At 43.2% G+C, this 117768-nt stretch overlaps 2 protein-coding genes across 7 annotated transcripts; one reads left to right on the forward strand and one right to left on the reverse strand.

Annotated features, from left to right (window-relative positions):
- Nucleotides 1-18920: 18920 nt before the first annotated feature.
- TSC22D3 (TSC22 domain family member 3) lies at nucleotides 18921-79333 on the reverse strand. Of its 6 annotated transcripts, none has more exons than XM_011366047.2 (4): nucleotides 79233-79333; nucleotides 77216-77641; nucleotides 21624-21675; nucleotides 18921-20450 (listed from the first exon to the last, which is right to left on the reverse strand). In XM_011366047.2, the coding sequence occupies exons 1-4, from the start codon at nucleotides 79262-79264 to the stop codon at nucleotides 20220-20222; spliced, it is 741 nt and encodes a 246-aa protein (XP_011364349.1). In that variant the 5' UTR covers nucleotides 79265-79333; the 3' UTR covers nucleotides 18921-20219. The 6 variants fall into 6 exon arrangements, with proteins under 6 accessions (XP_011364349.1, XP_023389901.1, XP_023389902.1 ...); XM_023534133.1 differs by lacking the exon at nucleotides 79233-79333 and adding an exon at nucleotides 78350-78366; XM_023534134.1 differs by lacking the exon at nucleotides 79233-79333 and adding an exon at nucleotides 78272-78288.
- A 7612-nt stretch (nucleotides 79334-86945) lies between these two features.
- Nucleotides 86946-96279, forward strand: LOC105296149 (nuclear cap-binding protein subunit 2-like). Its single transcript, XM_023534145.1, is given in 4 exon segments — nucleotides 86946-86977; nucleotides 93222-93281; nucleotides 94872-94935; nucleotides 95779-96279. Coding segments are annotated over 4 exon segments (657 nt in total).
- The last annotated feature ends 21489 nt before the right edge of the window (nucleotides 96280-117768 follow it).

Genomic DNA, 117768 nt, shown 5'->3' on the forward strand with positions numbered 1-117768 from the left:
TCTTCTTTTGTAATATATGCGTTCAATGTTATAAATATCCCTCTAAGCACTGCTTTCACTCCCTGCAGCAAATATTACATTGTATTTTTATTTTTATTTAGTTAAAAATATTTTAAAATTTCTCTTGAGATTTATTCTTTTCACCTACATGTTATTTAGAATTGTGTTTTTAAATCTCTACATATTTTGGAATTTTACAGCTATTTTTCTGTTATTGATTTCTAGTTTAATTCCGCTGTGCTCTGAGAGCAGACATTGTATAATTTTTGCCCTTTTACATTTGTTATGGTATGTATTATGGCCTAGATTGTGGTCTACTTTGGTGAATATTCAATGTGAGCTTGAGAAGAATACATAATCTGCTGTTGTTGGATGAAGTAGTCTATGGATGTCAATTATATCTAGTTAATTGATGGTGTTATTCTATTTATTTATGAGAGAGAGATGTAGAAGTCTACAATTATAACAATGAATTTTTTTATTTAGTTCTTTGGTATTTGTCTCATGCATTTTGCTGCTATGTTGTTGGGTACATATGCTTTAAGGATTGTTTCGCCTTCTTGGAGAGCTGACCCCTTTATCACTATGTAATCCTCCTCTTTATCTCTCATAATGTTACTTGCTCTGAAGTCTGCCTTGTCTGAAAATAATATACGTACTCCTACATTCTGTTGATTAATGTTAGCATGGTATATCTCTCTCACATAGCTGGGTCTTGTTTTTTGATCCACTCTGACAATCTGTCTTTTAATTGGTGTGTTTAGGCCATTGATGATTAAAGTGGTTACTGATATAGTTGGATTAATGTCTGCCATATTTGTTACTGTTTTCCATTTGTTGTCCTTGTTCTTATTTTTTATCTTCCACACTTTTTCTGCCTTTTGTGGTTTTGAGGATTACATATAATTTTCTCTCCTTTCTTAGTATATCAATTATACTTCCCCCATCCTTTTTAGTGGTTGCCCTAGAGTTTGAAATATATATTTATAAGTAATCCAAGTCCACTTTCAAATAACATTATCCCACTTCATGGGTATTGCAAGTACCTTACAATAACAAAATTTTTCTAATCCTCTCTCCTGTCCCTTGTATCATTGTTATCATTCATTTTACTAACTGGTAATCATAAATAATCAAATACATTATTGCTATTATCATTTTGAACAAACTGTTATCCATTAGATCAATTGAGAATAAGAAAAATAAAAGGTTTTATTTTTATTTTAACATATTCATTCTCCGATGCTCTTCCTTTCTTCTTGTAGATCTGAATTTCCGACCTATATCATTTTCCTTGTCACTAAAGAACTTCTTTTACCATTTCTTGCAATGTACGTCTACTGGCAGCAAATTTCCTCAGTTTTTGTTTATCTGAGAAAGTCTTTATTTCTCTTTCACGTTTGAAGGATAATTTTGCAATGTATAAAATTCTATGTTGGTGCTTTTCTTTTCGCCTTATATATTTCACTCCATTCTCTTTTTGCATGCATGATTTCTGAGGAGAAGTTTGATGAAATACTTACTTTTGATCTCTGTAGGTAAGGTGTTTATTCCTCTGGATTCTTTCCAGATTTTTTTTCATTAGCTTTCACTTTCTGAAGTTTGAATATGATATACCCATGAGTAGTTTCTTTGGAATTAATCCTGCTAGGTGTTCTCTGAGCTTCCTCGATCTGTAGTTTGGTATTTGAACATTAATTTTGGGGAAATTCTCAATCACATTGGTTCAAACATTTCTTCTGTTCTTTTCTCTATATTCCTTTTTTTTTTTTCTTTCTGGTATTCCCATCACATGTATGTTATACCTTTGTAGTTTACTCACAGTTATTGGATATTCTGTTCTGTGCCCCCATCCTGCCAGTTTTTTTGTTTGTTTGTTTTTGCCTTTCACTTTTGGAAGTTTGTATTGTCATATCCTCAAGCTCAGAGAGCCTTTCCTCAGCTGTGTTCAGTCTACTAATGAGCCCATTAAAGTTTTTCATTATTTCTGTTAATGTGTTTATATCTGATGTTTCTTTTTTTTCCTGGTGTGTCTTTTTAATTCTTTCTTAGACTTTCCATCTCTCTCTTTACATTATCCACCCATTCTTATGTGTTGTTTACTTTATCCATTAAATCCCTTAGCATATTAATCACAGTTTTAAAAAACATTCCTGGTCTGCTAATTCCAACATTCTTGCCATATCTGAGTCTGGTTCTGATGCTTGTTCAGTCTCTTTAAATTACGGATTTTTTGCCTTTTAGTATGCATGATAATTTTTGTTGGAAGGTGAATATGATGGGTAAAAGGCACTGTGGTAAATAGACCTTTAGTAATGTGGCAGTAAGGCATGGGGGATGGGAAGCATTCTGTAATCCTATTATTGAGTCTCAGTTTTTTGTGATGCTGTACCCCTGGACTATGAACATCACCAGTGTTTCTCAGTCCTCCCCACTCTTAGGTGGGATAGGATGGTTAGAGAGGGCTAGAGTTGGGTATTTCCCTTCCCCCACATGGAAGGCTAGAGCCAGCTAGAGTCAGATTTTTCCTTCCCTCAGATCAATTAGGCTCTGATAAAACCCCAGCAGGTTAGGTGCTGGTAAATTAGTTTCTTTGGAGGACAGGCCTTTTAAAGAAGAATAGAATGTTCTGGTGTATTTCAAAATTATTACATTTTACCTCTCTCTGCCAGAAGCACAAGGGAGTTTTTCTAATATTCACTCTGAGGACCTGGTTGAGTTCCTGGAGATAATATTCACAAAAGCTTGGTGCCTTCACTCTGACTGGGTCCTCAGGAGTTTTTAAATCTCAGGCTTGTATACACTGAGCCACCAGAACTTCTTCGATGACAATTCAGGTTTTCCTACCCTGGTACTGGTCCCCACAGAGGTTTCTGCTTCTGAGTTTCTACTCCGAGTTGTGAATCTTCATTTCTCCTTGTCTGTCTCTCAAATTTGGGGGGCAAGATTTTGCCCTGTGACCTCACTTCTCTTATGGATTTAAGATTTTTTTTTATGCTTACAGCACCTGGTCTTCCTAGGTGGTCTCCCATTCAAGTACTAATCAAGCATGACCCTGCTTAGCTTCCGAAATCAGACGGGATCAGGCTGGATTTAAGATTTTTAATTGTTTTTCAGTAGGTTGGTGACTTCTAAGCTCCTCACGTGCCAAACTGGAAACCAGAAGTCTCTATGATTTTTTTCTCTGTCTTTATTTATGGTTTGTCTCCCTGGCTGTCCTGTAAGCTCTGTGAGAACAGGTACCTTGTCTGTCTTATTCATCATATATCCTCAATGCCTAGGTGAAGAATGCAAATAGGTCACATGAGTTAAGAAGTGTATGAAAAAACAACTTGCCATACTTTGGAATTCAGCAGCTTCCCTTTGTGTCAGCCAGAACACAGGCTATGCTCCAACAAGTATGTCTGACAACAATTGGAAGCTTGATGGTGAACCTTTCAAAACCACATAGACTTAGGTCATGTGACCCAATTCTTTGGTTTTGCCAAGAAGGGGGTGTGCAACTGGGAGAAGAGATTGCAGTTATTTACCAGTTTCTTCCCAAGGGCAAAAAAACAGAATGTTCAGCATTTGTGGGAGGGACAGGAGTTCTTTTTGCCTGAGGAATTTTTGCTCACTGGATGGGCAGGGTCAAGTGACAAACTTCCATAGCTCAGCCTGGCACTAAAATGGGCCCTGCCCAGAGGCAGGGGAATTGGGTGTTATTGGATAATTTTTATCCACAAAAATCCTTTAGCTTTGCAAAAAGATACATTCCCATAGAAAATAACCCTCTCATATTAACATCTTCTCAACACGCCCTGCCTATTTTGAGTGTGAGATTGAAGGGTTAAAGACAGTGGTGATTGGTAGGATGAGGCCAGACAGGATGACTTGCAAGGCCTCTTGCAGCCCCAAGATTTGAAGATTCTGTGCTGATGTTCCCTTTATAACCACCAAAATCTAAAGAGGTCTTCTTTGGAATTTTGACTTTGGATATTGGAGCCTCAGATTTTAACCCGGGGCTGCCTATTTTAGGGATCATGTTCCCTTTTGCCTCCATAAAAGTATTCAAGAGGAAGTCTAGGTTCCCAGTTTCTGGAATCTTTCTTGGGTTACCTCCTAAAACCCCCTTGTCTGGAAAATTCTGGGAAAACTCTTCTACAGAGTAAAGACACCCCCTCCCCGCAAGGGTCTACCCAGCTCACTCTGTTCTAAGAGCACACAGCCACACTTCCCAGCCAGCTCTGGCCCACTGGAGTAGGCAGTGGTCATAGATCCTTTTATGATAGGCTTTTTAATGCTCTCTTCCTCTTTTCTTCTTCTCCCTCCTCATCTTTCAATATATCCAAATACCTGAAGAAGAAACTGCTGGTTGCTTACTCCAACATCCCTTCTTCTCGTCCTTAAAAACAGAAACTTGAATTTGGAGATGGAAATATATCCAGTTAAAGAAAGCCTCCCTTAGGAGGAGTGGTGCGATTGAGTTCTAGCCAATGAGATGTAAGCAAAAGTGTTGTACAGTATTTCTGGGAAGCTTCCTCAAAAGGAAGGAGTGATTTTTCTTCCTTTTCTCCTTTCTGCTATCTAGATTGTGGATGTAATAGCTGGAGCTTAGGCAGCCATAATGGACAATGAGGCAACATGTTAAATATGGTGGGACAGCAACTTGGAAGAAGCTTGGATATCTGGTGACTTTATAGAGTCACCCTATCAACCCTGTTCTTCCCACCTTCATATTTCTCTTATGGGAGAGATAAATAAACTTCTATCTTTTTAAAACAGCTGTTATTATTTTTTATGTTATTGGAACCAAAGTTAATCCTAATACTGTACCCCCTCCCTAAAATGAAACTGTAGCTTGACAAGTAGCTCCAGATAATGGAGTGGAGTTTTATGGGTTAAAATGTGAATATGGATAAAAGCGAGCATTTAGAATATCTTAAAGGATAACAGTGGGGATTTCCCTAAGCAAGAGGCATGGGAATACCACTAGGCTGTATGCAGTTTCCCTTCATGTTAAACTCATGAGAACCCATGTAATGTCTCAGATTTGCCACAGTATCATCAATACCTAGGCCTGGTGCCTGAGACATAGGACAGGCTCAATTAAAAATTGTTGAAAGAGTAAACAGTTTATTGCTTTCATAACTGACATAATTAACAGGACAATTTACTTGCGTGATTTGAAAAACTATGGAAAAGCTCACCCCTCATCCCCATCCAAAAATTTCTTTCTTAACCCACCATCACCTGCCACAACATATGAAACTCTCATACATTTATTACCAATCAGTGTGATAGCTACTGTGTTCAGCTCTGAGGGTGTAGTGGTGAGCAGAACAGGTAGGAGTCTTGCCCTCAGGGAGCTTCTAATGCAGTGAGGCAGAAACAACAAACAAAAATATGTAAACTTGTCATTACAATCTGGAATAAGTATAAGAAGAGGAACAATAATGGGGAAAACTTCTTTAGATAGAGGTATGGGTGAAAGCTTCTCAGGAAGAGAGTCAGCTGAAAGATAGGAACAAACAGCCATGCAAATGGTAGGAGCAGTTTTGCCTGAGGGACCATATGCACAAAGGCTCTGAGGTGTGTTTAGCCCTTTTCCCATTTAGAAAAGGTGCAGCTCCCTGTCAGCATTGATTTAATATCATATGTAGGAATGCTACATTTTTCAAGATTTAACATTTTCAGTGATAGAGAATTACTATATTTTGTAAATGGAAATGCCACTACTAAAAACAGAATGCTATAAATAGAAAGATGTCATTTGTTTTCAAAGGTTATCAATATACTAGAGTGATGCAAAAATAATAAAAGTGAAATATTTCATGACAAACTTTGGGAGTAAGATTAGGGCTGTAATTCGTGAGTTAACTTGGTATAAATGATGCAGCCCTAAGCACAGCTGGCAAGTGTTCTGGAAGGGTAGACAAACAGGAAATGGATTAAGGAATGAAAGAAGCTCAGTGAGGCTGGAACTGGGTAAGAGTGGCAGAGTGACGTGAGAAAAGTCTAGAGAGGTCATCAGAGGCCGGATCAAGTAGGCATCTGTAGGCCATGGGAAGGAGTTTGGACTTTATTCTAAGTGCAGTGATAAACCTTTGATAAGCTTAAAGCAGGGAACACCGGGATCTGATTTTGCATTAAGAAAGTCACCCTGGCTTCTGTGTGGAATTGGACAAGGACCTGTGTGCAAGCAGGGAGACCGAAGTGTGAGGCTTTGTCTCCTTGTGAGAGAGGACGTGGCTTAGACCAAGTAGTGGCAATGGGGCTGGATAGAAGTAGAGGGACTCAGGGTGTGTCTTGGAGGTCAAGTGGACCACACTGGGCAGTGGGTTTGCTGCAGAAGCCGAGAATCAAGGGTTTTGGTTTCAGCAGTTGTATAGATAGATGGTGGTGCCTTACACTAACGTGAGATGCACTGGGGGAGGTGGGAGTCAAGAGTTTCATTTTGATCACGTAGGTATTGATGTATTTGTGAGATATACAAATAGAACTATTGAGCAGAGAGTTGAATATCTGAGTCGAGAGCTCAGGGGAATGCTTAGGACGGAAAATATAAATTTGAGAGTTATGAACATGGTGATGTTACTTAAGACTTTAGAAATAGATGGAACCCATCAGAGAAAAAGAGTACAAATGGAGTAGAACTGAGCCCAGAGGTACTCCAGCAGTAAGAGGAGGAGAAGCCTGCAAAGGTGACTGAAAAATAAGATTATTTGTATACTGCCCATCATCCCCGATAGAATGTTTTAGAGTTTAAGGAAGCTGATTAATAACTCCTCTTATCTTCTGCCTGAAATCAGAATCAATTAAGAGAGACACATACATGAGTCAGGGAAAAGATAAGAATATCACCTTTATTAATCATAAAGCTGCTTGGAGAAAGAGTAGAGTTGCTTCTGAGCAGGCCTGCTAATATGAGCAGCCTGTCTCATCTGCTCTCTCCTTATGGAAATGTGAAATGAGCTCCAGCAGCACCGAGCTCCTGTCTGACCTAATCTGTGCCTTGCAGAATGCCTTGCACACAGTAAGTGGCAATGGTTGTTGAATGAATGGATCTGGATGTTAAGATTGAGACAATGCCTATGCCCAGGTTGTAATCCCAAACTGATTTTATCAATATTTCTGTAAATGGGGTTCAGGCATCAATATTGCTTTAAACTATCTCCAGGTGATTCTAATGCAGAGCCAAGGTTAAGAGCTATTGTTATCATCCAATCCCAATCCCTCATTTTATTTTTTATTTTTTATTTTTTATTTTTTCAGAAGTTTATTTTATTTTTTTTATTTTTAATGTCAGTTTATTTTTTTTTATTTTTCATACTATATATACATAATTTTCTTTAATGTTTTATTTTTTATTTCCCCCCCTCTCCCCTCTTCTCTCCCTTATGGTAACTAGTCCATTGTCCATGTCCATAAGTCTCTGTTTGTTTGTCCTGTTCATTTGTTGCTTTTAGGTTTATAGCCCACATATAAGTGATATGTGATTTCAATTTTTTCTGTCTGGCTTATTTCACTTAGCATGATTATCTTGAGGTCCATCCATGTTGTCACAAATGGTAGTATTTCATCTCTTCTTATGGCTGAGTAATATTCCGTTGTATATATGTACTACAGCTTCTTTATCCAATCATCTATCATAGGACACTTCCATTGCTTCCATTTCCTGGCCACCATAAATAATGCTGCTATGAACATTGGTGTGCAAATATCTTTTCATATATGGGTTTTCAAGTCTTTGGGGTAAATACCCAGTAGAGGGATTACTGGATCATATGGTAGATGAGTTCTTAGTTTTTTGAGGACCCTCCATACTATTTTCCATAGTGGCTGTACCAACTTGCAGTCCCACCAGCAGTGTATAAGGGTTGCTTTAATTCCGCCTCCTCTCCAACATTTGTTATTACTTGTCCTGTTGATTATAGCTATTCTAACAGGTGTGAGATGGTGTTTCATTGTGGTTTTGATTTGCATTTCCCTAATAGTTAGCGATGTTGAGCATCCTTTCATATATTTGTTGGCCATTTGTATGCCCTCTAGGGAGAAGTGTCTATTCAGGTCCTCTGCCCATTTTTTGATTGGGTTGTTTGTTTTTTTTGTTGTTACTGAGTCCTATGAGTTCTTAGTATATTTTGGATATTAGGCCCTTATCAGAGGAGTTGCTTGCAAATATATTTTTCCATTCAGATGGTTGTCTCTTTACCTTGTCGATGATTTCTTTTGCTGAGCAGAAGCTTTTTAGTTTGATATAGTCCCATTTATTTATTTTTGCTCTTACTTCCCTTGCCTTTGAGGTCAAATTCATAAAATCCTCTTTAAGTCCAAAGTCCTTAATTTAGTTCCTATGTTTTCTTCTATGCATTTTATTGTTTCAGGTCTCATATTCAGGTCTTTAATTCATTTTTGAGTTAATTTTGGTGTGTGGTGATAGACAATAGTCTAGTTTCATTCTTTTGCAGGTGGTTTTCCAGTTTTCCCAGTACCACTTATTGAAGAGGCTTTTTGGTGTTTTTGTCGAAAATTATTTGCCCATATAAATGTGGGTTTATTTCTGGACTCTCGATTCTGTTCCACTTGTCTGTGTGTCTATTTTTCTGCCAATACCATGTCGTTTTGATTACTGTCACTTTGCAGTATAATTTGAAGTTGGGCAGAGTGATGCTTCCAGCCTCATTCTTTTTTCTCAGGATGGCTTTGACAATTTGGGGTCTTTTGTGCTTCCATACAAATCTGATGATTTTTTAATTCTATTTCTTTAAAAAATGTCAATAGGATTTTGATGGGGATTGCATTAAATCTGTATAATGCTTTAGGTAATAAGGTCATTTTAACTGTTGATTCTTCTAATCCAAGAACACAGAATATCTTTCTATTTCTTTGCATCTTCTTCGATTTCTTTTAATGGGGTCTTGTAGATTTCATTATATAGGTCCTTCACATGCTTTGTTAAATTTATTCCTAGGTATTTTATTCTTTTTGTTGCAATTGCAAACTGAATTATTTTTTCTACTATTTTTTTTTCCTGATGATTCATTATTAGAGTATAGGAAAGCTATGGATTTTTGACCATTGAATTTATATCCAGAGACTTTACTGTATTTGCTTATTGTTTCTAGTAGTGTTCTTGTGGAGTCTTTAGGGTTATCTATATAGAGAATCATGTCATCTGCAAATAGAGACAGTTTGACTTCTTCGTTTCCTATTTGAATGCCCTTTGTATCTTTCTCTTGTCTGATTGCACTCGCTAGGACCTCCAACGTTATATTGAATAACGGTGGCTATAGTGGACAGCCTTGCCTTGTTCCTGATCTTAGAGGGAAGGTTTTAGTCTTTCATCATTAAGTATAATGTTGGCTGAGGGTTTGTCATATATGGCCTTTATTACGTTAAGGTACTTCCTTCTTCTTTCCGATTTTGTTAAGTGTTTTGATCATAAATGGGTGCTTTATCTTGTTGAAAGCTTTTTCTGCATTTATCGATATGATCATATGATTCTTATTTTTTAATTTGTTATGTGGTGTATCACCTTAATTGATTTGTGTATGTTGAACCATTCCTGTGTCTCTGGGATGAAGCCCACTTGACTGTGGTGTCAAGCCCACTTGACTTTTAATATGTTGCTGTATTCAGTTCCTTAGTATCTTATTTAGGATTTTTGCATCTGTGTTCATGAGAGATATTGGTCTGTAGTTTTCTTTTTTTGTGTTATCTTTACCAGGTTTTGGTATCAAGGTAATAATGGCTTCATAAAATGAGTTGGGAAGTCTTGTCTCCTCTTTGATTTTTTGGAAGAGTTTGAGGAGAATAGGTATTAAATCTTCTTTGAATGTTTGGTAGAATTCACTGGTGAAGCCATCTGGTCCTGGAATTTTACTTTTTGGTAGGTTTTTGATTGTTTCAATTTCCATACTGCTGATTAGTCTATTTAGATTTTCCAGTTCTTCTTGATTCACTCTAAGAAGGTTATATTTTTCTAAGTACTGGTCCATTTCTTCTAGGATATTAAATTTGGTGTTATATACTTTTTCATAGTATTCTTGTATGATCCTTTGTATTTCTGCAGTGTCTGTCATAATTTCCCCTCTTTCATCCCTGATTTTGTTTATTTGTGTCTTTTCTCTTTTTTCTTTAGTGAGTCTGTCCAGGGATTTGTCAATTTTATTAACCTTCTCAAAGAACCAGCTCTTTGTTGCATTTATTTTTTCTATTATTTTTTTTTTATTTTTGTTTTTAGTTTCATTTATTTCTGCTCTAATTTTGATGATTTCTTTTCTTCTGCTGACTTTAGGTTTCATTTGTTCTTCCTTTTCTAGTTTTTTAAGATAAAGCGTTAGGTTGTTTATTTGGGCTCATTCTTGTTTTTGGAGATAGGCCTGTAATGATATGAACTTTCCTCTTATGACTGCTTTTGTCATGTCCCAAAAGTTTTGATATGTTGTACTATCATTATCATTTGTTTCTATGTATCTCTTGCTCTCTCTTTTTATTTCTTCCTTGACCCAGTTATTCTTCAGTAGTATGTTCTTTAATCTCCATGTATTTGTGGTTCTTTTCACTTTCTTTTTACAGTTGATCTCTAGTTTCAAACATTATGATCAGAGAAATGGTTGGTATGATTTCAACCCTTTTATATTTGTTGAGGCTATCTATGTGTCCCAGTATGTGGTCAATCCCTGAGAATGTTCCATATGCACTAGAGAAGAATGTACAAGCAGCTGCTTTGGGATGGAAGGTTCTGTATATGTCAATTATGTACAGTTGGTCTAATGTGTCATTTAAGGATGTGATTTTCTTATTGATTTTCTATTTGGATGATATGTCCATATCCGACAGTGGGGTAATTAGGTCCTCTACTATGATAATGTTTTGGTCTGTTTCTCCATTTAGCTCTGTTAGAAATTGCTTTACATATTTCGTGGCTCCCTGATTGGGAGCATAGGTATTAATAAGTGTTTTGTCTTCTTGGTGCATGATTCCCTTTATCATTATGAAGTGTCCTTCAATATCTTTCTTTACCTTTTTTTATTTGGAAGTCTATTTTTGTCTGATATTAGTACTGCTACTCCTGCTTTCCTCTGAATGCCATTTGCTTGAAACATCATTTTTCACCCTTTCACTTTGAGTCTATATTTGTCTTTGGAACTGAGATATGTCTCCTGGAGGCAGCATATGGTGGGGTTTTGTTTTTTGATCCAATCTGCAACTCTGTGCGTTTTTATTGGTGAGTTCAGTCCATTTACATTTAGGGTGATTATTGAAATATGAGGTCTTCTTATAGCCATTTTCTCTTTTGCCTTCTGGTAGCTCGGTGTTTCCATTGCTTCCTTGTCCTTGTGTTTCTGTTTTCTTTATTTTGGTTGGCTTTTGTGGGTTTTGCCTCTGGTCCTTTTTGTTTTATGTTATATACTTCTGTTCTAAATCTTTGGTCTGTGGTTACCATTTCAAATATGAAAAGGATAGTTGTATATATATAGTCGTCCCTTTTCTTCTGCGTATGCCTTATCTCCATTCCCCTTTGCGAATTTGGATCTTTGAATCTTCCCCTTTTCAGTTATTGTTTCATTTTGTCCCTACGTATGCTGAATGTTCATTATTATCTTGATATAAGAAATCTCTTCTTCTTTTAAGCTTATAATTCCCTGTTCGTAGTAAAGGTTGCACTCCTTTGCATTTATCAGCCTGCTAGTCACCTTACTCCTATTTATGCATTTTTTTTTGTCATTTTGTTTTAGGTGAGCTGACCTCTTTCAGTATTTCCTGTAATGCAGGCCTTGTAGTGGAGAATTCCCTCAATTTTTGTATGTCTGGAAAGGTCTTTATTTCTCCTTCATATCTAAAGGAGAGTTTAGCTAGATACATTATTCTTGGCTGGTAGTTCCTTTCATTTAATAGTTTGAATATTTGATTCAATTCCTTTCTGGCTTGTAAGGTTTGTGCTGAGAAGTCTGACGATAATCTAATGGGTTTTCCTTTATAGGTTACCGTTGTCTTTTCCCTGGCAGCCCTGAGAATTCTGTCTTTGTTGTTGATTTTTGATAATTTTAATATGATGTGTCTTGGTGAAGGCCTTTTTGGGTTAAGATAATTTGATGTTCTGTTGACTTCTTGAATTCCAAGCTCCAGCTCATTCCTTAGATTTGGGAAATTCTCGTCAACTATTTGTCGGAAAATGCTTTCTAATCCTTGCCCCTTTTTCTCCCCTTCGAGAATGCCCATTATTCTTATGTTTCCTCTCCTTATGGTATCAGCAGCTAGTTCTTGTATTTCTCTTTCATTATTTTTCATTCTTTGGTTTCTCTCTTCTTTCTTCTGATTTATTTCTAGATTTCTGTCTTCTATATCACTGATCTTTTCCTCCATTTGGTTGACTCTATTTCCTAAACTTGTTATTTCTTTTTTTGACTCTTGCAATGTGTTCTTTATCTCCAAAAGGTCTATTCGGTTCTTTTTGAGGGTTTCAATCTCCTGCTAAAGAACTCATTCTGCTCATCTAGTTGTTTTTTCAATTGCTGAAATTGTTGATATGATTAGTTTTGGATCTCGCTGGCTTTTTTCAGAAGCACCGTCCTGAATTCTCTGTCATTTAAGTCGCATGTTTCTATGCCTGTAAGCTTATTTTCTGGAGATTTTGCTCTTTCTTTCTTTCTGAGATGCTTTGTCACCTTAGTTGTTCATGGTGTTTAATGGACTATTTTTGTGCCTGGACATTAATGGAAGTGTGTTCTGCTTCCCGCCTCCCCCACCCCCCCCGGAAAGAATATTTATTATCTAATGGTCCCTAGCCTGTTGCAAATAAGGTGTTTTTCTTTTGGTTTCCAGTAGGTGGCATATAAGCCTCTTGGATCTCTGCTTTATATAAAGTCTTAATAATGTCTTTTTTTCCTTATAGATGTTTAATCATGCTCACTACTCTCAGTCTCAGTTCCTGTTAGTGTTAGTGACAGTTTCGGTAGCTCTTGCTCAGATTCCCCTGGGGCTCCGTGGTGTTCCATCTCTGAGGGCATGAGGGGAGCGGCCTCCTGGGTTGGGGCTTGTAGGCTGCGGCTCATCCTCAGTTTTGCAACCGCGGCTGGTAAAAATCAACTCTTGTTTTTCTGCTGTCCTTGTTTCTCTGCCTTTTGCCCTGATGATTGGGCACTGCCGCCAGCAGCGTGGAGCTCACAGCACTCCCAGGCAGGGCTATTTAGGGAACTCACTGCTCCTTCTCTCCTCCCCCTCCTCCTACAGGGAGCTCTGGCTGCCAGAGTCAGCTTCTTCGTTTCTCCCAGTCCACTGCCCAACACCCGGGGTTCTGACCTGTGGTAGCTCTTATGCACAGATCTCATGCTCAGACATGCTGGTATGCAGTTTGGGTGTTTTTTGTTGAGTTTTAGGTGTGCAGCTTATTGTTGTTTCAAAGGGAGAGATCTGGGAACGTCTCTCATGCCACCATGTTTAATCCAGTCTCCTCCACCAATCTCTCATTTTACAGATGGAGACACTGAGTCTTAAAGAGAAAGTCATCTGTAAACCCTAGAGGGCTCATCCTGGCCCTGCTTTTGACTGTGTGAGTGCCTCAGACAAGACTGTTTCTCTCTCTGGGCTTCAGTATCCTTTTCTGGGAAGTGAGGAGGTTGGGACAGTTAATTTCTAGAGCCTCATTTGGCCTTTATGACACATTACTCTATTCTCTGATCCCGGGTATGACTTAACTCACTGGAATATTACTTGTGCCTCAAAGGTGCTTCTTTATGATGGTTAGGTTAGTTTTGTACTTAAATGACTGAGTTCTGTATTGGAATGGACAGCACAAAAAGAGATCTTTGGGACACTTCAGGACCCATGAAACCAGTCCGTGGTAGAGAATACGTCCTTTTTTCTCTTAGGTAGTGGCAGCAGGAAGTTCATCAGTAGGACAGCAGCAAAACAGCAGAGGAGCCAACTAAGGAAAGTTCAGTCGGCTGGGGCCACCCTTTCTGCTCACATTTCTCCTCTTCCAGTTCTTGTCTTCTCCTGCCCACCCCCTCCAAGTCAGCTCTTTTATTCCTTTCTTGCCATCTTCACTTATCTGCTTCAATCACAAGTCTTTCAAAGGCGAGCCTGTTCCCTGTGCCTGCCCAAGATGGTCTTCATGCAACCCGCCCACCTTCCTCCCATTTGAGTTTGGTGACCCAGAGCTTGTAAGTGTGTTGTCACAATATAGGTAACCAGAAGTGGTTCATGACATGAGAAAGGCTAGGGAATAAGGCTGCATATGATTCCTTCCTCTACAAATTACATGGGATGTTGTGGCACTGAGCCATGTATTGGCTTTTAAAAGTGGCTGTTTTTTCAGCAACTTGATAAAGCTCGATATGAGGATGAATAGAATCTGGGGGCTAGAAGGGAAACTGAGGCCTCCAGCAAAGAGGTAATGTGTACAAGTTTCAGAGGTAGCAGGCTTTTTTAGGCCCAGGTACTTGCTAAGCACCTGGCTTATAAATGATCCTGGGTAACCATTTTGTTTTGCAAATTGGAAAACTGAGGTGTAGAAACACAGATCACTTGCCCAAGGTCATATAGCTTGTTAGACAGACTGGAATTATACCCCAGAACTCTGACTCCTCTTCCTAGAATACCTCAGCTGCTTCGGTCTTCCCCAAAGTGACCTTTAAGGACTGGTTTAATTTTATAAGCTGGTGGGGCTTGTGGTAAGACTGAAGAGGATATGTTAAAAAGAACAGACCAAAAGATAAAAAAGTAGAGACCATAATTCTCAGTGTTCCCTTGGGGCTTTTCGTCTCTTGTTCTTGGATATCTCCCCAGCTGGCCCTTCCTCTTCCCTCTCATGGCTTCACTGTGGGTGGCCTCCAAAGGGCATGCAAGGCTCTGGCCTGCTACTCAGCCTCCTCTGCACCCACTTCCTGGAGCAATGTCTTTTCACATCACTTTAGCTCCTGTGACACACAGACACACCCACATCTGGTGCTCTAGCCCTGGACTTCATATTTCTTTTCACAGTTGATTCAGGGCTATTTCCTTATGTAAATATGCTTAGCTCAACTGGAAACCAAAATTGGAACTCATATTCCTTCTGAAAATCTGCAGCCTTTTCCTACACCAGGTTCCTTCAGTACTTCTGTAGTCTCTTAATCCTCTGGGCTCAAACTTTAATGTAACCAGAGGCTGGGAGGAGGTGGGAATGGGGAGTTGGTATTTAATGGATATAGAGTTTCAATTTGGGAAGATGAAAAGTTCTGGAGATGGATAGTGGTGATGGTTGCACAACAACGTGAATGTACTTAATGCCACTGGACTGTACACTTAAAAATGGTTAAAATGGTAAATTGTATGTTATACATATTTTACCACAATCCAAAAAAAACACAAAACAAAAGAACTTTCAAGTCATCCTCGACTCATGGCTACTTTGCCTTCTCCTCCCCAGCTCACTTTGTTACCAAGTCATGCTGATTTTTCACTTAGTAGAGGTTCTTCAAGCTTCCACATCCTCCAGCATCACCAGGGGAGCTTGTCAGAGTTGAGTTCCTGAGTGTCACTCCCCTCTTTAGTTTGGGAGTGAGGCCTGGAATCTGCATTTAACCAAACTTCCCAACAAATCTGCTGCAAACTGACACTAACCACACTTGAGGAAATACTGCCTTACAGTATCTTTTGGCTTTGTCCCTTTTGTCTTCGTTCCAGGATCCCTCTCCCTCTCCAGGCTGGCTCTGATCACTTCACACCTGGATTACTGCAACAGCTGGCCTGCCTTTAGCTAGCTTTTCTCTGCTCCAGACTCTACAGCTGCCAGGACCCATCTTCTGCAAATATTTTTGGCATCACATCACTTCCCTGCCTAAGAGCCTACCATGCCTCCCTCAGACCTATTAGATCCTATCTCAACTGGTTCGGCTGGGAGCCAGCCAAGTCAGCCTCCCATTCTCCCTCTTTCTTCCTTCCCTGTTTACTCCCATCCTATCAGGATCATTGGCCATTTTTAATCTTAGGTTATCCCCTCTGCTAGTTTGGGATGGTCTCCATTCCACCCTCCCCTCTGCACCCCCGGAACACTTCTGGTTATATAAGAGGAATTATGAAAGCTGTTGAGATTCTCCATCCTTTTTCTCAATTCCATGTCTCCCTTCCCCCAGTCCCGGCTCTGCCATTCACTATTGTTATTATAGCCCCTTCTAGCCAGCTCCTCCGTGGAAACCACTTCTGTTTGGAATAGCTAAATGTTGGAGTTCTCTGTCAAATCTTGCCTTGGAATTTGGGTTCCAATGAACTTCTCCATATGAGACAACTTGAAGAACTGGGCTATCTACAAAGCTTAAGTATGTCCATTAATCTCTAACCAACTAGGAGGAGAAGAGAGGAGATTTGAAAGCATGATTTTTCCAGGATTAAGTCGGCTGATGTTGGGACAACTTCAAAACACTCTAAGGGACAGTGGATTGTGTGCCTTCTTTCCTGTGGTCTTTCTAGAGTCCTTCTTGCTATATCCTAAGTTCCAATGTTCCTGCTTCTTCATCTGTTCATTCCCTGAGTTCCTTCTCAGAGCCCAACAGGGAGGGCCTCCTTCAGTGACAGTTTCCAGCCTGAGAGCCTTGCACCTTGTACCCTAGCAGTCCTTGTCTGTGAGTTATCTACCATCCACGTTTCTGTTCTACTTTTCAAATCCACCTTTGTGCTTTTATGGCAAATAGAATACATTCCTTTAAAAGCCCCCACTGAATTCACAGTCACCATTTGTCATTATGTGTTCTCTCCCAGTGACTATTACAAGTTCAACCACTATTGAGTTGAGGGAGGTCTGAGGATATTTTTTTGACATTTAAAATGGGCACTTGTGGTCACACAGGTTGGGAACTACTGCCCCATGGGATACATGGGTGCCATGGGAGTAGCACCGAGCTCTTTGGCTCTTAGTTTTCTTGTCTGTCAAATGGAGGTAAGATATAACTGCCTCTTTTTCTAAGGACAGGAAACATATTGCTCCATATTCATGAGGAGGCACGTGAAGGGGTGCTCTTGTGATTCTTGTTGATTTGCGTGGAGGGCTACTGTGTGGATCACATGAGATAATAGATAGGAGGGGACAGGGGAAGGGGCCTGCCCAAGCAGAGGAGAATTACTGTTGCTATTCATCTTGTTCTTTTCCTTGTTCTGGATCTAGCTGGACTAGCTGAGCCCAGAACTCTAAAATCCGTGAAGATCTTTCCAGTGTTCTTTTTGCCTTTCCTCACTCATAGTTGTTTTTCTGTGGGACAACAATGAAGAGCTAGCTGTTGTTCCTATATGTGACTAACAAACAGCCACAAAAGTTCCTCTTATCTAGTCTAGCAACCGCTGTGGCCTCTGAAGTGGGAGTGTTTGTCTCTGTTTATTCAGGGTTGCCTAGGAAACGGAGTTGTTCTCTCTGTCTCACTATGGGACTGTGGGCAAGTTTTTCCCCTTTCTTGTAGAGAAGGGCTGGATCACCAGAGAGGGCTGTGTATTTGCTGGGCCATCTTCTGAGATTCTGTTGGCTCTTGTTTGGCTGGAAATCACGTGTGGAAAGTCTACAGAGGAGCTGAAGAGTCAAAAAGTCCCTCAGTTCATCTGGAAGTGGGGAGGGATTTGGCAGTAAGTAGGGGCTGGGGAGAGCTGGTCCAGGTCAAGGGTGGCTGACTGGTCCAAAGTTTGTATCCTTTGCAACAGCTGTGAAATCTGCACACAATGACCCAATTGGAAGGTATAGACTATGAACCTGGAATCATGAATAGAGAGGTTAGGAGCAGGCGGGGAAATTTGGATTTGAGAGGCCACCAACCAGGGGTTTGTAATATTATGAAGAAGAATTTTGGTGATTAGGAAAGAACAGGCCAACATGTATGAGCTTTACAGCCAAGGAAACATGACATTTTGTATATATTTAGGCCATGACTGGCACAAAGGAGGGGGCTAAGACCTCTTGGTATTTGAGGATTGTGACTCAGTAAAATCAAAGTGTTCAATTTCAAGTGGCGAAGGAATTAGGTATACATGTATGTCATGCAAGGCTGAGATTGAATAGGTCACTCACATCGGGGTGATAGCCTTCACTGGGAACACGGTGGGCCTAGAATACAGCTCAGGGTCCAGAGCGGCTCCAGATTAGGGTGTGGTAAACACTGAATGCTCATTGACAGCCGATCAGAAAAATGACAGGACTCTGGATGCCAGAGACATGGGGCCAGGGAAAGAGTGATGGGTAAGGTTGAACCCAAAAGAGAGGCGGAGGAGAGAAGCTGGAGTCAGGATCCTTAGACTTGGTCCTGCCCACATGACCGGTGGGTTTTGTGAGCAAACTTCAAGCAGTGACAAGTGGAGCAGCAGGGACTGAGAGCATGTTTCCTTGGGGGAGGGATGGGGTTTTGACCACTGCATATATTCTGCATCCTTTTCTCACTAAGGTCCTCTTAGATCTTTAGCCAAAGTCAAGGGTCTCATGTGGATTGGTATTAAGGCAAATGCACTGTGATCCCAATGATGTCTTTCAAAGAGGGAAGAGGCCCACTCATGTTTGCTTCTTCTCTTCTCGTTCCCTCACATGTATACCCTGTCCTCTTCTTTTAGATCTTCTTGGGTTATCCTTCCTCCAAAGTCACCCCTTCAAGCTGAGGTTGTGTGTTAATGATCACCTCGCCACTCATTCTGAGTATGTCATATGAAAGCAGGGGCAAGACAGAGAGGGATGAATGTAGGGTTGACTCCTAATTTGCTGTAACAGCTGTGTGACTTTGGGCAAGTCACTTAAACTGGCTGAGTCTTAGCTTCCTCATCTGTACAGTGGGGGTATTGTGACTATTATGCAAGATCCTAAGAGGCAGCATAGGCCTGCCATTTAGGAAGTACTCACGAATGGTCAGCAAGTCAGGAAAACAGTGTTCCCAACCATGCGAAGGGCCCTTACCACCCACTCCATTTATAATCCATCAGACACCAGGTTTATTTTTAGAAAAAAAAAGCAAAGTTTATTGAAATTTCAAGCTACATTTGAAAAATCAAAATCCAAATCCTGGAGGCATACATCAGGATAAGGTGTCAAAAAGTGGAAAGTGTTCACTGCCACAGAACCCCTAGAGACAAACTCCCTGAGCACATCACCCAGGCACCATTGGGTCAAAGCCATTCCCTTGTCCATTCCTTGTCCACAAAAGGACACCAGCGAGCCATTTGTTCTGTTTACTTGAAAGTTTTCCACAAACATTAAAAAAATGTTTTTGAATGACAATGTGAAGTCCCAGCTGATCTTCTCTCAACCCCATTCTATGTAGTCAGCACCAGTGAATGGTGGGTTTGGCATTCGAAAGAGGACCTCACATATCTTCAGGGGACAAATGAGGCAAGGGGTGCAGCAGCAAGGCATCTGTGGCTGCATTCAGAGGCTGGCCCCCTCCCTGCCTTTATTCTTTAGTCTTACTTAACCTAAAGGACAAACTGGATCAACTTGGTAAATGAACACAGTCAAAGAATTAGCCTTAAGAGATAAGGGACTGGTCAAGACTCCCAAAGCTGATTAGGCCCTTCAACATGTAGGTGTATGTGTATATGTATACATCACTACACTAAGATATAGATCTAGCCCTATGGGTATATATATGCACGTATGGCTATATAGAAAAACTATGCCATTACTAACCAAACAGAACTTTGTAAGCGGTCATCCCAAAGCTGTAATCCCACACTGGGCTGTGCACAAAGCCATGCATTATACCATATTAACCAACAGAAGGCTGACTTGGCTCAATCTCTCCCATCTGTGGCCCTGCTTTGGTGAGGCAGGGGAGAAGAGAGAGGTTGCCTCTGTTTAAAACACAAGTGGCTTCTTCAATAGGAACAGTCATTGTCAGGTGAAACTGTTGAAAATGTCCATGGAAATGAAAAGCAGACCCCCTTATGCTTTCTGGAGCAAATTGGTGTCACATCTCAAACTATCGTTCTCCTTTGCCAGTTGCAGCTAAGTTGTCCGGGCCCTGGGAGCCCCCAGGGCACGGTGGCATTAGAGGCTCACTGGCTTGGGGTGATGAGGCCCCATGCAACTCAGCCTCCAAAGACCTGCTCTTTGTTAGGGGTCTGTCACTGGAGTGGACCCAGGTAGCCATGTCCTTGGGACATCTCTTGGCACCAGCTATGCTAGGTGTTAAGTCCTCCACGTGAGATGACGCTTGGGGAGCCAAAAACAAACTGGAAAGAACTAGGTAGAACAAGTTTAGTGGCTCTGCCCACCCTAAGGACAGAGCCACTTACACCGTAGAACCATCGGGGGCCTCAGGTGATTGTGGGGTTTCAGGAGCTGGCTCTTCAGGGCTCAGGCGGGACTGGAACTTCTCCAGCTGCTCTGGGCTTGCCAGGGTCTTCAAGAGGGTGTTCTCGCGCTCCAGCTGAGAGTTCTTCTCCACCAGCTCTCGAATCTGCTCCTTCAGGATCTCCACCTCCTCTCTCACAGCATACATCAGATGATTCTTCACCAGATCCTGTCACAGAGGAAATCATAACAAAGCCATTCATTAGCCATCGTGGCTCCTCCACAGCACTTTCACTTTGCCTGTGAGGTGCCTACGCTGTCCCTCATACCATTGATCTCCGGCCTTGCCTCAGCAGCTACTCGACATGCTGGTCCTGCAGCCCTATTCCTCCTGCAACCTTCTCTGAAGCACTTAGACCGCCACTAAGGAGAGCTTCATGATCAGGACCACACCTGAGTTGGGAGCCCAGTTTTGAGCTACATAGGATCTCCCCCGCAAATTTCTAATGACTTTCAAAGCTGGCTGCTTAGGAACCCTTTGGGTGAGACTTCTGCTGGTTGCTGGTGGTTGGCTATATCCCCATTTCCACATAAGGTCCTGCTGCTGGCCCAGATCCCAGGGAGGCCCTGCAGTGCAGCCCATATTGTTTTTCTGCTTTACACATCTTCACCAAGACAATAAAATTGGCTATTTTGGAGTCTCCTCCTCCTCACATGATCCAGCACAGAGTTTCAGCTGTCCGGCAGCCTGGCAGTGACAAGACACTGGCTCTGGGGTAAGGTAATGGATTGCTGCATTCTCTCTGAATTTGATGACTGTGCTGGGGGCAGGCAATTGTGTTATTAAGCTCCCGGGAACAATTAAGTCGTTGCTAACTGCTAAACACCTTAACCCCCTGCAGCCATTATGGCTGCTGGGTAGAGTATGACCTCCACCTGGTGAGGAGAGGGAGAAGGGAGTGGGTGTTTTGTTTCCTGCTCACTCCCAACTTCCGACCCCAGCCCAAGCTCTGCAGAGGCACTGCAGTGCGGCTGCATCCAATGAGCTCTGGCCCCTGCCAAATGCAGAATGCAAGCAAATGCGCAAGATGCAGGCAATGCAAGTGTCTAAGCTCACTGCCCTGCCACGGGCCCAGGAGGGAGCCAGAGGCTGCTGAGAAGTCCCAGGATAAGTGAGGGAGGATGAAAGGAGGGGGCCGGGCGACGGTAGACTGGAAATGCCCTCAAAGGTGCCAATCTGATGGGACTCTACTTAAGGCTTCCCAGGGGAAAGGAAGCAGGTTGGCTTAGTTTCCTCAGGCTCTTGGCTAATGGCTTTTACACCCAGCCCCTAAGTCCTGCCGCGAGTTACATAAGCAGCAGCTAGATCGGGGGACAGGAATGACGCAGTGATGCCACTCACCATGGCCTGCTCAATCTTGTTGTCTATGGCCACCACGCTGGCTCCGGAGGCACTGCCAAGACAAAAAGCAAAGTGACAGCGTTACTCACTCCGTTCCACTGTGAGTACCTGGCAGTTGTGGCCAAAGTCCTCCATCTGCCCCAGCTCTTCCTCTCTCCCGCCTCCCTGGCCCGCAGTTCCGGGCATTTTGTCCCCAGATCCTTTCCTGGCCTCTGCAGGAAGCTGCACCTCCCCACCCAGGCTAGCTCCCCGCCGCCACCGCCCAGAGCCCTGCGTAAAGCGGCGCGCAGGTCCTAGGGCGAACAGGCCAGTGTGGCCTGCTCACCAGCCACGGCGACAGGCGAACAATGGGGGCGCGCGGCCCAGGGGCTACCCTGCCGCCGGCCCATTGCGGCGCCCGCCCAGAAGGTCCCGGGCAAACCTACCGATCTCCTACGCTAGTTAGGAATTCCTTCTCGGCTCGGAAGCTTCCGGCCTGCTACCCAGCGGCGCCCAGCGCACGGCCAGCCCCCCGCCCAGCCCGCTGCCCCTCTGCCGCTGGCTGCCTCCGCCTCCGGCTGCAGCAGCTCGTTCTCACGGTGCAGCGGCCGCAGGGACGCTCCGACAGCGGATCCCAGAGCCGCGGTGACCCCCTCCCCCGCCCCGCGTCCTCTACCCCCGCCCCTTCCCAGGATGCTGCACCGCGGGGAACGGGGACAGGCGGCGCGCGGCTTGCTCCGAGATCCCGCTAGCAACTCGGCCCCTACCGGCGCCCACTCGGGAACTGTGGCCAGTGGTTACCTGTTATCCAGCTTAACGGAAACCACATCCCCTCCAAGCAGGGAGGAGAAGAAGGAGATGTTGAAATTGTGCAGCTGATAGACCGCCACCTCCATGGGGGTCTGATACATTTCGGTGTTCATGGCTGGGCTGCCGGGGAGCTCTGGCCGGGCTTCAGGCCGGGCTGGGCGGGCAGAGGCTGCGGGCAGCTGGGGCTGCTGAAGTGCTGCACGGGGCTGGGCTCTGCGCGTCTGGCCCTGGGGCTAGGAGTGGGCGAAGGCTGCAGAGCCGACTCAAAGCCAGGCAAGCGCTCCGGACTTGAAGGGAAGTGACTCGAGGGGTGTCACCTACTGTGTCACAAACTCCACTGCCGCCAGTCCAACCCAGACTCAGAGATATTTCGGCTCTTGCTTCTTTATATAGGAGGAGCCAGCTGCGTCACATGGCGTCAGGGGCCATGCAAATGAGTCCTGTACCAGGCTTTGTGGCCCAGTGAAACCACATCCCCTCCCTGAACCTGAGGCTGGGACTGTAAACAGTTCAGCACTTTCTTGTGCCAACTGGCATCTCCAAAGAGGCTCTGTAGGTTGGTGAAACCCAAACTGGAGCTGATTTCTTAAGAGAAATAAGTATAGATGCCGTAACAGGAGGTAGAAAGCATGCAGTAGAGGGCTGCGTTGGTTTTCAAAGCTCTTCTTTGGAGGTCAGCCAGCATACCCATACGGCTTTGCAATGCTATATCACACAGCCACACTCCCTGGACACCCACTCTCACCCCACCAGGAGACTCACCTTCTTACCACCCCCTGCCTTCTCAGCCTCTCTCCTGCACACACACTTTGTCACTTGCATGTTTCCTCACCCAGCCAGCTGGCCCAGCACCTATCCATTCAGCTCCTACTTTGGATAAACCTGGCTGTGTACTGACACATGCACAGATCTGTGACATGCACAGGACATGTGCGGAGGTCTAAGCTAATCTGTGCATATCAATGTGCGCGTGTGGGGAAGAATGTCAAGGAGCTCAGATGAGTGGGGGAACATGTAGAAGAGAGCAGCAACAGACCAGCTGGGTGGCAGAGGAGGTGGGGAGGAAACGGGAGGGGAGTGGACACTGGAGTGACCACAAGATACCGGCCCTTTTCTCTTTGGTCTCCACACCCTACTCTGCAAAGAAAATACATCCAACATTATCTAGGATCTCATGTCCCTATTTTTATTTTTTTGTTCTGCAGGGCTAAACCCTGGAATTTTATTTCATTTTATTTTTATTTTTTGGTTAATACATTCATATAATTTTCAAGTGTACATTATCATTTGACATCTGTATATTCTATTGTGTGTTCGCCACCCCAAATCCAGGTTCCTTCATGTCCTTATTTTTAAAAAACAAGATTTTGTTACTTTCTTATGAAAAGCAAAAAACAACAAAACTATAAACCAAGGCTATATATATAAACCATCCCAGGAAAACACCTACCCTGTGATGGGTCCAGGCATACCTACGGTTAGAGGGTACTTCAGGCACAAACAGGGTCTAAGTCACAAGTAAAATGATATGATTGTTGCCTACAAAGAGTTATATCTTTCCATTCTTTTCAGTCTCAAGCTTTTAAAAAAAGGCATCAGAGGCTTGATTGAGGTCCTTTACTCAGGCTCTTTCCTAAAGTGAGGCCACCTGGTGGACAGACACAGAATTGCAGACAGAAGAAGCAATCTGGGCAGATCAAGGGACATGTGATGCAACTGGGGGTATTATTTACACCAACTCAGAGCCATAAGGAGAACATTGGGTTCCACCACATACAATAGTTTGATGTTAAGGCCAGCACCCACGAGCCAGTTTGTGAGTCAGGCTGTGGTCCAAAGAAATACCTTAATGCAATCTTGCTATTGGAAAAGTACTGGGACTCTCTTATCAGCAAAGAAAGTAATTATTATTTGCTTCAGGATATTTCTCCTAACCAGGTGCCTGGCACTGACACCCTGACCAAAGCTCCAGTTAAGCCCAGTCTGAAGGCCTTGATCTTCACCAAGCTGCCAGTGCAGTTATGCTACCCAACAGCCAACATTTTTCACTGACGTGGAGCTCCCATTGGACCGCACTGGTGGTAATATCAGCACGAGAGTCATTGTTTGCAAAGGGCTGACAAATAGAACTATACAAACCTACTGCACTGGCCTTGGATGGTGTTTTTCTTTACTCCAGTTTAGATGAGAGACAATCCCAAGATCAGGATATTATGTTACATTTAGGTTACAAGCTATCTGAACGTGGTGTTTGTACTAAGACACCTGTGTAATAGAACAAAGGGCAGACTATATAGGTCATCAAGAACATTAGCTTGGAAAAAAACCTTCTAAAAGGAAGAGCTTAGTTGATATTGGAATTCCCAGATATATCAGCCTGCCCTCTGTGCCACATGGAACTTTCTTGGTCTAGGAAGAGTCTCTGAGTTGACCTTTCAGTGGCTTATAAATATTTCCTAAACTAACTATTGCTCTCCATCCAAGATTCTAATGGAGATGATGAAAAGAAAAGGAGAGATATAAGTTAGGTTGGCAGGAAATAAAAACACCACCAGGAATACAGGGAATAGGACAGAATTAAAAATAGCTCCTTCACTGAGGACTCCTTTATATGGAGGCAGAAGCAGAGAAATCCAGGTACTTTGGAGAGGGGAAAGAAAAGACTTTAAGTGTGTTAGCTAGGCTGAATTTGAATTGTATGTTAATTATATTATAAAATAAACTGAGTTTGAGACTCACTAACAGTAATAGCTACCATTAACTGAGCATCATTGGCTGTGGGCCAGGCACTCTGCTGGCTGCACCACAAACCCTGCAGTGTAGGCGTTGTCACCATCATTTTACAGATGAAGAAACCAAGGGTCTGAGAGGCTACCTTTGCCCAAGGTGGCACAACTAATAAATTGTAGAGCTGGAACTCCAGCCCAGGTCTTCCTGACCTAGACAAAAAATTTGCTCCCACTACACTTACTAGTCTTAGTGGGGCAGGGAGTAAGTAGTTTTGTTAAATGGGTGACTCCAGGCAGTTGGGAAATGGGTTGGAGGTGTCAGGAAAGTAGTGAGGAAGAAGAAAGGGTAAGGGACAAAAGTGTCCTTGGGATGCCAGCAGTGCTACTATTAGAGGTCCAAAGGCCAACTCTGAGCTCTGTGTGCACAGTCGGCTTTTCTGACACTCATGGCAATGGAGAGCAGCACTGGGGACAGGAAGGATATACAGGTGTCCATTTCTTTTTTTATAATAGGGTTGTACTCACCCACATCATTTCAAAAGAAAAAACTTTCTCTGTCTAGCAAATAGGAAATATTAATCCAACCGGGCGATTCACAGAATGAAATATGTAATCTTGGGGTATACGATATCCCAAATAAGGTAAGGAGTCTTGGAGTAATCCTCACCGTCCAGTCAGACTTCCTGTTCCTAAGGCCCTACAAACTGGCACCCTTAATAAACTCTTTTTTTTTCCCTATTCCTGCTGTGCTCAGCTTTTAAGAGGATGAAACCAACAACAGGAAAACAAGCTCATGTCAGGGATTTGGTTAAAAAAATTACTTTGAAAGGATGTCTCTCAGGTTCAGCCCACACTCATTCAATCTCGCATCCCCTCCACACTTCTGGTTTGCCAACTGCCAGTGGAGTGAGAAGTGATCACTCATTGTGATCCTCCCTTATCAAACAGTGGCTGGGTCTCAGGATCCCAAGGCTTGCTAAGGGAAGACAATGGACATAAATGTCCCTGTAGAAAGATTTTCGAACAAGGTGGCGGGGGGGGGGGGGGGGGGAGAGAAGTGGGAAGAACCCAAAAAGTTTTCTTCTAAACCTTCAGCGCACCAGAAAATGTCTCTGCCCAGAATAGCTGTGTCAAACTTGCAGTGAGTGGAAACTTGTCCTGTACAAGAAATCTATGATCTAATCTAACTTTTCTGAGTCAAGTGCTGATCCATGAGGCTCTCAGCGTCCTTTTGTCCTGTGGACTTTGAGGTGGGCCCCAGGCAGGAAACAGTGGCCTAGAAATTCAACAGCCCAGCAACTTCATGTAAATGTTTCCAAACTCCCTTTCTCATCCTACATTTATAAGGTAGCCTAGACCCAGAGGTAGCATAGCAAGAACAGCCAGCTGATGAGCCAGGTCCTCTACTGGCTCTTGGTTCTAGCCCTACAGCAATTAAACAGACATAGCTGACCTACCTCTCTCAGGAATGACTTTTGAGTTGGAGGGTGGCATTATGAGGAACGGGACAACTTCCTCCATTTCAGGCTCTGGCAGCCAATTTGTCCTCTTTGAGCTTGAAGAAGTGTCTCAGCATTCCTACTGGACTGTTCCATTTCAAAAGCCAGACTCTCTACGACAAGAGCCCTTCCTACTTTGGGTTCCCACGAGACAGTGGGATGGACACTGGGCAGTCAGGGCTGCAGAACCTGTGGGCAGGATATCAGCATGCTACCAAGGGGTGGGGAGCAGACTGAGGGTGGGTGCGGTAAATTGGGGGTGGTGATGAGGGGGAACATCTCACTTCCCTTTTTGTCACACTCAAAGCATTGTGTACCATGAAGCCCCAAAGAAACTATTTATAGGCCAGCCTTCATTATTTTCTACAGGGAATATTCCACCCAAAGATTCAACAACGTTGCCAGCAAAACACAGGGTCTAGTGTCAAGAGAAGTGGAAAAAGACACGATGCAAGAGGTGCGGGGACAAGCCACAAAGCAAACACTGGGTTAGGAGCTGGAAAAGGAAATAAAAAAAGTATATTGAACACAGTAGTGTTAGCACAGTTAATGGGACATAGGATGGCTGCAAAATAGCACTCCCCACTTATTCCTCTACCACAGCCCCCTTCCAGCTAAAGCTCTGTCTACTTCTAATTACTTACTTGACCCGTTTTCTGAAGAGGCTGGGGAAATAAGGAGGCTGAAATGCCATCATTCAATTTGTCCTTGCTTCCCTCTTATCTTCTCTCTTCCCCTCTGTTCCACTCCAGTGTGAAAGATTATAGACAGGAAGGCCACTGCCACTTACATTGTTACTTTGGCTTCATGGAAAATCCCCAAACTCCAGAAGGAGGGAAGCAAGAAGGAAAGGCAGTGACAGAGAAAGTGTCTTGTCCTCTGTGAGTCATGTGAATGTCCCTGTATGGCCAAGGTCCAGAACCCCAACTTTGGGAAGCAGGAAAACGGAGAGGAGGATGCGGATGCAGATGCAGAAGGCAATGCTGGGAGGGATCCCAAGGAGAATTCCGGCGGAGACGGACACACTCTCTTGGAAGAGCGGCTCTAGCACCCAATTTGGGCCAAATCCTGGCACTGAATGATGACGAGAGCAATGATTTGTGCTTTTCAGGTCCCTCACGGACAGGGTTCCATGTGATCTTCACAAACAATCTCTGAGTGACACTAGAGGTGACAGGCAGAACCAAACCCCATTTTGACAAGGCATTCCACCCTGCTCACTCCCATTCAGAGAAGTCAAAAAGAAGTGCTCTTGTCACATAGCCTTTGTCACCTCAACTTTGGTAGCTAACTATGGGTGTAGGCGGTTTGTCTCGGTGTCTCAGCAGGACTGGAAGTATTGGCAATGTTGTCCAGGAATGCAGTTTAGCTCTTTGGATCTTAAATTGCATGAACCTTGTGTCAATATTTATGCCTGTCTCTCTTCCCCTTATGTTTTGCAGCTGGGAAAATTTATCGCCGTAATTTTTCCAAGCCTGTTCCTTTCTCATTTTCCACCCTCCCCATTACCCATCCACAAGTATGAAATAGATATTCCTGAAAAGTAGATTGTAAAATTAACTTCCTAAGTGGAATCACTTCCTCCTCCTCCTCACTGCTCCCCTTACTAGTTGCCATTATCATTTAATTCAATTCAGTTCAAAGTTGCTTGAATGCCAATTCTAAGTACAAGGCACATTTCAGGGAAATTAAAAACAAACAAACTGGTAGTACAACTCAAAAATTGTGCTTCCCTCCAGAATACCACAGTCCTGTGGCAACTTCAGAAGTCTCCCAACTGGTTAGAGCTCAGTGAAATGTTTGTTTCAGCAAATAGCCTAAGGCTTGGGGGTGTTTGAGAGGGTAGCCTGGGGTTTAGGAGGGCCACACCACTGTCATCCCTGGGCATCAATTCATTCCTCAGGATAGGGCATTTTTTTCCTCCCCACCCCATCCTTTGGCTCACGCCCATCTAGATGAGGATAACACAGCAGCCCTGAAGCTTGGAGTTGCTCTGGGACCTGAGGTTCCTCTGACATTGGAGCTAACAGTGCCAGGGTCCTTCACTCCTATTCCCTTCCTTAACTCTTGGAGTTTGTAAACCAAAAGAAGGAGGTACAGGTCTTTGTTCTCTGAGTTGCCAGTTCCTTCCTTCTGAGAAGGGGGGGTCTATGTTTAGTGCAGGGGTCACCTCTACTTGCCAACTTTTTTGCCTCCCTTCTTAGGCCAGCTCCTCTTGGTCTTATCCTTGTTTCACCTCGCCCTCCCAGACCATTAAGCATATTCAGGTGAGCAAATGGTTCCCTTGGTCATGGCCCACCCTTTGGGAATTGTAGCTCACTGCAGCATTCCCAGGGGCTGGGGAAAAAAGCAGCAAGAACATGGCTGCCATAACATGCTTGTCTGCACCAGCCTTCCACCTGCCTATCTCTTCTGCCTTATGGAGCAGTCCCAAGAGCCAAAATTTTAAGCCATTTTTTTTTCTGTCAGTTGTCAAGGTTACTTTGAATGGTATGTGAAGGACTTGAGACTATTGGCAATGCTTGGAAGACAATAACCAGGAGGATCTTGTTGAGGATGTGAGGCCAGCAGACAAGGGGCCTGTGAAGAGGTCAGGGGCTCTGAGGTGGTGTACCTGGCTCCATTGTGGGCGCTGCTATAGAATGGGTGACCTTTGAAGTGGTACAGGTTCCCCGGAGAACAAAGCCACGGTAATAATGCCAGTCTCTTCAGGCACTGGGGCTTCTGGGCCATGATGGGTAAGCATTGTGAGCCTTCCCAGGGCTCTCATATCGTATGCCTGAGGCCTTCCCTTACCTCATAGCAGAGCTATTCACCATGGGCTCATTTGAGGTTAATACATTTGTTGGGGGACTCCATGACTTCGGAAGAGGGGCTCTGCAATTGCAAAGGGCCTCTGGCCCTCTAGCTACCTGCCGCCATCCCCGACCTGGGGCTTCCTGGATGGAGAGAAGGCAGCTCAGCTGGGGGCAGTGGCAGGAGGGGGAAGGAGATACACTATTCCCAGAACAGTAAGAAAGAAGAAAAACAAGGCAAGCTCCTCCCTGGGCAGGGCCCCCTAGCCATGGGAACAGTGCCAGGGAACTCAAAGGAGTTCTGGGAGGGGTTAAGGAAGGCCTCCAGGCCGGCCTGTTTGAGAATTGCTGACAGGGAATACACACACCTTATCAGGAAGAAAGAGAAGCACAGAAGCACACACAGTTATGCAAACACCCTCTCAGCCTTTCACAGTCTAATTCACAGATATAGGGAGGCGGAAGGGCATATCTCTCTCTCTCTCTCTCTCTCTCTCTCTCTCTCTCTCTCTCTCTCTCTCTCTCTCTCTCTCTCTCTCTCCCCCTTCCTTCCCTGTGACCCCAAAGGGGTAGTAAGGACATAGCTAGATGGAAAGGCAGGACACTCTAGACAAAGCCATGGGTATCAAAAGCTATGGCCTCTACTCTCTCTAACATCCAGAGCTGGCTGGGTGCTGTGCAGGGATCTCAGGGGAAGCTTGGAGTGGCAGTCAGGTGGATACAGGGGGAACCAGCTTGCAGCCTTACACTGTATGGCAGGAATAGGAAGCCCTTGTGCTGCCAGGTCCACAGTTTTCAAAGATGTCGATCACACAATAAAATGAAAGAGAAATAAAAACAGGCACCATTTGTGTACAATCAATCATGTGAACGCCTAAGAAATGATTCCCATAGGCTCCTTGTGAGGACAGTTCTAACTTGAGCCAGTCCTGGCATAGATGCCATATGTGACTAGCTACCTGAGAAGTGTGATTTGAAGAGCACTGAAAATAAATTCCTCTCAATCCAAGCTGTTTGCCTGACCTGACTATGACAGCGCCTATAAATATCATCCTTTGAGTTCTAATGGAGTTATTTACGCTTTGAAAAATTAAAATTAGAAAAGTTTTTATTTTTCAAGGCAAAAAGCCCCGGAAAAGTGCCACATTGTGCCACTGTCGGTCACAAATACTTAAGTATGAACTAAATTATCATATTAATTTCAAGAGTAGTCATTGGCCAGTCAGCATCAGAAGACTACTGGACACACAGCAGGTGGGCTGTGTGGGAAAAGAAATGAAGTTCTTAATTATCAGGATTGACTAGGGGAGCTGGTGGAAAATACAGACGTACTGGGCTCCCACACTAGAAAAATCTAGTAGAATAGGTCATGGCCTGGGAAAGGTAATTTCAAGTGTTATGGATGCAGCTCTTCTGGCCCTAGTCCATGGAACGTCTTTTAGGAACCACTGGCTTAAAGGTGAGAGCCAAGACAGAGTCTACCTAAAGAGCCCTTGTAGTGCCAGTGTCACCAAGACTCACTTTGGATGACACACTGTGACAGGGTTCAGCATATCCCGGGCCTAATGTCTACTCAACCATCTCTTTTTCTCTCACTCCTGAAAACTTGATCAGAACATGAATGAGAGCTGCTTTTAGAAGGAAAATTTACACCTGTGCTAATTTATAAATCAATCTTTGGCAAATTTCACCTCTCTGTTATGAGGAACAGATTGCTTTTAAGACACTTCATAGCTGTTGGTGGGAACTCAGCCTGGGAGGTTGGGGATATGGGGTGGACATCACAGGGTGGGTGGGAAGAAGAACCTGGGGAAAGGAAAAGAACTAGGAAGGGCTGATTTTTCTCCAACAGTACAGTTCGGTCAATTAACCAGACCTACCTACCTTCTACAAACACCAGCTCTCCTCCAGCCCTGTGGCTGTCACCACCTGGTCAAGCCTGGGTCCATTCCAAGGTTGGCTGAAAGGGTGTGACTCATTCCCTCTCAGGAGATTGCTGGAGCTGACTACAAACACTTGCCAACAAACCCATCCCCACCCTGATCCAAACCTTATGCTCCTCTGCCCCTAACCATTCTTACTCCATCCCATGGGTCATGAGCACCTCCTGCCCAGGAGGTCCCGCTGCTCCACAGACTCCCCTCTCCCAGGGGAAAGTAGAAGGGGAATTCACTGTTCTGTGGTATGCATCCGGCCTGTGTTTTGTTCTTTTATTTTATTTTTATGTTTAATTTATACTGCATTCTAGGTTTGGGGCTTAAATAAACAAAGGCTATGCTTCCCCCAAGGCCTGGACTTCCTGGTTGCCTGTCAGCAACAGACTGACCCTTTTAACCTCTTCTCTTGCTTCTTGAGACTGGCAGTGTTGGGGGCAGGGTTGGAAGAGGAAGACATTTTGGGTCAAAAGCCTGGAAATCCTTAGTGCCAGCCTAAAATACAGCCCCTGCCCCCTTTTTGACAACATGAATGTTAAGTCCTAAAGCCACCTTACCAAGTACAGATATCTTTTAAAGGCCACAGCAAGACAGTAAAGATAAAGCACAGAAATAGAAAATTCAAAGTATTTGCATTGATTTTTTTTAATCTACTTAACAGACGTCTTTGTACCACCAAGCAAAGACAGAAGGGCCCAGGTCTTTGTGAGCAGAGCTGTGACAACACAGCAACCTTAAAGGCCTAGAGACTGAACAGAGCATGATGGGCCTACCCAGGAAAGACTTCCTGCCAAAGTTCATACACCTTAAAAAATAAGAGGAACACTGGCCCCTATGTCCTGGAATAGAGCTCTAACAGCAAAGTAACGAATCCTGGTCAACAGTTCTGACATCCTGTTATTTGCTAAAACTAATAATACCGTGGAGTTTGTTGACAGAATTGCAGAAGAGCTAAAGTAAATATGGAAACTGAGGAATGGCCAAGTATAGACAGTTACTAGCTCAGCAGTTAAGAAGAAGGAGTTTCACAGATACTCCTTGGACATCTTGGAGCACTGGGGCATGAGCACGGTTGGGAGGTAATTCAGAGGCATGTGTCATGTGACCAGGTGATCTCCCTCCAACAGGGCACTGCTGCAATAGTAGGCTTGGGCCATGGAGCTGGCCCTGAGCCATCAAACAGAAAGTACAGGCATACCTTATTTTATTGTGCTTTGCAGATATTGCACTTTTTTTTTTTTACAAATGGAATGTCTGCAGCAACCCTGTGTCTAGAATGCCTATCACTGCTATTTTTCCAGCAGGCTCAGATGACAGCATTTTTTAGCAATAAAATATTTTTAAATTAAGGTATGTACATTGTTTTTTTTTTTAACATAATGCTCTTGAACTCTTAAAATAGACTATAGTATAGTATAAGCATAACTTTTATATGCACTGGGAAACCAACAAATTTGTGACTCACTTTATTGCGATATTAGCTTTACTGTGGTAGTCTGGAACCAAACCCGCAATATCTCTGAGGTATGCCTGTAATAAGAATTGAGAAGGACTCCTCTAGTGCATATGAGAGGGGAGGTGCTTCCTGAGAGACACAGCTCTAGCATCCATTCTAAATGAACTTGGTCAAGTGGGAAGAAAATATGTTATTTTCTCACCTTGGCCACTAGCCAGCTGGTGGACTGCTTAGAAGGTTTCTAAACCCCCATGCTGCCGGCTCCTCATTCATAAATGGGAATAATGCTTTTCTCCCTAACATATGCACCACACGAAGTGTATATGTTTATGGACACCCTAAAATCTAGATACAAAGATAATATCATTGTATTTTTTTGCAGACTGATGACGTCCTTGACAACAATATATATATTTGCCCATGTCGCCAGACTTGGTGGATATCCTGCAGGCGGCATAGCTGAGTTCTTTGGAGGGTAAGAAGGATCATGTGAACATGATATGATCCATAATGAGTAAGGGCCCTGGTCTCCAAACACTGCTGGCAAAATGGCTTACCAAATGAACAGCCCTATCAATGCTGTTTCTAAATCTAGTGTTGCAAACTTTCTGTCCAGTTTCAATTGTTTCCATGGTTTTATAAGTTATCAATAGTGCTTATTCAATATATGCTTATGGGGAGGGAGTGGTTTGAGGAATTGATGTTAAAATGGAATCGGCACTTAAATTTAGTCTCTTGAAGGTCTTAGCAGTCCTTCCCTATATGTAGGACCTGTAACTCACGTAAGGTTTTAGCTTTGAGAGCCTCTTCAATGGCATGAGCAGTCAGTAATCAGTAGGACCTCTAGTTTTTCGAGCAATAATGAAGCACAGCCAGATAAGACCATGACCAGAAGTGGGCAGTGCACAAAGTCTCAAGTGAGCATCAATGGGCTTCCTAGACTAGAATATGAGCTCTGAGAGGGCAGGGGCTTACCTTATTCACCACCATGCCCTTAGGGTCTGGACCAGGGCTTTGAATATAGTCTCAATGTGGTAAATATGTGCTTGCATTTAATAAATAAACGAAGGGTTTGGATAAGAGTTAGAACTTTGCTAATGGCCCTGAGGGGAAGAACTAGAGGCAAATTCATGAATTCATCTTGTGTTAACACTTCAATTTGGAGATGATCACCATCTGAGAGCAATTCTGCAGTTAAAAACACGTAAGACAAGTGAAAATCAAACATACTTGGGAAACCTAACCAAACACAATTTAATTGAGTAAATGACCACTAATGACCTGGAACCAAGGCCCAACTTCTTCAATAAAAGGGATAATTCATCTCTGTGTGTGTGCTCTTGGTTCTCTACTAACACTAAGGCTTTGGTCAATTTCCATCTTTAGCTGGAAGGGCTGGGTCGGTTGAGAACAGGGCACCCACAGCGAGCAGTGAAGACTGATGAAGACCAGGAGCAGGACAGCCGAGTCTCAGTTGGCAGTGACATCAAAGAGGGATTTTGGGCTAGCAGGCCTGATTCTGAGTGAGTGACAGCCATATAACTGGAAAGATGGGGCGGGGCACTGGGGACAAAAAGAAAACCATCTTGACTAAAAATACCCTGATGCCTGCCAAGGTAAAGCGTATTCTCACCATTAATGTCACCCCTGTGTTTGAAGTCTTAAAGATCCTGTTAAAACGAAAAGTCTTTCTCAGAAGAGGAACTGTTTAATTTTTCTCAGGAAAGGAACGTGAAGATCTGCTCAGTGTAGTCCAAATAGTGGGGGGCTTCTAGGAGAAGTGACTAAATAGAGACTGATGGGGTGCTGCCTGGGGTGAGGTCTCATAATGGGTCTTGGCTAACTGGTGGCCTTATGCTTTCAGGGGACAGGCACATGTGTCCAAATACTCCTGGACTCACTGTCAAGAAACCAAACTGCCTGAGCGTCCAGGGAATCTCATTTGCTTGCTCCTCAAAGCATTCTCCCTGGACAGATCCTCCTCAAATTCTATTTACTCATTTATAAGCTAGCATAGGTGAGAACTTGACCCCCAGGAAAGCTCAGTGACTGATAAGAGGTTGATGGGTTCTCTTTCTCTGGGATAATTTTTTTTTTTTTTAACCAAGAGCCTCCTGTTAACCCACAGGAATGAGTCTGAGTTGGAGAAATGCCAGGCAGAAGGGAAGGTTGCTGGGGAAACTTTCTTTAGCCATTCTCTGCCACTCTCTGTTAGTAATTCCCTTCTCTCCCTGTGCACCAGGTAGCCCTGGCAGAAGACACAATAGTCACACCAGAGTTGGCCAGGACAACCCTTGCTTCTCAGTACCCCCTCCTTCTTACCCTTGTAAAGCTTTGGAGCCCCGGAGTCCCACTCTAGCTTGACCAGGTGATGACTAACTGTCTGCCACCAGGCTGAGCTGGGCCAATGGAGGGTGGCTGAGGAGTAGATCTGGGCAGCCCCTTACCACCCCTGTAGCCCCGTCGTGAGGTGCTGACAGCTGGGAGAGGACCTGAAACCAGTTAGCCTGGGGCTCCCAGCCAGCAGTGTATTTTCATCTTCTTTTGACTGGGACTGTCCTTCCCTGTGTAAACACATCCATGTCAAGGGGAAGAAAATGTAGAACAGCTTAAAATAAGTGGGTGGCATGCACCCCACCCATGAATCACCAGAGCAGGGAATGCCCTGCAGGTGGGCTTTGCTTTAAACAAACCTGACATAATGAAAACCTTGATTCAACAAGAGGGCCAGGATGGACTGCTGTTTGGTCTTGACCTATTACTAGGAGATCTCAAAGGCACATCTGGTCCAAGTAATAACATCAGTTGCTCCCATGTACTGATTATTAAGCAGGCACTGTGCCAAAAGCATTATATACATTAGCCTTTTCAACCTTGTCAACAGTTGCATAGCTGACAGTAGGAACTGGGTATCATTATCATTATGCCCATTTTTCAGATGAAGAAACCGAGGCACAGAGAAGTTAAGTGGCTTGCCTAGGGTTACCCAGCTAGTAAGTGTCAGTGGCCAGATGTGAACCTCTGGTGTGTGATTCTAAAGCTCTAGGTTGTTTCTAGTTGGGTATTTCACTTAGCTTCAAGATTTCCAGGCAGGGCTGCATTTTAGGCATGAATGTCCCTTCCTACTGAACCCCCTTTGTCATAGCTGCAGGGGAATTAGAAATGGGCTCTTATCAGGGTCAGGGCAGGAAAGCCCTCCAATGGGGGCTGGTTCTTTCCATTGACTAAAGGATTCCCACTGCAATTCCCTGAGAGGGGAGCCCCTCCAGCATGCCAGGAAAGATAGAGCTGCACTTCAATTCAGGGGCTGGCAGACTGTTTAAAGTCAACTACTTGACCAGATTCAAGGAAGGCCCCTCAGAAATCTAAGTATAAACTACTCAATCTGGGGAATGGACAAAGAACTCAGTATAATTCAGTATAAGGAAAGCCCGAATGTAAACATGTATTTTGAAACAAAATGTCACCGATCAAGGTGTTGGTGTAGGGCTGGCCTCAAGGCTAAACTGTGAAGTAGGAGTCTATCTTCAGAACTTTCCTGCTTCCTTTGCAGGTACTTTCCTCATGCCTGTCCCCTCAAGCAATCTGTGTCCTCCTGGTGCCTGGAGTTACATAGGACCTCTCACTACCTTCTAGGGGGGCACCTAGCTCTCCCTAGCCATGCCCCCTTTAAGAAGACTCCTAGTCTCCCTCCTCCAATCAAATGTACTTGGCCTTTGGGCCAATCCTAAAGAATAGGTCAGAGAAATGTGTGCAAATGGCAGGTAATGGCTTAACAGGTCTTGCTCAGTCAGATCACAGGGGCTTTAACCCAAAGATTTTAATCAATGGTATAATTTCAGGTATGGTGGGAGGTGGGGGTGTGGCGGGAACAAGCTAAGTGGGGTAGGCAGCAGTGGGAAGGGGGGAGATTGTTTATCAGTGATCTTCGAATCTTTTCAAGTAGGCCAGGTGCTACTCTGACTGTAGGGTAAGTCTGTCTCTATATAGAGGGCATAAATACTATGCCCTTACACTTCTGCTGCATTCTTTCCAGAACATGGTTCTGGGTTCTGGCCTGTTTTTTTGCCCCTGGCCACTAGAACAACCTTGAAAAAGTCCCATATAACCATTCTGGTCCCCATGCCTGCAAATTTATATTTATTTGGGTGCTTATTCATCAAATAAGCACCCAAATAAATATAAATTTGCAGGCATGGGGACCAGAATGGTTATATGGTTATTTAGACTGAGAGCTCCATGAAGCCATGTACCAAGAGTCTATAATAGTGTTTGCTGCATAGCAAGGGCTCAACAGTGGAATAATTGAATGAATGAGTGGCAAAAGTGACTTCTAAGATTGCTGCTAGTCCTAACAGTCCCAGCCTTGACTTCCTCAAATGCAGCTACTTATAGCGTGCTTATGACTGGAGAGGCCAGGACAAGGGCTGGGTGAGGCCTTATGGTCCTTGCCCTCAGGACCAGCGGGTGTAGGGGCAGCCTGCACTGTGGAAGGGCAGGCTCTGTGACCACAGACAGCAAGCAAGAGGCCCAGGAAGTTTGCAGGATGCTGGATGGGGGTTGGCGAGGGCTATAGGAAGGGCAAGGTTGGTCAGGAGGATTACAGAGAGTAACTTTTATACAGTTTTCTGTAAAACAGGAAGCTGAGATAAGAGACCTGATGGGTGTCTGGGCTGAGGTAGGAAAAGTGCCGAGTTGCACAGTGACTCAAGGTCAGGGGCTGGAATGGGGCCCAGAGCTCTCAAGCTTCAGCTCACCCCCTTGGGACTTGCCCCTGGCTCTAGGCCAGCTCCCTGAATAACTCCCCCACTCCCATTTGCCCCTCCACAATTCCAGCTTCTTAGGCCAACTTGCTTCCTCATCCAGCCCGCCACAGCTTCCCTCCCTCTCCCCCTCTCCCACATCTACTTGGAAGTCCACCCGCAGCCTTCGTCCAAGGGCTCTTGGTGTAGTCACCCATTAGAGCCCTCCAAGAACAGCTTTTTGCCAGACTTGCTCCTTTCTCCATGTCGCCAGCACACACATTGTGACAACTCCTTCCCTTCTTATGCAAAAGAGGAAGGTTTGCCAGCACTACTTCCCCTCCCCTCCCCTCATAACACATCCCCTGCTCTCCCCTCTCCTAACCCAGTCTGGTCAGAGCCTTCTCATAGAAACACTCCCAGGCATTATTCTGAGGCCTGAGATACTCTCCCATGCCCTCAGTCTTTCCTCCAGCACCCTTCCACATCTTAACAGGGGCCACAGTTTCAATCCAAAAGAATAAATCTGTAAGAGTGCAATTTCAGGTATTAGTGACAGGTAAGAGAGGTATTTACAGGGCAGAGTCGTTCCCTGAATTCCTGAGATAACACTATGAAGGCGGTTACCTCCATACTCTTGATGCTCATTAGGCCAATTCTGGCCTTTGCTGCCCTGGGAGTTAGGAGATTGAAGTTCTGGTCCCATCTGTGCCATTGAAATTGTTTGTGGCCTTAAGTAAATCACTTAATCTCTGAATCTCAGTTTCTTCATCCGTCAAATAGGAATAATTACCCCATGCCCCATCCACCTTGACAATGCTGTTATGAAAATTAAAGGAGACTCTGTGTGTGTGTGTGTGTGTGTGAGAGAGAGAGAGAGAGAGAGAGACAGAGACAGAGACAGAGAGACAGAGACAGAGACAGAGACAGAGACAGAGAAAGACAGACAGACAACTGGTTTGGGGCAAATATCAGGGATTATTATGTCTTCCCCTGGCTGTGCTTGAAGAGCTCTTTCAGGTTACCAGTAGAGCCCTCTTGACACACACAAAAAATATGCCAGTGTCCCTTTGGTCTGTCCCCCTTCCTATCTTCCATCCTCTGTTTCTCCTCCAGGGCTTGGCCCTTAGCAAGATTTGGTCTCCTGTGCACCTCCATCCTGCTTTAAAAACATGTCCCGCACCACCCCTGTACCCCTCACCACCCGTCCTGTCTCTCTCAGGCCTTCCTTCGCCCTCCAAGGGCCTCTTGCCACACTCTCTCCCTTTCCAGGGCCATCTGTATGCTAAATGACTCTGCTCTGACCTCTCTCAGCCGTGACCTCAGCCAGTCCTCATGGAAGCTTTTAAGAAGGACTCGGGATGGGAGTGGTGGTGGTAATGACTGAACTTAACAATTTGCTACAGAGGCTGAACACAGTGTGGAACACAGCATGTGTTCAGAAACACACCTTTGTTTGGTTACATATGCTGGGGGAAATTTGGGGGTGGGGTCTAGTTTAGGGCCCTTGAAATCTTTCCTGATAGTCAATTGCTTACTCTCCCTCTAGATTCGCCAGGTCCCACCTACCTGTTCTTCTCACTCATCTTCCCCTTCACCTCTCAACCCAGAGGATGGACTGGACTCTTTCATCTCCAGCACTTGCAGGCTAGAATATGATTTTGGGCCTCCCTGGACTAGTGCCACAGTTTCTCTGGTGACTCCACCCTTTCCCCAGGTACAAGAGGCTGGGAGCAGATTGGGGCACTCTCTGAATTTCCCAGCATAAGTAATTAGTTCCCTCTGAATAGCCACACCCAAGAGTCTTTTCACCTGAGGAAATCTGGGTTTCCCTCCCCATAATTAGGGGTGCTTGAGCTTTTCCTAGGGGCTGGAAAATGATACCCACCACAGGCCAGGACAGCTCTAATAGCTCTGCCCCTATATGAGGTGATGGCTGTCCCCTTGGCTGGAATGCCTCTTGGTTTAGTAAATACTGGAGAGAAGCTTTCTCTTAAATTGTGGGGGCAAAGTCTTTATTTTCATTTTCATTGTCCTTCAGGGCTTTGTTTCAGCCCTCCTCTCCCCAAATGAGGCAAAAGGTGACCTTGCTAGGCCTTGCCAGGGTACTGGTGACAGAGTGGCAACACACAGCCTAATTTTGTTGGCCCCTGACACCTGTTTCTCTCCCTCTGCCTGTTTCTGGGGCCCCATGTTGGCAGGCAGGTGAGGAGAACGTGGGACTCTCTGGAGAGGCCACCCAGGGAAAGCTGGTCTCATAATGGAGATGATGAAGGTGGACTCAGAGGCCCAAGGCTCAACAGCTGAAGTAGTGGCAAGATTCTGAGGCAAGTGAGGGAAGAAGGAAGTCAATAGTGCAGAGTGCATGTCTTTGGTGAGGGTGGGAGGTTGGTAAGAAAGATCACAAAGTCTCACATTTGTTAAACCAGTAATGGTAAGATTAATGATAATAGCCACTACTTATTGAAAGTTTATTATGTGCCAGGCACAGTGCCAAACACTTTCCATGCATTATTTCAATTATTCCTCACAACTTATGTAATTTTTTTTTTGTAGATGACAGATGAGGAAATATAAGTTCAGGGAGGTAGTGACCAGCCCAAGGTTACACAGGTGGAGGTAGGAATCAAGAACTGGTTGATTATTGAAACCATACTCTTCATAACTACCCAGCCCTCAATACCCCTGCTTTGAGAATGGGCCCTGTGGTCAAAGGGCCCACTGGGCACCGTCTAATATGGTTCAACCTCCCAAGGCCATAAGAGCCTCAGTTACCTGGAATTGGTCTTTCTTCACTCCATTTTTTCCCCTAAGAGGCCAACAATTCCAACCAAGGATTTCTTTAAGAGCATGCAATAGAGATGGCAGAGGTCACACAAAAGAACTGGGCTCTGAATGAGGTACGAGACCAACTTTTGCCATAAAGCTGTCATGTGAACCCAGGCAGGTTGAATCCCCTCTTAGGGCCTGTTTTCACACCTGCTCAGATTCTATCTCTGGGTCTGGGCAGGGATCAGTGATGTATAACATCCAAGAGCATCAAATACTTAGGGATGGGTCCCTGATCGCCTTCTCTTCTGTGGAAAGACTGCCAATTTGAAAGTATTTCAGCTCTCCACCCTTCACTTGGGGCTTAGCTTTTGGCAAGTCTGCTGAAGCACTCACCATCACCCTCAGCATCTGGTCCACGACGCACTCAAGACCTCCATGCCAGGCGGTGGCTTCTATTGGCAGGCCCTCCAACCAAGCCCTGTCTCACCGAACATGCCTCAGTGTCCCTTCCAATCACTCCTTTGAGATGACCTCGCCTTGCCTTTTCCTTCTCCTTTGCTTTCCCCTTCCTTGCCCGCTTCCTCCCTGCTCCAGCTCACTACTGCTCTGGGAACACCACTCTTCTTTTCTCCTGGCAAACATGTCTGACCCACACTAGCTGGCTTCCTCCTTGAACACACATTTCTCCCCTTCTGGCCTCTTTTTTGTTGTGTTTTGTTTTACAACATATTTAGAGAGATGGAAGGAACCTTGAGCATTAAATTGTTCAATTCCCTTCTTTTGTGGGTAAGGGGACTGAAATTTGGATAGAGCAAATGACTTGCTCAGGGTCACAGCCAGACAGGGTTAGAGCCAATATTCTGTCCAGGTCTGTCTGATTCTGGGGCTGCTGCTCCTTTACTCTCCTATCTTGCCCTTTAGGTAAGGCTTTAGCCTACCAGCCATCATCACCCACCCCTTCTCCCATTGCACTTATTGTCCATGTCACACCAATGAGCACTGATTCTGTTCTCATGTGTGTACCTAGTTTCTCCAACAAGAAAGTAGTCTGGGGAGGGGGGCCAGGGAGCTAACTCATTTTCTCACTTGAATGAGGTACAAAAAGGGCAAGTGACCTGCCTAAGGTCAGACAGCTCATTAGTGGTAGAACTGGGAACAAGATCTACTTCCACTCTACCACCGTGCAGTGCATCCCTCTTTCTCTACCATTTTCCCACTTCTGTGCTGTACTGGATTGTTTAATCTTGCTCCTTCTTCTCTTCATATTCTTCTCCTTCCTAACTTTTGCATTTTTCACAAACCCGCTGGATTCTAGAGCTGTAAGGGACTTCCAGGGATCATTTAGTTCCACTTACCACTTAACAGATGAGAAAACTGAGACCAGGAGAGGGGAAGTCATTTGCTTGAAGTCAGATAGCTAATAAGTGGCCCAGCTGGGATGCAAGCCCAAGTTACCAACTCCTACATCAGTGCCCTTTTAACCATCCTCTTCCTGCTTGAAAAGCCCCCTCCCCTGCCGTCCAGGTCCAGCAAGATCTGAGAGTGCCTGGGCCTGGGGTAAGGTGGAAGGAGCAGAGAGGCCTGTAACAACACACATCTCCCACGACCCACCCCCGGAGGCCCTGGCCTGGCCTTGCTGAGAGTGGTGACTATCAAGTATGTGTTGAGATAAGCCATAGCCTCTCAGATTCTCAGTTCATGGCCTAGACAGTGGCGTCAAAGCCCAAGCCGGCTGCAAAACGAGGTCAGCTCACTGTCCTCTCAATGGAAAAATCTTGTAAAATCAATAGCACTTATAACGTCAACAGACCCAAAGACCTTTCCTCTGTTTGTTTTTTCTTCCTGGGCCACTCTTTCTCACCCACCCTGTTGTGAAAGCACAGACAACACAGTAATCTGCAAGCAAAGCTGCAAAGGCCAGACTATGCTCCCAGAACCTCTGAACCAAAGGGAGAGAGGGGCCACACTGAGATATGAGTGACTTATGAAGACCCCAGCCAAGGCCTTCCTGGCTCCCTCAGGCAATGCTAATCGGATCCAAGGCCATCCCTCTCAACTGGCACCTGGTTGGGGATAACCAGAAGCTTCCCAGAGCTCCAGCAGAGATTCTGGTAGCTCAGCCCTACCCTAGTTTTGCCACAGGGCCTTCACTAAGGAAGAGAACAACTAGAAAGTCAATTAGACACCACCATGGGGCCTTCCTGTGCTGGGAAGTGTCTGAGGCCCTCAGACTGGAGTATATGTTGGCTCTATTCCCAGACATCCTTCCCCTGCCCCCAGTGGGCGTATCCTACCTTCCCTCCATGCACACAGAGGGTGGCCACCCCCATGCTGTTATTTGCATGGTCGCAAACAGTCTTCTTCCTCCTGACTCTGAACTGGTCCTATCACAGAGGCTAACATTTCTGCCATTAAATGCAATGTTTTATATGAAAGTATTGTGAATTTATTCCAGCCTAGATTTTACCTGACACATATATATTGAGTACCTACTCTGTGTCAGACATTGGTACCTTCTATCAACTGTGTTTTGTGCTACTGAAGACTGTTGTACTTACTCATGAGTCCCCACTGAGCATGTAGGGCAGAAACAGATTTGTTGCTACCAGGCAGAGGAAACTCAGGGATGAGATATGAAGGCAGGTCCTGAGAGCAACTGTGGGCCTTGGTGTGGGTCTCAGGACATTAGGGATATTGAGGCATGGGTGCCTATGGTGATGAGCTGGGAGATACCACTCCCATAAAAGCTCCTAGGAACATGGACAAAAATCACACCCCACTAGCTTTCACTGGGCGAGATGTTTCTGTCCAACACCAATGGTGGTTCAGAAATATTGGGCATAGGGAGTCTGGCAATTTGGATCAAAAATTGCACCCCAGAGAAGTTGTCCTGGGTGGCTACAAGAGGCCAAAATGAGGACAATCGCAAAGCCTTCTTCAGCTAAGGGACAACTGTGCCCTCTGCCCTCAGTCAGTCCTCACAGCAGAGATCCGTGCCTACTTGCCTTCCAATCAAGGCAAAGGACAAGACATTTTGGAATAAGCAGTCCTCTCTTTTCTAACATGTCCCTTGGGCACCTGAGTTTGGTTCCTTTGCTAGTCAAGCTGTATCCAAGGCATTTAAAGGCAACCCAGGTAGCTCTTTGGTAAAAAAGTTTTCCTGGTAAAACACCCCACCCCCAACTCCTGAATGCATGAACTAGATTTTGCAGTTCTTCTTCTCCTAGGCAAGGTCTTGGCACTGTAATAGCTCCCCCAACCCTGCCCTATGGGTGATCTTGCTCAAGGACATCAAGGGAGTTGGTGGCAGGGGCTGGGAGTGGAGCCCAGGATTCCTGGATTCTGGCCTAGCACTCTTGCCACCAAACCCCGCCACCTCTCCCTCGCCTCCCTTGCCCTTTGTGCTCTGTCTGTACCCTCTGGAGATGCATGCCCTACATCCCACTAGCTTTCACTGGGCGAGATGTTTCTGTCCAACACCAATCAGTGATTCAACCATATGGGGCATAGGGAGTCTGGCTGTCTGGCCTGGGCGGGGGAGGGCGAGGGCAGGCCATTTTGCTGGTCTGAGACCTGCAGAGCTGGGTCCTTAAGGCAGTCTTTTTTTTTTTTTTTGCCAAGGGTCCCTAAACTTGGCATCCCAGAGCTAGGGCCAGGTCACCGTGGGGCCCCTACTCCCAGGCTTGTTGCTATGACACATGGTTCTACAAGTGCTGAGAGGCATTGTCAGGGCTGGATGTAAACGGCACACAGCAGGGTCTAGCTGTGAGCCAGTTGGCCAGCTGACATTTCAGGGTCCAAAGAGCTTGTGTGTACTGGACAAGCTGTTTATTGTGGTCTTGGCACTGCCCAGCCCTTCAGACAGCAACAAATGCTTCCAAACTGGGAAAGGAGAGGAAATAAGGAATCAACCGTAGCCAAAGAAGACCTGGAATCTCTTCCCTCACTCCATTTGCTCTTTGCAGCTGACATGCTGCTGGTGCCAACCATCGGAAGTGCCCCCATGAGGGAACTGGAGGGGGCAAGCCCTACAAACCTCCATTCGTGAGGACCTAGATCACAAATCGTGTACATGCCCACGTCAGCATCCTTCTGACTGTCCAGCTCTCAGAGGTCGCTGCTGAGGAATAGTCAAGCAGTCAGTATTTGGACTAGGAGTGAGAAATCTTGATGTCACAAGGCTCAGAGGAACTGGTACCCCAAGGCTATAGTCCCTAGACACACGTGCACACACACACACACACACACACACACACACACACACACACACATTCTCAGGGAGATGGTCATTGTGGACTCTGAGAAAAAAGATACTTACCAAGAAAGACTCTTAGTAGTCAACTAGGTTCAAATTTACAAACAAAGCCTAGGAGCCATTTCTACACAGGGGCCTCTCACATAAACTGCACTTTAAGGAGAAGCCTGCATTGAACTGCCTGAGTGCACTGTGTTCCTGCCATCTGAGCCAGCCCTTATAAAGGAGTTCCTGGAACAGTATTTCTACCACTAAGACTGAGGCTTTCCCCCGGCTGATTGGAGATGTGCAGCAATATCCTCATCAGCATCTTCCTTCACAAATCAGAGTGGCTCCATTCTGGCCAATCAGGCCAGTGTCTTTTGGATCAATTAAACTGCAAAGAGTTAGAGTCTTCATTTGCATGAGGATGGACCAGTCAGGGACCAGGGGCAGGGACTTCTGTCTATATGAGTTAGCTCCCCTCTGGCTAGGAGAACGCACTGTCCCTTTTCACCTAAGACTGAAGACTGTTCCCCTGCTGGAGCTGAAACACCAAAGAAAGACATCTCACCAAACCAGACCAGACCAGAGAAGAGCAGGCAGAGCAGAGCAGGGCAGAGCAGACCAGCCCATCCCAGTGCAGAGCAAAGCTGTCTAGACAGACAGAGAGGCATGACTCCAGGGCCACAGCCATATTGCTTCATAATTGAGTTGTAACACTATTGAGCTGTCCCACAGCTGTGCTGTTAACACAATTAAGCTCTTTGCACTGAATAAAGTTTCCTTCTTCACCGCACTCTAAATTGGGGATTTCTGTTGGTGTTGAACTGATACCAATGACCATTGGTTGACATCAACAGGACATGATAAGAATGGTCCTTTCGAGTCCTGGTTTTTTCAGAGACATTCAGGTTGACCACATGCTGGGGAAAATGTGGCATGGGCCTGTGTGTTACAGTGGGTTGTGGTGGAGTGGTGAGACAAAGAGGATCTCAAATTAGGGAAGTGAGGAAGTTAGAGTCCAGAGAAGTGGGGAAGGTGGAGCTTCCCGGAAGACATTTGACCCTATCCATGCCCAGAAGCCAGTCTGGTCAGTCTGTGTCCTGAGGAGAAGTGTTACTTAGGAGAGACTGAATCAGAAATAAAAGGTTGAACTCTGCCTCAGGTTCTTGACTGCCACACCTTGTTCCATCCAGTATTGTGGCTTCCAGGGCTGGACAAATGAAACTGCTGAAATGTCTTCTGAGAGTCCTGGCCAGGACCTCTGGTTTGTCTATGGTTTAGCATGTAGTCAGTCCTAGCATCCTAGTTGCACATGACAGATGTCTTTCTCACACACACACACACACACACACACACACACACACACACACACACACACACACACATTGCAGCAGTATTGAACACCAACAGTTTACATTTGCTGAGTGCCTACTTTGCACCAAGCATAGTTCAAAGCACTTCATTAATTGAGATATATGTGTGTGTGTGTGTATCTCAATTAACCTATGTCAATTAACCTATCTCAGTTAACCTTCCCAAGCTCTATAGGGTTGGTATTATTTATATAATTCTCAGTTTACAGAGAGAGAATCTGAGGGGTGAAATAACTTACTCGAAGTGCAGGTATAGTGGCTGAATAGGGATTTAATTCAAGGTCTGTCTGGCTCCAAAGCCTGTGCTTGTTATACTATAGAGCCTGTGTGACTAAGCATATGAATATGTTCATCTTCACAAAAGGCCTCAGGAAAGGAAGGAAGAGAAGTGCAAGACAGAAGATCCAAGAGCTTTGCCTTGGGAGAACCATGATGATAGAAGAGGGTATGCAAGAAGGAGGATGGGAAAGAGAATGCCTGCCAGACATCAGAAGTTAAGACTGCCTAAGTTTGTGGCCTCGCCCCTCTTGATAAACCCCAGAGCCCCCAGCATGGTATTTGCCATCTCACTGGTACTGCTAAAGAAAGAATAAGCCCAACGTGGCCTCCTTGGAGAATACACACAGACCAAGTTGCTGCCTCCCACTTGGTAAGACTGAAGCTTTAAAGTGGTTTCCCCAGAGACCAGGTCACTAAATGTTACTTAAGCCCCCAGCACGTGACAGGCATTGGGAATATGGAGATGAACCCAATAGGAATCCTGCCCTTGAGACATGTTTAGGCTGGCAGGGGAGATGTTAAATTTGCTTTAAGCCATCCCTAGGTTGCACTGGGACGAGGGGTGCAGGCTGTGCACAGTTAGGGAACAGAACAAAGACCCTGGACCTCCCCAAAGATGGGGCTGCTGCCTTCAGCTCCACTCAGAGGTAGGCAGCCCTGCTGGCACCATTCCCCATTGGGGTGCTTCAACAAACACAGCTTGGGGCTGCCTTTCAGGGTTGTGCTGGCCACTTTAGCTGGCAAACCAGGAGCCTGAAATGGGTGAGGTCTGGGAGAAGGGGTGAAGCCACAAGAGGTTGCCCTCACCCTCTCTCTTCTTAGTGTCTGCCAATGGGTTCTTCTCATTCTCAGAAAGGAGAGAACCCCCTTCTTCAGAGCTCTCCCCCATGCACACATCATCTCCTTCCTCCCTGGGAAGCCCAAGGCTTATAGAAATGAATCCAAGTAATTAACTAATTAATGAATCTGGACTGCAAAGTTGCTGAGGTTGCTGGAAAACACCCTTTTGCCGCCAACACACACGGCCCAGCCAGGCATCGCCTCCCATCATGGGCCAAAAGAAAGCAATGGAGGGACTACTCGGCTGTGCCTCTTAAGGCTCCAGCTGCAGCAGAAGCACCTGCCACCCAGCAGCCCCTTGCCCCATGCCAGGAGACTTGTGTCTGGGCAGCACATCCCCCACAAAGACAGCCTCCCCTACTCCAGCTGCGGCTGCGATCTGCTCAGTTCCTCAGCATCAAGGGTGCTCTCTGTGGTCCAAGGAAGTCCATCTGTGGGCTCTCCCAATACAAAGTGCAAGACTGCAGAAGATGGATGGATGGAGATAGGAGAAGGAGAGAGAAAAGGAAAAGGAGAGACTAAGAGGCACACACAGCTGGCAGGAGCCCATCTCCAGCTGTTGGGCGGGCTGTTTCCTTTGATAAAGCACTTGGCAGTACTCCCAGTTCTGTAGTTTCTGGCCTGCAAAAGCACACCCAGAGCACGAGCCTGCCTGTGGGAGGACTTCAGCCTTGCTTTGTTTTCTTTCTTACTTCTTTCTTTCTTTCTTTCCTTTTTTTAAGCTATAGAAAATGTCCTTCTCCTTCCAAGGAACCTTGTCTCTCCCTTACACCTGGACAAAGTGAAGTTGTACCAACAGGTGATGCGGGCTGGGCCACTGCAGTGCCATCACAGAAAGTCAGTGCCACAGAGCCACACTTGAGGGTCTAGGATGGGTGTGCCCTGAGGCCTCAGCATATGTGTTTGTGAGTGTGTGTGCATGTGTGTGTGTGTGTGTGTGTGTGTGTGTGTGTGAAAGGGGGGGCAGAGGTGTGTGTGTTTGTCTGAGAAGCTATTCTTGTTTGTTGTAGCTGACACTGCCTTCTGTGTAGCACATCATCACTCTTCTCCCCGCCTAGGCTCCTTCCAGCTCACTAATGTTTCCCTGGAAAGGACTAGGAAATAGGGGGAGTCATAGGGTCATGTGATCACACAGAATAACAAGCCCTCCCTCTAACCCCTGGCTCTGTGGCTTCGTGGAAGACTGTCTCCTCCCTCCTTCATGTAATGAGGATCCTGGCTTGAGGTCCTCCAAGGTCCCTTGGAGGAACCAGAGCATGGCGTGTCACAGAGCCCCCTGCCCCCACCCCTTCCCTCTCCCTCAGGCTCATTTATAATCTAATGACAAACCATCCCCAGTTTGATCAGCGCTTACAGGGCCTCTGTCAGCCCGTTTTCCAGATTTCCTAAGGAGAACCTGATCTGGTCTCACATCCCCAGAAGTCCCTGCTCAGGAGCCTCAAACATAGCACCCACTCCCACACCCAGCCAGCCCCCAAGGCGCCTGGTAGCTGGCTGGTGCCTTGGAAAGGCCGTCTTAGGGTCAGTTCACCAGGTCCTGCCCAGTCAGGCAGGAGAGAGTGGCTCCAAGAGGAGTGAAAGAACTTCCTCTGCAGCCCAAGGGGGAGGCGACCGCCCTGCCTGGAACAGCTCAAGGTGGTCATGAACCACTGACCCGCCACCCCACTGTGTTCACAGCCCAAACCAGAGTGGCTGTTGGCCCTTACCTATAGGAGAAACCAGTTGGGAAGAAGCAAACACAACACAAAAACAAGCACAGCCTGGGAACTTTGGACCAGCTTCCAAACTGAACGTCCTCAAATGTCCCTTGTACCCCTCAAAAAAGTCTTTACTCATGAAAAAAAGTGAGGACTTAGACTCTAAGAAGTCAGAGCCAGAAAGCACCTTAGAGTTCATCTAATCTAACTATTTCATCTTACATATGGAGAAACTGAGGCCCAGAGTGAGGCAAAAACTTCTGCTGGTTAACAGAAAAGCTAGCACTAGAAGTCAGAGCACTATCCCAAATACTTCTGGGTCCTGGCCATGGCTGGAAGAAGATATACCAACCTAAGGCCCAAGAAGGAATTTGGAGACACAGAAGCTGCAGACTCAGCTCTGAGCTGAAGTGTGCAGTGTAACCTGGTGAGCTGAGGGTGGCCATGAGGGTGTTATGGGGCTGTGAGCACACTAGACTTCTTTCACTTGTCAATAGATATGCCTATTGACGTTACTAGGCCAGGTAGGCATCACACCTGAGGCTCAATATGAATCCTGGATTGGGATGGAGATCCCTCCTCTTCCCTGTCTTTACCTATTCTAGAGTATTCTTCCTACTGAGGGCTCAAGCTCTGAAAGGGAGTAGAAGCCCAGCCTTAGTTCTCCATTGGTTGGGAAGGGGGGCAGCATGGGGGACAAACCCGGGTATACGGCCTTTATCACTCCTTTGGGATTCAGAGCCCACCTTGCTCCTTTCCAGCCCAGATGTAATACACCAGTTGTGAACTAGAAGAGGATATGAGTAGGTGGGGGTGCCTACTGGCTTTAAGAAGGTGATAAACCATAGATAGCTTTCTTAAGTTTAAGCAAGCTCTGGAGTCAGATTATAGGCAGATTGCAGGGTCCACAGGGCTGACCCTGGCATGCTCAGGCCAAAATTAAATAGACCAAGTGGGTGCTCAAGCCATGGGTTGGTAGTGAAGCTGAGTTGACTCCACCCTCTCTGACATGACCAACCCTCCACTACTAGAAGGTGCCAACCCTTCATTATGACCACTGTGGAAATAGCACATGCAGTTTTCTGAGACAGAGTGACCAGGATATCTGGGATAAGCTCTATTAAAATAAAGAAGTCAGCATGGAAGACAATCATGGTCATTACTTTCAGTACTTAAACACATGCTTTGGAACATAGTCCAACCACTTCCATTCCCCTTGTTCTTGCTGAGGGCTGTGGTAAACAGGTGCCAGTTAGAACAAGGGCCTTCTTGGTCCATTCATAAAGTTCTGTACCAAAATTCCAGACACTCACAATTACCACTTTATTCCACCTATCTTTTTATAGAGCCTATCATTTTATAGGATATTTTGGTATGTATTATTTTGCGTCTGTGGACATATACCTTTATAACTGTTCTCGAGTGATTTCTCTGCATGTACTCCATCTTCCCAACTTGACCCAAAGCTCCTGAAGGGTGGAAAACAGGCCTTTAGTGTTTTCTTCTCCTTTCCTCCCTTCCCCTGTGGCACTCAGGACACTGGTATGGCCAAGAAGATGTTCTAAATAGTGCTTGTTCAGTTCCATAACAACAATTAGGGAAGCTAGTATAATTTCTGAATTCATCTGCAAATGTATCCTGTGATGACAAGAATCTGCAGCTGGATGTATCCACTGCAGCAAAGAAAGAGCTATTCTTGAAGGGAGGGCCACCCAAAGCCAGCATGTCAGTTGACTTAACCACCCCCTCTCTGTCCCATCTTGATGAAATAACAAATAAGCAGTTGGGACAAGGGTGGGGTGCCTCATACCAAGTAGCTGTTAAACCCAGGAGCTGGACATTCCATTTCCCAGAATCCTCTACTCTGTTTCACCCATCTCTTTGGCAACAGGGTGTTAGGCTGCTTTCTAGGTTCTTTTCCAGAAGGGGCAGTCTCCCTGAATTTAGCTGTGTAACTACATCGGATCCAGAGTGAGTTATTGACAGGACATTATTTGAAATTAGAGATCATGTTTGTTCATTAATAGGTACTAACATATACCTTGTTTATGGGTTTACCTAGGAGAAGATATAAAGGGACTGGTTTTGATGATGGACACACACATATGGATAGGAACTCTGAATATTTAGGAATACTTTTCCTAAACACTCATTCCAATAAAAAATGTCTCTAGGTTTTCTTTCTATCCTGTTTCACAAGTGGCCTCACAGACCAGATTAGTTAAGAAATCTTTCATTTCTAACAGGAAGAACATAAAGGTAAACTGGAGACCTATGTTATAGCTAAGACTGAGAATTTAGCTATCTCCAGAGTGACTTTTTAACCAAGTCATTAATTAAAGTCATGTTTGCACTTCAATTGTCAGCCCCAAACATCTGTTTGCTTAAACCGAGGTCACTTTAGTTTATTAGAGTTATAGCCACTGGTGAGATAATCTGCTTAGATTTCACAAGTATGTGTGAATTGCCTACCTCAGCCCTTATTTTCACAGAATAAGAGTTCTCTTGAAAGCACAGGGTCAGACTAAAGATAATAAATGATTTTCCTTCTCAATAGAACTAAAAACAAGCCTTTAATTAATTCATCAAAATTCTGGGATTGAATATCCATATTACATTCCTTAATGATGTTAATCTGTCCAAGGGTGACCCACAGTATTCCCATTGCTCCAAGAATAATCTTTAGGCAGACATATCGTTGGCTTGGAGATTGTTTCCCAATCACTGAACACTACCCTTCTCAATGGTGCATTTGTCCCCCACTTTGTTGGTAGGGAGTGCAGGTGGCCTGAGAGAGGGAACAGTGAGGGAAAGGATGACAGAGAAACAAAGAAGGAGGGGGATACATGTTAGAAAACATCTCATTAAGGAGGAGGAAACAAAGGCAGAGGAGTTAAAGAGGTCTGAGAGTAGAGAAAAGGAAATAAGGGCCAGGCAAGCCTAAGACTTCAGGAGGGTCCATACATATACACCTACACAAACCCTCACCAGACACACACACACACGCACATATACCTTTTTCACATATGCCTTTCTCATCCTAACTCTCAAGTCCCATATATGGGAATAGACTCAGATGGAGTTATACACATATGTCTCACACACAAGAACACCAACCCTCCCAGATACCATCCTTCTATCTATCCCTTCACAAATGCAGGTATCCCTCCCCTCACACAAATGTATTTATCACACATTTTATCGTAATTTTTTTCCATATGACTTAAACATATTTTTATGTACATTCATATTACTACCCAAAACCTTTCCACACATCCAAGTCCTGACATATGTACTCAGCCATACACATAGCCATACAATTCTCCTTCCAAACAAAGGCAAAAGGAGTCTGTGCTCAGAAAATTCTAGTGCTTTCTGCCTTGGTGGACAAGATTTAAAGGAGTGACTGGATAGCTAGGTGAATAAGAGAAGTACTTTTTTTTTTTAATGGCTCTTAGCATGGTAGAAAAGTCCATGAAGGACATTTGAAATCCCTCACGGAGTTCACTCCCTTGGCCTATAGACAAGACACCAGCGGTAACCTTTAGTGACTGCCAAAAGCTTCTAAGACTCTTTTAGTCCTGCTATGCTAGCTGACCTTTGCAAGGAATCTTGGGTATTTTGAACTAAGAACATTTAGTATAAGAAACAAAAGAACAAAACAAAAACAAAACTCTTCCCCCGACATTTAAGAACAATACAAAAGTGTCTGTCCAAATTCACCTGGCAGGCCTGGCCTGTGGCAAGATGGTGAAGGACAAGTTAATTTTAAAGTTCACCAGCCCTGGATGTCTTTTTGGAGCCTGCTCCCTTCCCCCTCACCATGCATGCCCTGGAACCCCATCTTGCTCCTTGCCACACTGACTCCATTCTGGCCAAAGGCTAGAACTGGGAAAAGACTTTTGGATTTGACTAGAAGGAAGTCATGGGCAAGCTTAGAGGGAGCAGTCTATTAGATCTAAGATCCAAGTAGCAGGCACTGTGATTTCTGCAGTGCCATCTGCATTAAAAAAATCCAGAGTCCAGTGAGTTTTAATCCAAGTCCTGCCAGCCTGCACATTAAAAAGTTCAAATGTGGCTTGGTGAAAAGCAATCAGATCTGTTATTGACACTGTTTCATTCTGAATTGCTCAGAAAACTAAAGACTTTCTTTACTTAGCTCATTAGTTAGCTAACAAGCATTTTCCAAGCACCTACTGTGCACGGAGCACTGTCCCAGACACTAGGCTCTTGCTGTCACTGCTACTGCTATTGAATTTCTGAATACAGGCTGTTGCCAGACATCCAATTTTCTGAGTGCTTGCTCTGACAGGGAACAATGACTAATGAACCAAACATCAGGGAGGGCCCTCTGATCTCCAGCACAGAACATGCCCATAAAGGCAGAGTCTAATTTGTTCAGCAAGCAGCTGCCAATTCTCCTGGGATCTTAATTACCTGGAGCAGTTTACATGGGTGAATCCCCTTGAGAGAGAAACCCTGAACCCTGTCTTTCTCACACCCTATTATACCCCAGGCCTCATAAACGGCTTTAAGCCTCAGCCGTTGCACATGTGTACAAAGTCCAAGCCACAGCAGTTCACCAGACAGGCATTCAGGCACTGCACACAGCCTTCCTTCACACCTCTATACTACACATGTGTGCATGTACACACATACACACACACACAGGCAGCAGTAGATTATAGCGTAAAGCACTTTGGACTGCAAGTTGGGAGACCTGGGTATCAACCCAGCTCTGCCTCAGCTCCTCTGTGTGACCCTGGACAAGACTTTTTCTGTCTCTGGGCTTCTGTCTCCTCTCCTATAAAATGAGGGGTGGGATTAGATTATTTCTATGGACATTTCCAGTTCTAGGACTTAATATTCTGCTTCCTGAGCCTCAAGAGAACTGTGACCATATCAGGCTTGTTTAATGGGAGTGAGACAAAGTTGGGGCAGTGGCCGGCTCAGGAGCTGGAACAATCACTATCATAGAGAAGGCGAAATCTCTCTGCCTCCTTGGGTTGGCCCTTCCCAAAGAGTTTCACAAACCAGGCTGGCAGATCCAGCAGCATTGTGGGTCTGCTGTTCCTTTTTGCCTCATCTCCTTCCCCTATCATTCCTTTTATTACCCCCTTGTTCCATCAAACTCTAGTTCTTTTTAACCAGCCCTTAGGCTCGAATAAACTAGTTCCCATTAGTAAGCTCTTCAGAGAAGCCAGTAAGTAAATGGTCTCAAGAGTCTGTAATATGTAAATAACAGCCCCTGCCCCGGCTGCCTTCATAGGCTTTCCTAAAGGATCAAATAAGATAAAGTCTATGAAAGTGCTTTGGGAATTGACAAGTGCTATGCAAATGTGAGGGATTATTATTAATGATGGGTGGGAAGGCAGCCACGTGATTTGAGGAGCAGAGTGCCAACTTGCCTGCTCTTCACATCATCACCGCTGGGTGAAGGCATTGGCATTGCCAGCCAGCCTGTAGCTAGCTAACCCATCAGTTGGAATGGTAATTTGATTAGTGTTACCCCCAACTGTCCCCTAGCAGAGTTCAGAAGAAAGAGGACAAAGAAGGAGTAGGCCTAGAGGAGTGATTAAAATTAAAGTGGACCCTTTCTTTACAATAGCCTCACATGGCAAATCCAATTTATAAAACAGATGAAGCAGAGCTACTCTAGTTGAAGTTGGGGTGAAGGGCATGCACTGGCTGGGCCCTCCACTTACCCTTGAGATCAGTCTGATGAGTCCCTAGGATTCCAAAGGAGCACACTGGAAAAACTGGGATAAAGAGCATGAGCTCTTACCTGGCACCTAGTCTTCCAGGCATTCAGGAGGCAGCCACAGCCTGGGCACTGGAGAGCTGGGGGTACAGGGCACAGAGACAGGGGGTGATAGAATGCTTAGAAAGGCAGACAGGGTTCGGTACAATACCTTTTGTCAATTCAACAGCTTTGTCTAGGGTCCCAGGCCTGCATTCTTGGGTTACCCTTGAATGGGGTTATAGCTTTGTGAATCAGTACTGGAAGGTCTATGCAAAATGTGAATCTAGAAATGAGTAAAACAAAGGTCCAGACAAAATGAACGTGAGCAGTGCACCTGCTTTCTCACTTAGTTTTGAAGGGAAAGGAGTTGTTCCCCAGGGTGAGTCTGCTGAAGCAGCTCCTTCCAACACATGACCGCACCACGAATGGGCATCTGTAACCTCTAGTGAGGAGGAAAAGGTCAGAAGGAATTGGCCAGACACCTTTAAGTGTGCTCAGTGATCAGGCAAACAGAAACCTGCCACCAGCCCAGAGGCTGAGCAGAAGAGTTGGAGTGGAAGTTCAGATGGGTGAGCACAACAGCAGAGCCAGCATTCCAGTCAAGGGGTATTGGACATGGCCACTATTGAAGCCCAGAAATCAGAGACAGAACAAGGAGAGAGAGCTTGGCAGTTGGGGGGCAGGGAAGCAGAGAACAGCTCTCTCTTGGAGCACTTGCTCCATTTTCTCACCCTCCCCACCCAAACAGGCTCAGCGACAGGACACAGTTGACTGACTAGGCAGAAACCAATCAGATACTGCAGGTATAAGCTGAAGGTTCCAGGCTGGGTAGGGGTTTGCGTGGCCAAGACTTTCACAGCTAGGACATAGGTGGTTGCTGCCTCCCTAAGGCAGATGGAACTGTGTCAGGGATTTCATTAGAGTCACTGCAAGGATATCATCATCATCATCATCATCACCACCACCACCACCACCACCACCACCACCACCACCACCACCACCACCACCACCACCACCACCACCACCACCACCTAATAGTAAATGATGCTGGCATCCTAGAAACATCCAGTGCTGGTATTTCTATATTACTCAAGCTCTTTGAAAAAAAGCCCAGCATCTTTCTCTAGGAGATTCTTATTCCACATGTGTCTTCCTCTGATTCCTTTTCCACATGTGGTGGCCCGGAGCTCCTTCTCAAATTACTCTGAAGTAGCGGCTACAGAGACACGTTTGCTGTGCCAGGGTTGAGCAGGAAATGGGTAACCCAGAGCAGAGGATCAGCAGTGAAAGCCATTTGTGCTTGAAGGAAACGAGAGCATTTGGAATTCTGGTGTGCTTGGGCGGAAGGGAAGAGGTCTTTGCACTGGCCCAGACAGTCTTTGTCCCTGCTCTTCTGGAGGGGAGCAGTGGGACCATCTCAGAAAATGTGCTGGATGAGAGAATCGCTTGGCTAGGGGTTACTTCCCCTACATAAGCCTGTGTGAGCACAGACACAGGGAAGGAGGTGGAGAGGGGGCTCCTGAGGGGCCTGGAGAGGAACAGAACTCAAGGAAGAAAGAAGAGCAAATGAGCCAAAAATAGCTTCGCAACAGACCCTTCCGAAGAAGGACCGTAGCCCTTGTTCTGTAAGTGGTTAGAGCTCCCTTTAAGCAAGAATAATTTTGCTATTACAAGTAATTGCCTCACTCTTGCTTTCTCAGATATTTAAAAAGTCAACTGAGTCTGGTACACACAAGGGGAATTTCTAGTTTCTCCCCTGCATCTTCCAAAAGTGCCTGGCTGGCTGGTGCGGGGAGAGCACGGAGGCCTAGGTCAACATCAGCTACCTGATCTACAGGCTAAGCCGGAGCTTTCACCCTGACACCAACTCCCTTGTGTCTGGGCATCTGTGGGGGTGGGGAGAGGACACAGCCAGGACTCTCCCAGTCCCCTCTGCTAAAGTCAACCATATCCCTGGAGATAGCCTTACACACAGATGGAGAGGGTAGCTGCCTGCTTGGTATGATTTGAGGGGCTAAAGGTCAGCTCCACTAACCCACAGCTGAGCCTGTAGTCCTCACTTCGCTTACCCTTTTTAATAGAATGGTGACTTGGGAGGGGGAAGGACATTCAGCTACCAGCTGTTTACACCTTAGCTGGATTCACATTAGCAGTGGTAGAAAGCAAGTCTCCCCCTGGGGGATGGTCAAAATGCCTGGAGATCAGGAAAGTTCTGCAATGTGAGCTATCACCTTGTAGTCGAGATCCCTGAGCAGCTGGAGATAGTCTGAGGGAGCTTGTGCTAGAAGGGAGAATGGGGGAGAAAACAGTGTCAAAAACCAATATCCCCAGTTCACCATTTTCCAAGAGATGCCTTTGCTTCTTGTCCCCAGCTGGCAATGTTTCAGATTTGGCAAGTGGTTTTACCACAAGGGAGACTCCATTTCCTCTCCAGACTCAGGCATTTCCCCAGAATTCATACTCTCCTCTTCCCACTTAGTGCAGGGACAATGAGGGTCCCTTAGTGCAGGTTGAGGAGGGGCAGAGGTCTGGAGCAGGGGTGCCATTCACCTCCCCTATTGGGCTTCAAGGCCTGGCATGGCTCACCCTTTGCTTCCTAAGAGGAACATGAAAACAGTCCTCAGTTCTTTGTCTTGGTGGCGGGGGCGGGGGGGGGTGTGTGTGTGGAATATGCTCCCTTGGCCTAGAGACAAAGAATAGAGAAGGAAGACACTAAGAGCTGCACTTGGGGGCTAGGAGTCTCCACTGATGCCAGGTGCAGAACTAAGCAGAGTGGATGCTCCCAAAGACAACTGGGTTGGATGTTGCAGGTAGGGTCCTTTTGCACTGAAGAGGTTAGAAGCCATCTGGACAACTAGAGCCCTAAAGATGGAGCAATGCTGCTCAGCTTAGAGTCCCCAGGGATATCACAGGAGCCTAATGAGGTTGCCAAGGGAGCGGGTCTGGCAACCTTGAGGCAGGAGAAAGGATGTGGAGCAAAGACAGTCCCAGGCTCAGCAGACAGCCCATAGCCAAGATACGCATGGCAGGCAAAAATGCAAAAATCAATTCACGAAAATAGTAAGAATTAAGTCTAGATAGAGCTTGACTGAGTGAGTCCCTTAGCCTCTGTGGGGATGAGAGGAACTCCATCCACACAGGTTGCCACAGTACCACTGTAGAGACATGACATCAGCTGCAAGCTACTGTGGCTAGTTCAAGGGTCTGGACCTGTTCTTTTGGCCTCTAACTGCCAGGCAAAAAGCATCACAAGTCTCCGCTCTCTTTCCTTCACCTATAGCTTGGTCCCTGGCAGGGTGCACCTGGCCAGTTCTGCTCTGTTTTTTTTACATGCGCACTGAGCCAGAAAAGAGAGTGAAGGAGGAAGGGATCAAGGAGGGAGAATGGATTCAAGGAAGGGAGAAAGGGCCTGGATGCCGGACCCCTGAGGTAGCACAGATTCCAAATGAATACACTGCTGACTGTGAAAGGTAGCAGTGCTGCTTCTTCCAATTCTAGCACTTCTGGGAGTCATTTCTCAGTTCACACTTCTCTCCTGTGACAGATACATAAATCCTTGGCTGAAGAGGCTGCCATGCCCCTTCCTGTCTCAGACATGATATTCCTCAGATGAATTGCACCATCTCCTTTAGAATTGCATAGGTCAGACAACCAGACAAGTAACAGTGATGCAGCCATCAAGCTATGTTGAGGAGGGAGAAGGAAATTATAATTTCCTGTTGACTCCCTGGCCCTGTCTCCCCAAGTCAAACTAGGTACCAGTGGACAGGCCCCTTGACAAATGGGGCTTCCTGGACAAATGTATGGCATAAGCAAGCATATGACACATTTCAGAGACATAGAAAAGACTTCTGTATGTCTGAAAACCAACTCCCAGGTATTTCTGGGTGGCTTTTCTACTTGTGAAATGTCTGGCAATGTTTGGTCTCAGCTTAGCTCCTATCTATGTCCAGTGTTTCTTCCTAGTGTCTGCATACTCCAGGGATGCAAGCTCATTTTCAAAGCCCAAATATTTAGGAAGACAGAACTACTTAAAAAAATTAGACCCATAGTGCAATTTCAAAGAGCATACATGATTTTTTCCACATTATCTTCTATTTTGGATTATCAACCCCAGCCATGTGAAATTCAGCTATGATTGTATTTGGAATCCATGTGTAAGTGGATAATTTATTTTTGCAAAAACTTTATGCTCAGCTCAGAGTGGTGTTAAAGTGACCCTGCATGCTTGAGTACCCAGAGACTAGCTAGAAGGGAAGGGAAACCTGGGATTTAATGAATGCTATGGATGACCCACAAAATGGATAATGAATTTAAGAATAATCAAAATGTGACTTTACCCAGATACAAGAATGGGGTTACGTAGGTGGATTGAGTGGCTAAAGACAGAGGCTGCAATAAACCGTTAGCACACAATTTAGTATCATTAAGGAACAAGCATGATCCTAGGTGCTCTAAATAGGAAAGAGGCATGTAGAAACTATGATATGAGGTCATATTCCCTCTCTATTCCATGGCCATTGGCCACTGATGAAACCCTAACTGCTCCAGTCTCCTGTGGGACAGCTAGCTCAGGGAGTTAGGACAGGTGATTGGGTCCAGTTAATTTTGCTCCTTTCCTAACCCGCCATTTTGCAAAGATGTGTCACTGGTCAGAGGAGAGATTGGGGTGGTTGGCTAAAGGCAAAAGTATACTCTCAGCCATTACAGAGGACAGAATGAAAACTCTGGTGGATAATTTGGAGAATGTCTAACGGATTGAGGAAAATGCAAGTTGTTTCAAAGTCTTTATGTTTTTAAAAATAGATTTAGCTAATTTGAAAAAGAGGGCTGACAAGGGTCATAATAACTACCATTCAAGCATATTAAGTGGTGTATAAGAAGACTGGAGGACAGAATTTAAGAGGGGCAGCCTCATAGAGCAGAGGTTGTTAAACATGGGACTATACAACCAAAGGACATTGTGGTATTTCCTTTCTTAGAGGTGTTTGAGGCTCAGCTGTCCCTGCTGGAGCCGTTGCTAAAGACAGTTCCAGGGACCAGACGACATAGGAAAATCACACAGGGTTGCTGAGGCACAACCCGGCTGGAAGGCAGGAGACCAGAACCGTAACCTTTATCACTTCCCTGCTTCCTTTCGGGGCTCACCCTCATAATCTGCAATGTGAGTCTTGCAAGGAAGCAGGTCTAATAATCATGTTCCTTATCTCAGGGCAATGAAAGGAGGAAATGGACCAAAGAGCTCATCACAAACTCCAGGCAGAAGTAAGAACCCTCTTATCCAGTTTGATTTTATACAAATTTCCCACCAAATCTTATCCGAATCTGTCTGGACATCGGCCCAGGTACACGCGAAATTGCTGCAGTGACATATTTCCTGTCCTTCTACTGTGGCTTTGTGCATTCAGAGAAAGATTGTAACCTCTTTGACTTGCTTCCTGGAAATACCTCTTTGCATTTGAGTTGAATATGCTGTGAACAATGCTGAGAAGAAATTTGTGGAAGCTCCACCAACCTTCCAGGGGCTACTTCCCTGTGTGAGCTGCAGTGTGGTAGAGACAGTAGCCTGGAGCAAGGGAAAGGCTTGCTGCTAATCTGGAGTATTGAGTGTCACAGGGGCAGAGCAGGACACCAGGGATATAAAAATAGCAGGGTGTTCTTACACTTGGAATAAGGCCGTTAGAGGGGGCCTTCAAGCTAGAAGATCTCAAACCATACTGTATGGCTTCTATGATTCTCTGGCTCCTCTTGCCCCCTCTCTGCTAAACACGGTGTGGTATATGGCCCCAAATCCAATGGTTTGCCTACCACTGTCAAGATTTGGGCCATATCTGAGTACCACCAATAATTTATTTATTTTATATTTTCTCTAAAATAACTTTAAGCAGATTCACTTCTTAAAATTGTCTCCACCTTAGAAATGGTTTTGAAATCATAGGATAGATGTGTTAGATACATTTCCCCCCTAATACATGTTAAATAAATAAATAGCTATAAAAATAGAAAAACAAAGTTGGTCCACCTACCACCTAAAATCATCTTATACACCACCAGTGTATGTTTACCATGGTTGGTGAAACAGTGGTGGTCTCTGTATAGTGCATGCTGATGGTCCCCACCTCCAACAAACTTGGCTTTATTTCCTCCTCCAATATAAAGCTAGCAGGGCTTTAGGCCACCCGAATGTCTGGGATACCGTCCTAAGCCTGCCTCCCTTGTCTTCCTCTCAAGGCTAGGGCTTTGACCCTTATTTTCCTCCTTTCAGGTGCCAGCCCCGGCCAAGGCTAGAGTTTGCAACAGAACACAGGGCCCTTATTCTCGGTCAAGTGCTCCTTCCCTCGAGCTCTTTCTCCTGCTGAGAATTGCACACTAGACCTCACTTAACTAGGACAGTGCCCTCTATGGAGTGGATTTCCTCTGCTCTGGCCTCAGAGGTTGCTTAGGCTGAAGTGTCCAAGCCCACATCAGTAACCCAGAGCTCACACAGGCCCCAGCAACCTGTGGCTGGGAGAGCCAGGAGCATGTGGGGCCCTAAAGGGAACACTGTCTTCCCTGGGAAGCTAGTGCTCCGCCCCCAGCCTGCACACCAGGTGGTCAGGAGACAAAGGAGGCCCGTGGCAGGAACACAACAAGGGGAAGGAGGGCAAAGCATTCTTCAAGGCAGAGAGATGTGTGTGCTATATTGGCTAAACCCAATGACTATTTAACAATCAAGATTGACCAACAAGGGAGCTGGCTTATTCCTATATGCCATCAAGTCAAGTGGGCGTGTCCACCCCTGGGGATGCTTTGGAAGAAATTCCTATTTCAGCTGGGGACTTAAGATCCTGCAGTGGCTTACAACTTTTTTTGCTGTTGTTAAACAGAAAATCATCCCCCATCATCCTTCCCACAACCCACCCCAGTCTAACTTGGCTTCTCTCAGAGTCTCTGGATACAAAGTCCTTAGAGGTACAGAAGTGCACTGAGGGAGGCGAGGCTGAGGCTGGAAGCTTTGTCCACTGGGCTTGAGCCCCTTAACTTACACCACCCATGGAGAGACATCTTCTAGTTCAGGAAGCCCAGGTCGAAAACCCTCTGGTGAGGAAAAGCAAGCTAGGTGAGGATCCAAACCTTGCAAACTTTAAAGGACACATGTAGATTCTTATTGTGACCTTATTCATTTAGAGGTTTAACTTCTATTAGGTGAATGCAGTGGCACAATATATCTCCCATCTTAATTTTTGTTCTCCTCTAAACTTTCTTCTCTTCTGGCAGCCTCTATGGCACCAAAGAGGACCGTAAGGACTCTCTATAGTGCAGCCCTATTCTCTGAGAGATTTCTAAGATCTCTTTCAACCTTAGGAATCTATGATTGAGTGAGTGGCAAGAAATGATTGTTGAACAAACTGAGCTAAGAAAAAGGAGGGCTAGCAGCAAGGGAGCAGAGGGTATGGTGGTGAAGGTGAGAGTGCTAGAGCAGTGGGCAGGTGTCTTAGACAGGTGAGGGTGGTTCCTCTTCTACTCACTCTCCCAACCGCAGTCTCCATAGGAGGAGAGACACTGGTGGGTCCACAGTTGGCAAGGGACACTGAAGATGATCTGTCATGTAGGGATCCCCGAGTTCTTATGCATGGGCTGGCAAGGAACTCTGTGGTTAGTAAAATGTCACTTACTATGGCTTATAGACTCTCACCATATAGTCCAGAGAGAGATGACCAACTTTGAAGAAATCTGAATGCAGTGAAATGTACCAAACACCAACATTCACCAAACAGATTGGTTTTTGGTAGCTCCTCTATGCATTAGGGAGGGGAAGAGTAGCTATCTATAGTGGCCACCAAATCCCCAAAGAGCCCCACACTGAATCATGCAGTGGTGGGCTTGGTGAGAGTTGTAGTTTACCAAGAAAGTACATTTCTTAGACAAGGGACCAGTCTCATCCCTCTTCTTAGGCTGTTTTAAATCTGAATGTGAATATCCAAGATGTGAAAATCCCCCTGATTCAATTGAGAATTTCTACAAAGACACACACGAAGAACTCATGAAATGCATTCTGGGTTGAATACTTGAGTTTTGGAGCCAAAGGGGCCACTGGGAGACATTTGGTGGAGGTGCTCATTAGCAACTGCGTATTGACCACACCCCAAATACCCTGGTTCTTGTTACTAATTCATTCCACGCCCATCTTTCTTGAGTTTTAAAATAAACTCTAATGTTCTATTCAACTTGTACCCCCTCTTGGGATCATGACTCTTAACACATTTACCATCTTCTCCTCCCCTTTTCTTATTCATGTGAACCCCCTCTCTCTCACCCTTCAAACATTCAGGGGTTTCAACAGCTTATTCAAGTGTTCATGCAGTCCATCTACACACAAGATTTTAGTGGTGTGGTCTTCCAGAGTATCTGAATTGGAAGAGACCTTAGAGACAATCTTGTCTCTCCTCTCCCCCATTTTGTAAGTAGGGAAAGTAACCCACAGAAGGGCAGGGAGTTACTTACTCAAGCTCAAGCATCAGATTGGTGGCAAAGTCGAGACTCGAACCCAGATCTTCTGAATCCAAATCTGACCCACTTTCTACCATCTCGAGCTGTAGCTCCTCCAGGAACTGTGCCTCCTCCATGAGTTCAGAGTCCTCCCCAAGCTGGGGCTCTTCCACAAGTTGGGGCTCCTCCAGCCTTTCCCCCTTCATCTCACCACTGCCCAGGGAAGCCTTGATTGCTTGGCTAGAGTTGGTTTCTCTCTCTCTCTCTCTCTCTCTCTCTCTCTCTCTCTCTCTCTTCTTCTCTTCCTCTCCCTCTCCCAACTCTCTTTAGCTTTCTCTCTCTCTTCCGTCTCTCTCTAGCTCTTTCTCTGTAGCTGCTGGACTAGGGCGGGAACAACTAAAAACTCTTTCCTAGGCTCAGAAGAAAAAGTGCTCCCGGAGCTTCCGGGCCTACCTAGCCTGGCTCTGCTGTGGAGGCGGGAGGAAATTCTCGGCTCTGAGTACAATGGGGGCTCCCAGGCTCTGAGGGAAGGCTGGAGCTCCTGGGGTGAGCACTGCCCTCCAGATTTTCTGCCGAGGCTGGGCTAGCTTCCTAAACTAACTCTCAGACTGAAGGGGAGGGCCGGATCCTCGGGGGGAGCCCAGACGCCTGCTCTGCCAGCCAGCCTCTGTGGTTGGAACTTTCAAAAAGACCAATGTTTCAGCAACTGATTTCTTTTCCAAACCGAACAGCAGGCCTTTCTGTCCCCCTTGCATGACTGTGGCTGTGGCATGCAGCCCCATCCTGAGCAGAAGCTGGATTCCAGGGCTGAGGCTCCACAACACTCAACCCACTGGTCAATTCCATTAAATAAAATCAAATTTAAAAAAAAAAAACACTGTTTTTTTGCATCAGGTGGACCCAAAGCTGGTCTCCTGGCATGGGGAAATTGTGTACCTCCTCGGATAGGATGTGCACAGCTGTCTAGAGACGAGAAGTCAGAAGACCATTGGATCAGAGAATCAGGAGATATGGTTTATCTTTTCAGCTGGTCACTAATTGGCTGGTTGCTTTTGGGCAGATACCCACAGCACTCTGGGCCTCAGTTTCCTCATATGTAACAACAAGGAGTCAGACCAAATGGCTGCAAAAGTCCTATGAGTTCTGAGCCTCTGTATCTCTATCTAAGATGCATGTAGAGGCAGAACATGTGGGCAGCCAACCTTGGGAGTGGGGAAGCTCAGAGTCTTGAAGAGGCAGTCCCCAGCTCCATGTGCTCTGGAATCTTTCTCCATTTGCTAGCTATGCCAGTAGGATGACCTTGTGCTTCTGTAGGTTTTGATCTCTGGTAAAAAAAATTCAAAGCTCCCCGCAGTTCGCCCCCCACCACAGGTGGAGGAAAGCCTTCTCAGTCATACCTCAGTGTGAATGAAGAAGGTTCAGAGAGCAAGCCTTGACAAGGGAGAGAGCTTGTGAGACTGGGTTGCAGGTGTTAGCTCCAAGCCGGAGAGGGTGTCTGATTGATGAAGCAAGGGCAGGGGTCAGTGAGGGGACTGGTGACAGAGGGAGGCAAAGCAAGTCAGAGAAGGTTTTGTTCTGATTCCACATATGACTTGCCTACTGATAACAAAGGCTACACTTTACTAAGTGTTTCCTAGGAGTGTCCTCTCACTTAACCTTCACAACAACACTTCTCCCATTTTCTAAATGAAGAGGCTGAGGTCCAGAGAAGTCGACACTAGCCAAGTCACGGAGTCTGTCAATGGCAGTCTATCAGATGAGAAGCTCCTGTGCTTCATGAACATGTGGTGGCTAATGTTCTTCTCTGCTCCTCAGTGGCCCCTCCAGGGCCTTTCGAGGGAAGAGAAGCCCATCCCAGTTCCCCACAAGGGCCAGCACCTTCCATCCTGCTCTAGGATCTTGGCTCCCCAGGACTCAACAGCCCTGGACGCACATTGCAGCAAATACTATACTAGCAAAGCCTCCCACATTTGAATAGGAGACTGAAGACACAGCGTTTTGGAGACATGGTAACTTCTGGGGGCTAGTTTCAAGTAAAATTTTCAGTGCATTAGTTATTTATTCTCTTCACTGACTGACCTTCATCCTCTTTATCTGGCAAATGATGAGCTCTTCAAAACCTTCCTGATCCTGATTTTCAGCTGATAGGCCATTATAGGCCTTGGGGAATCACTCTGCTTAGATCAAGGCTGCTTGATTTTGGCAATGAGAAAATTTCCTTGGGTGTTTACTTCTATCCAAGGGCCTCAGTGAGCCTGAAGAGCTTCAAAATCCACATTTACAGCATTAGCAGTGGCTGGGATCATTTTGCCTTCCTTCGCTGCTGATTTGGTGCAAGAATTCCTCACAGAGGGCACATGCAGTGCCCAAGGTTTTAACAAGGTAACTTTTTTCTGTGTGGGGGAAGTCCCCTTAGCCTGCGTTCCTACAACTTCCTGCACATTTCCTTCATTATGATCGATTGTAGTAATAGAATTATTTGTGTAATTATTTTTTGATGTCCATCTCCACCAGTAGATTAAGTTTCCTGCGGCAGGATCCTGCGTGGTTTGTTGGTTGACACTATAGCCCTTGTGTCTAATCTTCGCTGTGCACAAAGAAGGAGAAATCATCCGCCTCCACAAGTACCTGGGGTGGATAGTCTTACTCCAGTGCCCCCAAGCGTACTCCCCAGAATTGTTAGACGGTGGAGGATAGGTGCCCCATTGAGGCTAATTTGGCCAGGAAATGAGAAAGCTGAAGGATGCGGAAAGGGACCCTAACAGCTCCTTAGTCCATTCCCCTACACCATTCCAGTATCGGGAGAGTATAGGCTCGTTTTAATGACTGACCTCCAATGGAAATTTCATAGACATTTTTATTATGAAAGTATTTTCATGAAAACACTTTCATCTATCATACATGCACTTTCCTTTTCCTTAAAAGCACCTGCTTCTGACTCCTTGGCTTTCCCCACCTGTCTGTCTCTTTCTGTCCATGGTCCTTATAACCAGCCCTCTCACACTTTTATCCAGTTCTTTACTGCTACTGTCACCACCTTCTCCATATTTATAAGTTAATATAACATCTCATGGTAATTTCATCTAGCTTCTCTGAATGCTTGTAGTCAGGAAGTGCTTTTGGCTATCTAATCTCAATTCCTCATGCTACAGTAGAGGCCTGTTTCCTCTTGTTCCTTGTGCGGTTTGGAAACAGCTAATCACCATCTCTAAGTTGTGACTTTTCTTATATTTTAAGATTAACCTCTCTTTTCTCTCTCCACCACCCAGAGCCCTACTCCTAAACTCCTCTTAGATCAATCATCTTATTTCCTATAGCCTGGCCCCTAAGCCCCTTGAAGTCCCAGGTTTACCTCCCTTTGGCTAAAGAAATCTTGCCAGTCTTATCTGGACCCTTTACAATTAGACTCCCTTGGATCATGCTGAGCTCTCAGTTGTCACTTGCCTTGACACTGAGTGGGGCCATACCTCTCAACTAAAAGCTCTTTGGAGCCCCTTGATCAATTTCTTTGCCCTTCTCTGAGGAGTAGCCTCCCTTCTCTTCTGCATTCAGGCTGTTTTTCAGACAAATATCTGACATTTGCAGCCCAGAAAATTTACACCTTGGGCCCCAGAAAGGAGTGCAGCCTGAAGGTCTGTGCCCCACTGTCTATGTACAATGAGAAGCATTCATAACTCAGAAGGAAGCCTGCAAAGGGAAAAGAAAACCCAGATGATCCCCCCTTTCTTTTTTTCTTTACAGTAAATAATTTACAAAAACAAATTTCCTCCCCACAGGCTATATCCACTTTATCACCAGTCCCCAGAGCCAGCCTTTACACATTTCCATGCTGTCATGGACTATTTTTAGCAAAGGATGACATTAAGTACGAGTTTCCCTATGGGCTTCAAATTCATTTCTTCCTCTTGTCAGAACGCTGACAGTCCTCTCCTTTTGGACTTGCTGGCCATAATGATATTTTCATGGGTGTGAGCACCTACCTACATGGTAGGACTTCAGAGGTTACTTTGAAAGTCCTCTGTCTAAAAATGTCTCCTTTGGCCTGGATCTGATGATTAGAATTTCAGCATTACAGATTCATTTCTTTAGCTCAAGTTATCACTTCCTCAGGAAGCCTTGTCTGATCCTTAGTTATACTCCATGACAGAAGCTTATTCCTTTTCCCTCTTGGCACTTAGTTTGAAATTATACACTCATTAGTGTGACTATTTGGTTAATGTCTATCTCCCCCACTCCACTGATTATTCTATGATGGCTGTGACCAAAGCTTTTGTGAGTTTCCCATTCTATTCCCAGTGCCTAACACTAAGTCTGGCACATGGAATGTATGTAAGATATATTGTTGTTGACTGAATCTGTTCAGGAACTTAAGAGTGAATTCTCCAGAGCACTGGTTTGAAAGGTTGTGGGCATGGATGCCCAGGACACTACCTGTAGGAAAGAGCCCCAGAAAGCCAGGGTGGAGTACAAACAAGTCTAAAATGACACCCTGCCGGACCACCAGAAACCTTTTTTTCCAGAGAGAATAGGGTGAATGGTATACATAGTCTCATGGGAGTACCATGACAACCCCCTGGGGTTACCCACCTCAGAAGAGGCTTAGTAGAGACCAAGGCCATAGATATATGAATATGAAGCCACACCTTCAGGCTCGACTGAACTACCAAGCTCAGCCTTCCTGGTTCCAGTGGGCTTTCTCAAGGTATCAAGGGAGGCAATTTCCTGCCCCAAAGACCTCTATCCAAGGCTATCCCAGGTCCCCGAGGAAGGAGTGCTAGGAGCCAGCTTGATCTGAGTCAGAGAGGGGCAATGAGAAGAGGGCCTTTTTCTCATTCCTGAAGCTAGGTGACTGGATTCCAACACAGGAAGAATGGAAAGTTTTCCTCACTGTCTCTACCTTAGGCCAGCCCCTTCATACCCATGAGCCTCACTGGGCTGAAAAGTTTCCTCTCCCTTCTCCCAACCAGAAAGCCCGTAGCTGCCTCCCACAATGCCAAAGGTGACCCATTCTTTAAAGCCATGCTGGAAGCTGTGTCCATTAAGAGACTCTCCCTTCCTAATTTGCTTTGGCACTGTCCAAGGTCCAGACTTGCAGACCCAAGGTGCCATAAGCTTGAGGCTTTTCCCTCAAGGGGCAAGAGCTCCAGTGGGGCTGCTTTGTTCCCCATCTGCCTTAGGTACAAGTGCTCTACTCTCCTGGCTACACTCTCAGCTCCCCACAACTCTGTCTTAGCCTCTACCACCACCTCTCATGTCCTCTACCGTGCTCAGCAGGGAGATAAATCCACAATAAGTGCTTGATAAATAGTCTATCCTAGGTCAATAAATGATAGGTTGAGTCACTGAAGTGCTCAGGTACTCAGTACAAGACTGAGAGGTTCTGCTATCATCCATTTGCTGTGCACCCAGGCAGGCAGCGTATGTTGGCTTAAAACTGAGCACGTTTTTTCTTATTCTTATTCTTTTCTTTTCTTTTCTTTTTTTTTCTTTTCTTTCTTTCTTTCTTTCTTTCTTTCTTTCTTTCTTTCTTTCTTTCTTTCTTTCTTTCTTTCTTTCTTTCTTTCTTTCTTTTTCTTCCTTTCGTTCTTTCTTTCTTTTTCTTTCTCTCTCTCTCTCTGTCTCTCTGTCTCTGTCTCTTTCTTTCTTTCTTTCTTTCTTTCTTTCTTTCTTTCTTTCTTTCTTTCTTTCTTTCTTTCTTTCTTTCTTTTTCTTTCTCTCTCTGTCTCTCTCTGTCTCTCTCTCTCTTTCTCTCTCTCTCTCTCTCTCTCTTTCTTTCTTTCTTTTTTGTATTGCCACTGACTATGAACTGAAAAGGCAGGCAAGATAGGGAGAAATGAGGGGCTGAAAGCCCGGGAGGGGTTTCAAGAAAGGGAAATTCTGTACCTCCACCTCAGGTTCCCCAATATTGACTGGATTCTGGCTATGATCCAACGGACTTAGGGGTTCCCTTGAACTTGTCTGAGGATTTATGTGTCTGAGCTTTGGATGCAACCATGTCTGCTGGTTATTCCCATGCCACCTTTTTTACTTTATTTCCTTGTTTCTTCCTCTTCTCTGACTGGAGAGGAGTGTCCCCAGCTACCCTCAGCCTATTAGGCATTTACCCGCTAGCAACACAATGGGACAGGCTGGGTAAAAGCAAGGGAAGACAAGAAGAGGACCTATTGGTTTAGTTACAAACTTTGAGCCGATGGAATATTAGATTGATGGGGCTATTCTATGTTGTAGATAGTCAAATTAGCTTATTGGAAAAACATGTCATAGAGTCCAGCCAGCCCGACTTCACTTGGGGCTCAGTTGTACCAAGATAGTAATGTAATGTACTGAATAGGCCAGGAAGAGAGCTAAAAATCATTGTGAATTCAGGCCAGTTTGGGGACTTTTGAGACTTTTGGGGAATGGACTGGGAATTGGCTCTTTTAGGGCCTTCCTTAAAATAGCTCCTCCAGCTTCCAGTAAACCCTTCTGCCTGGGGTCCACAGAGTAGTCCCTGAACTAACAAGCAAATACAAAAGGAGGAGGGACTTCTGAGACTTGTTCTGGGGCTCCTCCAGATGCACCAGGCTGTCCCTTTAGCAATGTACTATCAGGTGATAGTAGGAGCTTCCGTGCCCCCCACGAAATGCCGTAAACCACGCTAAGTCCACAGCAGCTCACCTGCCTGCTTACATTTGCTGCCGAGTGTGGGAGTTCTGGAGGGGATCACTTTTGCACCTTGGTACCTGCCTCTGAGCAGACTGCTTGCCTGACACTACAGAGAACAGGCTTTTCATTCGGTAGTGTGATGAGTTCAACTTAGACCCCCAGCAGGCTTCTGAATGCCTGGCACCAGGAAGGCCTGTCACTGAGCAAACAGGAGCTTGATGCCTCAGTAACCTATCTTTATAGGAGATAAGGGTCAAGGCCCTCAGGCTTGCCTAGGCACAGTCTAGTGAGGCTAAATGGGAAGTATGTGTGTGTGGCGGGTGTAAACCAGGAAGGAGCCGCTGGAAAATTTTCCCTTCCTCTCACTTCTCACCCCCTTCTTCCTCAGGCCATAGCCAATCACTGGCCTAGAAAACTCTGTGGGAATCCTGGCCAGACCGCTCAGCTGTGAGCAGCTGCTCTCCATCTCCCCTGAAGAGAAGACAAGAGGAAGCGGGTTAAATACTCAAGGCTATTTCGTGAGTAAATTCTTCCTTCGAGGAAGGATGAGGAAGGTCCCCGTGGGGCTCTGTCCAGAGGCAGGGGCCTGATTTCAGGCTGGGCCTATTTGAGGAAAGTAGTTCCTAGGAGAGGAAGGCTGATAGAGTGCTTGGGGCATCACTGACCAAAAAGGCTTCCAGCTCTTGTTTCCCCTTGGGCTAGTGTCTGCAAAATTGGAAGCTTCCAATTCAGTCTCCCATACTGGCTGTGATCTCACATCTCTTACATTGTTTCCAAAAGAGCAATAGCTAATTTGAGGCAGGGATTTCCAGCTAGAAGGCAGAAATGTATTTGCTTTGCCTGCTGATAAGATTCTCTCCTGCCTGGATTAGCATTTGGAAAAGCTTGCTTTCTATTCTCACAGACCCCCACCTCATTCCCACTCCGACTCCTTAGCTAAGTTAGATTTCAGCATGGTAGACAATGGCCTCCATAAGCCATTTTCCCTGCCTTGACTCATTATCTAACCTGCTTCTATGCTGGGATCTAGACTTCTGGACTTCACTTGGTTCTCATTAGCCCATGGGGTTCTATGGAGGACCTGCTCTGCCAAAGCTGTGGCCCACAGTGAAGCCCTAACCCTGTTTTATTATTATAAGTATTGAGACAGCACAACATGTCCTGGGCCATTATTCTTCTCTTCATCTAAAAGGGAAATTATGTCTTTTTGACCCCTGTGGTCATGGAATGCTCTCCCTTGAATGTGCCGAGCACACAGAGTACCCCACCAAATGGGCCCAAGCTTCAGTCTCATTCAACATGTGGCTTTTCTGGGGCTCAAGACCAATACTGCATGAGACCAATCATTTTGTTATGTAAATCCAGCCAGCTGTGGCAGATTACAGCTTTGTAGTTATCTTGAGGGACGTCTTACTTAAGAGGAGAAAGTTCAGGTGGGAGTAGAATGGCGATGAGCAAACAGCGCAATGGCCACAACCAACTTCATTCCTCTCAACCAGCCCACAAAGTGGGGGCAAGTGCTCTGCTGGACTCCATCACTCAGGGGACCCAGAGGCCCTGGCAGCCTTAGCAAGACACTTCCATCTCCATTTACCCAGACTCCCTGGCCTTCAGGACCTGTTCTGGGAAGGAGCCATCACTACCTGGAATTGAGAGCTTGTTAATTTATCTGGAAGTGCAAATATAAGCAAGAGTCTTAACCTTCTCTTCAGGCAGGGAAGGAAAATAAGGTCACCCTGGAAAGAGTTATTTTCTGAGATGTGGACTCACATGGGTCCACTCTGGGCAAACTGGAAAAGTAGGTAAAATTCGTGCTCTGGTCTTGCCACCTTTATTTAACAGCATGAACCTTCCATCCAGACTTTTTGATCTCTCATGCTATCCGGAGACCCATACTAGAGCAGGCCTTTCGTGAACTCTGGCCTCCTCTCTACTTCTCTTCTCCAAATTTGGCTTTCCCACATTCCATTCCCAGAGAACCCTATTCCAGGTGAGCTGTCATTTTGAATGAAATTCTGATGAACAAATCCATACAAAGTAGTCAACGATGAGTAAAGATGTCAATTGTTAGTGTTTTAAAAAAGTAAACCCTGGGAAGTAAACCAAGGTAGACCCTGGCCATTCATGAGAGAGACATACTAAGACTTTTGCCAGGCTCGTATTCATGAGTGTCTGGAAAGCACATCATTTCCCCATTAAAACTTGTATTTCCATCATTTTGTTAAATTTTCTAGCTTTCTTTTCATTATAATCACTAGCACTAGCAGCTGACTCTGGGAGGGGGCATTCTCCTCAAAGAAACAGATGTTTGCTCATTTCATGAGTTACTGTATTTGTATGGACTGACTATGAGCAGAAGACCACAAAATTGGGTTGAAAAGCAGGGCAACTCCACTCCTAGGTAGAGACCCAAAAGAATTGAAAGAAGGGACTCAAAAAGATAACTGTATACCAGTGTTCATTCTTCACCAAAGCCAACAGGTAGAAACAATACAAATGTCCATGGATGAATGAATGGAGAAACAAAATATGGCATATCAATACAATGGAATATTATTCGGTCATAAAAAGAGATGAAATACTGATATATGCTACAACATGGATGAACTTTGAAAACATTCATGCTAAGTAAAAGAAGCCAGACACAAAAGGCCACATACTGTATGATTTTACTTAAATAACTAAACTAGGCAAATTCAGAGACAAAAAGTAAAACAGGAATTACCAAGGGCTGGGGGGAGGGGAGAATGGAGAGTTATTGTTTAATAAGTACAGAGTTTCTCTTTGGGATGATGACAAAGTTCTGGAAATGGATAGTGGTGATGGTTGTACAAGATTGTGAATGTACCTAATGCCACTGAATTATATACTTAAAATAGTTAAAGTGACGAATTGTGTTATATAAAATTTACTGCTATATATGCATTATGTAATATATACGTATAGGCATATATATATAGTTTATATATCTGTAGATATAGATATATAGTAGATGTGCTGGCAGAGCACTCACAGGCAAAACTTCTTAGCACACGGAATTCACATCTGTGCCTCAGCAAAAAGACAGTTTCTTTTATATTAAGATTCTCAAGAGGTATTCAAACCATGAATGTTAAGTTGCAAACATATTTGTATTTTTAATAGGAAATGTACCTTAATCTAAGAGTGCCTATTCTTTGTCAGACCACTAGGCACTCAGGAAATAGTTATTTTAAATTACCTTGGGCAAGGGAAGGACTTTCGAAGCTTGATACCAAAAGCAAAAATCACAAAGGCAAAGAAAGGCAAGGCTTAACCACACAGAAACCCAAAACCAATCAACAGCAAAGAACTCCATCATCAAAATCAAATGTCAAATTAGCTGAAAAAGAGTTGCAATCTTTAATTCAGGGTTTCTCACGGTGTGGTCCACATACCACTGTGCTATGGGAGAGGAGTTTTACATGGTTCCTAGACAGAGAACTGAATCTTAATAGTATGAATTTAGGCATTACAGCAGGCAGGTGGGAGAGTAGTTTTGCCCTTCAGATCACACCATGTAAGTGGCTACGTCCTAAGAAGTCAGGTCCAGGAATGTACATTTATAAAATTATGAATTCTAAGACTCACTTAGAGAAGCACGAATAATTTTTTATGCAATATTTTTTTTTCTTGAAAACCCAATCTCTCTTCTCACTACTATATTTCAAATCAATAGGGAAGGTCAAATGAATTAGCACACATAAAGTAATTAGAAATCTTTGCTATTGTTATTTTCTGAGCATGTAAGTGTGGGAACCAGTTGGTGCCAGCTCAGAAGCTTAAAGGTAGGCTCCTCAGGCTTTTAGAGCTGAAAGAGAACTCCAATTCAGAATATCTCAGACCATCCTGGGCAGGTATGCTCAAGGGCTGAAGGCAGAATAGAGCCGATTAATTAATAAGTTTTGGATAAAAATCTTATAAATAAATTTGAGGTTACAACAGCAGCAGCAGCAGCAGCAGCATATAGAAAAGGCTCCCATTTCAGCTTGCTACACCTTACTGATCAGAGAATTAAAGCCCCCTCAAATTGCAACTTCACCAGTTTTTTCATAGCCTGCATTTAAATTGGAACTTTTAGCTGTTTGCCAAGCATATTCTATCTGCCTCCTAAGTTTTCCAGTTATAGAAGCATATTCAAACAATAAGGTGGAGTCTCCTAATAATAGGGTGACTAACCACCCCACTTTCCCTAGGACTGTCCCAGTTTGAGCACTGAAAGTCCTATATCTCCCAATGGAATGGTTGGTCACCCTACCTAATAAGGTCATTTTAACCATTTGGTTAGTTCCTCAGCTAATATTCACCTCTGCTTGACTATTCTTTCTTAATAAATAATTATTTAGTGTCTGACTGATTTTAGGTGGAGTTTTACTCTGCTCTTCATTGTGAGGCATCGGGCAAATTACTTAGTTTTCCCAAACCTCAATTTCCTTCACTATAAAATAAAGGGTGATAATAGTCCCCATTTCATTGGATTGGTATAACTATTAAATGAGATTATGCAGATATAATGCTTAGTGCATACTGTAAATGCTTAATAAATGTTAGCTATTAATATATTACAGTTATTAGTTACCTAACACAAGATTGAAAGGATGGTGTTTAAAACACACCTCCCAATAGTTTAGAGACACTATTTACATACCAATATGCCACATGCCCATTACCAGTGATTGGTGTGTATAGACATAGAACCGCCCATCAGGACTTCTCCCAGGCTATTAGAGTTACACATGTGGTTCAAACCAAACAAACAAACAAAAACAAACAAACAAACAAAACCCTTTATTGAGTAATGGCCATATAACTAGAAACCCAGGGAAAAACAAGTGAGTGTAAAAAACAACTCTACCCTCGAATTGCTTACACTCTTGCATTCCAAGGACACTAAGAGCTAAGCTGGGAACAAGGGACAGGTCAAAGCAAACGAACCAGATAGAAATCAAGAATGTGTCCTGCCCTTCCCTCCCAAGAACATAGGAGCCCTTCCAGCAGGGAAATGGGCTGCAGGAGGTGGGGTGGGGAGAGTCTCTTCTCTAGGATAAGAGGTGGCCTTGAAAGTAGACAAATTAAAGGAAAAAGACACCCAAGCAGGAATTTGAAATATCAAATCATTAAATGGAATAGAAATAAAAATGATGGTGTTTAAAATATCAAATCATGAAATGGAACAGAAGTAAAACTGATGGCTTAAGTATAAAGATGGAAATCCATGGAATAAATTAAGAAAGAGGAAATTTTCACTTAGGAGAAGACAGTCCAGCTTAGATATTGGAGAAGCCCTTGACCAGCAACAATAGTCTCTTACTTTTGCTAATGAGTACGTTACTCTAGGCTAAACCTAAACCAAATTCAGAATCCCCAATCTCTAAGGTCTCAGTTGCCAAGGAAAATGCAAGAATACTTCATCCTGCTAGGAACTATAAGGCTGTTACCACAGGACCCTGTCACTCCCCAGCCTCACGGAAAGGGCTTGCTGTTGGTCACTCAGCTCTTTGGGACACGGAATTGCTCTGATTCCAGGAGGCAGGTTGCTCAGGTCCACTCTCCCAACAATTCACCCTGATCCCTCCACCAGTGTCCTCGGTGCCCTCAACCCCTACCCTGTAACATTTCCAGGCTTTGCCAAGAACCAAGTGTCAATAAACAGGTGTCAGTGGACTAGGTGACAAAGGAGGTCTTTCTGTTCAAGAAACCCAGACAACCAGAAAGTCTCCCAGGGTTTGGCATAAGTGAACACTTTGATCTCAGGCTCTCAGTCTCACCTAGATCAGACCCTCCTAGGCCCAGAGCCTAGGAACCAAGCTAAGGAAGTGTCCCCTCTTATATGTCCTCAAGGCCATTCTGGACAGGTTCCCAGTTGAAAGAGTGAGAATGTGACAGGTGCTCTTTCCAGGTATCTCAGCCACCCCTCCCCCATTGCCACTCTCCTATTGAGCTAAGCCGGATTGTTAGGAGCCTGTTAGGGCTTTTGCTCCTAAGGGTTACTGCATCTGTGGTCTGAATATACTTGTAGTAATCTTTCACCAGAAATGAAGATTCCCTAGAAACCTGTTCATACGAGGCCTAGTTTCTTTGAGATAATAAGATAAATTGATGCCTAAAGTGAAATAATAGATGAGAAAGGGCTTCAATGGTGTATAAAATGCCTGAGAAATACAACTTGTTATGATAACGCTAACGAAGTCGGCAGCCCTGCTTGTCCCCTCCTGGAACTTCTGGGGCTGAGGAGGCAAACCTGGTCTGAGCACTAAGTGAAGGTAGTTCCTGCCAATCTCAATTGCTTTTAAAATTTTCTTTTTGTGCCTGACTGAAAAGCCATCCAATTATTCAAATATTCTGTGGGTGCTCATAATTTCTTAATTGTGAACATACCACCTGCCCATGACCTGGAATTTCTGAACTAGAAGGAACGTTAGAGACCAGAGAGGTCAGGTGACTTGCCCGGGCTCACACAGAGAGGTAGAGCCATAACTTATACTACACACAACCCAGGTCTCCCACATTGGGGTTCTCTTTCTTGTTCATAACCTGGTATCATTGAGAAATAATAAAATCCACCCTGTACACACACACACACAGAGAGAGAGAGAGAGAGAGAGAAAGAGAGAGAGACAGAGACAGAGACAGAGAGACAGAGAGAGACAGAGAGAGAGAGACAGAGAGACAGAGAGAGAGACAGGCCAGTGCCCTGTTCCGATGGCTCCAAGAACACGAAACTCACGACAGCTGGGTTTCCTGAAATTGCCTTAGTTGTCCCACCAAGACTGGTTCTTACCAAAGTGTCTCAGACTAGAGGACATCAGTCACCTTGGGGCTTCCCATTGTGTTTCTCCCCTCCCTTCTCCCTTCCTTGCCCTTCAGCTGGATTTCTAGAAAGTCTGAACACACGCCTGTGATGACACGGACTCATCCACCCTCCCTTCCTGAGATGTTCTCCGGGCCGCTTTTAGCCATTATTGGAAATTGAAGGCTGTGATCCATGGAGGAGGTTGGGGCGGGGGAGGGTGGTTCTCTCATCCAGAGTCTCAAAAAATTCTCACTGGTCTGTAATTTTTCTTATTCCCCACCTGCCCCCACATCAGAAGCCGCTTAATTTGTCTTGATATTCTGCTGGTCCTCAGTCAGTCAGGGCCACTCAGTAATTTAAAAGCCTTTGCAGTTTCAATGTAAGTTCACATATTTAGAAACGGGCTTTTGGGAAGGGTGGAACTCAGATCGCAAGAGCATCCCGGGACAGAATCTCCAAAGTGGACATAGGAATTATGCATTGGAGGAAGAAGTGGTGCCAGCCGCCCCAAAATCATTTAGGGCTCTGGCCACCTTCTGGTCTCCAGCACTTCCCTAAGAAAGCCTCTGCAGGAACCCTTCAAAATAGAGCTCCCACCTGCCAGGAGTCCCCTTAACCCTACAGGATTCCAGGTAGCCTCAGGGTCCAGTCAGGCAGCTTGTGAGCCCGACCTCCCTAGTGTGTGAACTTCCCCGGCTGCCCCTTTTGTCAGAGGTGAGGGTCCAGCAGATGCTGGCGCGAGCCGGGACGCGTGCCCACCCATCTCCCCAGCCACCCACCTGTGAAAGAAGAGCAGGATAGACAGCATGGTTTGGTCGATGTTGCGGTTGCAGATGCCCTCGTTGAGCAGGTAGCAGGGGTCCCGCAGCACGGGCTCTAGCGAATCCTGCCGCATTATGCTGTTGAGCTTGTCAGTGTTGAGATTCTCGAAGATCAGCTTCTCCTGCAACTGCCGAAAGTTGCTCACGGTAGGGCTTCCCGGGTTGTTGTTCTCTCCTCTGCTGTCTCCCTGGAGCCCGCTCCGGTGGGCCAGGTCCAGACAGCAGTTGCAGCAGTCGAGACCGACAGGTGAGCGGCAGTCGGCTTTGGGCTGGGCCATCTTCGCAGGCTCGGGGGCCGCCTGGCCTGCCAGGTCTGGGGCGGCTGGCAGGTGCGCGCCCGCTGGGCTGGCCTGAGGGGACTCCAGGGTGTCTGGAGAAGACAAGCTGCGAGGAGAAGAGGGGAATTAGCGCCTCCGGCCAACCACCCACGGATCGGCCCCCTTATGGCTGTGCTGCTCGGGGTGCGAACAGAAACAGCTGGACAAACAGCTCGGAGCGGATCCTTGGGGCTCACTTCCTTTTCTTCCTCCTCTTCCTCCTCCGCCTCCCCCTCCGCTAGAGGCCCGGGCCGCCCCGCGAGGTGCCACACGCGGCCCCAGCGCTGTCCTAAGTTTCCCAAGTGTGAGCGGGGCTCGGGGCGGACCTGTGGCAGAAGGAAGGGCGGGCAGCAGGGCAGAGGGAGAGCCGGGGCGCGTCCTCGTTCCCTCCTCCTTTGCTCCCTCCCTCCCCTGCTCGCTCGCCCTCTCTCAGGCTCTGCTGGGCTGTGGCGGCTGAAAGGTGGCGGGAGCCGAGCGCGAGTGAGCGAGTGAGCGAGTGAGCGAGTGAGTGAGCTGCAAGGCCAGGAGCCCGCAGGGGGCCGTGACAGCATGTAAATTACTCCCGGGGGCTGGCTGAGACCGCTCCTGCGCCGCTTCCCCGGCGGGCACGGGCCCGTAGCCAGCTTGGTCCTGCCCCCAACCCGCCGCTCCGCCCCGCCGCACCCACGCGCCCTCGCACCCAAACGGCGGCTCACACCTTCTCCCGCTCTCCTGGGAACTCGGCCCGGCTGTCCCTCCCTCCGCGCGCCTGTCGCCTCGGCTAGGGCTCTCTCACCGCTCACAGCGCATCCTCCGCCAGAAATCTACGAACTGCGGGGCTGGGGCCGATGCGCCACCCTGCTCTAGAGCTGGGCGGGAGGGCAACTGTCCCTCGTCCCACCGCGAAGGGGTCCCCCTGTAGGAGACGCCGCCCTCGAGAGCCTGTCTAGTACAGCCTTACACCGCCGCTCCCAGGAGTCCGTCCAGTTACGGCCTTACACAAGCCTCTTTTCAGGGCGGGCGGAGGAAGGGGGCGGCAAAGAGAACGGTTGCCCCTGTAGAGAGTCTGAGCGTGCCAGGCACACGTCAGGAGGAGTTGTCAATACACGCTTTAAACAAAACTCACAAAAGCATGCTCAAACTCTCCTCGGTTTTGTCCTTTTCTTCTCACTTCGCTAATCTTCCCCCTCTTCCCCACCCCTCCCCACCCCCACGTGCTTTCTCTTCTCTTCCCTGAACCCCATCGGAGGCGATCTCTGTCCTGGCTTCCGGGAATGCCAGCTCCCCGCTGCCCGGCCCCTTCTTCCTCTCTCTCTTTACTCTCTTCCAAATTTGCCCCACTTCCCGCAGCCTCCCCTTCTCTCTGCGCTTCTTCTCCCATTCTTTCCTTTCTTCGTTTCCTCTTTTCTCTTTCTTTACCCATTTCCGCTCTTCCTTTTCTTTTTTGCCCCCTTTATCTCTTTTTCACCTTTTCTGCATTTCCTCACTTACTCTTTTTCGCCCCTGTTCTGTTTCTCTCCTCAGTGGTCTTTCTTCCTCCTTCGTTTCCCTCATTTTATTTTCTCCTCACTATTCTCAGTTCAGCGCTCCCTCGTTCTCCTCAATTTCGTCCTTTCTCACTTCATTTCTTTTTCTGTTTTTCCAAATTTGCTCTCCCCCTTCTTTTCTGATCCCCTTACCCTTTCAAGGCACGTGGTAACTGGCTAGTCATGACACTGGGAGCGTCGTGAAACTGCCGGCTGTGGCCGAATCTGGGTAAGGTTAAAGGGTAGATTTGTGGAGAGCGAGGCAGGCTAGTGCCCTCCTGGGTCATACTCCAGCTTCGTGAGATGTAGGGATGTGCTGGGTGAGCAAGTGGTAGACTTCTAGGACTTGGAGACTTGGAATACTTTGAACATATAGGATTCAATAATTATTGGATAAAAGCCTGAAAAAAATTCGAAGTATTCATGATGTTCAGTTCTCACATAAAACCCAAATCGATTTCAGTTTCAGTCAGCACTACCTACCCCCCTTCATTTCGTCTCATTCACAAACCCATGGCCCTTGCAATAGAGCAGTGTATACTGCCATCTTGTGTTCAAGATGTTGAACATTTTCTCTCTGGGGCACAGAGTTAGAACTTTGGGAGACGCCAGAAGTGCCTCCTAGTGGAATCCACAGAGCACTGGTTCTCTGAGAAGGAGGAAAAAGAAGATACTTTACACTAAGGGGATCCATGGCTAGCCTATTACACCTGGGCAGTACTCTGGGCAGAGCCACTCTCTTTCTAGTGGCGCTCCACTTGCCTGAGTCCCTGTTCCTACGTGGTCTTCTATAGGGTCTGTAAGGTCCTGTGGGTGTTGTATGGGACCCCACAGTTTCCGGAAATGGAGGGAAGGCAGTACTCTATTCTGCTACAGGGGCCAGAAAACCAGAAACAAGCTGTATCCCTGGCTCCTGACAGGATCCCAAGACCAGGGATGAAAGAGGCATTTGGCAGACCAGCAGAACTGAGTATGGTCCCTGTGTTCTTACAGACTACTGAGGATTCAGTTTTCTCTCTCAAAAGTCAATATTTTATTTGCGTTAATTTTCTCTTTTCTACTCTTTCGTTGTCTTTTTTTAAACGATGTGCTAATTTTCCCTTTTCTTCTTCATCGTCTTTTTTTTTTTTTTAATGTTCTTGGGTAAAAGCCAGAGGAGGTAGTAGAATATGAAATTTCATATGCATTGTATGGACTTATAGCCTACTGAATTGTTTTTTAATTACAATGTTTATGATTTTCCCTCTTGTTTATAATTATTTTATGTTAAATGTTATAACAAAATATATTAGCTCCATAAATGTTTATTTAAGATGTGTTTTTAGAACTTCTGGGACATTTTTCTTCTATACTTGCTTGAGTCCTCTTATCTTTGTGCATAACCTTGGGACAAGGCCCTGGTGGAAGTATTTCTTTCTTGGCATTTGGCACCATTAAACTCAAGATTTTGTCCCCATGACATTTTTCTTGTTGTAGTCCTTGCTCTCAAGCAGTATTGTTAATAATTCCGTACAGCTTTGCATACTATATCCAGACTGATCAAGTGCAAATATAACTTAGATAGAGAAAAGTCTAGATAGTTCAGAGAGAGAGTTCAGAAAGCTGTCATGTGTTTGCATACAAGTCCAGCTTGTTTTGACATATAGCCTACCTCTGTGGGAAGACTGACTGGACAGGGCTTTCTTGGCTCCTCTCTGTGAAGCCTTGCCTTGCTCACATATATTGTGTTGGATAGAGAGACTCCAAGCTGCAAAAAAAAAAAAAAAAAAAAAAACTCACTTTTTTGCATAAAGTTAGTGAGCCAAGAGGGGTTCAACTTCCTGACAGAGCTAGTGGCTTTCTGGGTAGAGAAGAAAGCCGATATAAGGGACACCTTCTTTTCTGATGCAGTCATTCGACACTTACTCTGCACTGTGCCAGGTATGGTATTAGTGGAGATTAAGAGATAAATAAGACACAGCCCAAACCCCCAAAGAACTCATGGTCTAGCTGGCAAAACAGATATGTAAACAGACAAAAACAGTACAAATGAGAAGTGATGATGGAGGACTGGTGTGTGTGCGGTGGGGAAGCATGTGCCGTGAGAGTGTGGAGGAGGGGTTAGCTCTGGAAGGCGGGAAGGGCAAGGTTGAGAGAGTGGAGAGCAGAGTCCTGGAGGTGAGAACAGTGTGTATGCTGGAGGCTGGTTATGGATTACAAAGCAGATCAGTGGCACTGGAGAAAAAAATGTGAGAGATGGAACAGTGAGAGTGGAGCCTAGGAAGGGATCGGGGACCAGGTCTCAGGGAATCTCGTGTGAAACATTAAAGAAATCCTCCCATTTCACAAGTTTTGCATGCATTTAGCAATTATTAAGAAAAAAGAACAGATACCATTTATTGGGCCCTGGCTGTATGCCAGGTGCTTTATGTATATTATATTACTTAGTCCCCATAACAATCCTATGAAGTAGGTATTATGATTCCAGTGATGAAATGGGCTTGGGAAAAGTTAAAAATGCTCTCAGGTTACATAAGTAATAAGTAGTGGGGTTCAGATTTGAACCCAGAGCTTTCTGACTTCAAAGCTTGTGCTTTTAACCATTAGATAACTTTTTAATGATGGGTTTACCAAACATCTGCAAAGAATAGTATCTGTTTTAAGAATATATACTCAAAAACTGTAGTCAAGGATTTACTAATATATTTGAAGGCTTTTTATTTGTGCTGTGAGAACAAGGAAAGAAATCAACAAATCTGATGCAATAATTAATATTATAATGGCAGAATTTTTGATTACCTACTCTGTGCTAGGCACTTTACATGGCATCATCCAATTTAATTATCATGACAACCCTGTGAGTTAAAGAATATGATCATCCCCACTTAAGAGATGAGGAAACTCAGGCACAGAAAGGTTATATATAGCGTATCTAGAGAATAGGGAGCTGTTCTCTATGCATTTACAATCTAGTTAGGTTTAAGGCACATGACAGTGATTTTTAGGCAAACCCATCTCTCTACCATCGAAACTGAATTTTATTAACCTTTCTTAACTGGAGAAAGCATATTATCTATCCTTCTTGAAACTTTGCATAATTGTTCATCACAGATTTGTAGATTTTATAACTAATAAGAGTTTAAAAACTTCTAGATCAGGAGTTCTTAACCTTTTTTTGTGCCAAGGACTCCTTTGACAGTATAGGGTAGCCTATGGACCCTTCTCAAAACAGTGTTTTTAGATACACAAAATAAAATGTGTAAGATTACAAAGGAAATCAATTATATTATTATGCGATTATCAAAATATTAAAGATAAAAATCGTAATATAGTTATATAAGTATTTGTTATTAATTAATGTCATAAATAACAAGATCTAGATGCAGCTCTGATAACCATGGTAACTTCAAAGTAATGATGAGTGTAAAATTATTTAAAGACAACTGTAATGACAGTAATGTGACATAAAGCTGTTTGTGATTTCTATTGGTGACAAAGTCACAGGCACTGCGACTTAGAGAAAAATCTAGATAGTTTGAAGATAGAGTTCAGAAAGCTGTAATGTGTTTGCATAACAAGTCCAGCTTGTGTTGACATATAGCCTCTCTCTGTGGGAAGGCTGACTGTTCTCTGTGTTTGTGATTGAAGGAAATTTAAATTTCAGTTAAAGGTTGGTGAAAATAAAAATATAATATTTTCCAATGAAGCTTATTATCCTCTGAATTTTTAGGAATCTTTGTTCTAGACCAACCACCTGATAATATTAATAATAGCTAACATGAATGAGCCTTAACTACATGCAAGGCTCTGTGATAAAGGGCTTTACAACCATTTTCACCTTATTCCTCATAGTAAGTCTAGGAGGTGGCCTTATTTTATAGCTTTCAGAGAGATCTAATTAATTTTTCCAAGGTTACACAGCTGGCAAGAGGAAGAGAATGACAGATTCATTTTCTCATAGTTCTGGAGGCTAGAAGTCCAAGGTCAAGGTGTAGGCAGGGTTGATTTCTACTGAGGCCTCTTTCCTTGCCTTATAGATGGTCGTCTTCTCCTGATATCTTCACATGGTCTTTCCTTGTATGTGTCTGTGTCCAAATTGTCTTTTTTTTATAAGGACACTGGTCATATTAGATTAGGGCTCACTGTATTGACTTCATTTTAATTTACTTACCTCTTTAAAGATCCCATCTCCAAATAGTCACTTCTAAGGTGCTGGGGGATAGTACTTCAACATATGCATTTGGGAGGGACACAATATAGCCCATGATAGATCCCAACCATAAGGATTCAGATTCAGTAGATCTGGGGTGGGGACAAGGGATATGTAATTTTAAAAGGTCCTCAGGTGATTCTTACAGACATCCAGATTTAGGAGCTATTATGTTCCCAACCACAAACTTTTTTAGTACAGTGCTTGGGCATGGCAGATATTCAATAAATATTTGTTGATTGATTAATTAAAGGGAAATGAAATATAGAGATGAGCAACTGCGGGGAATTTTAAAGTGATTTTAAGGATCATCCAGTGAAAGTTAGTTTGAAGTCTCAAATAGTATAAAAGCCTGTGGTTTTAGATAGGGAGCTGGCCAGATGATCTCAATGTCCAGCTTGTCTCACTTTCAGTTTTTTCTATGCGAAAATAACAAGGTTCAAATTTATATGCAAATGTGAGGAGAACCTTAACTAAGAACTGATTTAAACAGAAACAAAAAGTAAGATCCTACATATGTAGGATATTTGAGTTTTTGTAATTGTGAACGTATTCTATATGGGGCTTTGCCTGCGCATGGATATTGTGTGTGTTATGTATGGATGAAGATGTTTAAATACGGTTGTATATAAGTGAGAGGGATTTATATAGTGGGGTGTGTGAAATGACACTCATATCAGGTTTCTTAATCTCAGGTGAGGGCCACTTGATTTTTCCACATTGAGCTCAATAAATGATTACCATTATAATAATTTTTAAAAAATAGCAGTAGCAGTATAAGGCCCTGGTACTCAAGAATATCTAGCTTTTTTTTAGATCTTCTTTAAATACTGATTTATTTTACTATAGTTTGGTTTTCCATCCTCCTATCACAAGTGGGATATACTCTATTCAGAACTGACACATTTTTCTCTTGCTTAAATTCTAATATATCCTCCCCTGTGGCAGGATTCCAACTAAATTGTTGACAGTGATTACCTCTGAGGCAGGGGTGGGATTAGGTATGGGGGAAAGGAGTGAAGGAGAGAGACTTTCTAATTTTATCATTTGCCAAAAAATTAGTATGTTTTGCTTATATAAATTAAATATTTTTACTATAAAAGTAATACAAGATTATTTTAGAAAATTACTAGTGCAGGATGATATGAAGCAGTCTCAAAATTCACCTACAATTCCGTGATTCAAGAATAACTTTTATCTCAGTCTCTCTCTTTATGGAACTATTTCATGAGGGTCATATGTCATTGCATCCTAACATCTACAGTGTTTTTTTTTTTCTGGAGCTCATAGTCTCGTATTCGAGTGAGTGTGTGTGTTTGTGTGTGTGTGTGCATGCATGAGAATGAGAAAGAGGGAGAGGGAGAGGGAGAGGGAGAAGGAAATGGAGAGGGAGAGAAGGGAAAGGAAGGGAAGATAAAAGTTGTGATAGAAGGAAGCACAGGGTGATGATGGAAAGAATGCAGAGTGGGCACATCTTACCCAGATTGGAAGGGTCAAGGAAGGCTTTCTAGAAGAGGTGATGCCTTAACTGAGCCTTGAAGGATGAATTGGGAAGGCTGAGCCCATTTTCTAGTGCCTAGTAGGTGTTCAACTGATGAGATAATGGATAAAAACACATAGCGCCTTAACATATAGCAAGGCCTCGATAAATGATAGATATTATTATTATCTGACCCTTTCAAACAAACTCGAATGACAACTTGTGTTTGCTATGAGGAATAAGTGATATAATGCACATAAGGTACTTAAGATAGTTCCTGGCACATAATAAGTACACAGTATATGGGGCAGTTGATAGTGTTTTTGGTGGTGGTTTTATTATATTTAGGTTCTACTGCACTGAGATGGAATCTTCTGTTTCTGATCTGGGTTGTCTGACTCTGCAGTTTATCCTGTTACATTACTTCAGATAAAATGTCTCTAAGCATGTTTATGTTTGGAGCTTTTCCTTATAACAGTGTTGACCCAACCATCACTACCACCATTGCTGATCATGTGGTGTACTCATGTTGTAGACTCCAAAAGCATATAGTTAATAGAGGAGCTGATGGCGGGAGAAGTGGAGCAGAACCTTGCTTGCCTCAGAAAATATTTCCATGTAGTAAAGAGATGGTCTCTAGTTTTCTGATCAGTACAGTTCCCGTATTGCTAAGCTGAAGATAGCAGATAGAAGTGAATTGAAAGCCTTCCTCATCTTTCTTGGCACTTTTATTGTCTGGATCAGAGGTAGAGCCTATATAGGCCCCAAGTATGCTCCATGGTCTACCTCATCTCCCCATATGATCCAGCAGAAACTCCTTGAGCACTAGCAGTTGAAGATCACTTTCCCCCCAGTTTCCTTAGCCAGCGCAGCTCTTTCGTGTTTTTGCAGAGCTTTATGGATATTTTAATAGGCATTTGAAAATGATGGGTATCAGACATTGCTAGCTTGCTGCTCTGTTAACCCAGAATTCCCCTGGATATAATCTATCTTCTTGCTAAAGACTTCAGTGAGAAGGCACAAAGTACTTTCCCCGCCCCGCCCCCCAACAGTCCTTTGTTACTAACTTTCCACCCCTCTTCATCCTGGGGAACCTGTTTTTACCAGTCATCTCATTTTACCCAATACAGAAGTTCTCTTCCTTTTTTTTAAAAAAGAAAAACTGTGTTGTACTTTCCTGAAGCCTTTATCTATTCTGGAAAGAAGCGGGTTAAGGGCAGAAGGAAGCTGACTGAACCTGTGCTGGCTGTTAGGGTGTGGGTTGATGAGGATTGAGGGGCAGGGATGCTATGCTTTCTTGTCTTTCCATCTGAACTGAGAATCCAGGCAAAATGCATAGAGCAGGGCAGGAGAAAGGTAACCATCTTGCGGAGATAGACCTCAATACTGTTTGTAGATCCTAAACTGAGTAGGGGCCCCTTACCTAATATAGGAGAAACATGGTTTGTGTCGTCACTGTTGCTGTTTTTTAATATCGTTCCTGAGGTGTATCTCCTTTCCTGTATTAGCTTTCTAAATCTTGATATTGTGTACTCAGATTGATCTATTTGCCCTACTTTCCACTCCTTGGAGCATTCTTATTTACCTTTCTGTCACCTCTGGAATTCTGGACTTGGTTTATCTAGCCCTTTGTCACCACTTCAATATGTTGACATACAGGCAGCCTCCACCTTGTACATAGGCTGAGATCTCAAAGTTCATTCTGAAGTCAATTGTTTGGAAGGTGAAATTCATTTTTCCATAGGAGAAAAATATTTTTATAAATGACTGTTACATTTCCAGGCCAGTCCACAAAAAGATTTTTTTTTTTTTAGCTTTAATGTACTAGAACTGTGGGCCATTTGCAATGAAAAAGTAGAACTCTTACTAATTCAGCAAAAACAGGAAGAAGGGCCAATGGAATAAGAAATGCTTTAGCTTGATTGCTAGCTGGTGCTGGAATCAAGGAGGCCGAATTGAATGAGGTAGATGGGGCTTTCATGGAAGCTCTCAAGGGGACTTTTTCAGACTTTTGAAGGCTGTAGAGGATCGTAACACTAGTTATTTATTTTTTCTAACTTCACTTCAAAAGTGATGGCTTTCAATAATAATGATTACTATATACTGACACTTCCTATGTGTCAGGCACTGTGCCAGGCAGTTGACATACCTGCTTCTCACTTCATCTTTGTAATAGAACTTTGAGGAAACTACGATAATGGCCTTTACAGATGAGAAGACTGAGGCTCAGTAAGTCAATGAATTTGATGAAGGTTACTCAGACAGCACAACTGGAAACCAAGTCAATGGTTTCTCACTCCCCGAGCCTGTACTTTACAATATGTACCCAGCCACCCTTTTCTTTTCCTTATCTGAGTATATCATGAGCGCTATTCCTAAGGCTATCAACCATGATTAGAGTTGTTTGTTATCTTGCAAAGGAAACAAAGATCAGAGAAATCAAGGGAGGTAGTGAGAGGGAGAAAAGGAAGGATAAAGGGAGAGAGTTTTTCTAGGCAGAAGTTCAACTAAGAAACCAGGTACAGCAGTGCTTTTCAACTGTACTATGCATACAAATCACCAGATGCTTGTTCAAATGCAGACTATTAATCAGTAGGTCTGGGGAGGGGCTTGAGATTCTGCATTCCTAACAAGCTCCCAGGTGATGCTGCTGTTGTTTCATGGGCAACATTTTTGAATAGGAAGGCCATATACTACGAATGATAAACAGACAAAAAATCCAAGCATCATTAATACCTCCTTCTTAATTTAATTGCTATCAGCTTCTACACTAAATAGTCACCTATTCTCTTTTCTCCTGTAGGCTATCCCCAGGCCATTGTCCCTGCTTTAGATCTGCCTATCTGTTTCAGCTTATGCCGAACTGCTTTTTGAAATACAGGTGTTAAAGACATATGAGCATTTTCTACCATTCTGAGCCCTAAGCAGCCTCAAGCAGGCATTAGTATCTCTTGGTACAAGTTAGATCTCTGGCTGTGGAGTTCCAGGCCTCAATAGCTGTTCTCAGCTTTCTTTCTCTCTACCAAGAAGAACAGTCTAATGAAGATAAGGCATGTAACACTGTTGTCCCAGCCCTTTCTAATTTCTTTTCTCAGAGCTACTGCCTTCATCTGGAGCAGGAAACATCCTGGATTTTTAAAGAGTCCAGATCCTTATTTTTTCTATATAGTTGAAATAATACCAACCATTAGCTTAAGGCAGCCATTGAAAAGGTTCTTTGCAGAGTCCTCCTGCCAATTCTTGTAAAATTTGTTTCGTGGGAGGTTATTTGCTTTATCTTGCCACCTTCTTTCCTCTCTCCCTTTAAGATTTTGATTGTGATCATTTTGAGCCATTCTTCAAGTTTTTTCTTCTATTTTTAGATTCTCTGACTCATTCTTCCCCAATAGCGAGAGTCAGGAAGGGCCTTCTATTCTAGCCAAGCTCTACTTTTTAAAGTAGGAAAGTCTCTCACAGTTTCTACAAATCAACTTGATGATCTGTGGCTCACAGTGACTCAATTGCTTTTCCATCTTCTCTCTGTAGCCTAACTCCCTTTGCTGGTATATGTTCATCAACCCTCCACTTGAATACACTGGAAAAGTTCACATGTCATCATTGGCTAAATGAAAAAACTTTGCTGAAAAACACCTGCAATCTTCTCTTTGTAACTTCTATCCATTAATCTAACTTTTACCATATGGAGCAGAAATAACCCTTCAAATGTTTCATGACGGCTGTCATATCCTCTTTTAACCATCTCTTTGCTAGACTAAATGTGCCCAGTTCCTAATCAGTCCTTGGTGGTTTCTTGACACTTATCTAGATGCAGTATAGTTTGTAAATATTCATTTTAAAATAAGGTCCCTAGAAATGGACATACTGCTCCATGCGTGGTTTGAACAGCAGAGTCCATTAGGGCTGTTCCTTCCTATGATCTTCTAATGCAATTTTACAATAGTGTTGGCTTAAAAAAGAGTAAATCACTTCTTCACATTTATTAAGCATCTACTTTGGGTCAGATACTTAACATCTACTAAGTAACTTCTCCAAAGATTCAGTGTCAGAAGTTCTCTGTTCTCCCCTACCCTGTGGAGTCAGGAGATGGTATAGCTACCCTCTTCCATTCCTTTCTACTGTTATCTACTGTCCTCCAGGTCTCTCACTTATTGAGGACCTCAGCACCTTACTTATAGTTTGGCCACCATCCTGAATGACTTTAATGTCCTTGTAAATGACCCATCTACAAGATTTACCTTTTCAATAATTTTCACTTCCACTTCACTTCACCAAGCTATTCCTATGGTACACTTTATTCTCAGAAGATGACCTCACCTCTTATTCTATTATGCAAATCTAGGCCAAGAGATGATAACTTTTATTTTCCTGTCTTACCCTCACCCTGCCACAGAGCTGTGTCCTTACACATCCTAACCTCTTTTCTTTTTATCTTGCAGGAGTAGACATAGCTCTTCCCATTCAAGGTTAATCCATCTACTTATGCTTATGTTCCTGTAAATAAAATAATCACATGTAATTTATCTTTTAAGTTGTCTGTCTTCCCAGACTGTGAGCTCTTTGAGGGAAGGGACTGCATCTTATTTCTCTATTTCCCTAGAATCTAGCACAGCACTCTATAAATGTTTATTGAATGAATGAGATATGGGATAGCCCAATTATAAACCAGGCCTCCCAAGCCTGTACTCTTTGTAGATCTCCCTCACTCTGTCCCTTTGCCATATATTGAATCTAAAAGTAATACTTTACATTTATTCTTAAGTTTTATCCATCACTGTGTCAGTTTGGGTTCAGCATCATCCAAGGCTGCCCAGATCCTTTCTTTTTTTATTTTTTAAAATTAACTTAATTGGAGAAACATTGGTTAGTGACATTATATAAATTTCAGGTGTACAACTTTACAATTTTTTTATATTTTTATTTTTTCAATTATAGTTGATATACTATATTATATTAGTTTCAGGTATACAACACAGTGATTAGACATTTATATAACTTATGAACTGATCACCCTGGTAAATCCAGTACCCATCTGACACCATACATAGTTATTACAATACTACTGACTACATTCTTCATGCTACACTCTGCATCCCCATGACTATTTTGTAATTACCAGTTTGTACCTCTTAATCCCCTTCCCCTTCATTCATGCCCCTATACCCCAATCTGACAATCGTCAAAATGCTCACTGTATCTATAAGCTTGTTTCTGTTATTTGTTTGTTTATCCTGTTCTCTAGACTCCACATATGATATTTGTCTTTCTCTGTCTGATGTACTCCACTCAACACAATACCCTCTAGGTCTATTCATGTTGTTGCAGATGGCAATATTTCATTCTTTTTTTAAATGAGTAATATTCCATTATATATACATATATATACATATAACCTCTTCTTTATCCATTCATCCATTAATGGACACCCAGGATGTCTCTATATCTTGGGTACTGTAAATAACGCTTCAATGAATATATGGATGCTCATGTTTATTCAAAGTATTGTTTTGGGTTTCTTCAGATAAATACTCAGAAGTGGGATAACTGGGTCCTTCTTTATCTCTGGCTATAGCCTTTGTTTTAAAGTCTATTTTGCCTGGTATAAGTGTTGCTACCCCACCTTTTGTTTGTTTCCATTTTCATGAAACATCTTTTTTCATCTCTTTCCTTTCAATCTGTGTTTGTCTTTTGATCAGAAGTGAGTCTCTTGTAGGCACCATATGTAAGGATCTTGTTTTCTTATCCATTCAGCCAGCCTATATTTTGCTTGGATCATTTAATCCATTTATATTCAAAATAATTATTACAGATATATAGTTATTGCCATTTTATTATTTATATTTTGATCTGTTTTTCTTTTTTCTTTTTCTTCTTAAACAAGTCCCTCTAACATTTTCTGTAATACTAGTTTGGTGATGATGAACTCTTTGAGCTTTTTCCTGTCTGCGAAGCTCTTTATTTGTCCTTTGATTCTAAATGATAGCTTTGTTGGGTTGAGTAATCTTGGTTGTAAGTCCTTGCTTTTCATCACTTTGAAAATTTTCCTGCCAATCCCTTCTGACCAGCAAAGTTTTTGTTGAGAAATAAGCTGACGTTCTTATGGGAGCTCCCTTGTAGGCAACTAAATGCTTTTCTCTTGCGGCTTTTAAGATTCTCACATTCTCTTTAATTAACCTTTGGTATTTTAATTATGACGTGGCTTGGTGTGGGCTTCTTTGGGTTCATCTTGTTTGGAACTCTCTGTGCTTTCTAGGCTTGTATGTCTAGTTCCTTCACCAGTTTAGGGAAGTTTTCAGTTATTATTTCTTGAAATAGATTTTCAATTCTTTGTTTCCTCTCTTCTCTTTTTAGTACCCCTATCATATGAATATCAGTACTTGATGTTGTCCCAGAGGCCCCTTAAACTGTCCTCCTTTTTTGGATTCTTTTTTCTTGTTGCTGATCTGATTGAGTGTTTTCTGCTACCTTATCTTTGAAATCACTGATTCGATCTTCTTCTTTACCTAATCTGATAATTCCTCCTAAGGTAGTCTTCATTTTAATTATTGTATTCTTTATTTCTGACTGGTTCTTTTTATGTTTTCTACCTCTTTGTTAAAGTTTTCACCAAGTTCATCTACTCTTCCTCTAAGTTTATTGAGCATCTTTATAACCAGTGTTTTGAACTCTATGTCTGATAGATTGCTTATCTCCTTTTTGTTTAATTCTTTTTCTGTAACTTTTTTCTGTTCTTTCATTTGGGACATGTTTCTTTATCTTCCCATTTTGTCTGCCTACTTCTGTTTGTTTCTATGTATTAGATAAGGGCTACTATGTCTTCTGGTCTTAGTAGAGTGGCCTTGTGTAGTAGGTGTGCTGTGGGGCCCAGTGGCACAGTCTTCCCTGGTTATCTGAGCCAGATGCTCCAGGTATGTCCTTTGTATGTATGGGTTTTGTGTGTCCTCCTGATATAGCTGAACTTTGGTTGCTGCTTGCTCATCAATGGCAGGGATTGGCCCTCAGGATGATTGGTTGTGATGACTGGCTGTTACTAGTGGAGGAGCTGTTGTGCAGAGACTGACCCTACAGAACAGGATTCCCTTTAGCGGGGCTCTGGTGCCTGCCCTGTCTGTCCTTTGGGTGTGTCAACCTCAGATATGACCCCAGGTGGTACTCCCGGCTCAGACCGAAACTGGCCACCAGGTGTGTAGGCCAGGATCTCCTGGGAGGGGTCCTGCCACAGGCCAAGTTCAGCTGCAGGCTGTGCCCTGCCTGGGGCTATCTGTCATGGGCCACCAAGCAATCTGCTGATAGCCACCACCCATGCTGGGCTTGGAAGTGCTTCGAAAGGCCAAGTCACAAACTGAGGCTGGCTGCAACTAGTGCCAGGCTTGGGGCTGCTCAGCAAGAGGTACGGTGCATGCTGAGGTCAGATGCTGCTTATTTAGGATTTGTGAACCTTTGAGAATTTTTTGGAAAGTCCACAGCATGAGCCAAAACAGGCCGTCTGTATGGAAAATTCACTGGAAGCGGCTTGGGTGGGCCTACATGTTGGGAAGAGTGAGATCTCAGGGAATCACCTGGACAGAGCAATTAGTGTTAGCAATATTGATGGAGTCTCAGGTATGGCGCCCTCCAGGGCCTGCAAGCTGGATTGGGGAGGACTCTAACAAAGGAACAATACCTTTTGCCAGCAATTCTGCCTTGGAGAAAGCTACCCCTCCAGCCCTTGCCTTGAAGCCAGATGACTCAGTTCTTCCCCATATGTCTCTGGCACCTTTCAAGCTGCTGCCCCAGTTTTGGAGCTCAGAGTGAGTGAGTCTGTCAGCAGGTAAGTCCACATGTGGGCCCCTTAAGAAGAAAGTCTGTGACTGCCTCAGCCCTCCATCTCACTCAGCCATAATCTCTGCTGGTTTTCACAGCCAGAACTTATGCAGACTTCTCTTCCTGGCACTGGAACTCTGAGCTGGGGAGCCTGGTTTGGAGCTGGGACCCCTAACTCTTCCAGGGGGACCTCCATAGCCAAGATATCTCTCATGATTCTCAACTGCCACACGTGGGTGTAGGACCAGCCCATTTCACATCTCTGCCCCGCCACCAGTCTCAAGGTGGCCTCTTCTGTGTGTTCCCAGTTGTAGGTCTTCTGTTCAGCTAGACTTCAGGTGATTCCCAACAATGGCTATTCTGTATTTTAGTTGTAATTTTTATGTGGTTGTGAGAGGAGGCAAGCACAGCGTTTACCTACTATGCCATTTTGACTAGAACGAGGTGTACAACTTAATAATATGGTATCTGTATACTTTATTGTATGCTCACTATGCCAAAGTTTAGTCTCCTTCTGTTATCTTGTATTTGATCCATCTTTTTACCTTTCAAAGTCCCTCCTATATTTGTGTCATCGGCAGATTTAATATGTATTTATATGTCTTATTCTGAGTCACCAAATCACAGAATTAAAATAATTTTCTAATACCTCCTGTTTATTGAACACCTACAGTGTGTTCAGCACTGTGCTAGGTGCTTTCACGGATGACATTGTCACAGCATTTGCTGCAAGGTAGGTATTTTGATCTTTGGTTTACAAATGAGGGCATTGAATTCAGGATGGTTAAGCACTTTTCTCAGGGTCACATTGCAAATGGTGAAGCTGAGATTTGGACTGAGGTCTTTTGACTTCAAAATTCACGCTTGATTCCTAACACCACACAGATTAAAAGGGGCCTCTCCACTGTTTGACTACTGGGCAAGGGATACTTTAAGGTTAATTTGAACCCTTTAGTTCCTTGTGCTCATTGCTCCCCAAAGCAGCCCATTCCAGCTTTGGACTGCTTTTACTCTTAAAAGTTATTGTTTGTAGTAAGCCAAAATTATAAATGAACTGAAGAAGACACAGCCAAGAATAGAGCCTTTAGTTCACATCTAGAACTTCCCTTCTAGTCTGACAGCAAACAATTTATTTGTTCAACTAGTTACAGACTCATCTCAACAAACAACTGAAGCATTCAGCCTATATTTTGCCATCTCATCTACAAGGAAATTATGGGAAACTTTGTACAATGCCTGGATGAGATGAAATGCATTGTAGCTATCATGTTCTCTGATCTGCAAATCTAGTAACCAGATTTTAAAAAATGAGAAATGAAGTCTGGGAGGGATATTTATTTTTTAATGGGGCAATTTGTCAATGACTCAAAATAATAAGTTTCCAGTGGCAAATTTTCAGACATCATTGATGGGCTGTCAGGAAGATGATTTTTGGACAGAGGGCTTCCCGTTGCTCTTCAAATGACATCTAAATAGGCAGAGGCCCCCATTTTCATTGCTTTGAATTTACAGCACTGTCTTTTGCAACTGGTTTTATTTAGGCTTTCATTTCAGTTTCCTATGCTTTTATTTTTCTTTGACTATGTTCTGCCCTTAGACGTGTTTTCTCTGTCTGGTTCATTCCCTAAACTTCCACATGCTCCCCCTGTGCATACACACTCATGTGCGTTTGTGCACGCGCGTGTGCACACACACACGCACGCACACGCATACGTGTGCGCACGCACACACACGCACACACACACACACACACACACACACACGTTTCTCTTTGTTCTTTGAGAATCAGTACATGCAGTGCCTCCTTTGGAAGCCTTCTCTAATGTCCTCAAGCTGAGTAATTGCTTCTCTTCCTGTGTGATGTAGTAGAAAGTACATACAGTGTCCATCATGAAGTAGATCCCCTAAAAAATGTTAGTTCCTTTCTCACTTTCTTCCATGTGTATCTCTAAAATAGTATTGGGCACACCATACTATGTTTCTTATTTACTTTTCTGGCTTTTTCACCCAATCGTGAATGCATGTTTTCGTTTATTCAATATATATTTATTGCGTGTCTACTATGTGCACAATTCATTGTTCATGCTAGGTACTGGAGATTCAATGACTTCTGAAAATTATACTTTTACTGTGTGTTTTTCATTGATATATTCATAACACCTAGCTTAGTGTCTGACAAATAAAGAGTACTCATTAAATGTTTGTTAAGTGAAGGCATTTCCTCAGTAGAATTTCTCCAAATGCGGTCCTTAGAGAACTTGCATCTGGATCACTGAGGGGTGCAGGTTAAATGTTAAATGTTAGTTCTTGGGTCTTGCTCTAGATCTACTAAGTTAGAATCTCTTAAGGGCGGGCTGCAAGAATCTGCATTTCATCTAGTTCTGCAGGTTTTTCTTTCACACTAAAATTTGGGAATCATTACAAAATAGGAGTGGTGAGAGGGGAACAAATGCCTATATTTGAAAAGTATAACTAAAGCCAATTGAATAATTTTTAATGCCTCAGACTGCAGTAGGAAAATTCAGTAAAGGAGAAAAGGGTATTAGTTAAAATTCTCTGGGAAGCATTTTAAAATAGACTTAGAATGTTCAAATAATTAAATAAAAATCCTAAAGTCTGGGATAACAAGTAGAGTGTTTGCTAATAAAATCTAATCTTAATTTAGGTCAAATTTATGATGCCAGAGAGTTTTCATTTTTATAGAGCTACTTATATAGTTGATTGTATATCTAGAGACTCTTTGTCTAACCTAATAATGCAACAACTGTGTTTGTACTTTGACCTTGATTATATATGTGACTTATCTGATGTCTAGTCTTCGATCAGGAATGATAGCAGTGCTCATTCTCCATGGAAATTTGATCAATTTTATTGTTTTTATGCGATATTTTCTGGGAGGATAGTGTTATTAAATGTATTCTTTGGTAATAGATTAGGTATGTAAGATCTGAGTCAACCAAGGACAGTATAACTTCACTTTCAGGAATACTTGCAAAGTTGAATTTTATGACCATGTTCCTGGGACCTGGAACTTTCCATTTTGAATTTGCCTTGACATGATCCTCCTGATCAAGAGTTGAGGTGTCTATACATCTGGGCACAAACCTCTGAAATATCCATGGGTTTGTATTTCTGCTTTCCTCCTTATAACTTTACTTTAAAAAAAAATTATTTAAGATTTTGTTGGTATCACTGCTGCTGAGCTGGATCACGACCTGGGGTTCTCATAGCACTCCCTGAGCACCATATCCAATGACCTGAAGATTTTGTGCAGTGACTCCTACCTGAAGCTGAGCAATTACCGGGACCAGCAGTTCAGTGGCGATAACCAAGAGCATGAAAAATTACTGAAGGAAAGCTGCACGCTGTATGTGGGGAATCTTTCCTTTTATATAACTGAAGAGCAGATATTTGAGCTCTTTACTAGATGTGGTGATCTCAGGAATGTATTTATGGGCTTGGATAAAATAAAGAAAATGACATGTGGTTTCTGTTTTATAGAATACTATAGCAGAGCTGATGCGGAAAATGCCATGCGGTTCCTAAATGGGACCTTCTTAGATGACCGTATCATCCGCACAGACTGGGATCTAGGCTTTTGAGAGGGCAGACAGTATGGCCATGGCTGGTCCGGGGGCCTGGTAAGAGATGAGTTTCGTGAAGACTTTGATGCTGGTAGAGGAAGCTTTGGAAAACAAGCTCAGGCCTGCGATAAGAAAGGAACCTACTAGTGAAATGCTGCTGCTCTAGCCCCTCAAAAAGTCTTTTAAAGAACAACACAGGTGAGCAAATAGCCTACCTAATAACAAGTTTAAATTACTTTATTTGCTGAGCAGAGACCCGTTCGATGTATTTTTCTCTCTGAAAATTTATTAAATGGCACAAACACAAACATTCTTTCATTCTTGTCTTAATTTTGAAGATGGCTAGCAGATTACCAGTTTGACCATCAGGTGGTCAATAGTGAAGTGTTTTTCAGGAATAAATTAGGTATGTAAGATCTGAATCAACTAAAGCACAACTTTCCTTTCAGAAAGACTTCAGTTGGATTTTATGACCATGTTCCCAGGGCCCCCAAATGATCACTTTTAGAGCTTGCATAAAATAAAATCAAATAAATGAAAATTTAGAAAAAAGTATCAAAGAAACACAAGTGCATTATTTTAAAATAGAAAAACTTCAGAGTAGTTTATAATGAAAACAAAAATGGTCCTGCCCCAGCTCTTCCTACCTTAGACTTATTTCCTGGGTAATTTTAATTATTTAGCAGTGTTTTTGTTTGTTTATTTGTTTCCTGGTAGTTTCCTCCATATTCTAAATAACATGACTGCTTGCAGTATTTAATTTCATTTTAAACATCATCTATCGACTTCCTGCTTTCATAGATAAGGATATAACTCACTTACACTCCCATTTGCATGTTTCTCTATCCTCTCAATATAGTTTACAACACTTTACTTTTCGTACTGCTATATAACATAGGTTTGGTTATGTGTTATATAGATTATATAACATATGCTGCAATAACAAACAACCCTAAAAGCCTTAGTGGCTTCAAATCACTAAAGTCTGTTCTTCACACTACATTTCCATTGCCGGCTGCCTGGGTTCTCTTCTCCATGCTACCATCATCCTCCTTCTGGGCCACAGAAGGCATAGCCACTGCCTTTAATGTAAATAAGATGGTGATTTCCTCCCTCTTGCTGGAGATTGGTTTAAGAATTCAGGATTAAGCCAAACAGAGGTTGACAATCCCATGATGGTGGTTATTAATAAATTCAGGGTGGACAACGACAAATGAAGAAATAGCAAAAATGGAAATGAAGTATGTTTTAGTTTATCCTTGAAGGAGATACTGTCTCTCTCCTTCCACTGGATGTGACTAACTATGTATATAGCAATTGCTACAAGCAGCCTTCTTACAACCAGGAGAAAACAGCCCTAGGATGGATTAGACACTAGACAGTGAAAAAAGAGACTAAGGAAACTGTGTCCTTCGTGAAATGACTCAGCTGCTGAATCAACTAATCCTGCAGCATGCGCTATGTCTAGATGTCCTATTATGTGAGAAAATACATTATTTTACTGTGTAAGCCAGTTTGTTAACATACTTCTGAAAGCACTCTGATACCAAATATTTTTTCTTAATTTCATCCTTTTGTAAAGGATTTAAATTGCTGTTTTGTGAGCCCAAGCATAAATCTCCAGGGTTCATCATGACTTTTCATTGGAAAGTTAAAGAATATCAATTTTTTAATCCTAACTCCTTCATTCTGTGACCTGAGTTCATCCTCTCTATTAAATAAGATTTTTCCTGAATAGGGGAGGAAAAGAAATGTCGATTTTTTATGGAGTGACTACTATGTGCCGGGCACGTTGCTAGAGGCTTTAAAACACAATCTCACTTACTCTTAACAATTCTGTGCCTGTTACCTATGTGAGGAAACTGAAGATTGGATAGGTAAGGTCACCAAATAATTGGCAGAACGGGAGGTCAAATCAAGGGAGTCTATATTAAAATTGGTGTCCTTAATCATGATACTCTATTGTCCCTTTCCCTTACCTTCACTCAGGCCTCCAGGTCAAAACCTCTCTATGAGTTTCCTTTGTCTCAGGAAATTATCCTACTGACTACATCATATCTGAGCTCTCTCTCCCCTAAGCAAGCTTCTCAAGTGTGTTCTCCCTTCTGCTTGACATCAGGATACTCTGGCTCCAAGTCTAATGCAAGCCAGCCATATTTATTTTTACTCTCGGGAGAAAGAGGAACATCTGACATGCATTTCTGGACAATTAACTTACTCTGCATACAGCAATGGAGTTTACTAATTTTTTTAAAATCTCCCCTTTGCAAACTTCCCTAAAATGGAAAAAAAAGAGATTTCAAGTCATGGGTTAAAATGTATTTTTATCACAGGATGTTTTGGGAGGAGTACCTTGGAGTATCCCTCAACCATTCCTTCTTTGATGAGGCTCATTAACAGGGAAAACAGGAAATGGGAATAGAATGTTAGATTTCTTTGGATTCTAGCAAAGCATTAACCAAGGTCTTTCCTTGAACCCTTATTTTACTGACCTTTCAGTGCCATTTAATACTGCTGCTCTTTGCTTTCTTTTTTAAGATTCCATGACACCACACTTTACTAGTTCCCTTCATCCCTCTATGACTGTTCTTCCTTTGCCCTTCATGTGATCCTCTTCCTCCATCAACATGTGGCTGTTGACCAGGATTCCATCCTAAGTCCTTGGTTCTTCCCGGTCTTTAAATTCTTCCAGAAGGTTCCATCCATTCATTGTCTCCATTTTTCCTTCACTCTGATGACACACAAATCTATATCTCCAGGCTAGAAACTTTATTTTAAACTTGAAAAATCTCACAGGTACTTCAACTTTAACATATCCAAAAACACTCATTATCTCCTCCTCAAACCTGTTCCTTTTATTGTATTCCCTGTCTCAAATGATGGCATCACCTAGTCACCCTCACACCAGAAACCTGCAAGTCATTTTTGCTTCATCACTCTCTCTTACTTCTCTCACAGATAAACATTTACTCAATCTTTATGATTTCACGTCTCAAATATTTCTCAACTCATGACATACCTAATACCTGCAACCAACTCTTAGCTGGCCTCCTTGCCTCCAGTTTTGACCCTATCCAACTCTTCACACAGCCCCAGAACTAGCTTTTTAAAGTGCAAATGTGATCATGTAAAACCCCATTGCTCACAAGATAGAGTTCAAGCTATGTCAGGGCCATAAAGATCTCCTCAAACTTGTGAGCTTCATCACCCAGCTTCACGTCTCACTCACAGCTAACGTTTCAGCAGTACTAAAGTGCTTTCAGCCTTGAATTTCTCCAAACACTTCTATTCCTTTTTTAATGCTGCAGACTCTGCTTTGATGCCCATTCCCCACCCCCATGCTATTCATTCCCCCTTTGCCTGGCTGACTACTTTTCATTCTCTCAAACTCAGCCTAGGCATCATATCCTCAAGCCCATCCTGAAGTGGGTTAGATGCCTCTCTCTGTGCTTTCAAAGCATCCTGAACTTGACTCTATCACAGCACTTGTCCCACCATATTTTTCTTGTCTGTTCACATGCCTGTATCCCTCATTAGACTATGAGCTTCCTGAGGGCAGGGACTATGCTTTATTCAAAATTATATCCATCACATCATGAAAAAAGAAAAGGAAACAAGGAAAAAATAGTGTGGGTCTATTCTGCATGGTCAAACTATGCCTGAACAACTTTTAAATCAGTGAGCTAAGATGGATTAGTCGATAAATGCCAATGATTTGGAAAAAACAAAGCCAACCCTTAGGAATTGTTCAAGGAACAGGAAAGGTTTAAACAGGATAAGAAAAGACTACAAGGGAATTGACGTTTTTCTTCAAATAGGGCTGCGTTATGGGTTGAAGTGTCTCTCCCCAAAAGAAACGTTGAAGTCCTAACCCCTGGAATATCAGAATGTAACCTTATTGGAGAATGGAGTCTTTGCAGATGCAATTACTTCAGATGAGGCCATATTGGCATAAAATGGGCCCTTAATCCAATAGGACTGTTGTACTCATAAGAAAAGGGAAATTTGGTCACAGACAAAGAGAAGAGACAGCCATGTGAATACAGAGGCAGAGATTGGAATTGTACTGCCACACACCAAGGAAAAGGAGCTCCCAGAAGCTGGATGATGCAAGAAAAAAAAAAATTCTAGAGACGTCAAATGAAATATAGCCCTGCCAATACCTTGATTTCAGACATCTGGCCTCCAGAGCTGTAAGACAATACATTTCTATTGTTTTAAACCACCTGGTTTGTGGTACTTTGTTACAGCAGCCACAGAAAACTAATACAGTCTGTCATGGAGCAGAGGGAGCCAGATTTGTTCTGTGTAATACCCAATGGATGGAAGATACAGGGAGACAGAAATGCTTCTTTATATTGAGAAATGATTCTTTATATTGAGAAATACTTTTTTATATTGAATGGAAACCTCATAGTCACACTATCCAAAGGTAAAATAAGCTACCATGGAAGCTGGCAAGCTCCCCATTATTGATTGCATATTTGCTCATATTAAGGATTTAGTGTTAAAATTTTAGGCGAAAATAGCAGCATAATGTTTATAATGAGAGGGAGACAGTAAAAGAGATGAGGAGGAGACACCTTATCTTTTAGAGATACACTCTGAAGTGTTCATGGAACAACTAATATGGTGTCTAGGATTTTCTTTAAAATAATATGGAGGAGGGAGAGATGAGTTAGTGTACAGATGAGACATGATTGGCCATATGTTGATAATTGTTGAAACTGGGTGATGAATACATGGAGGCTCAATCACAGTATCCTATCTACTTTGTATTTGAAATTTTCCATGATCAAATGTTTAAAACAATAGCTATGAGCTACCATGTACTGAGCACTTATGATGTTTAGGAACCATGCTAGGTGCTTTTAAAGCATTATTTCATTTCATTTAATTTAATCACAGCACATAAAAACACTTAAATAAAAAGTGACATATTCTTATATAAGAAAGCACAGAACTGTAAAGATGTTCTCTTTGAATTAGTCTGTATAATCAAGATGAAGAGAGAGTTTACTTTGTTGGGATTGCTTGAATTTTCAAATGAATATATCTGTGTCAATTTGTGTACTTAAAATCTCCACAACAGTCCAATGAGGCATTAATGTTTCAATTTTATAAATGAGGAAATTGAGGATCAGAAAGTGAAATAAATTGCCCAAGGTTGCACAACTACTAAGTAGTAGAAGTAGGATTTGAACCCAGGTTTCTCTGACACCACTGTTGTGTGCTTTTAATGCCTTTGCTATTCGAAGTGTGGCCCAAGGGAGAGTTTCCTAGAAATGCAGAATCTTAGGACCCCTACCTAGACCTACCAAGTGAAATTCTACATTAAAGTTTGAAAGAATTGCATATACTGTACTGCTATCCAGGGTATATAAGCATGGGCAGGATAATTAGACCCAATCAAAGGTTCTAAACCCTGGTTGTTCATCTGAACTAATTGAGGAAAATTTTGGAAATACTGATTTCAGATTGTACTGTATTATACCTCTGGGGTGAGGCCTGAGAATCTATACTTATAGACTCCTGCAGATGAGCTATTAGGGTTGGGAAGCACTGGAAAATGAGACCTATAAAAATCTTTTTTACTCTTAGATTATTCTATTCCTGATAAACTTGCATGAGATAATGAAGAACTCAGTTACTTACAACTGTGGAAAATTACTTACCAGTTCAGCGAAGATACTCATTTAAAAAGGACTTTAAATTTTCTTCTAAGGAAATATAAGTTTCAAGGAGTGAAAATGGAGTCCAGATGGACAGAATGAAAGAATTAGCAAATATATGAAAATACATGACAGTTAATATATAAATTTTATATTTTATTTCAAGGAATTGTCAATGTATACATATACAATGATAAAAGGTACAAGCCTATGACTACAAAGCAATTATATTGGCTTTCGTTGGTGCCTTATGTAAATCAAACTCATTATACTAGAGTTTATTTTTTCAATGTATCCTGAGCCCCTCTCCTCAAGGACCCCACAGTCTAGTAGGGAAAACACAAGTGAACAGACAATCACAAAACAGTGTGAAAGATAAAGTATTGAACCATGATAAATATAAGTTGATATAGAGCATAAAGGATGGGATCCTAATGGGCAGTAGATTAGTCCATGGGAGGAGAATAGTCAGGGAAAGATGAATCTTGAAAACAGAGTAGAATTTATTCAGGAGAAGAAGGGCATTTCAGAAAGGTGGCACAGAATGCAGAGTAGCACAGAAGCCAAGGGGAATGTGGTAACTTCAATGAACATACAATATTGTATGCACAAAGGCTGAGTGTGGAATAGAAGGGAGAGGCTGGCGAGGTAGTCTGAGGATAGATCACAAAGGATTAAATGGCATTCCAAGGGGTATGAACATTATTCAGAAGCTATGGGTAATCTCTGAATGATTTTAAATAGGGGAATGGCATGATGAAATTTCTATTTTAGAAAAATTACCTAGTTAGCTATGGGAAGGTTATATCTGAAAGGATAGATTAAAAGCAGAAGAGTTGTTGAGAAACAACTGCAATATGTTAAGCACAAGATAATGAAAGTACATATTTGAAAGAGGTTTGAAAAGTTGAATAGAACTTTATGACAAAAGTAAAGAAGAAGGAAGAGTCAGGTTTCTGGTTAAAATCTGTCCTCGAGAAACCCACAGTCTAATATATATATATATATATATACACTTGGGGATGGTGATGCCATTGACTAGGATATGGAATGCAGAATGAAGAGCAGATTTTTGGAGAGATTTGGGGATAGGGAAATATGGGAGGAGAAAAATGAGATCAATTTTGGGCATGATGAGTTTGAGGGGTCTATGGAACAACTAGGTAGAACAGTGAATAGACAAATGGATATGAGGATGAGGAGCTCGGAAGACAGACAAGGACTGAAGACTTAGATGTGGACATCATGAGCATGTATATTGGAATTATGAAAGCAAGTAAATTCATTTAGGAAGGGATTCGAGAGTAAGGTGAGACATGGGCTTAGGACAGAACCCTGTAGAATGTCAACATTTAGGGAGTGGCAGATGAAGAGGAGCCCTGGAAGGAAGGAAGAGGAGCAGCCAGAGAGGCAGGAAAAACAGGACAGTGTAGTATTATGGAACTAAGTGTATTTGTTTTTTGTTGTTGCTGTGTCAAACGTCCACAAACTTAGTGGTTTAAAACAACACAAATTTATTATCTCATACTTAAAATTGGTCCCACAGTACTAAAGTCAGGGTGACAACAAAGACGGTTCTTTCTGGAGGCTCTAGGGAAATAATCCATTTGCTTGCTTTTGCCACCCTCTTGAGACTGCCTGCATTCCTTGGCTCATGGCTTCTTCCTTCATCTTCAAAGCCAGACACATAGTATTGTCACATCTCCTTCACTGCCTTGCCTCTGTTGTCGTATCACCTTCTCCGACTGCTCTTCTGACTCCCCCTTATAAAAATCCTTGTGATTATATTGGGTTCATCTGAATAATACAGGATAATCTCCCCATCTCAATAACCTTAACTCAATCCCATCTGTAGTCTCTGTTTTCCATAAGACAACAAATTCATAAATTCTAGGAGTTAGAAAGTAGATGCCTTTGGGGTCATTATTCTCCCCAAGGCACTAAGGAAGTGGAGATTTTCAAGAAGGAGGAGTTTCAACAGAGTCAGACAGAGGAGACATCGAGGAAGATTAAGACCAGAGTAACCTTTAGATTTAGCAATTACAAAAAAATTAAGGCCTTGGCAAAAACAATATTGTTGAATTTGTAGAACCAAGCTAGAGTATAGTAGATTAAGAAGTGAATATAATATGTTGTGGATAATGGGACTCAGATTTCTCACTGTTAGTGAGGAAAAGTAAACTATGGAAAAGGGGAAGGGCAGAACGAATCTTGCAGTATTGAATTGGAATTGGAGTATCAGTGTGAATTCATTGGTTTTAATATAGATATAGAGAGAAACAGATACATAAATAGGTATAGATGTATGTGGGTGTTCTTTTATGCATATATGTGCACATACATATATGTGCGTAGGTGTATATACATACATCTATTTCATAGCTCTGTCCACTGAGAGGTTCTGCATGCAACGAGCACAATAAGCACCCAGATTGTGGTTTCTAAATGCCATTCTCCACTAAAAGGAACAGGGTTCTTGAAGAAATGGTTGATTTTAGTGCCAGGTCAAGGAAAGTACAAGATGAGCCTAGATTATCTTTTTTAAAAAAGATTTTTATTAAAATATAGCTTACATACAATATTGTATTCGTTTCATGTGTATATCATAGTTATTTCACACTAAAGAAGTGATCACCAACAACCATCTGACACCATACAATGCCGTCACAATATTATTGACTATATTCCCTATGCTATACACCATATTTTCATGACTTCTGTGTTTCATACCTGGAAACGAGCCTGGAACAAGTAATAAGTACTCCAAGAAGAATGTACGCATGTCAAACAGATACAAGAGCCAGCATGAAGAGATTTCACTATCCAAGTCTGGAAAATTTGAGCATTAAAACAATCATAATAAAAGATGATAACCTTTTGAATAATATAAGTCTATGAGTCCACACTGATAGAAATAAACAAATGGAAGAGAAGGGAAAGCTCATCTTTACGGTAATAATAAATATAAGAGAGCTGATGAAACAGACACAAAGTATTGACAACCATCATAAAAATAACTGAATCAGGCAAGAATCATCAGTGGATATTAAAACTAGTAAATGAAAGTTCGAGGAGTAAAAAGATATTTATATAGTCTCAGTGTCTCCCTACTAGATATCTATTAGTACAAGAGGAAAAAATAATTTTATAGTGGAGAAACCTAGCAAACAGGATCTTGACCAAGTGATCAAAGTTACTACGGCCAACAATGGAAAAATTCAACATCATGTACCTACTGAGGACACAGTACTTCTGTGGTGTTCCTTCCAAAAGTGAATAATGTGAATCTAACTATGAGGGAAACTCAGATACACCTGAATTGAAGGACATTCTATAAAATAACTGACCCATACTCTTCAAAATCATAAATGTCATGAAACACAAGGACTGTAAAAATTATTCCAGACTAAAGGAGTCATGAAAGCTGAGCACTACTCATGAACTGAATGTTTCTTCTGCTATAGAGGACATTATAGGAACAATGAATTCAGTGAAATCTGATTTAGGAATTAGATCTGTAGATTAGTTAATACTGTATCAATGTTAATTTCCTGATTTTGATGATTGTGCTTGGGTTATATAAGACAATGTCCTTATTCTTAGTAAATACACACTAATTATTTAAGGGTAAGTGGCATCATGTCTGTAACTTTCAAATGTTTCAAAACAAGAGAAGGTGTATGTGTGGAGAGAGAGAAAGAGAGAGAGAGAGAGAGAGAGAGAGAGAGAGAGAGAGAGAGAGAGAGAGAAAGCAAATGTGGTAAAATGTAAACATTTGGGGAATTTACATGAAGGGGAAAACTAGATTTTTTTAAAACTCATTGCAACTTTTTTGTAAGTCTGTAATTGTGTCAAAAATAAAAAGTTAAAAGAAAAAAGTGATTCTGAGATGAAGTAGAACAGCAGCTTCTTAACCAGTTTTACCTTATATTCAACTTCTTTCAACAAGTTTTGCCTGTGAAGGCAAGTTCAGAGGAAAGACAGTGGTGGTAATTGTTGTATCTGCTGTTGTTGTACTGAAGGGACAGATTTGTGCCAGTTTATAGTCTCAGGGGAAACATCAACTAGGAATAGGGTAGAGATACAAGAGAGGAGATATTGATGAAATGGAACACTTAAATGGAGCTCCATGTTGATGGAGCATTAGCCTTAGGAGAATGAATAGATTCCCACATAAGAAAAAAGAAAATGAAAGTGTGCATGTGAAGGTAAATTTGTATGTAAGGAGCTGCTGAGAGAGATTTCCCTCCTGATAGCCTATTTTCTTTGTGAGTAGGAGGCAAAGTCACCTGCAAAGTGTGAGAAGAGAGGTACTTAATTTGGAAAATAGTATATGTTCTGAGAAATGAAAGAAGGAAGTAATGGGGAAATGTTGAGTTACCTAGTATTGCCGAGGGCCCAGTTAAAATTCAAGGGAGTTAAAATCCAAACAGAAAAATCGGTTTCTTTGCAAAAGAGTAAACATACTGATTGACAGACTTTGTAGATGACTTTGCCTCCTACTTCACTAAGTTAGTGCTTCGGCATTTAAGTGGATGAACAACTGAATTCTCAATTTCTTGACCTATTCATTCCCATGATCTTTTTCCTTCACACCAACTCAGCCACCTACTCCCATGGTTACACTCTGGACATTATCATAAGAAAAATTTTGTCACCTCTGCCATTTTTATTTGAAACATTCCACTTCTGTTCTATACATCCTCATTGCCAACAGAAGCACGCACACACAAACAGCCTCTCTAAGACCTCCAATCCAGTGGTCATTACCTTTCTCACTATTCAGCCTCCCTCCTGACTTCACTTCATTACTTAACCAACCCTGATTCCTCGTTTCATCCTTGAAAATACACTCAATTGCCTTGGCCATCTATCTCTGTGTTGGCTCTACTGGCAAAACTCCAACCCCAAATGAACTCTGCCTTCTGCCTTTTTGGGGCCTGCACTCAAGCCACTGAAGAGTATAGGAAAGTATCACACAACCAAGCTCATTTGCTTCACTTTAAGTTCATGAACTTAAACCTCAAGAGGGCATTCAATCCTTTCATTGTGCTCTGAATCCCATTCCATTTTTCCCATTAAGGAATGTTCTTCATTTATCTCCTTCCTCTTCTGCAACATTAATCTCTCTCTCTCCTTTGGATCATTTCTATCAAAGTGTAATATATTTGTGAAATATGTGTGTGCGTGTGTGTGTGTGTGTGTGTGTGTGTGTGTGTGTGTGTGTCTCAAGTGGACAATTGGAATTCAGAGAACTCCGATTAGGAGTTTTAAAAATTAGTTAAAAGAAAAGCAGATAGCAAAGGAGAATGAGTAGTGGCAAGAAGTTAGGAGGAAAACCACAAGATTGTAATGTCAAGAAAAGCAAGAGAGATGTGTATTTCAAAATGGGAGGAGTAGTCAGCAATGCTGAATGCTGCAGCATTATCCTTTGCTATCTGCTTTTTCTTTAACTAATTTTTAAATATTGGTATTTTTCAGTGACCTGTCCTATATCCTCTTCTCTTTTTCTTTTCGTTCTATAATCTCTCATTGGGTGATCTCATCCATTCCCAAAGATTTAAATACCATTTTTATTCTGATGACCCCCAAATTTAAATCTCCTAATCAGAGTTCTCCCCTGAGTTCCAGTTGTCCACTTGACACCTATATAGAGATTTCTCACAAAGATATCACACTTTATAAATCCCAAACTGAAGTCTGAATTCCCCTAATCATCTCCTTATATTCTATAGAGAACATCACCTTCAAGCCAATTTACTAAGCCAGAAACCTATGTGTCATCTTTGAGTCTTCTTTTTTCCTTATCTTGTCCATATCTCACTTGCCAGCAGGCTATATCTTCATAATATACCTTAAACTAGCCATACTTCTCCATATTCATTGTCATCACTCTAATCTGGCTACTTTCAACTCCAGCCTTGATTGCAATATGACCTGATTTCTCCACTTGCATTCTTGTCTCCTCTAATCCATTCTCCCACAGCAGCAAAAGAGACCCTTTTAAAATGAAAGATTATGTTACCAGACTGCTTAAAACACTCTGTGTACCTAGGAAAAAATACAAATTCTTTACAAATTGGCTAGAGCATGTATTATCTAGTCTTTGTCTCTCTGGCCTCATCTCCCTGGTTTTAGCTCTGACCCCCAGTCTTCTTTAAGTGCTTGAAAGACACTAAGCTCTCTCTCGAATCAGGTCTTTGCACTTGCTCTTCCCTCTGCCTAGTACACTCTTACTACCTTTCCTCTATATCCTTTAATTCTAAACTCGAATATCAACTCCTTAGTGATAACTTTCCTGGTCAATCTATCTAAAGTAGATCTCCTATGTTATTCTTCTTAGCATCTTGTTTGTTTCCTTTGTAGAACTTACTATAATTTATAATCATTCTATTTATTTACTTTTTTGGTCTGTATCCTCTTGGGGCAGAATTCAGCAAGGATGGCTCATCTCTGCTCAACATAGTGTTGAATGGGGCAGCTTGAATGGGTCTGAAGGCTCTAAGATGGCTCCATGCACATGATTGGGGCTTTGGTGCTGGCTGTCAACTGAGACACCTTAATTCTTCCCCTTTTCACTTCTTTCTTCAGCAGGAGAGCTTGGACTCTCCGTATAACAGCTGCATTCTAAGAGGACGAAAACAGAAGCTGCAAGACCTCTGCAGTCTTAGCTTTGACAGTTTTATGAGATCACTCCTGTCCCAGTCTATTAGTCAAAGTAAGTCACAGGGCCAGCCCATATTTGAGCAGAGAGGGGAAAACACCTTTTGATTGGAGGCATAACAGTCACATTACAAAAAGAACATACTGGATGGGAGAAATTGTTACAGTCATAAAATCTGTCACACTCAAATATTCAAATGGCTCACTCAACCTCTTAAAATTTTTCCTCGAGTGATACCTTCTCAGTGAGGTCTTTCATGACCATTCTAAATTAAATTACATTCTCTCTTTTCCTTCTTTTATTTTAATACTACAAAACTCATCACCATCCAACATATATATTTTACTTATTTATAGTCTGCCTCCTTTTACTAGAATACAAGTTTGAAGAAAACAGGATTTTTTTAAATTACGTTTATTGGGATAACATTGGTTAATACAATTATATAAATTTCAGGTGTACATTATCATTTGACATCTGTCTAGTTTCCTTCAGCTACCATATATTTGATCCCTTTTACCCACTTCACCTTCCCCCTAAACCCTATATTTGAGCCTCTTTGCCCCGTCTACCCCGCCTCCTCTCCCACCCTACTAGTAACTACTAGTCTATAGTCTTCTGGTAACCACTAGCTTATAGCCCATGTCCATGAGTCTCTGTTTGTTTGTCTGCTCATTTGTGGCTTTTAGGTTTATATCCCGCACATAAGTGATATCACGTGATTTTCAACTTTTTCAGTCTGGCTTATTTTGCTTAGCATGATTATCTCGAGGATCATCCATGTTGTTGCAAATGGCAGTATTTCATCTCTTCTTATGGCTGAGTAATATTCCATTGTATATATGTACCACAGCTTCTTTAGCCAGTCATCTATCGTAGGATACTTCGGTTGCTTCCATGTCCTGGCCATTGTGAATAATGCTGCTATGAACATTGGTGTGCAAATATCTTTTTGGATATGGCTTTTCAAGTCTTTGGAATAAATACTCAGTAGCGGGATTGCTGGGTCACATGGTAGATCGAGTCTTTGTTTTTCGAGGAAACTCCATACTGTTTTCCATAGTGGCTGTACCAATTTGCAGTCCCACCAGCAGTGTATAAGGGTTCCTTTTTCTCCACATCCTCTCCAACATTTGTTATTACTTGCCCTGTTGATTATAGCTATTCTAAGAGGTTTGAGATGGTATCTCATTGTGGTTTTGATTTGCATTTCCCTAATAACTAGCGATGTTAAGCATCTTTTCATATATTTGTTGGCCATTTGTATGTCCTCTAGGGAGAAGTGTCTGTTCAGGTAGGTCCTCTGCCCATTTTTTGATTAGATCAATTGTGTTTTTTTGTTGTTGTTGTTATTGAGTTGTATGAGTTGAAAGCAGGAATTTTTGTCCATTTTGTTCATTGCTATATTCCTAGAATCTACAGAGTGGCTGACACATAGTAAGTACTCAATAATTATTATTTAATAAATATGAGTTAAAAATAGTGAAATAAAAAAATAAATAAATAAAAACAGTGAAACCCCGAAATACTTAGATACCTACTATAAACATATTGAAGAATTTCTAACTCACTAATTTTTCTTCCTTAGTAAGCTTTAAATAAATTGTTACCTGCAGTTTCTATCTGCCCCAAAGCAAATAAACCTGTATAATAAAGCAATGAGCTTTGTTATAGGAAAGCATGGGTTATCTCATTAAGGAAATTTTAGAGGAATCCTGCAAGATGAGATGCGAGATCTTATGAGATGAGATGCAAGATCTTATGAGATGAGATGCAAGGCCATTTTCAGCTCATTATTTTGTACCCTGTGCCCAATTAACACCCAGTGGAGACAGCTAGTTGAAGTTCCACAGGGGTGGGCGGAGGGTTAAATCTGGAAAATTGGTGAAGATGAAAATTTCATTGGCAAGATGCAAAAAGAAATCCAAGAGCATCAAGAGCACAGATAAACTGTCTTTTAGAGAGGAAATGATCTAAAGGTATCATCATATACCCATTCCAGTTATTCTTAGATTGAGATTGGAAATTAGTCCAGTGTCCTAGCCTTACCCAGACAAAGAGACAGCTCCTCCAGGACAGAATACAGCAAAGAATCCAAATATCTGACTGAGTGCAATGGCAATTAAAATCAGGAGATTTGAAAGCAAGTAAATGCATAGTTAGTTTGGATGGTCTACTCAAGACAATGATATTTGAGTTGAATTCTGAACAAAAAGTTATTAACTATGTAACTATCTTGGCAAAGCATACTCCAGGTCAGTCAAGTATGGCCATTGGACCAAATCCTGTCTATAGCCTGGTTTTGTAAATAAAGTTTTATTTTTTATGCATTGTCTATGGCTGCTTTTGTGCAGGGCCGAGTAGCTGTGACAGCAACCATGTGGCCTACAAAGACTGAAATATTTACTGTTTGGCTAGTTACAGAAAAAGGTTGCCCACCCCTGCTCTAGGCAAAGGGGATAGCAAATGCAAAGACTTTAGGCAGGATGAGTTTGGAGAGTTCAAGAAACAGAAAGAAGTACTGAAATGGATAAGAGGAAGAGTGGTATGAATCCTGCTTCAGATCAACATTAGACCCTCTGGTCTTTAATTTGTAGAATCCACTTTCTTTCCCCTTTTGAACACCATTCATCCCAAGCCTTCGAAAATCTGATACTGGCACTTCTCTCATGTGTACACTCTCACAAGATCACTGACAGTGGTTCATTGATCTTATTTGCAGGTTCTCAGTAGCCTAGGGAGTAAGTAATTCAGGCCAGAAGATTTGAACTAATTTAGATCATCACTCTTAACCCATCGCAGGCCAGTATTCTCTTAACAGGTCGATATTAACAGAAGGCACTATGTCTAATCAATGTCTTATTTTAAACCTGAGTCCCACTTAACTTAATTTCACCTATATCTTTGTGTTGGAATTTATTGTCATGGATCTCAAGTTAACTCTGATTAATATAATACACACACACATATATCTTTAGACACACACATCTATCTGTCTGTCTCTGTTTCTGTCTTTCTCTCTGTGTCTCTGTCTCTGTCTCTCTCTGTATGACAGTGGTTCCTAAACTGTATTTTGAGAGACACTAGTGTCCTGCGAGATATTAATAAGTGAACAGAACATGAAAGTTACACAGTCAAACATATTTGGGAAATGCTAAATGAAGCTAAAATAGGTTTTATTTCTGGCAGGACTTCTTAAATCCACAATATGTGCTGTGACTCTGAGAGAGAGAGAGAGAGAGAGAGAGAGAGAGAGAGAGAGAGAGAGAGATTTGGTGTGCAGCATTTCCTAAATGTATTTGATCAATTCTTTTTTCTCAGAACACCAGTTAATATCATGAGGGACACTAGTGTTTTTTGAGTCAGTTTGAGAATTGTTGGCATACAGGCCGTTGAGGTCCTAAGTAATGTTAATATGTCTGGCCTTCCAGCATGAATCCACTATTAATGCACTAGTTCTGCCAAGAGATCCTTTTCCATGTGTGATATTCTCATTGTAGATCGAAGACTGGGGTAAATCTACTAGGGTGGTTCAGGTCATGTCTGGATCACATTCTTTTTTGTTTATTGCCATTCATCCAGCAAATATTGGTGCTTACTATGAGCCAGGAACTGTTCTAGATATTGGAGATACAACAGTGATGGAGACAGACAAGGTTCTTGCTTTCATGGAATGCATATACTACTATGTGTGTGTACATTGGGGGGCATATAATAAAAATATATGGTAATTTTAGCTAGTAATAAGTACCCTGAAGGAAATCAATAGGGTATTATATTAGAGAATAATGTGAAGGAGTTACTTTAGATAGGGTGGTTAGGGAAGGCATCTCCAAGTAGGTGATGTATAACCTGAGGGAACAAACTAGACAGCCATGTGAAGAGCGAAAGGAAGAGCACTTCTGCAGAGGTAAGAGAACATGCAAAGTTTCTGGGATGGTCAAGAATTTGTGGTTCAAGGGGTGGCAGAAGGCCAGTATGTTTGGATTGTAGTGAGCAAGGAACAAGTGAGCAAGTGTAGCAAGAGTGGAACAGAATGAGATCCAAGGTGTAGGTAGGGGCCAGCTATTACTAAGTCTTATAGAACATGTTAAGTACTTTGAATTTTACTCTAATGGAAATGAGAGGAGGGACTAAAATGATAAGATTTCCATTTTGAAAAAAATAATTCCGGCTGCAGTATTGATTGCAAGCGGGGAAAAGTGAAATCGTGGAGACCAAAATAAGACTTGGTGATGGATTGAATATAAGACATTGAGGAAAGGAAGGTATCAAGGGTGACATCCCAGTGTCTGATGTAAGCAGTGAATGGTGCCATTTACTGAGATGGAGAGGAGTAGAAACCAAGAGTTATCTTTTAGTCCCATTACGTTAGTGCTGTCTGTGAAGTATCCAGGTGGAGATGTAAAATAGGTGGATATGCAAGTCGACTCAGGAGAGAGGTCTGGGCTGGAGAGATAAAATAGGGATTATACTTAAAATCATGGGACTGGAGGTCACTTAGGGAGTGAATGCAGATGGAGAAGAGAGCCAAGGACTGAGTCTGGGGCACCCCAACCTGGGGAGATAGAAGAGCAGCAGGAGGAAACAACAGAGCCTGAGGAACGATAATTTGATGGGAGAAAAACCAGGAGGACGTGGTGTCACAGAAGCCAAACTCTAAGTGACCTAGTGCACTGTTTAGGAAGGCATGGCCAGGGTGTAGGTTTAGGCTTGTATCTGAAAACTAATTAAAACTCCAGGAAAATATTTACCAATGTAATATAGATATCAAACACATGTGTTTATTATAACCAACAATTCAGATAAATTACAAAATTGATAAAAAGCAATACCAAAATGTGGATCAAAGGAAAATAAAAAATACCTGGAGCATGCCATTCTCTATACTGGGAACATGTTTATTCTGAACCACTGTCTCTTAAGCAGCTGACATGGCCTACTCATAACTAGTTTTGGAACAGTGTCCTATTGATAAGCTTATGCCAAAAGTACTTCTCACCATACTGTTAAGAGTCCCTTGGTTAGAAAAGACTTCGGGCCAACCTCTGGGTTTCAGACAACTAGCTGCTTCTTTTGAGAGTGGTATGAAGGTTCTCTTCTGCAGAAGGAACAATTCTCTTGTGCAACAAAATCTCCCTTCTGTGATTTTTTTCCTTCTGAAACAGACTGGGCTCTGTGCTTTTCTCTGTAAAAAGTATCTGGAGCCATTCCCCCGCCCTCTCTCCCACTTCTTAGCTGGAAAAAAGAGCCCATGAGCTGTCTCTTTCATACTCTAGGACTGTGGTGTGGTGAGTCTGCTTCAGATTAATTTCGTTGAACACCTCAAGCTGAATCTGTCAAATGTCTTTTTCCCATGGGCCAAATTTCTTTTGTTAATAGGATCAACGCATGTTATATAAAAAGGTAACCATTAAATAATTATTAACAAATAATTTCATCACATGCTGCCAGACGATTTGCATCTCCTGCCAGATATAAAACATTGATATTCATACATTTACAGTGATAATTTGCATAAAACCACTGAAAGTGGGGATATTTTCAAAGCAGCTGCTTATGTGATGTGATTATCAAAATTTCTCCACCCCCCCCATCCTCACCTACACACACTATTAGTCATTCCTTTCAGTTAATACATTAAAAGCCTCTGTTAAAATTAAAACATTATCTACTAATAGAGAGACAGATGAAGCTATTAACATTAAACTCAAATTAACTAATCCTTAACCAGTAAGGTCCTTTGTGAAAGGGACCCAGAAGTGGTTAAGTTTTAAGGAGGGAAAGGAAAAGTCCAGGATATGGGCTGCTGTCTGGGGAGGTAGAGTGGGGTTCAGGAACTCTGTGTAATGCTCCAGTAAGCCAGGAACTTATTTGAAGGCACTGGCAGCTCAGGTGGAGGGGACACTGCTAAAAAGTAAAAGGTGGTTTCTAAAAGATGATAAAGGCCATTAAAAGCAAATCTCCCCTAAGTGCCAATTCTGCCATGAGCTAGCTAGCTGGGTTTGGGGGATTTGGGTGTGTCCACAATGAAAGTGGTCACTTCTTCACATTTTAGAAAATTCTCCAGCTCTCTGTGGGGATCATATCAAGTGAAGTTAAAGAATTATCATGGATCAATTGACTCAATTTTTTTTTTGTTTCAGACATACTTGTTAAAACTTTGCTTAAACTACAAAAGAAATCCTCATTGTAGAATATTCAAACAATTATAAAATATATAGATCAAATCTGAAAGATGCCTTCAACACCCACAGCAATTCTAGGCTCACACTATTTACAGTGCCCCCCCCCCACCCCAGGTTCTTTTCTATGCATTTATGGGCATGTACATATATCTAATGTCTTACACAAATACAGTCATCTCTACCTTTTCTGTATACTTCCTCGTTCTTTTATTTTTATTTTTTTTATTGTGGGAAAATATACATAGAGTAGTCCTTCCTTTATCCATGGGGGATATATTCCAAGACTCCCAGTGGATGTCTGAAGCTGAGATAGTACTGAACTCTAAATATACTTTTTATTTCCCCTATACTTATTACTTATGATAAAGTTTAATTTATGAATTAGGCACAGTAAGAAATTAACAACAATAAGTAGTAATAAAATAGAACAACTACAATAATATACTTTAATAGAAGTTATGAGAATATGGTCTCTCTCTCTCAAAATATCTTATTGTATAGTACTCACCCTTCTTGAGATGATGTGAGATGATACAATGCCTACGTGATGAGATGTCATGAGGTGGAATTTTTCATTTAATATTTTCAGACTGCAGTTGACCTTGGGTAGCTGAAACCATAGAAAGCTAAACCTCGGATAAGGACGGGGGTAGGGGCTACTGTAACATAAAATTTAATATTTTAATCATTTTCGAGTGTATAATTCAGTGGCATTAAATACATTCACAATGTTTTGTAACCATCCACACCATCTACTTTCAGAACTTTTTCATCGTTCCAAATAGAAACTCTGTACTCATTAAACAACCACCCCATTCTCTCCTCCCTTCAGACCCTGGTAACCTCTATTCTACTTTCAGCCTCTATGTTCTTCCTTCTTTTAAGAGTGTTTTTGAAAAGGTAATGCACACTCACTATAAAAAATTCTAACAATAGGAAAGGGCATATATAATCTTCAATCCTTCTCCCTCCTATGCTTAATTTCCAGACAACCAGTGTAATCAGTTTCTTAGGTGTCTTTACTGAGGAGACTATGTAAATAGAAGCATATGTGGACATATACTCTCCCTTTTTTTACGAAGTACTAGCAAACAATACACAGCTTGCTTTTTTTTTTCATTTAACAATATGTGATATAAATGCATATATAATGTGTATTTATAATGCTTATATATATATAATGCTTATTTATCCACTCATCTGTTATGCTAGGATGTGTTTACTTTTGACCCATTAACTTTTTAAATATTAATTAATTTTTATTGTTGCAAAAACGTATAACATAAAATTCATCCTCTCAACGATTTCAAAGTATACAGCACAATACTGTCAACGACATGCACATTATTGTGCAACCGATTCTCCAGAAACCCCCCTACCCAATCCTGCATGACTGAACCTACGCCCACAGAAAAACAACTCACCACCTCCCCTCCACCAGCCCCTGGCAAGCACCCTTATTTCTGTTTTTATAAGTTTGACTACTTTTGATACCTGCTATATGTGGGATCATGCAGTATGTGTCCTTCTGTGACTGACTTATTTCAGTTAGCATATTTTCCTCAAGGTTCATCCATATCATAGCATAAGGCAGGATTTCTTTTTTAAAGGCTGAATGTATATGTCACATTCTACTGTATGCATATACCAGATTTTCTTTATCTATTCATCTGTCGATGAACATTTAAGTTGCTTTCACCTCTTGGTTATTGTAAATAATGTTGCAATGAACATGGGGTTGCAAATAGCTTTTTGAGTGTCTGATTTCAATTCTTTCGAATATATTTCCAGAATTAAGATTGCTGAATCATATAGTAGCTCTATTTTTAATTTTTTGAGGACCTTCCATATTCCTGAGCTTTTCCCATAGTTGTTGTACTATTTTACATTCCCATCAACAGTGTACAAGTGTTCCGATTTTTCAACCTCTTTGCCAACACGTAATTATTTTTAAATAATGGCCATTCTGACAGGTGTGAGGTGATATCTCATTGAGGTTTTGAATTCATTTTTCTGATGATTAGTGATGTTGAGCATCTTTACATATGCTTCTTGGTTATTTGTATACCGTCTTTAGAGAAATGTCTATTCAAGGCCTTTGCCCATTTTTTAAATCAAGTTATTTTATTGTTTTGTTATTGGGTTGTAAGAGTTCTTTTTATATTCTGGATATTAACTCCTTATCAGATATATGGTTTGTAAATATTTTCTCTCCATTCTTGCCTTTTTACTCTGTTGATTATTTTGCTGTGCAGAAGGTTTTAAGTTTGATGTAGTCCCATTTGTCTACTTTTGCTTTCCTTGCCTATGCTTTTGCTGTGACTCATTAACTTTTACTTCTCCTAGAGCCAGACTTTCATCAGCATAGCCTGGTTGTGATTTTTGCCTTCATTTCTATCTCAGTGTTCTTTGGCACATTGTTTAACAGGGGTGTTGTCTAATTTCTATTGGTTCCCTGATGTGATACACCCAGAGCTACCTTAATTTTTCTGGACTTGTTCCAGTGCACAGTAATGGTAGATGCAGTGAGAGGCGAGTGTTTACTCTAATTTTCTAACTTCTTTCCCTTTCATCTCCCTTTTTACTCCATGTTAGAAACAGAATGTCTTCTGGGGCCTCCTACTCCTTTCCTCTTGCATCTTCCTTGTGAGTGGGGCAGTGGTCTCTGAGTTAATGACAGGTCAGTGTATAAGCTGACTCTAGACCCATGAACCGATTAACTTATTAGGGACACTGAATACCTGGATAGCTGGATCTGTCCCATTGTTCTCTATGCAACGACTCTCTTGTTTTGCCCATCAAGGATTTGAATGTGCAAATGAAAACTTACTTTAAAAAAAAAAATTCAGCCGCTTTATTCCATCCCCCAAACTTCTGCTTAAGGCCAATAAAACACGACCATTCTCCCTTCGTAAAAAGAATGAGGGGTTGGGTTTCCTTCAATTGTCTGCCTTTTTCTGCCTCCTCCACTATTTTTGTTTTACTCTATAGTTAACTTTGCATAGAGCGGCTTCATCCAAGGACCTGTGAGGTGGACCTGGGCACTTTTCTCATTGCCGGTTGCTAGGGCCTTTTCGTTGTTCTAACCCGGGGCTTTGTGGGACGGGGTTTG

The sequence above is a fragment of the Pteropus vampyrus genome, unplaced genomic scaffold, assembly GCF_000151845.1.
Source record: "Pteropus vampyrus isolate Shadow unplaced genomic scaffold, Pvam_2.0 Scaffold120, whole genome shotgun sequence".
In the NCBI taxonomy this organism is placed as follows: domain Eukaryota; kingdom Metazoa; phylum Chordata; class Mammalia; order Chiroptera; family Pteropodidae; genus Pteropus; species Pteropus vampyrus.

Bases quoted from the DNA above. Each gene is read 5' to 3' on its own strand.
- TSC22D3 (XM_011366047.2), bottom strand. From the start codon at position 79,264: ATGACTAGCCAGTTACCACGTGCCTTGAAAGG. The intron at 77,642-79,232 runs GTAAGGGGATCA...TTCTCCTCGCAG, and splicing joins TTACCACGTGCCTTGAAAGG to CTTGTCTTCTCCAGACACCC. The intron at 21,676-77,215 runs GTGGGTGGCTGG...TTGTCTTGGCAG, and splicing joins ATCCTGCTCTTCTTTCACAG to TGCCTCCGGAGCCAGCGTGG.